This window comes from Camelus bactrianus, chromosome 1 (assembly GCF_048773025.1).
Source record: "Camelus bactrianus isolate YW-2024 breed Bactrian camel chromosome 1, ASM4877302v1, whole genome shotgun sequence".
Classification (NCBI taxonomy): Eukaryota; Metazoa; Chordata; class Mammalia; order Artiodactyla; family Camelidae; genus Camelus; species Camelus bactrianus.
The window spans coordinates 147,263,159-147,407,337 of record NC_133539.1 but is presented as its reverse complement, the minus strand read 5'-3'; the positions used below and the strand labels follow the sequence as shown (position 1 = coordinate 147,407,337).

At 39.3% G+C, this 144,179-nt stretch overlaps 2 long non-coding RNA genes and 1 pseudogene across 3 annotated transcripts; 2 read left to right on the top strand and 1 right to left on the bottom strand.

Annotated features, from left to right (window-relative positions):
• Window positions 1-57,921: 57,921 nt before the first annotated feature.
• On the bottom strand, window positions 57,922-86,437 carry LOC141579062 (large ribosomal subunit protein uL16-like; annotated as a pseudogene).
• Window positions 86,438-86,439: 2 nt separating this feature from the next.
• LOC141579064 (uncharacterized) lies at window positions 86,440-94,961 on the top strand. The gene is made up of 3 exons (XR_012510055.1): window positions 86,440-86,834; window positions 93,218-93,762; window positions 94,494-94,961. It is a non-coding gene; the product is annotated as an uncharacterized LOC141579064 (long non-coding RNA).
• Window positions 94,962-108,820: 13,859 nt separating this feature from the next.
• LOC141579058 (uncharacterized) lies at window positions 108,821-130,748 on the top strand. 2 transcript variants are annotated; one of them, XR_012510050.1, is made up of 3 exons: window positions 108,821-109,405; window positions 122,887-122,944; window positions 130,052-130,748. It is a non-coding gene; the product is annotated as an uncharacterized LOC141579058 (long non-coding RNA). The 2 variants fall into 2 exon arrangements; XR_012510048.1 differs by lacking the exon at window positions 130,052-130,748 and adding an exon at window positions 128,329-128,448.
• The last annotated feature ends 13,431 nt before the right edge of the window (window positions 130,749-144,179 follow it).

Sequence of the window (144,179 nt, the reverse complement as noted above, 5' to 3'; positions counted from 1 at the left end):
AAACCTTTACTGTTGATGCCTTCAACAACAGGAACCATGAAATAACCCCCACCCTGGGTTCCCCTTGTTGATGTGCTGCCCTTTCCCCCAATGACACATACTTGCCAATGTTGGTGATTAAAGGGGCAACTTTTCTCTCTAGGAAAACACAAGGAAACACAAACAACATATTGACATGTAGGCTTGCTTCCAATAGTACCCAGAGGCATCATAGCTATGAGAACACTGCTGCATCTTTGCTAGTCTATGGAGAACAAGGTGCTCTTCTATCAACCATGAGAATACTTAATCATCCGATCATGTTTGGTAAAGCAATTTAACCCATCCAAGACTGCAACCCCATGATATCCTGCACCCGGGACTTGACTGAAGGGAAAGGAAAATCCACACAATATGTGTCCCTACATGTCTATGGTGACTTTTACAGTTCATTTCAATAACTGACTTATAATTGTTACCTATACTGTCTTGGAAAACTGAGGCCTACTAAATATTCAAATTCAGTCAAATATTCCCCTCACTCACCACATTCCCTTCACCCCAAAGTAGACAAACACCCAGCATTTGCTGAATCTATTGGAAGGTCATCATTTCGTTGTGTGACCTAAGAATTCATTTCCAATCTGTTTTAGTCGAGAGTAGTTGACCATGGAGGATTTCACTGCTGTGCACAGAATGTGAAGGTGTTTGAACACTGATCCTAGGAGGGGCTTGCTCTGCTCCTAATGTCTTCATTGCAGCTCAGCTGCTGATGCTTTAAAATGGATGCCTGAGTTGTGGGGAGGGAAGTGAATGTGCTTGATATCTAGGCCCAACCCTGGGAGAAGGCTTACCAGGGCTTTGTGCATGGTGGTCTTATTGGTTTGTTATTGCCCCTTGGGACGTGTGGATTCTCACCACCTGTTCCAAGAACATGAGCGCTTTTTTGATCTCTGCCATCTCTTCTGTTTTAGACGTCCGGAATCTTGGACCCATTCTTGGAGCAGTGAATTGAGAACTTTCCTCAAGTGCACGTTGACCCTCCACAGTTTTCTGCCAGTATCAGTGAGTCTCAATATGTCTCATGAATGACTTTCGAGCCTAGCATTCTGTACAGAATTCTCCATACCACTAATCTCCAGTGTAACAGAACAACAATCATCAAAGTGTTCGCATCTCCCCTCAATCCGTGCATCCAGCTTTTCTGCCAACTTCCCTTCGTGTCTCCCATAAAGTTGACTTCAACAGGACTGGGCATGTCTCAAAGTAACTCGGAGTCTCACCAGTCAGCTGAATACAGGCAGAACTTCCACTTTCTGACCTTTCAGGTTCTGGAAACTGACCCGTGAACTCAGGCCTTTGGGCAGCAGCACTATCTCGAACTTACACAGCTTCCATATCAGGACAGGACACATAACCCAAGCTTCAGAGGGCTGCACCCCTCCATGACACTGATCTACCCACATGGTTCACCTACTTATTTTGGATCCACCAGCCACAACAAGCCACGCTGTAAACCACAAGTTTCCACCTGGAATTCAACCGGTAACTGCCATCCCCAATGGTTGCAACTTCTTGTCAGTGTTGGGGGAGGGGCTGTATCAGATGAGAGTTTCCTAAGTTAAGTGTGTTTCTCTCCATTAGTGTCCCATGGATCTTATTTTCCATTCCTCTTTCCTTATGTTCCTTTCTGTATAAGTAGTACAAACGGAGGACTTATGTCCATGTTAAGTTTATATATTCACATGTCTTTAAACATTCTAACAGTTAACAGTACCCAAAGACACACTACAGGAATCTTATGTTTGCATCATATCTATTCAGCCAGAATGAATATCTTTCTGTTGCTTTTCTGCTGAATCACTCACGCTCTCAGAATATGGATCCATTTGCTTCATGGGGGCTGCATTTCCTAGAAACGAATCCAATCCCAATATACACTTTTCTGTCTGTCTCTTTAACTCTTAGTACTGTTTTGCAGAGCTACTTGTCTTTGTTATAGGCATATGCCATTTAATCTGTTCGTAGTGTTGAATATGCCATTCATTCATCCTGATGGAAGGCTTGTAAGTCTATATCACGGACTATGGATTCATTTTATTGAAAATAGTCATCTGGGTTAGGTCACGATATGCTCTTATGAATCAATATTTATGAATATTAGTGCACGCATCTGTTTTCTAAATACAAGTGTGTTGTGTAGATGCATGCAGCGAAACTCTGTCAAAGCATGCTGAATGATCCTTGACATCAGTTTGAGTATTTTGTTTTGAATTTTCTTGGTTCCGTCGGCTATATGTCAGTCAACCGTATGCTTTTGGTGTTTGTTTGTTTGTTTGTTTGTTTTTTGTTTGTTTGTTTTTCAAACACATTATGCCATGTATCCCTCCGTTTGTTTAAGAGAGACATATAAGCTGATTCACATAGTGAAGTGCTGAAAATCACCTATCTTTTCCTGCTTCCCTCTCCCATCTTTAGGATTTTGACGTCCTCTTTGCCTTCTTGTTTATTCTTTGCAAGTCATTGCACTTCTTGCATTTCCAGTGATGATTTTCTTATTTCCAGATAATCTTGCTTGTTTTGTATTCAAGGGAGAATTCGCAATCTTTCTTTTAGGATAAACTTCAAACTGCTGATTTCTTTTACGATTGACCAGTCTGTGAAATTCTCTACATTGTCCAGTATTGTAAAGTGCAGTCTTGTGGCATAGGCTACACTAGACTGCAGCTTTTTCTCATTCAGAATTTGGTCTGTGTCTTTGTCCCTGCTTCCTTTCCTGCATTGAATCTGTCGAGATATCAGCTGAAACCCCTCTGGAGGTTCTGTTGTGACTAAGTAGCTTTACTCTAAGTGCATTCAAAGTCACTCGCTTGATCATGAACTTTGATGATTTGAATGATAATACAGCTGCTTGTAAGTCTATTGGGATTCCGCCTTCTTTGGATGCTCCGTGCTTCCTGGTTTCTTATAGATGATTGTTGCTTGGCTTTCAGCATGTTTCACTCTGATTTTTTTCGAATAGCTTTTCAGAGCTTTTTTCCTTTTTTCTTTTTTCTTTGATTATCTTGCTTTTTCATCTGGGAATCCTATATGTCCTAGCCCTGCATCCTTTGTCTTTTCCTAGGTTTCAACAGCAATGTTTGCATTGGTTTTAATTTGATTTTCTATGTCATCTTTTTACTGACGTTTTTCTGTTCTCGTGTCTTCTCAAACACTTCAAGTCCCTCTTCATTATCTAGTCTGCCAAATCCTTTCTTTAGCCGTTCTATTATGTCACCCATCAAATTTCTTTTTTTAACTTTTTATTGATTCATAATCATTTTACAATTTTGTTTCATATTCCAGTGTAGAGCAGTTTTTCTTTTATGCATGAGCATATATACATTCATTGTCTCTTATCTTCATTTTCAGCCAGCACAAAATCTTGTATATATTTCCCTGTGATACACAGTACAGTCTTGGATATATTTTCTGCATTTTGCTATCCCAGTCCTTTCCCACCCTCATTCCCTTTGACCAGAAGTTTGTATTCTATGTCTTTGATTCTGTCTCTGTTTATATACATGGCATTATGTTGTCGGACTTATGTCTGAATAGTATTCCATTTTATAAATACACCATATCTCCTTTATCCAGTCATCTGTTGATGGATGTTTAGGCTCTTTCCATGTCTTGGCTATTGTAAATAGTTCTGCTATGAACATTGGGGTGCAAGTGTCATTTTGAAGTAGGGTTCCTTCTGTATATATGCCCAGGTGTGGTATCCTGGGTCATATGTTAGGTCTATTCCTAATCTTTTTAGGAATCTGCATGCTGTTTTCCGCAGTGGCTGCACCAAACTGCCTTCTCTCCAGCAGTGTATGAGGGTTCCCTTTTCTCCACAGCCTCTCCAGCATTTGTCATTTTTGGACTTTTGAGTGATGGCCATTCTGACTTGTTTGAGGTGATACCTCATTTTACTTTTGATTTGCATTTCTCTGATAATTAGTGATATTGAGCATTTTTTCATGTGCCTATTGATCATTTGCATGTCTTCCTTGGAGAATTGCTTATTTGGGTCTTCTGCCCATTTTGGTTTGGGTTGTTTGCTTTTATTCTTATTAAATTGTGTGAGCTGCTTATATATTCTGGAGATCAAGCATTTGTCAATTTCATTTGCAAAAAAATTATTTCCCATTCCCTAGCTTGTCGTTTTGTTTTACTTATGGTTTGTTTTGCTGTGCAGAAGCTTGTAAATTTTATTAGGTCCCATTTGTTTATTCTTTCATTTATTTCTATTGCTTGGGTTGACTGTTCTAGGAGAATATTTTTGAGATGTATGTCAGATAGTGTTTTGCCTATATTTTCCTCTAGGAGGTTTGTTGTATCATGTGTTATGTTTAAGTCTTTGATTCATTTTGAGTTTATTTTTGTGTATTGTGTAAGGGAGTGTTCTAGCTTCATTGCTTTACATGCTGCTGTCCAGTTTTACCAATATTGTTTGTTGAAGAGACTCTCTTGATTCCATTGAATATTCTTGCCTCGTTTGTTGAAGATTAGTAGATCAAAAGTTTGTGGGTTCATTTCAGGGCTCTCTATTCTGTTCCAATGTTCCATGTATCTGTTTTTGTACCAATACCATGCTATCTTGATTAGTGTAGCTCTGTAGTATTGTCTGAAGTCTGGGAGAGTTTTTGCTCCAGCCTCTTTTCTTTTTCTTCAGTAATGCTTTGGCAATTCTAGGTCTTTTGTGGTTCCATATAATTTCTTCTTTGAATTTAATAGATACAGAAAAAGCATTTGATAAAATTCAATGCCAATTTATGATAAAAATTCTCACCAAAGTGGGCTTATAGGGAACATATCTCAACATAATAAAAGCTATTTATGACAAATCTATAGCCAGCATAAAATTCAATGGTGAAATACTGAAAACCTTCCTACTAAAATCTTGGAAAAGGCAAGGTTGTCCACTCTCACCATTTCTGTTCAACATAATCTTGGAAGTCCTAGCCACTGCACTCAGGCATGAAAAAGAAATAAAAGAGATCCAAATTGGAAAAGAAGCAGAAGGAGATAAAGATCCCTGTGCTATACAGAAGAAATTTGTTTTTTTAATCCAGTTTTTATATATTGTGGCCCAAATTTGCAAATCACAAACTCCCAAATTTATCCTTTCCTACTCGCTTTCCCCCAGTAACCATAAGAATATTTAATATGCTTGCAAGTCTGTTTCTACTTTGTAGATGAGTTCAGTACTGTCTTCCTTTTCTTTCATTTTTTAGATTTCACATATAAGTGATACCAAATATTTTCTTTCTCTTTCTGGCTTACTTCACTTAGAATGATGATCTCTAAATCCATCCATGTTATGATTTTATTCTTTTTTTATGGCTGAATAGTATTCCATTGTATAAATATAACACCGCTTCTTTATACTGTCATATGTCAATGGACATTTAAGTTGTTTCCATGTCTTAACTACTGTATATTTTGCTGCTATTGACATTTGGGTGCATGTATCTTTTCAATTTAGAGTTCCCTCTGGATATGTGCCCAGGAGTGGGATTACTAGATCATATGCTTGGTGCAGCCATTATGGAAAACAGTATGGAGGTGTCTCAAAAAACTAAAAATAGACTTATTGCATGATCCACTACTGGGCATATCTATTTCTGAATGATCTGAGTATAATTTATAGAAATCATGTCTCAAATTCAGTGACTGTTTTTTAAGATTTTCTCTTATGCAATCACAATATATTTATCAAAATCAGGATACTTATTACTGATTCAGTATTATTATGTATGCCACAGGTCATATTCAAATTGCACCAGCTGTTCTAATCATGTCCTACTTAATAATTTTTTTCTTGGTCCAAGTGCAATCCAGATATTTGTGGGAAGGTTTTCAGTTTTTCACCATTGAGTATTGTGCTGACTGTAGGTTTGTCAAAAATAGCTTTTATTAAACAAGATTATGTAAATTTTATTATGATTTGTTCTACTTCTGTGAAATATGTCCTGGGTAAATTGATAGGGATCACCTTAAATCTGTAGATTGCCTTGGGTATATGACCATTTCAACAATATTGATTCTTCCAATCCAGGAGCATGGGATATCTTTCCACTTTTTTAAAGTCTTATTTAATTTCCTTTATCAGTGTTTTATAGTTTTCTGTGTAGAAGTCTTTCATTTCCTTGGTTAGATTTACTCCTAGGTATTTTATTACTTTGGGAGCTATTTTAAAGGGGATTGAATCTTTACATACTTTTTCTGTTGATTCATCATTAGTGTAAAGAAATGAAATTTATTTTTGAATGCTAATCTTGTAACCTGCTACCTTGCTGAATTCTGTGATTATTTCTACTAGTTTTTGGGTTTTCTATATTTAACATCATGTCAATTGCATATAGTGACACTTTTACCTCTTCTTTTCCAAATTGGATCCCTTTTATTTCTCTCTTGCCTGATTGCTGTGGCTAGGACTTTCAAGACTATGTTGAATAGGACTGTTGATAGTGGGTAACCGTGTCTTATTCCAGGTTTTAGTGGGAAGATTTTGAGTTTTTCACCATTGAGTACTATGCTGGCTGTAGGATGTGTAGACGTATTTTTGATTTAGCGTTCCCTTTGGATAATTGCCCAGGAGTGGGATTGCTGCATCATAAGTTATTTGTATTTTTAGTCTTTTTAGGAATCTCCATACTGTTTTCCACAATGGCTGCACCAAACTGCATTGACACCAACAGTGTATTAGGGTGCTCTTTTCTCCACACCCCCTCCAGCATTTTTCATTTGTGGACTTTTGAATGATGGCCATTCTGACTAGTGTGAGATAATATCTCATTGTAGTTTTGATTTACATTTCTCTGATAATTAGTGATATTAAGCATTTTTTCATGAGCCTATTGGGTATTTATATGTGTTCATTGGAGATTTGCTTGTTTAGGTCTTCTGCTCATTTTGGGATTGGGTTGTTTGTTTTTCTTATTAAGTCATATGAGCTGTTTATATATTCTGGAGACCAAGCCATTGTCAGTTTCATCTTTTGCAAATATTTTCTCCCATTCCATAAGTTACCGATTTGTTTTGTTTATGGTTTCCTTTGTTGTACAAAAGCTTGTAAGTTAATTATATCCCACTTGCTTAGTTTTGATTTATTTCTATTGTTTAGGTAGACTGCCCTAGTAGAACATTGTTGAGATGTATGTGAGATAATGTTTTGCCTATGATTTCTTCTAGGAAGTTTATTGTGTCTTGTCTTATGTTTTAGTCTTTAATCCATTTTGCATTTATTTTTGTGTATGGTGTAAGGGAGTATTCTAACTTCATTGATTTACATGATGCTCTCCAGTTTCTCCAACACCATTTGCTGAAGAGACTGTTTATTCCATTGTATGTTCTTGCCACCTTTGTTGAAGATTAATTGACCAAAATTTTCTGGGTTTACTTCTGGGCTTTCTATTCTGTTCCATTGATCCATATTTCTGTTTTTGTACTAATACTATGCTGTTTTGATTACTGTAGCTTGTAGTATTTTCTGAAATCTGAGAGGGTTATTTCCCCAGCCTTATTCTTTTTCTTCAGCAATGCCTTGGCAATTTTGTGTCTTTTGTGTTTCCATATAAAATTTAATATGATTTGTTCTATTTCTCTGCAGTATGTCCTAGGTAATTTAATACATGTTGCATTAAATCTGTAAATTGCCTTGGGCAGGTGCATGGGATATCTTTCCATTTTTTCAGGTTTACTTTAATCTCCTTAATCAGTTTCATTGTTCTTCATTTATAACAATTTCACCTCCTTGATTAAATTTATTATTAGATATTTTATTACTTTGGGTGCTATTTTAAAAGGGAGTGTTTCCTTACATTCTTTTCCTGATGATTCATTATTAGTATAAAGAAATGCAACCAATTCTTGTCCATTAACCTTGTATCTGCTACCTTGCCAAATTCTTTTATTATTTTTAGTTTTGTGTGAAACTTTCAAATTTTTCTGTATTCAGTATCATGTCATCTGCATATAGTCACAATTTTACCTCTTCCTTTTCCTATTTGGATCCTTTTTATTTCTTTTTTCTTACCTGATTGCTGTGGCTAGGGCTTCGAAGACTATATTGAATACAAGTGGTGAGAGTGACAATCTTGTCCTTTATGAAGATTATACTGTATAGCACAGGGAAATATATACAAGATCTTGTGGAAGCTCACAGCAAAAAACAATGTGACAATGAATACATGTATGCTCATGTATAACTGAAAAATTGTGCTCTACACTGGAATGTGACACAACATTGTAAAATGACTATAACTCAATTTTTAAAAGTTAAAAAAAAAAGCTTTTATTATATTGAGCTATGTTCCCTCCATAACCACTTTGGTAATGTGTTTTATCATAAATTAGTGTTGAATTTTATCAAATGATTTTTCTGCATCTATTGAGATGATTGTGTGTGTGTGTGTGTGTATGTGTGTGTTTTTTTCTCTTGTTGTGATGCATTACATTGATTGATTCATGTATGGTGCAGCATCCTTGTGTTCCTGGGATGAATCCAAATTGATCATGGTGTATGATCTCTTTTATGTGCTGTTGGACTCTGCTAATATTTTGGTGAGGAGTTTTGCATCTATGATCACCAGTGGTATTAATTGTATGTAATGTTGTTTTTTGGTAGTACCTTTGTTTTTGGTATCAGGCAAACGGTGGCTTCATAGAATGAGTTTGGGGGTACTCTCTCTTTTTCAGTCTACTGGAAGTGTTCAAGAAGGACTGTATGAGTTCTCTATATGTTTGATCGAATTCCTCAGTGAAGCCTTCTGGTCCTGGACTTTTGTTTCTAGGTAAGCCTTTATTTCTAATTCTATTTGATTTCTCCTGATTGGTTTGTTCAAGTGGTCAATTTTTCTTCATTCAGTCTTGGTGGACTCTATGTTTCCAGAAACTTGTCCATTTCTTCTAGGTTATCCACTTTGTGTCCTTATAGTTGTTCATAGTATTCTCATATTACATTGTGTATTTTGTGGTATTGTTTGTAATTTCTCCATTTTCCTTTCTTATTTTGTTTATTTCTGCTCTCTCTTTTCTCTTCTTCATGAGCTTGGCCAGAGATCTGTCAATTTTGTTTACTCTTTCAGAAAACCAGCTCTTGGTTTGATTGATTTTTTCCATTGTTTTTTAATCTTTATTTAATTCCTCCGTGATCTTTCTTATTTTCTTTCTTCTGCTGACTTGCTTTTGTTTGCTCTTGGTTTTAGCTAGTAGGTTAGAATTTTTATTTGAGATTGTTCTTCTTTTTTGAGGAAGTCCTGTATTATTATGAGCTTTCCTCCTAGGACTGCTTTTCCTGCAAAGCATAGATTCTCTGTGGTTATGACTAGGAAAACATTAAATAGATGTTTTCCAAGAGCAGTTTTATGTTCACATCAAAACTGAGAGGAAGGTACAGAGATTGCCCATATGCCCTGTCCCCATACTTGCACAGCCTTCCCTATTAGGCCACTCTGGTGGGGGACGTTTCTATCTGTTCGTGTTGATGAACCAATAATGACACATCTTTATCACCTGAAGCTCATGGTTTTTATTAAGTTTCACTCTTGGTGTGCATTCTGTGGATTTGGACAAATGTGTAATGACATACATCCATTATTATAGTATCAAGTGGAGTATTTTCACCAGCTTCAAAATCTTCATTGCTTGCCTATTCAGCTCTCCCACCCAAAATCCCTGGCAACCACCAATCTTTTTACTGTTCATATGGTTTTGCATTTTCTAGGTTGTCACATAGTTGAAATCACACAATATGTAGCCTTTTCCAATTGGCTTCTTTCACTTAGTAATAGCCATTCAAAAAAAAAAGGCATTCAAATTTCTTCCATGTCTTTTCATACCTTGATGGCTCATTTGTTTTTAGGATAGAGTATTATTCTATTGTCCAGCTGTACCACAGTTTATTTATCCATTACCTAATGAAGAGCATCTTGGTTGCTTCCAAGATTTGGATATGATGGATAAAGCTGCTCTAAACATCTATATATTGTTTTTTGTGTGGACGTAAGTTTTCAACTCCTTCTGGTAAATACCAAGGAGTGCAACTGCTGGATTATATTGTGCATGAGTGTTTAGCCTTTTAAGAAGTTGACAAACTGTCTTCCACAGATTGCCTACCATCTTGCATTCCCATCAGCAGTGAATAAGAAGTGCTATAGATCCACATCCTCACCAGGGTTTGGTGTTGTCTGTGTCCTTAATTTGGGGTGTTCTAATATGTTTGTTTCCATTTGCCTAACGACATATGATGTGGAACATTTTTTTGATATGCTTATTTGCCTTCTGTGTATTTTCTTTGTTGAGATGTCTGTTAATGACTTTTGGCTACATTTAATCAGGTATTTTTGTTTCACTGTTGAGTTTTAAGTGTTTTGTGTATATTGAAGATAACACTCCTTTATCAGATGTGCTTTTTGAAAATATTTTCTCCAAGTAAGTGTCTTCTCTGTCATTCTCTTGGCATTATCATTTCTCCAGCAAGTTTTTAAATTCAGTTATACTTTTCAACTTCATGTTTTCCATTCCTTTTTTTTAAAGTAAGTTCTCTCATATTATTTTCTATTAGATGAAACATTTGCATATCTTCCTTTAAAATTTTTATCATGATTTTTTGTTCTTATAAGAGTTAAATGTCTAATATTATATCTATAATATCTAATATCTGTGCTCAGATATTGAAAAATAACATTCATTTGATTTGTACTTTTATTCTCCTTTAGTATGGAACAATTTTCAGCATTTCTATTCTTTCATGATCTTATGATTTTTGAAGAACATATATCATTAATTTTATAGTGTCCATTTTATATTTTTCTGATATTGCCTCATGACTAGTTCCATGTCATGTATTCTTAGCAGGAGCACAACAGGCATCAGTGATGCTATGTTCTTCCAAAGGTGTTATTTTAGATGGCACAAGATATCAATTTTTCCATTTATGGGTGATGCCTAAGTTCATCAATTCACTAGGTGGTGTCTATTAGGTTTCTTCCCTATAAAGTTCTTTTTTCCTTTGTGACTAACCAGTAACTTGAGATTATGTAAATATTCTGTTCTTCAGCAAGATTTCACCCACTGTTTTTAGCATCTATTAATTTGAGATTATGTAAATATTCTGAGATTATGTAAATACTCTGTTCATTTTTTAATACTTATTCAATTTCATTTCTAGTGATTGGTTTGTTCTAGTGGTCAATTTCTTCTTGATTCAGTCTTTGTGGGCTGTATATTTCCAGAAACTTGTCCATTTCTTCAAGGTTATTCATTTATTTTCCATAAAGTTGTTCACAGTATTCTCATATGATATTTTGAATTTCTGTGGTATTAGTTGTAATTTCTCCATTTTCCTATCTTATTTTAATTATTTGTGCTCTGTCTTTTCTCTTCTTTGTGAGCTAGGCCTGAGGTTTGTCAGTTTTATTTACTCTTTCAAAAAACCATCTCTTCATTTGATTGACTTTTTCTATTGTTTTTTTAAATCTCTATTTATTTCCTCCCTGATCATTATTGTTTTCTTCCTTCTGCTGACTTTAGGTTTTGTTTGCTCTTCTTTTTCTAATTCTTTTAGTTGGTTGGTTAGGTTGCTTATTTCAGATTGTTTATCTTTTTTGAGGAAGGCCTTTATTGCTATGAAGTTTCTTCTTAGGACTGCTTTTGCTTCATCCCATAGATTTTGTGTGGTTGTGATTTTTGTCATTTGTCTCAAAGTATTTTTTTAATTTCTTCTTTGAATTTAACATTGACCCATTGGTTTCTTAGTATCATATTATTTAATCATTATCCTGTCATTTTTTTCTCCTACGTTTTGCTGTAGTTGATTTCTAGTTTCATGGCATTGTGTTCAGGAATAAATGCTTAAAATAATTACTATCTTCCTAAAATTGTTGAGTCTTCTTTTGTGCCCAAGTGCATGATCCATCCTAGAAAGGGTTCCATGTGCACTGGAAAGAATGTATATTGTAATTTTGGGGGATGTAATATTCTGAAAATATCAACCAAGTCTAATTGTTCTATTGTATCATTTAGTTGCTGTTTTGCCTTTATCTTTCTGTCAGGAAAACCTGTCAAGTGATGTGAATGGGGTGTTAAAATCTCCTACTATGATTGTGTTCCCATAGATTTCTCTCTTTATATTTGTTAGTATTCACTTTATGTATTTAGGTTCTCCTATGTTTTGTTCTTGTATGTTAACATGTATACTATCCTCATCTTGCATTTTGCATTCAATCATTATATAGTGCCCTGCTTATCATTATTTATGGCTTTAGTTTTTAAGTTATTTTGTCTGTAATCAGTATTGCTACTCCTACTTTGTTTTTTTTTTTTCCATTTGCATGGAATATCATTTTCCATCCTCTCATTCTCACTCTATGTCTCTTCTCCCTAAAGTGTGTATCTTGTATACAGCATACAGCATGTTCTTGTTTTATTTTCCAATATACCACTCTGCCTTTTGATTGGAGCATTTAGTCCATTGACATTTACAGTAATCATTGATAGACTTGTATTTATTGCCATTTTGAACTTAGTTTTGCATTTGATTTGGTATTTCCTCTTTGTTTTTTTTCTTTTTCTTTTTGCGGTTTGATAATTTTCCTTGTATTATCTCTGTTTTATTTTGTGTGTGTCTCCGTTGTTAGTTTTTGTCATGTGGTTACTCTTTAATATATATATACTAGCCCATTACTATATCTGTTTGTTTTAAACAGATAGTGATATAAGTTCAAACCATCCTGCCAAAAACAAAAAAAGAAAAAGAATAAGAAAAGAAAAATACTCTTAATTTTCTTGCTCCCTTCTCCCACTCTTAATGATTTAGACGTCTCTCTTACAATTTCGTGTTTATCCTGTTGTTATTCATTGTAGTTATAGTCTTTCCAATTATGTTCTTTTTCCTTTCAGTGGAAACCTGGCCATCCTGATTATAATATGTCTTGGTGTGGTTATGTTTGGTTTCTTCTTGTTTTGGACCCTCTGTGCTTCCTGTACTTGGATATCTGTTTGCTTCTTTAGGTTTGGGGAGTTTTCAGTTATTTTTTTCTTTAAATGCCTTTTCAATCCCTTTTGCTCTTTCTTCTCCTTCTGGGACCCCAATTATGCATACATTGACACACTTTATATTAAACCATATATCACTTATATTGTTTTCATTGATTTTTTTTTCTCTCTCTCTGCTGTTCTGATTGGGTGATTTTGTTTTCCTGTCTTCTAAGTCACTTATTCATTCCTCTGCATTATCTAGCCCACTAGCTCTCATTTCAATAAATGGGTTTTCCAATTTTATGTGGCTCCTCTTTATAGTGTTAATTTCTTTTTTTGACAAATTCTCTGTCCCTAGGCACAATTTGTTTCATTTCCTTCTGTACTGTGATCAGTCATTTTTTGAAATAATGATGTAGTAGACTACCAAAGTCTGTTTTATTGATTATTCTTTCAGGGAATTTCTCTTGTTCTTTTAATTGGGAGTGATTCTTGGCTTCTTTACTTTTCTTATCTTTCTCTGGCACTATGGATTATAAAGTATCAGTTATCTACTCTGGTCCTGAAAGGTTTTATTTATTCATTTATTTATCTGAAGTGGATGGAGAAATAAAACTATAAAAGAGAAATGTAAAATAAAAAAATTGAAAACAGTGTATAATCAATAACAGAAGAACAAATCAAATAAAAATCAAGTTGAAATCAATTTAAAATTAATAAAAATATTTTAAAGAAAAATTTTAAGTTATTAATGAATAAAATATTTTTAAAAAGTAAAAATTATAGAAAATATGGATATATTTCTCTATAGACTGTTCCCTTATAATTTTGTTGAGAGTTCTTTCTTACTCACAGGTAGTTGCCAAGTCTTCCTTCCTTCCTTTTTGCCTGTTATTACTTTGGTTGGGGATTTGGCCAGTGTTCTGGTGGCAAGAGCATGCCCTGGCTATTTAGTGGGGCCTCCTTTTTATTCTGTTGTTGTCACCGACCCTATCCTCACCCTGCTGCCTGAATTCCACTCACTGGTTCTAGAGGCCCACCAGTCATGTCCCTGGATCAGGGAAAATGGTCTCACTAGCCCTTGTCCCTGCTCTGTGCCAAATCTCTTCTTCTTATTCATTTGTCTTAGAAGCACGAGTCCACAGAGGCACCTTTGCAGAAAGATTCCCTCTGCCTGGGGCTGTAAACAAATCTCAGTCTCACCTATGAGGTTGCCGAACCCTAGGTATAGCTTCAGGTTTCAACCCCACTTTCATGTGGGAGCTGCACACTGGAGAATATGGTTGTTGTTGTTAAGCCCTGCATCTCTTCTCCCAAGGATACACGAATAATGGTGCCATGGGTCTGTAGAGACAAATGCTACAGTGCCCCTCTCCCTAGGGCACACCTGCAGTGTAGCTTTGTGTGTGTGTGTATGTGTGTATTTTATAAGGGACCCAGGCTTTTCTGATCTGTATATCCCCCTAGCTATGGCACACAGCTCATTGAAGTCCCCCAAGCTTGCCTCTGTAAAGTTGGCCCATGTCCTTTTCCTGGCTCGGGCAGCCTGTCCTGTCCCAACCCTGCTGGTTGATGTCTATGCCTGGGGATTACAGGGATCCTTTGTGCCCACTTAACTTAGTTCTGTCAGTCAAAGGCCATACCATCCAGATCCAAGCCTTGGAAGTTCCCCCTCCATCCCACTGACCTCTCCTTTGGAGTGAATGAGAACCAGCAAATGAAGGCTATTTCTTTTTTGTCTCTCTCTCCCTGCAGGACCGTTTCCCCACTATTTTCCTTTCTCTTCCTTTTTTTTTTTTCCTTTTCTCCTACTCGATTGGCAATGTATTTTGTCTTTTGAAGAAGGCAATGTTCTGTCAAAGTTCAGCAATTTTTCTGTTTGGATGGGTGGGTTCATGGATATCAGTCTTGGTGTATTTTTGGGAGAGGGTGAGCTACAAGTGTCCTTCTACTCCACCATCTTTGCCCTTCTCCTCTGCTTATTTTCTATTTAGAGTAAACCTTTCATTATTTCCTTTAGCATAGGCTTAGTATTGCTGAATTCTTTTAGTTTTTGCTTGTCTGTGAAATTCTTTCTCTTTCTATTCTAAAGTACAGCCTTACTGCATAAATTATCCTAGTTTGCAGCTTTCTCTCATTCAGAACTTTTAATATATATTGCCACTCCCTTGTGGCCAGCAGTGTTGGTGAAGGGAAACCAACAGATAGCCTTATGGGGTTTTTCTTATAACTAACAATTCATTTTTCTCTTGCAGCCTTTAGTATCATTTCTTTATCTTTAACTTTCACCATCTTAATTTTAATATGTCTTGGTGTAGGTCTATTTGGGTTCTTCTTCTTCAGTACTCTCTGTGCTTCCTGTACTTGGATATTTGATTGCTTCTTTAGGTTTGGGATATTCTCAGTCATGATTTCTTCAAATACCTTTTCAATCTCTTTTGCCTTTTCTTCTCCTTCTGTGACCAGTCTTATGCATAGGTTGGAATGTTATATATTATCCCATAGATCCCTTATATTGCTTTCATTGTTCTTTTTTTTTTTCTTCCTGCTTTTCTGTCTGCTGTTCTTATTGGGTGACTTCTCCTATCATGTCTTCTAAGTCACTTATTCATTCTTCTGCATTGTCTAGTCTGTTTTTGACTCTCTATCGCTTGGCTCTTTTCATAGCCATTGAGTATTATGTTTTTAATTATCGCTTCTTTATAGTTTCAATTTCCTTTTCATAATGTTCTCTCTCTCTATTTATAGTCTCTTTTATTTCTTTCAGTGCTTTCATCCCTCCAGTTTTGAAGTCATGATCTAGTAGACTATTCAGATGTATTTCATTGACTGTTCTTTCTGGGGATTTCTATTGTTCTTTTAATTGAGAATCATTCCCCTCCTTCTTCATTTTACTTATATCTCTCTGGCACTATGGATTATGAAGTATCAGTTATCTTCTCTGGCCTTCAAGGGATTTTTTTTTTTTTGAAGTGGATGTGTTCCTGTGTAGACTGCGCACCCCTAATAATTTTTTCGCTAGGTCTGTTTTTAGTATGTATGGTAGCCATGTCTTTCTTCCATGTGTGTTATCTGTTTTCCTTTTGATTAGGGATGTGGCTGGTGTTGTGGTGACCAGAGCCTTCTCTGGTTTTTTAGTGTGGTCTCCTTTTTGTTCTGTGGTTGTCATTTCTCTGTCAGGGACTGAGTCTGTTTCCTTTTTGTTGGGAGTGAGGCTTCCAGACCTGGTTCTGAACCCTGGTGCATAATAGGTGGGGTTGGAGCAATTTAAGTACTTTTTCTTGACTCTGACCTTGTCCTAGCTTTAGTGACAGGAATGTCAGTCTGCTGCTCTGGTGTCCCCCAAGTTCTCTGCCCCCAATTCCACTGAATTCTGGGTCACACACTTGGTTGGTGATGCACTATCAGGTCAGTGACATCCCCAGCAGCAAACACTGCACCTGCACTTTCACTGATACACAAACTATGCTCACTTGTCTTAGATGCCTACACCAGTAGGGCTTCCAGCACTCAGTGACTGCATTCATGCTACCAGATCAGCACCATGCCAAGTCCCAAATGCTGCCCCTTCAATCACCCCACTTTGCAAATTCTGCTCACTCTTCCCAGAGGCCCACAGGCCATGCTACTTGGTCAGAACTACTCTCAGTGCTGCATCCACTCAGGGTAGGTGGGCTCACAGAAAATGGCCACACCAGCACTCACCCTCACTCTGTACCAGAACTCTAGTCCTTGCCCAATTGTCTTAGAGGTGTGGGTCCGCAAAGGCACCTGCATAGCAAAATGGCCCCCTTTGCTTGGTTTTGTAAACAAATTTCAGCCCTGCCTGTGAAGTTGTGGAGCCTCTAGATATGAATTTGTGTTTCAATTCCACCTCTGCCTGGGAGCTGCACACTAAGGGATATGGTGGTTGTGGTGGAGCCCTGCCTCTCTTCTCCTAAGAACACACCAGCAATGGTGCCACAGGCCTGTGTAGACAAAGGCTATGGCCCAGCCTCATTGTGCTCCTCCCTGCAATGCACACCAGCAGTATTGCTTTCTTTTTTTTAATTTTATGGGGAACTCAGGCTGTTCTGTTCTCTATACCCTCCCAGACATAGTTCATAGCATACTTCAGCCCCCTGAGATTGCCTCTGTGCAGTTGGCCCCAGTCCATCACTTGGCTCTGGCAGCCATTCCCAGCCCACCCCCTGCTGGTTTGTGTCTAAGGCTGAGGTCACAGGGAAATTTACTGCTCATTTTACTTATTGTTTTGTGGGCCAAGGGCTACTTTGCACAGATACAAGACTTGGAGTCCCCCCTTCCCCCCAGTTTAAGAGTGCAAATCTTCCTTTGTCACTCCTACACTGTGGGATTTGTCCCACGCTATTTTCCTTTTACTTTTTTCCTACCAGATTTGTGGTGAATTCTGTCTTTTGAAGAAGGAGATGTTCTGTTAATGTTCAGTAGGTGTTCTGAGTGAATGGGTAGGTCCCAGGGTGTCTCTCGGTGTATTTGTGGGAAAGGGTGAGCTACTAATGTCTTTCTACTCCACCATCTTGGCTGCTCCTGACTCCTCTTTCTTAGATTTGATACTGAAATTACTAATAATTGGCCAGAATTCTCAAACAATGTTTCCATGATCTATTCAGACAGATATTGTATACCTGTCTGAAAATTAGCATGACATTTCTTATTTTTAAAAAAATTGACAGCACATTCTGCAGGGAAGAAGTAAATATAAGTGTAATCCTATGAATTTTCAATAAAAGGATGAACTGATGGAAAGCCTGGTAGCCATGTACAGTGAACATCAGTTATCTTTGTTCTACCTTCCTTGATAATGCCTTTTCCTGTGGTACTAATTTCTTCTCTTCCCTCTACTGATCAAAACTTCTCCACTTGAAGTCATATAGTGGTGAGCATAGCTGCCTTCCAAAACTTCTCCACTTTCCCCTGTGAACAAAACTTAAAACTAAAATGTCTTAGCCAGACATCCAAAGTCCAACATAGTTTTATCTTAATTCCACTCCCCCACAATTCATATAATTCTAGGAAATAAAGGTGAACATGTCAGTCTAATACTGGAAGACACTGAATTTATTTTGAATGTTTATTGATGGATGTCTAATATCAGTTTTAGATTTTTTTTCCTCTTGGTCTAAATCTAATTCCCCAAAAGTAAATATTTAAGTATTTTCTCTGCTGGGTTTAAGCCTTGCAAGTTATTTATTAATTATAGACTAGAATCGTCCTTATATTATGAGATAATGAAATACAAAACACATTTCAAATTGCTTCTCCACTTACTCTCCTCTTTCATTTAAAGAATAAAAGTTTATTGTTGAATTTTAATGCATAATTAAAATATATCTATATATATTTATTTATATTTATTTATTGAAGTATAGTCAATTTACAATGTTATGTCAATATCTGGTGTACAACATAATGCTTCAGTCATACATTAACATACATATATTCTTTTTTATATTCTTTTTCACCATAAGTTTCTACAAGATATTGAATATAGTTCTCTGTGCTATACAGTATGGAATTGTTGTTTATATTTTATATATATATTAGTATCTGCAAATCTCAAGCTCTCAATTTAGCCCTTCCCACTCTCTTCTCCCTCTGGAAACCATAAGTTTGTTTTCTATGTCTGTGAGTCTTTTTTTTTTAATAATTTCATCTATTTTTTAGATGCTACATATAAGTGATATCATATGGCATTTTTCTTTCTCTTTCTGACGTCACTTAAAATGATATTCCCCAGGTCCATTCATGTTGCTTTAAATGGCATCATTTTATTATTTTTTTATGGATGTGCATTATTCCATTGTATAAATATACAACTTCTTTATCCAGTCATCTGTCCTCTTGTTAATCTTACTGGAGAAACCAAATCTTACTGGAGAGACCAATGCTCACAGCCTAGGTCACAAGTGGAATAGTCAATTTGTTTTGGCTTGCTTTGAACTGAAAATAGTTGTGTTAGAGGATTTCATTTCCTATGATGATGCCTTTTTCCACACAGTAATGTTCCCACTGTTTAGTCATACCTTTCCTGAATCTCCCTACATGGACAGAAATGTCAAGCTTCACCATAAGAGACACAAGCTCATAGACTTTATACTTCCAGAATGATTCAAGATTCGGATGTAAGACTCAGGTTAGAATCAGTGCATTAAGTTGTTCAACAAATAAACTACACAGACTTAGTGTATGCCAACCTCAGACACTGGCTGCAAGTGGAGTCATGGTATTCACAAACCAGAAGGCATCACTGAGTTTGATGTCCAGAGTTTTTACTTGGGCTTTATAATTTATTAAATCATTGGACACATGATTAATCTCCATCTCCAGCACCATCTCCTCTCATCTTCCCAGAGTTCAGCATGGCCCTAATTTTCAACCCTCTAATTATGTGGCTGGTCTTTCTGGGATTAGCCCTCATGCTGAAGTTAACTTGGGGCCCACTACCATGAGTCACCTCATTAGCATAAGAGACACTCTTCTCACTCAAGAAATTCCAAGAGTTTTGAAGTTCTGTGTCTGGTACCAGAAATAAAGGACAGATATTTTATTTACTATACCACTGGTAATAACTAAAAATGTGGTATGCATGAGAACTACAAAGGAGATTGCTTAAAATTTTACCCTTTGTAGAACTGAATTGAGGCTCAGAACTTCCCAACTTTCAGGAGCACATAAAGAATGCTACAATGCTGATGAGCATGTAAATTGCTACAATCACCTGAGAAGCAAATATCTGTCAGTATCCACTTCAACCTGAACATACAGATAAACCTATTCCAGCAAATCTGCTTCTAGGTAAATACCTAATAAAAGTGGCCACTGTCAGGAAAAACTGAAACATTTTGAAACACACACTCAACCACACAAAAGATTACTTGGTGTCTCTCTAGATCACCCTTTGAATATTTCAAATTCAATGTTACTGAGCTATTTTCTAACTCTGTACATAGTAGGAAACATACAATGATATAAATTATTATTTTTCTGTAGAAATGCTAATGTACTTAATCTTGTGGAATGCAATTGCTGGGTACCATTGCCTCAGTGTGCTGTGGTTTGTCTAGATTTCTTCTTTAAAGGAACCCTTCATCTCCTATCTAAGTCACCATTTCTAAGAGGGTCAACACTTAAATTGGTGTGAAATACGAGACATAAAATATGATAGCACATCTTAATTTGACCTTCAGGGACTTTTACTTTCTGGCCTCAAGCATCATTTCCAAATTCACCTTTTTATTTCCCTTTCTCAACTCATATCCAAAGATTGTTACTGACACTTCAGCCATCTTGCATGATGTCTTCATCCATTACCCAATTCCTCTCCCAGCACGCATGCTCACACACACACACAAAAACATGACCACTTCCATCTGCCTTCCTTTCCTCTTTGAACTTTTTGAGCACTACTGTGAGCCACTCACTTAAAGTTCAATTATACATCATCTTACATATTTACCTTAGTGCATACCAATCTATCCTTTTGCTTGGCAAGTTCTGAAGGCTTATCCTTCCTGTTATTAACTGATTTGTTATCTGGTCCTTGGGTGAAGTCTTTTATGCATATGAATTGAAAGAGAAGCAGTCAAGGGAATGGTTGATGAAGAAGTATAAAAATTGCCATGTTGGAAAATCTAGGACAGCAAAAAGAAAAAACAAACAAAAATAATTGGTCATGCAGAGAAACTGTGAAACCAATGATCTTTATGCTTTAAGTCCAGGATTACCTCCCTGCCTAGTTCATTGGAATTCAAACCTAGGAATTTGCCCATGTGGTCCCACACAAGCTCCACTTTCTGCTTCTGCTATTCATTCTTGTGGAATTCTTTTATGACATCTGCCTCCAGCCTGTCTTTGTCTTCTGGTTTCTGCTCATGTCCTTTCATCCCAGTTCTTAGTGACTTGTCAGATGTCACTGAGATCACGGCCATGAAGTTCCTTATACCATGTCTGGTGCAGGGTAGGTGCTCAGTGAGGATTTTCCTTCTTCTTAAAGTAGCTCAGATTTGTTATTATGCTTCCCGTGGAAGTGAGCAAAAGGCTTTTATTAAATTAGGAAATAAAAGCAACCTGTGTTGTTTCTTGGTCAAAGATGTCAGCCTGAGGCAGAATTCTAAGTTGGATGCTTGGATAGTCAGTGGGAGCAGCACAGGGCCCTCTCCCTCCTTGTCTCTCTAGATGGACTCACTTGCTTATTGTCCTTTAGGGGCTTAAGGAGCAAGTCTGAACTCACAGCTCCTTGTTCACATCAGAGGCTGCCATCCAACCACTGTTGCCCTGACTCCACCCTCTCCTCCAGCAGCACCAGCTCAACTCTAGAGTAGAAGCTGAGAGCAGTGTCTGTAGATCAGAGTCCAGACATCTAGCTCTTCCTGCATAAACTGGGGTGCCCCGGCACTGAGCTGTGTTGAATGGCAGCAAGCATCCACTTTTTAGCAGGTAGGGCTTCCCCCTTCCCCACTCTCTCACCCTTAGAGTCTCTTCCCCCTCTCACCTTCCTCCCCTCCATCCTTCTCTAACACACCCTTGAATAGATGATGCTGGCTTGCAGCTGTTAATTAAGTTCTTTTTTATAAACCCAGTAGTTTATTTAAAAGTAGAAATTTTAGGTTTACTGGACAAAATCCCACTACAGTTGACACATACAGACACTAGACTACTGTACATTTAAAAAAAGAAAAAAATCAAGAAGGGCCAAGGTGGTGGAGTAGAATGAATCTCTTAGCTCACCCTCTCCCACAAATGCACCAAGACTGACATCCACTGACCCACCTATCCAATCAGAAAGTCTACTGAACTTTGACAGAACCTTACTTTCATCAAAAGACAAAACATGCCATTAATCTGGCAGGAGAAAAGGAAAATAAAAGGAAGAAAAAGGGAAATAGTGCAGTCAAGTCCCATGGGGAGGGAGCAGCAAAGGTGGTATTGTGCTTATTTGCTGGGTCTCTCCCACTACAATGAAGAGGTAAGCTGGATGGAGGGGGAACCTCTGAGGCTTGAAATTGTATAGAATAGCCCTTAACTGACAGAATAAAATTAAATGGGAAAAAAGTGTCCTCATGTTCCCTAGGCTTAGACACCAACCAGCAGGTGTGGGATGAAACAGACTGCATGAACCTGATGGAGGACTCGGGCCAGCTGTACAGAGGCAACCTCAGGAGATTTCAATGTGCTGTGTGCCATCGCTGGAAAGGTATACAGAGCCGAACAACATGAGTACCCTATAAAATATGAAAAAAAAAAAGGCAAAGCAACACTGCTGGTGTGCCCTGGGCAGAGGGGTGCCATAGCTTTTGTCTTTGAATACTTGTGGCATCATATCTGGTGCCTTTTCTGCAGAAGACAAGTGGGACTCAAACACACCCACCATATACTCTAATGTGCACCGAGGTGGAGGCAGGGTTGAAATCTCAATCCCTACCTAGGGGCTCTGAAACTTCATAGGTGGGACTCAGATTTGTTTACAGCCCCAGGCAAAAAGGAAAGTTCTGCTGCAGTACCTCTGTGAACTCATGCTTCTAAGAAGAACAAGAAGAGTTCTGGCACAGAGCAGGGGTGATGACTGGTATGGCCATTTTATCCAAGTCCATCTAAAGAGCATGGAACTGAAGTGAAGTTGGGAGGGGCACTGAAAGGCAGAGAGACCCAACCACCTACCATGCACAAGTGCACCACCACAATACAGCATTTGGAGGAGACATGACCCATGGCACTAGGAGAAGCACAGATTGGGGGCACAACTGGAGGGCCTCTGGAACCAGTGAGTGGAGTTCATGCAGCAGGGTGAGAACAGGAGCAGTGACAACCACAAAATAAAAAGGAGATCTCATTTAATAGCCAGGGAAGACTCTTGCTACCAGATCACAGGCCAAATCCCCAACAAAAAGGATAACAGGCAAAAGAGAGGAAGACATAGTAACCACCCATACTTCAGACAGAGCTATCAACAAAATTATTAAGAGCACATAGTGCCCACAAGAACACGTTCACATTTTTTCACTTTTTTCTTTTACTTTTTAAATTTTTACTTTTAAAAGATTTTTATGTTTCTGTTTAACCCCTTTTAAAATTGGACTTTAAAATATTTAAAATTGTCTTTAGTTTGTCTCAATTTCATTTTTATTTCTCTTTGCTTTATTCTTCTATTATCGATTAGACTATGTTCTCAAATTTTTTTCTTCTTTTAAGCTTTTTAAATTTCTTACAATTTGCTTTTTATGTCTTTGTTTTGTTCTCTTATTTATTATAATCAGCTTTCAGATATTATTTTCTAATTTTAAGACATTTAAAATTGGTCTCAATTTTTATTTTTCTTTGAATTGTTCTTCTGTCATTGTTCATAATCTGTTTTCAAATCTTATTCTTTTCTTTTAATTTTTTTAGCTTTATTTCTGCACCCGTTTTAGGTAAATAAGTAAAAAGAAAACCTTTAGAAACAGAAGAGATAACTGATTCTCCATAATCAATAGTGCAGGAGAGATATAAGTAAAATAAAGACGTAGAGGAACAACTCCCATTTAAAAGAACAGGTAAAATCCCCTGAAAGAATGATCAATGAATTAGACCTTGATAATCTATTAAATCATGTTTTCAAAAGAGGAGAGATAAAAGTACTAAAGACACAAAAAGAGATTGTATATAGAGGCACAGAATATGTCAAATAGGAAATTGAAACTTTATAAAGACGAGTGAATTAAAACAGGAAAACAAATTTGCTGAGATAAGAGCTGAGTTAAAAGTTGTAAAAAAAAAGTAGGCTAATTAATGCAGAAGAATTAATAAGTGGTTTAGAATACAGGACAACAGAAATCAACTAATCAGAAAAGAATAGAGGAAAACAAACAAAAACCAATGAAAGAACAAAATTCAATGAAAACAATTATCCTATGGGATAATATAAATCTTGCCAAAACCTACACATAGCAGGGGTCTCAGAAGGAGAAAAAAAGCAAAATGGATTGAAAAGGTATTTGAAGAAATCATAATTAAGAACTTCTGAAACATAAAGAAGCAATCAGATATACCAATACAGGAAGTACAAAAGGACCCAAACAAGAAGAAACCAAACAGACACACACTAAGCTATATTATAATCAGCATGGCCAGGGTTAAAGATAAAGAAATGATTCTAAAGTCATAAGGAGAAAAACAGAGTTATTTTCAAAGGAAAACTCATAAGGATTTCAGCTGATTTCTCTACACATATACTACAAACCAGAAGGGAGTGGCAAGATATATTCAAAGTCCTGAATGAAAAACAAACAAACAAAAAAGATTCAGCCTAGGATAATTTATCCAGCAAGTCTATTCTTTAGAATAGAAGGAGAAATAAATATCTTCACAGACAAGCAAAAATAAAAGAATTTAGCAACACTAAATCTATACTAAAAGAAATATTGAACGGTATACTCTAAATTGAAAAGAAGTAGGTTGTTTTTGAAAGGAGAAAACCATAATTGGAAAGGTGATAACTACCATGAATTACAACAGAATAAACATGGAATTGTAAAAGAAGACATCTAAATCATTAAGAGTGGGAGAGGGGAGCAAGAAAATATAGAGTTTTCTTCATTCTTTAATTTGTTCATTCTCGGTAGGATGGGTTTGAGTTTATATTACTATATGTTTAAAACAAACAGATACAGTAATGGGTTAATATATGTACAAAATTGGGTAACCATAAGACAGAAACTTACAAGAGAGTCACAAAAACTAAAAATTAACGAAGATAATAGAAAGGAAAACTTAAAAAAAAAAAACACGCACACACACACACACACAACAGGAAAAAGAAAGGAACAAGGGAAAAAATGCCAAGTCAACTGCAAAATTAAGTTCAAAATGGCAATAAACCAAAGTTGATCAGAAATTACTTTAAATTTCAATAGGTTAAATGCTCCAATGAAAAGACCTAGAATGACAGACTGGATAATAAAACAAGAACCTACAATATGCCACATACAAAAGCCCCACCTTTGGGAAAAGGACACAAATAGAGTGTGAATGAGCAAATTGAACAAGATATTACACACAAACAGAAATGAAAAGAAAGCAGGAGTAGCAATACTGATTTCACACAACATGAACTTTAAAACAAAGACCATAAAGAAAGATGAATGTTTTACGATTTAAGGAGCAATACAAGATGAAGATATTACATCCATTAACATAACTATACCCAATGTAGGAGCAACTAAATACATAAAGCAAATACTAACAGATATAAAAGGAGAAATTGCTGGGAATAAAATAATGGTAGGAAATTAAAACATCCCATTATCCTCACTGGAAGATCTTCCAGATGCAAATTTAATAATGCAACAAATTAAATGATATAATATACAAATTAGACGTGGTTGATATTTTGGAACATTACATCCTAAAAAAATACAATATGCAATCTTCATAAGTGCACATGGAACATTTTCTAGGATAGATCATGTACTTGGGCACAAAAAAAGACTCAACAATTTTAAGATGATAGTAATTATTTTAAGAATTTTTTTCTGAACACAATGCATGAAACTAGAAATCAAATACAGAAAAACAAAGGAGACAAATGACAGCATGATAATTAAACAACATGATACTAAGAAACCAAAAGGCCAATGATAAAATCAAAGAAACTAAAAAATACTTTGAGACAAATGACAAAAATCACAACCACACAAAATCTACGGGATGCAGCAAAAGCATTCCTAAGAAGAAAGTTCATTGCAGTAAAGGTCTTCCTCAAAAAAGATGAAAAATCTGAAATAAACAACTAACCAACTAAAAGAATTAGAAAAAGAAGAGCAAACAAAACCTAAAGTCAGCAGAAGGAAGAAAACAATAAAGATCAGGGAGGAAATAAATAAAATAGAGATTTAAAAAACAATAGAAAAAGTCAATCAAACAAAGAGCTGTTTTTTTTGAAAGAGTAAATAAAATTGACAAACCTCAGGCCTAGCTCACAGAGAAAAGACAGATCACAATCAAAATAAGAAAGGAAAATGGAGAAATTACAGCCAATACCACAGAAATTCAAAATATCATATGAGAATACTGTGAACAACTTTATGGAAAGTAAATGAATAACCTTGAAGAAACGGACAAGTTTCTGGAAACATACAGTCCACATGACTGAATCAAGAATAAACTGACCACTAGAACAAACCAATCACTAGAAATGAAATTGGATAAGCATAAAAAAAAAAATCTCCCAACGAACAAATGTCCAGGACTGCATGGCTTCACTGGGGAATTCTATCATACATACAAAGAAGAACTCATAGTAGTCTTTCTCAAAATCTTCCAGAAGATTGAAAAGGAGGGGGTACTCCCAAACTCATTCTATAAATTCACCAGCACCCTGATACAAAACCAGACAAAAACACTACCAAAAAAGAAACTCACAGATCAATATCACTGAGGAAACATAGATACAAATATTCTCAACATAATATTAGCAAACAGAATCCAACAGCACATAGAAAAGTTCATACAACATGATCAAGTCGGGTTCATCCCAGGAACACAAGGATGGTTCAACATATGCAGATCAATCAATGTAATACACCCCAACAACAAGAGAAAGGACAAAAACCACATGATCATCTTAATAGATGAAGAAAAAGCATTTGATAAGATTCACCACCCATTATGATAAAAATCCTCACCAAAGTAGGTATAGAGGGGACATATCTTAAGGTAAGAAAAGCTGTTTATGACAAACCTACAGCCAGCATAGAACTCAATGGTGAAAAGCTGAAAACCTTCCCACTAAAATCTGGCAAAAGGCAGGGTTCTCCACTCTCACCATTTCTATTCAACATAATCTTGGAAGTCCTAGCCACTGCAATCAGGCAAGAAAAAGAAATAAAAGACATCCAAATTGGAAAAGAAGCTAAAAAATCATCACTTTATGCAGAGGACATGATACTATATATAGAAAACCCTAAAAGGTCCATGCATAAACTACACGAACTAATGAAAGATTTTGGCAAGGTACAAGGATACAAGATCACAAGATTAATGTACAAAACAATACAAGATTAATGTACAAAAATCCGTTGCATTTCTTTACACTAATGATGAATCAACAGGAAAAGGAAGTAAAGAAACAATCCCTTATAAAATTACACCTAAAGTAATAAAATATCTAAGAGTAAATCTAACCAAGGAAGTGGAAGACTTATACATGGAGAAATACAAGGAAATTAAGGGAGACTTTAAAAAATGGAAAGATATCCCATGCTCCTGGATTGGATGAATCAGTATTGTTAAAATGTCCACATTTCCCAAGGCAATCTACAGATTTAATGCAATCTCTATCAAATTACTAAGGACATATTTCACAGAACTGGAACAAATCATTATAAAATTTATATGGAATCACAAAAGACCCAGAATTGCCAAAACATAACTGAAGGAAAAGAATGAGGCTGGAGGAACAACCCTCCCAGACTTCAGGCCATACTACAGAGCTACATTAATCAAAACAACATGGTATTGATACAAAAACAGACATATCAATGGAACAAAATAGCCCAGCAATGAACCCACAATCTTTTGGTCAATTAATCTTCAACAAAGGAGGCAAGAACATACAATGGAATAAAGACAGTCTCTTCAGCAAATGATGTTGGGAAAACTGGACAGCAGCATGTAAATCAATGAAGTTAAAATACTCCCTCTCACCATACACAAAAATAAACTCAAAATGGATTAAAGACTTAAACATAAGACGTCACAATAAACCTCTTAGAAGAAAACATAAGCAGAACATTATCTCACATACATCTCAGCAATGTTCCCCAAGGCAGTCTACCAAAGAAATAGATATAAAAGTAGAAATCAACAAGTGGGACCTAATTAAACTTACAAGCTTTTGCACAGCAAAGGAAACCATGGGAAAAAACAAAATGGCAACCTATGGAATAGGAGAAAATAAGTGCAAAAGATGAAACTGACAATGCTTGATCTCCAGAATATATAAACATCTCATACGACTTAATAAGAAAAAGACAAACAACCTTATCCAAAAATGGGCAAAACATCTAAACAAGCAATTCTCCCATGAAGACATACAAATAGCCAAAGGCACATGAGAAAATGCTCAATACCACTAATTATCAGAGAAATACAAATTAAAACTACAATGTGGTTTCAACTCACACCAGTCAGAATGACCATCATTCAGAAGTCTATAAATGACAAATGCTGGAAAGGGTGTTGTTCAAAAGGGACCCTCCTACACTGTTGGTGGGAATGTAGTTTGGTATAGCCATTATGGAAAACAGTATGGAGATACCTCAAAAGACCAAAAGTAGACTTACCATATGATACAGTGTTCCCACTCCTGGGCATATACACAGAAGAATCCTTAATTCAGAAAGGCACATGCACCCTATTGTTCATAGCAGCACTAGTTACAATAGCCAAGACACGGAAGCAACCTAAATGTTCATTGACAGATGACTGGATAAAGAAGTTATGGTATATTTATACAATGGAATACTACTTGGCCATGAAAATTGAGAACATATTGCCATTTGTAGCCACGTGGATGTCCCTGGAGAAAGTCATTCTAAGAGAATTAAGCCAGAAAAAGAAATATACCACATATCACTTATATGTGGACTCTAAAAAATAAGACCAATGAACTTATATGTAAAACAGAAACAGACTCACAGACATAAAATACAATCTTGTGGTTGCCAGGGGAGAGGGGATTTTGAAAGGATAAACTGGGAATTTGAGATTTGCAGATACTGAGTGACATATATAAAATAGATAAATAAGTTTTACTGTATAGCACAGGGAATTATATTCAATATCTTGTGGTAGTCAATTTTTTAAAAAGAATATGAAAATTAATATATGTATATTTATGTATCACTGAAGATTTGTGCTGTGCACCAGAAATTGAGGCATTGTAAACTAACTATAACTCAATTTTAAAAAGTAAAAAAAAAAGTTGTCATTAAGCTAGCAAAAATGCTCAGAGAGCACATACAGATGAACCCACTGCCACTGTCCAAATGAAATCACAGTGGGTTAGGAGGAAACTTCATTGATTTTGAGAAAAACAGGCAATGAGCCCAAACCAAACAATAGCTTCCACTCCGTTTTCCCCTTTGGGCTTCATTCTCATGGAAATCTGACATGGAAGGGAAGGGTTAGGGACTTCAGGCTAGCTGATGCTCACTCCATGTTCTCTGATCAGCCATCTTAGCTGCCACAGGGGAGAGAGTCTCTCACTCCAAGTGGAAGAACAAAACACCAAGGCAGTGGGGGACCTCAAATACATCCACAGCACAAAGAAACAGTTTCTCAAAACATTTTGAGATATGTGTCTACCAATCAGCATCATCAAAATATTCACTTGTATGTACTGTTTATGAAGCCATCACTATGGTCTCTGAGGGTACTAGAATTACAAGAGTTTACAAGATCTGACAAATAACATAATGAGTTTTTCTTCTGTCTTTAAAATTTAAAGAAATTGAAAACATTATTTTGGTGGGCTAGCTGCCTCTATTGAGAAAAATTTAAAGAAGCACAGCTACAAATATAAATATCAAACCAAGCTCGGTCTCTGTACTGATCACTGGTCCCTGGCAGACACAAGATGGAAATGTGTAGCTCAAGTTCTTGGCATGAATTACTTGCTATTAATTTCTCATTAACAGTAGATTCTGTCAAATTTAAATTTAATCATATTGATTTGTTTTCAAAAATAAAGACCTCTCACTTAAAAAATTAAAAATAAATCTTCAAAACCTAATAAAAACGGGCAACTTGCTATAGCCTGGTTTATATTAGACATTAGGAAGGTCTTTCATTTTCTTCTTATTTACACTTTCACGTGCAATAAAGAAAAACCAGGATGCAGTTTAATCTAGTTCTTTTAAAAGATCTCTGAAGCCACCATAGCAAGATAGATAGGTTGATTCACACACTAGCTTCTCCAAAGTTCAGATGATTTTTACATGTGTCATTTATTCCAAATTTGGAAACACCCTGGAGGAAGGTAGGGACAAATGGTGGTAGGAGACACAATGTAACTATAGGAAGGACCTTACCTCTTCCCTGAATGTGTAGAAGAGCAGAGTGAGTCATGCTTGTGGGGAGTGGAGAGGAACCGAGTGCAGGTTCCACTGTGGATCTGCTGAGGGTAGGGTTGGTGGGGTGCTGTTGATGAGCATGTGCTCCAAGGAAAGGTGGGGTCAGGGAGTCCAGAATAACTGGAAATGTTTTCCTGGGACATGTGCCTAGAACCAGATGGCCTGGAATGGAACTAGCATGAACAGAATTCCACAGTCCCACAAAGGTAGATTCCCAGGTCCATGAACAACCAGGACCACAGTTGTGGGGGAGATGAAGGCCACTATCTGAGAAAGAGGGAACAGGCCATGAATAGCAGTGAGGGTGTATGTGTTGGGGCTGGGAGGTGGGGTAATGCTTAAATCTTAGTTCACATGTAGACTACAAGAGACTGGGTGTGGAGAAGCCAGTCAGGGTGAGGAAAAGTAGTGGGATATTTTTGTAGAAGGACACACTGAGGCTTGGTGATCTGTTAAAAATAGGGGAGTACCCCTGGTTTTTTGTCTGGGAAGAATAAAACCGACAGCAGTGGAATGAGAGGTGGATTCGAGGAAAGAAAGGACATGGTGATGTAGTGAAGACACTCTTCTGGGGAGGTGAAGAGACTGGAACAGAAGTAAAATGTCTCTTTTCTCCAAAGGGATCCTCAAAGGCACAGAGTTCAGAAGTCCCCCATTCTGCTCCCATTACCTGTTGCTTTCAGAGACTCCGTGAGCAATAGGGAAACCACCTGCTTGATTATCACAGTAGAGAGCATCCTTGGTGGAGTGGAAAAACTTAAAAACTGTATTTGAAATTATATTTTCTGAAGGCATCCATTTAAGAAGTTGCCATTGGGATTCTTTTTTGAGAAGACTTGGGCTTACAAATAAGTGCAAAATATCCATTGAGACCTGCCCTGTCCAAAGTGGCAGCTGCTAGGGGGGAGGGTATAGCTATGTGATAGAACATGTGCTCAGCATGCACGAGGTCCTGGGTTCACTCCCCCGTACCTCCATTAAATATAAATCAATAAAAACCTAATTACCCTCCCAAACAAACAAAACAAAACAAACAAACAAAAAAACCAAAACAAAACACAGAAAAACAAAGTGGCAGCCGCTAGCCACATGTAACTATTGCTTGCTTGATACATAGCCAGCTGAAGTTGAGATGCATGGTACGTGTAAAATACACTCAGATTTTGAAGGTCTAGTATGAATAAAAGCATGTGAAATATCTCATATATTTTTCTGTTGATTATATGCAACAATGATAATATTTTGGCTCTATTGGATTAAATATAAATATATTGCTAAAATCAATTCCATCTTTTTTTTTTACTTCTTTAAAAAAGTTGGGGAGGCTTCTGGAAAATTTAAAATTACATGAGTTGTTTGCATTATATTTGGACATCACCTGAGTTGATTTACCAGAAACATATTTTTACCAGTCCTGTTCATTTTATGAAGTTTTGTTTAATTATTAGAATTACGTTTTCATGCTGTAACCTTTACCAGGCTTCTGTTTGAAATCATGCAGTAAGGAGCTAGCATTTTTGGTTTTCCTTTGTGAATTTGATGAATGACTGCGTTACTGTTTTGTGTTTTCTTTTCCAAAATTTAATTTTGTGCTGGTTAATTCCAGGACGGTGATGTCTGAGATTTTTGTTTTTGGTTTTTTTCTCTTTCCCTTTTTAAAGGTAAAATTGCACCATCCTGGAAATAGTTATCTCAGGGTATTAGGAATTATTTTTTAAAACATTCACCTCTCAAAACTCCTTCACTGGGCCTGGCAGCACACACCATGTCTCTGTTGCTCGTTAGAGCTGCGTTTTCAGAACATTTTATTGATGTATATTTGATTTACAATGTTGTGTTAGTTTCAGGTGTACAGCAGGGTGATTCAGTATATATATGTTTTTTTTCTTTTTCAGATTCTTTTCCACTGTAGGTTATTACAAGAAATTGAATATAGTTCCTTGTGATATACAGTAGGTCCTTGTGCTTATCTATTTTATATATAATGGTGTGTATCTGTTAATATGGCCTCTTTTTGGATGCAAAAAACATAGGTTGGGGCTCAGAGCCTTGAAAAATGAACACTACTAAGGCCATCCGCCCAGGCTTTGGGGGCTTTCTGAGTTTGTCTGCCCCCTCAGGGGAAGGGAATGGCTCCTGTCATGGGATGTGATGGTGCTTGGGCATCAGGGCTCTTTCCTGTAGCCACGGCTGTGTGTCCTCATTGAGCAGGGCAGAAAAATTGATGCCTATGCTGAAGTGAACGGGGGGTTCTGTGGACAGTGTGTTCTCACAGTATTACCTTTTTCTGAGTGGCAGGGGATAATTATTTGACAACTTCTGTGTGACTGACAAGAAATGTGTGTGGTAGAATAGCCTTTCACATCTTACATCTTGAAGCAGTCATTTTCCCTCCTTTTTTCTTACAAAAGAATTTATGTTGTTGGGAAAACTACTCGTTAGGTGGACTTACCATAGTCACAGCCTTATGCCACTTTACCATATTTTCTTCTTGTGCTTTCCAGAACATTGTAAAGCTGATAGAAAGAAAACAAGCAGGAGTGAATACTCCCAAACTCATTCTGTGAGGCCACCATCAGTCTGATAGCAAAAACAGGCAAAGACACCACCAAGAAAGATAATTAAAGACCAATATCACAGAAGAACACAGATGCAAAAAATCCTCAAGGAAATACTACCAAATAGAATGCAACAGCACATAAAAAAAGATCATACATTATGATCAAGTTGGGTTCATCCCAGGGACACAAGTGTGGTTCAACACATACAAATCAATGTAATAATTCACAACAACAAGAGAAAGGACTAAAACCACATCATAATCTCAATAGATGCAGAAAACACACTTAATAAAATTCAACGGAGAACTATAAAACATTGATGAAGGAAATTAAAGAAGTTTCTAAAAAATGGAAAGATACCCCATGCTCCTGGATTGGAAGAATCAATATTGTTGAAATGGTCATACTGCCCAAAGCAATCTACAGATTTAATGTGATCTCTATCAGATTACACAGGACTTTTTTTTTTTATAGAATTTGAACAAATAATCTTAAATTTATATGGAACCACAAAAGACCCAGAATTGCCAAAGCAATAATGAAGAAAAAGAATGAAACTGGAGAAATAACCCTCCCAGACTTCAGACAACACTACAGAACTACAGTCATCAGAACAGAATGTTATTGACATAAACACAGGCATATGGATCAATGGAACAGACTAGAAACCCAAAAATAAACCCACAGACCTACAGTCAATTAGACTTTGACAAAGATAGGCAAGAAAATACAGTGATTAAAGACAGTCTCTTCAGCAAATGGTGTTGGGAACACCGGACAGCGGCATGTAAATCAATGAAGTTAGAACAACTCCCACACGCCATACACAAAAATAAACTCAAAATGGCTTAAAGAATTAAATATAAGGCAAGACACTGTAAATCTCCTAGAAGAAAACATAGGCAAAACATTCTCTGACATAAATCTTAGCAATGTCCTTGTAGGGCAGTCTACCCAAGCAATAGAACACCTAGACACCTCTTCATTCCACGATTCCACAGTGTTCAAAACAGTAATTCACTTGTGCAGCTGGGTAATAAGCCACAGCTGCCAGACCAATGGGCTTTTCTAGATTTCTTGTAATGTCAAAGAAATCCAGAAAAGTCATTTGCTATTTGAAGAAATCTTTGGTATCTCATTTTACAGTTAAATTTTTTATTCCATTTTCTAAAATTCAAAACTTCTGATTATATTAATGCATAATCATACAGACACACTTGTCAAGTGTACACACTACACTTTTTTCTTATCATTATAAAGTTCAATTAATCAAGAAGTTACAATGAATTACAAATTGTGTCCTAGGACATGAAGCAGATACAAAACATGTGAAAAAGAGCAATCTTTATGATAGTTTGGAATCTAGCTGGAGACATAAGTACTATGTTGTGCCATCAAACAATTACTTGGTTTTGTGTGATATTCCAGATATATAAAGGAAGTACCAAGAGAAGAAATCTTGTGTGACTTGAAACATGACATAGCTTTGCACCTGAAGGACACTCAGTAAATACTAAATGAGGGAACAAATGAATGAAGAAGAAAAACCAGCATAGCGGTGCAGATACATAGGCTTGAGCAGGGTTTTCAACAACCAGCAACACAAAATCTGCTCCTCGCCAAAGAAAAGCCCTCAAGTCTAAATACACACCTGAAATATTTCATTGAGTCTAAAGGCACATATCTATTTTCATGTCTCAGCTTCTCAGAAATTGATGAGTTGCCATAATTTAAAGAGTAGCATTTTTTCTTTCTAATAGTTAAAATAAATGTGTATCTCAAGCATCTTAAATTTGATCAAACATATTGATTGACTCTAAACTAATGTTATTGTATGTAATATGATTTCAAAATTAGTCACTTAATACATGTAAATTTATATACCTAATTATAAGTTTTATTATACATAACAGCTCAAAAACTTAATGAAAGCCAATGAAAAATTGTGATGTCAAATCCTGTGAGATCTAATTCTTAAAGTTTCAAAACATAAAACAACAAAATTACAACCACTACAAACTCATACAGCACATCTTAAAATCTAGAGCATGCAGAATCTGCAATGTTACTGCAAACGGTGCTGTGAGTTAAATAACTGCAGATACTGTAAACAAACCTGTTATAGAAATCTGGAAGATATTCTTCCCATTATACACTAAAAGGTGGAAAGCTGGGGAAAAGAAAATAATTTTTGTTGCTATAATTTTATCTATAAATAAAAGATAAAATACTGACCATCTTAACATGTAGAAGTTTTACTGAAAAAGAAATAGAAAGGTGTTAACTTCATATTAATGAATTTCATATTCATTTATAAATTACTCTAAAGGAAAACTCACACAATCAACATAATGCAGTAACATAAAACAAGCAACCTGCTATATTTTATTTTGACTGGGGGAGATGCCATTTTTTAAAAAAAAAAAAAAAGAAGCAATGAATTTGCCAATGTCTGACTAATATCAGGCAGCTAGGGAAACATTTTATAGTCTACTGGAAAAGTGCAAACAGGCATGAATTAAACTGCTGGCACAACCTTAGTACAGAATCCTAGTCTAATTAGTATAGGAAGTTACGTCAAGGAAAGAGCTTCCCTACCAATTTTTTTTTATCATTATCAGCCTCAATATCTGAATAGAAAAGGATATGAACTAGTGAAACATTAATCAATTAAGGGAAGAATAAACCTTAAATCTTTAGGAGAATCTGCATTTATCTATGCACCTACAGGTATGTATGTCTGTATAGGAATTTCTCATAAGAATTACATAGTGAATGTGACTTTTGCTATGTACAGGGGTAACTAGTCACTTAGTATTTTTAGCCTTAAGATTCATCACTAGAAAATGAAATAGCACTTGTTGAGTTTCTGCAATATGCCAATCACTGTACTAGATGTTTTATGTAAATTATCTCAATCTCCAAAAGAATCCTACCAGATAATTAGAATTTACTTCACATAACCAAAACTCAGTCACCTGAATTTGATTCCATTGGCCAAGTCAGCCAAACTCCAAAGCCCTTTTCCTTTACTACATGGTACTATGTATATATAAACATGAATGTGCACAAATACATTCCACTACATGAATCATGAGATAGCAATGGGACAGCTAGAGACTACTGTCTAATTTTTTCTACATAACACAATTCTGCATGGAGAATTAGTTCAATTATTCATCATTAAGTTATGAGGTCAGTATAATGTGAGTCACATTGGTCCAGAAAGAATTATTTCCAGCAGAGTAATGTTTTAAACCCGTGAGGGATGAGCTTTCTCACAGAGTCTTAGCAATATATGATGACCTTAAGGAAAACACATGACCATCCTGTGGAAGAGGGTGAACAGAGGCCAGTTAATGGCTTCAAGAACTGCTAGGATTTCTACAATGTTAGACTATCTGGCTGAGCTGTGAATACAAATAAGCCATGAAAATATTTTCACATGTTTACTTAAAAGAAAAATAAGAGGGGAGCATCTAAAGAAGAAAGTCTATATCCTGGATCAGAATTTTTAATTTTGACAATTTATCTTTAACAGAATTGAATGCCCTCATGGAACTACATTTCAAAGAAGACTAACTGATATTGGGTGCAAATGTTCAGCTATACTAGCATTTTATGAGAACTGTTACCAGTTTTGCTAGTACAGAGATTACAAGGCTGCATAGTTCTGAGTTGCTTGTCCATAATTTTAGGGTATAATTTTGCAGAACTTTAATTTTTTTCCAGAGACACATATATTGCTTTACAAGAGAACTCCCTGTACTATGGTATTGAAGAAAACCTAGTTTCACCACCAGCTTTATTCAGATCTAGTCTAAGTTCTTCAGTATTTGCTGTTACAGAGTAAAACCAATCTACACTGAGAGGTTAAATAAACTTTAATGCTGCTAAACAATTAAGAATTACTTTGTCAAACCAAATCATTGCCCATTTCCTTTTTTACTTTAAGAAATAAAAAGAGTTGGAGTGAAATATTTGAAATAAACAAAAAATAGAAGATAACGTTTTAAAATACAGATTATATTAACAGAAGTAGAATATATGATCACAAAATTCTCCAAATTATGCTAAATTAAATGTAAATTCTAATATATACTATGCATTAAAAATATTTTGAGTCAGTTAAAAAAAATTTTTTAATTCCACAAGGAAGATGACATTCATTACAATAATAACATAGGTTTTTTCCTTAGAATTAGTCTACAGACAGCATACTTGAGATTATTTTCCTTATGAAAATGTCAAATTATTAAGGAGAAAACAATATTTACCAATACTGGTCACAGAAAATACACATTACTAAGTTGGCTTCTTCATTTAAATCTCCCTCTGTAACGTGTCTAAGACATCACTAATACTTTAAGAATGTCAAACCCTAATCAAATTTTAACTCTGGTAAAGTAAGTTACTAAAATTTATCAATATTGAAAGTTATTAAATTTCCACTGTGATAAAACAAAATAGGAATCAAAATTGAACAGTCCTACATAAAATAAAATGTTTATTTAACAACTAGAGCTTACACTGCTCAGTAAGTGTTTTACTCTCCTCATCGAGATAATTGAAGATTTCAGATCTAGGCTTCTGTCAATTTGCTACCTCTCAAACTAGAAGGCTTTTGTTTCTTGATTCCTCTTTCCTTCCTTCCTGTCTGTGAAGAAAAGAGTGATCCCTATCATTTCCAAGACTAATATCAGTCCTTTTGATTTTGTCTACCCCATATCTCCTCCAGAAACTTGTTCTTTTAATCATCTCACTCCTGCTTAAAAGTTCAATTGCTTTAATCTCATTTGTCTCTCTTTCCATGAACAATATTCTTCCTAAGTTTAAGAGATAATGTTGTTCCATGAAACTAGCCTGTGTTTTGTGTATTCAGATACCCTGCTGTAAAATGTACCTCTTACTATGACTCACAGTTAAAAAAAAAAAAAAAGCTTGAAAGTTAATAAACTAATCTTGTGCCTTCATTTCATAGATGTGAACATTGAACCCACAGATCTGATCTATCAAAATTCACTCACTCAGTAATAGAATCCTTGGCCTTTCAATTCTCTGTATGGACAGAGCTTTTCTTTACTTTTCAAACTATGTCATGACATGGTGTCATTTAGTGACGACCACTTGTCATTATCTTAAGGTTATCTGTCAATAGATGCTTTATGTTAATATTAACTGAAAACTCAAGTTACTGTTTCCAAGCAAGGTTAGAATTCTGGACCAAAACTATTAACATCTCCATTTTGTTCATGTGCATCTCTTTTATTGAAAGTCCATGAAGTGCCTTTTTTTTTCAGTTACCTTCTCCCTTTCTAGGTCATACCTCAGATAATGCTGTCTACCTTGGAGATCAGACTCCATCCTATCTTGGGTGTCTGACTGTAGAGGAGAAGGCAAATGTGTGTATTTTCCCAGTTTTCTAGGATGATCTTTGTCCTGTGGGGTGACATATTGGAGACACTTTACAAAACTGTGTGCTGTTGGGAAAGTAACAGGACTTGCCTTACCCTGTTCGCAGGCTGGAAATGAAGGTCAGTGGTGGGCTTGGCAGTGGCAGCCGCATAGGCTTACTGAGCCGTCCTCCACCAGGGGGCAGCACTTCCTTTACTGCTGGTGGAAGGGAAGGAGAGAGTGTGGGGGGGGCCTTCCAGTACCTTTGCAATAACTGTAGTATGTGCTTTACTATGTTAAAGAGCTCCTCCCTTCACTCTTGAAATAATTTGATTTCTTTGAAATTCAGTTTTGAATAAAGATCTACAGAATTAAATCAGCTGTATTCAAAGAAGTTTAAAAACCCTCCTATCTTTAGTAACAAATTTATCATGATTTATCATCATGTTTGTTTAAGGACCATTTAACATTGTTTTTGTAATAGAAGATAAAATATTTTAACTTTCAAAAATAAATTTATTATTTTCTAATTATGCATTTATTACATTTATTTTGAAGTAAAACTTGTAATCTTTAATCACTTAGAGTAATCACTGTTAACATTTTCCTATGTGCAATTTTTTAATGTATAAATAAATTTTTTAAATATACAGCTAGACTGAAGCAATATGCTGTATACCAGAAATTGACACAACATTGTAAACTAACTGTACTTCAATTAAAAAAAAATCTCCTAGAAGAAAACATAGCCAAAACATTCTCTGAAATAAATCTTAGCAATATTCTCCTAGGGCAGTAAACCCAGGCAATAGAAATAAAAGCAAAAATAAACAAATGAGACCTAATTGAACTTATAATCTTTGCACAGAAAGAAAACAATACACAAAACAAAATGACAACCTATAGAATGGGAGAAAATATTTGCAAATGTTGAAACTGACAAGGGCTAAATTCCCAGAATGTTAAAAAAAAAAAAGCTGATACAACTTAATAACGAAAAAACAAACAGTCCTATCCAATAATGGACAGAAGACCTAAACTAGTAATTCTCCTATGAAGACGAACAAATGGCCAATAGGCAAATGAAGAAATGCTCAGTATCGCTAATTATCAGAGAAATGCAAATTAAAACTACAATGAGGTATCAACTCACACCAATCAGAATGGTCATAATTCAAAAGTCCACAAATGATAAATGCTGGAGAGAGTGTGGAAAAAAGGTAACCCTCCTACAGTGCTGGTGGGAGTGTAGTTTGTTGCAACTATTATGAAAAGCAGTATGGAGATTCCTTAAAAAACAAAAAAACAGACCTAAACTATGACCCAACAATCCCACTCCTGGGCATACATCTGGAGGGAAATCTAATTCAAAAAGACACACGCACCCCAATTTTCATAGCAGCACTATTTACTATAACCAACCTAAAATGTCCATCAAAAGATAACTGGATAAACAAGCTGTGGTATATTTATATAATGAAATACTACTCAGCCATATAAAAGAATAAAATAATGTCATTTGCAGCAACATGGGTGGATTTGGAGATCATCAGTCTAAGTAAAGGAAGTCAGAATGAGAAAGAAAAATACCATATAATATCACTCATATGTGGAATCTAAAAATAGACACTGATGGACTCATCTACAAGACAGAAAGAGACTTGCAGACATAATAAACAATCTTATGGATACTGGGGGAAAGGGGATGGGGAGGGAGAAATTGAGAGTTTGAGATATGCAAACATTAACTACTATATATAAAAATAGATTAAAAAAACAAATTTCTTCTGTATAGCACAGGGAAATATACTCAATATCTTGTAGTAATCTATAATGAAAAAAGTGTGAAATGAATATATTTGTGTATATATATGACTGAAACATTATGCTGATCACTAGAAATTGACAAATTGTAACAGTATAATTTTAGAAAAGCTTAATTGACCAAAAAAATAAAAGTCAAGGAGAAGAAAAATATATATATATATATATATATATGTATGTATATTCATCTAGATTCCTAGTCTTATCACTTAATGTGTAAAGGGAATGATTTTTTTTTCCCTCTGCCACCTTCTTACAGGTTGATGCGTTGGGAGTCTCCCTGGGCCTCTCCATCACCTCTCAGTGTGGAGACTGTCCGCACTTCCCACTAGAACTTTGGTGTTCTTGTGGCTTTAGTTACTGTCTCTATGTTGGGATCCAAATCTGCATCTCTAGTCCCTAAGGCTCTTTTATATTCTTCTAAATGCCTGTCAGAAATTTTCAACTGGATGTTTTATAGGCACCTCTTCATGTAAATCTTTACTCTCCCCTGGGGCTTTTAGCGTGACCTACAAACTTTTTGCAATCACGTTGGTGTATTTCTCTCTTGTCACCTTACTTTCCTACATAGTTCTCTCCCACCACTTCTGGGCTGGTTACCTAGCTTCTGAGCATCTCCTTCCTTCACCTTGGCCTGGCTACTCCGACATCAGCTTTCAGAGCCTGATCTCTGGGAAATGTTTTTGAACTCCTCTTTGACCTCCTTAAGACTGGGTCAAGTGCTTCAATGTACCCTCTGATACCTTTTTCCACCATAGCATTTGTCACTTCATATAGTATTATTGTCGCCTGTTTACTAGACATAAACTTCTTATGTACAACTTCCTAACACCTAGTTTGGGGCCTGGCACTTAGTAGGGACGTAATAAAAATTGGTTGGATAAGTGAGCAGTATTATGAAATGTCCCCAGTCTAATTAGCTGTAATTAGTCTTCTACAAAATTATTTTTAATATCTTTGATGGTATTGGCATTTAATAGCATAAAGGTTCACCCAGTGTTTGGGCATTTTCCTTTCTTTTTTTCTTTTGAGTACAGCACGAATGGGTTTTCATAGTTCAGTGTTCAGAAGAAGCCCCCCCTTTACTTTCTCATGGGAGACTCAGCTGAGCTTAACATGCCTGGGTGGTGCACCTGATTAGGATAACAGAACCAGAGCTATTACCCAGCTCTGCTGTGTCTGGCTTTATTGCCCTATTCAGCTGCTTATATGGCTCTTATGAGAACTTCATAGAGGCTTCTGATTATTTTTTAACTTACCTACCCTCAGACTCAATGGAGGTTAATTTAACAGTCTCATCCTCTCCCTAAACGGTGCTGTTAGCTAATAATATGTTTGAAAAGAATTCTCTAACCTAACAACCTCCCCATATCTGTTTAAATTTTGTTGTTGAGACATTTGTGGAGCTGGCTCTTATTTATGATTTCCTCTTAGTATTTTGCTATTACCATGGTAAGGAATTGGCCCTTGTGTACAGAATGAGGTACTTTTCTTTTGGTGGTTTCTGACCGGCTGGCAGTATGTGGCCCATAAAAAGCGGCCCTTACCCCCACTCCACACTTCTCTAGCCATTCCTTTCTTGGTTCTCTTGTTTCCTGAATATGTATCTCCCAGGTGCTCTTTTGGGCCTTGTCTTCTCTTCATCTTCATCTTAAAACAATTGCAAAAATTACTGACAAATTTTACTTCTTGGTTATCATCTCAGATTGCAGTTGCTTCTTACATATCCGATAAACCTGAGAGTGAGGCTTAGATAACTCAGGTACCTTATACGTCAACTGATTAAGCGGGGCTCTTCCCCCTTCCTTCACTGAAGTTCTGAATTGCTCCTGTATTTGTAGTTTTTGAAGACTGTGACTATCACTGCTGTCATCTGGGCTCTGAACCCGGCCAGATCATGCCAGTTTTATTTCCCATAACATCTCCTGAATACCTCTATGAGGCACACCCTACCACCGTCAGTTCAGGAATGAATTGTCTCTGACCTGCTCACCACTCTTCCATCTGGCCTCATCCTCCAATGCCTTGTGAAGGTGCACATTCACAGGGACCCTCGGGGGCTTGACTTTCCTAGCTCTGCAATGCTAACCACCTGTTGCAAATTGCATAGCCCTTAACATTCCTACCAGTTCTGCCCCTCTTTATCAGGGCCTGGCAGTGCCTTTTCATGTAAATTCTCTGATTGTAAAACTTAAGCACCAGATGAAGATCTTTTGTAACTTTCTTTCAAAATTGTTCCAAGTTTAAATAGACCCTTGGCTTTTAGCTATTATCTGCTGTTAAAAAACAGTGCAGTGTTTTTTGACTGGAGACCGTGGGCTGTTAAATACTGGTGCACCTCTAGAAAGATCCAAGAATCATTTGGAATTGTCGTGACCTTGTCGACAGTCTTAAGTGAGTAGGCCATGGGACCGAGGTCAAAGTTCACAATAACTTGCATGTGTGTGAGGTGGGAAGTAAATGTATGCATGTGCCAATAGCATGAGAAAGTATTATGAACAATACGCATGCGCGGGCATATTAAAAAGACAAGCGCATATGCCCGAGGACGTGCTTCACCCGCTTGTACTGCAATAAACTGCTGTTCTGCTCCATGTGAGCTCCTCACGCATCATGTCAGCTCCTTGTGCATTTTTTCCAGTTGGGCAGCTCACCTCCTCGCATCCCTCTCCAGCCTCCCGCGGCTGACAGACCTAACCCAGTATTTCTCAAATTATTTCTAAGGCTGTAGTTTTGCTAATGCTACTTCCCGGTACCCCAAAACTATTTGGATTCCCGCTGCTTTCAGAATGTTTACATAAGTTCCAGATAGCCTGGCATTCTGAGTGTATTACATATTGGCTTAGAACTATGTTTCCAACCTCATAACCTGCCATTTTACACCATATTCCTGGTATACCTCCTGTCACAGCCAGATAGGTGTATCTGAGGCCCGCTGGTCTGGGGTGCCCTGTTCATTCCCTCTCCCACACCCTTCATCCTCTACGTCATAAACTCTTCAGTTCCAGCTCCATCGTAAGCCTTCTCTGGCATGCCCAGATGAAAATAATACCACATTTATCACCTCTAACACCTAAAACTTTGTAAATTGGATGATAGTTTTTTCTATGCACTGCTCCTACTCACTGGATGTTCTCACAGCAGGACTTTATATCCCTACAGCACCCAGCACATAATAGGCACTTGCTATTTTTTTGATGAGGAAATTGTCACTTAATCAGTTTCCACCTGTGATCCACCTGTTTGTAAGTTGAGAGTACTGTGGATTCATTAGTTTAGCTCCACACTATGAAAGTCTTCTTTGTGGAAAAACTTGTTCATAAAGGTTTAATTTCCCTTAGCTCACCATGATTCTGTTCCACTAAACTTCTAACTCATTTTGAAGTTTACAGTTAGGGCATGTGAGTCAAAGTGAGCCTGTGGGCATATATATTTTTGCTTGATAAGTTGTAGAAATTTACCGGTATATTGAGAAAAGATGATCAGACTAGGACTCAGAATACAGACCTAAATTTGAGTTCTACATTTCCACCTAAGCTTAGATAAGTCATTTAAAATCTCTTGGTCTTAGTTTCCTCTATAAGGGAAAAGTTGCATAAGATAGTTTCAACTGTCAGTTTGGAACGAAAAAGCCTATATAAATGCAACTTTTTTCTTTAAAATACCAGATAGTATTTTAGGCTTTGCTAGCAATGGAGTGTTTCATCTTCTCGACTCTGCTATTAGTAGCTTGAAAGTGGCCATAAACAATATGTAAACTAGCATTTCAGTATTTTATTTATGAGAACATTACTATATAGTTTCATTTTTATGAAATTATAAAACAAGCAATACTTATCTGTGCTTGAAAAAAAGCTCAAAATTATGTCTGCCTCTAGGATGGTGGGTGTGGGGATTGACTGGATAGGGACATGAGAGAGATTTATAGGTGATGGTAATGTTCTCTATCTTGATAGTGGCTTGGATCATATAGGCTGAACTCAAGTAATGGTACATTGGAGGTTTGTGTATTTCACTGAATATAATTTGCTTTCTCAATTTTAGTTAATATGCATGGAGTGTTTAGGGGTAAATTGTATGGACATCTGCAACATGAAATGCATTAAAAACAGATGGTGAATAGATATAAAATAAATATAATAGACTACTGTACAATCTAGGTGGGTTTATGGATGTTCACTTACATTTCTCCTAACCTTTCTATGTATTTGCAAATATTTCTAATTAAATGTTGCAGAGAAAATAATAAACAAATACATTGATATTTTCCTTGACTGCCTTCTACCAGTCACGGATTATTTCCTGCAGGTAATGATTGCTTGTCAGTTTTCCTACCAGTGATTTTCCAACACATTTATGTACGTCTGTCTGTATGTCTGTATGTGTGTGTGTATAGATGGGTCTATGTGGAATATGTAGGAATCTTTTTCTTTTCCACTTTTACATGAGTAATAGGAAGAATGTATGTTCTTGAACTTATTTTTCCCCAATTAATGTCTTGATTGTGTTTCCTTGTCTTTCTCTATATATATTATGCATGTATATCTCCTTTGAATCATTGCAAAATATTCCACAGTGGAGGGATATATATCCAAGACTATATATATATTTGTTGGTGATATATATTTAGATTTTTAAATTTTTCTCTTACAAATTGCTGCAGTGCAATTTGTAAAAGAACAAATTATTTCTCTAGGGTAGACACTGAGAAATGGAATCACCAGTTTGTAGTATTTTATTTTTATATTAATAGATTGTCCTCCTGTAAAGCTGTACCAGTAGTCCCTCCAGCAGAGATTAAATTACCTGTTTCTTTTCAACTTTCTGAGCATTGATTATCACTTTATTTATTTATTTATTTATTTACTTACTTACTAATTTGATAGGATGCTGGTATCTGGTTGGGTTAATTTGCAGTGTCTCTGGTGACTGCAACTGAGCATATTTTTATGCTTGCACCATTTCCATTTCTTTACAGTCTTGTGCTCATCTTCTTGCTCTCTTTTGTCTTGTAATTCCTTTATTTTAGAAATCGTACTTGTTTTAAATTAATATTTTCATTTTTATGGGCTATTCCTAATCATTTATCTCAAAATATATTGCATAATCTGCCATTCCTCACTATTTCAATTGCCAATTGTGTTGCATGCAAAACTCCATTTTATATGGATCCTTTCCTAGACACTGTTCTGTTTTGTTAATTTCTACCTCTGTTCTGTGCCATTATCACACTGTAGTATGTAAGCTCTATGTAAGTGTTTGTAAAATAAAAGTAATGTGTGAAGTTTGTGTGAGTACCGTCTCTCCAATTTTGGCATCTGTGTAGTATTAGCTTTATAAAAATCATTTAAGTAAACTTGCAGTAAAGGAAAATATGTGTAGAAAAATAATGTATTTCTTGAAAATTGGGAGAACCAACTAAAGACATATGGACATTAGAGATAGAGCTCTATTTATTTTTTTCTAAGAACTACTGATTTGAAAATGTTAACCAGCTCTTACATAGATGGTACCAGTAGGTCTCACTGCTTTCTCTTCTCACCGTTGCTTTATATAGTATCTTGTCTCAGATTTTTTAAAAGAAAACATTAAAAAATGAAAAATATACAATTACATTAAATTTCTGGAATTTAGTCTATGAGATTTGTCCTTTTTCTCATGTTAGACAGATAATATATAAGAAAGTTTTCTCCCCCAACCAAAAAAAAAAAAATATATATATATATATATGCCTCTAGAAGGCAGCATTCCTCATACATCAGATATGACAAATAAAAAAAGAATTCCACTGTCCAAGAAGTTTAAGAAACAAAACATAAACAAGCTTTTACAAGTTTCTTTCTTGTAAAATGTCTCAGAATCTTTAACATACTATTGTGCATTATGACTCATCAATAGGCCACTATTATGGTACTCAGTGTTTCTTCAAACTTAATCACAGAAAACTTTCTTCAAGGACCATATCTAGTGACTACTCCTACAGAATGCATTTGGAAACAATCTGGTAGAGAAATTCTCTAGTTGACAAGTTTCAATTCCTTTTTTTATTCATAGACTTGCTCATATGATTTTTAAAACAGGTCTTTAGACATCCCCCTCTATTCACAGATCATGACTGAGAATGGAATTACTATTTACATTTATTTTGGGGAAATCAGAAACATGGAGAACTTACTGCTTGACTTGCTTAAAGGACAACAACGAAAGAAAGAAAAGAAGATAAAAGAAAAAACAGGAAAGAAAGAGAGAGAGAGAGAAAGGCTGGTGCTATAACTAGTTGAGAGACCCCTAGCTTTAAAAACCACAAAGCAGTTGAGGTATGCATAATAAAACATGTTCATACATACCCAAACTCAGAATATTAAATACTTGAACTCCATTAACCTCTTTGCACAGTCCATGTCGACTGAAATTAAATTTCCTAATTTAAAGATATGTTGTAAGCCTGATGAGACCTCTATAGACTTCTATAGATGAAATGTTCTTAAATTTTAACTTGTGTGAGAGCTCTTAAACAAAATTACTCCCCTCTTTTGTTGTCATTTGGTCTTTCACTGAAATGATGAAAGCAGGTTTAAAATATAGACATGCCCCCACTCCCCAAGTACTCCTGCAGAATACTTGGAGAATAATGGGGGATGAGCCATAACTTCAAATATAATACATGTGTCCAAATGTTTGATTACTAAATAGTATTTATCCATAAACAATGTTTGAAATGTTTTTTCTCTTTTTAATTTTGCATGACTATGAGGTACGCCACAAAGAAAATGCAAGTACAGGCATACCTTGGAAACACTACAGGCTAAATTCCAGACTATTGCTATGAAGCCAATGTCACAACAAAGCAAGTCACAGGAGTTTTGGGGTTTCCTAGTACATATAAATTTATAGTTGCAATATACTATAGCCTGATAAGTACACAATAGCATTATGACGAAAAATATACATACCTTAATCAAAAAATACTTTATTGTTAAAAAATGCTAATCATCCACTGAGCTGACAGTGAGCTGTAATCTTTCTGCTGGTGGAGGGTCTTGCCTCCATGTTGGTGGCTGCTGACTGACCAGGGCGGTGGTTGCTGGAAGCTGGGGTGGCTGTGGTAATTTCTAAAAATTAAGCAGTGAAGTTTGCTGCATCAATTGGCTCTTGCGTTTACAAGTGATTTCCCTCTAATGTGTAATGCTGTTTGATAGCACTCTATCCACAGTAAAACTGCTTTCAAATCTGGACTCAATTCTCTCAAACCCTACTGTCACTTTATCAAGTTTGTGTAATATTCTAAATCCTTTTTGGTCATTTCAACAATCTTCATAACATCTTCACCAGGAGTAGATTTCATCTCAATAATCACCTTCTTTGTTCATCCATAAGGAGCAACTCTTCACCCATTCACATTTTATTCTGAGATTGCAGCTAATTCAGTCACATCTCCTTGCTCCACTTCTGATTCTCATTCTCTTGCTATTTCCACCACATCTGTAATTCATTCCTCCACTGAAGGTTTGAACTCCTCAAAAAGTCATCCAGGAGGATTGGAATCAATGTCTTTCAAACTCTTGTTAATGTTGATACTTTGACCTCTTCCCACAAGTCACAAATTTTCTTAATGGCATCTAGAATGGGGAACCCTGTCCAGAAGGTTTTCACTGTACTTGGCACAGATTCATCAGAGGAATCTCTACCTATGGCAGCTGTAGCCTTGCAAAATATATCTTAAATAATAAGACTTGAGAGTTGTAGTCACTCTGTCCATGGGCTGCAGAACATGTTTTGTTAGCAGGCACATAACATTAATCTCCATCAGAGCTCTTGGGTGATCAGTTACCTTGCCAATGAGCAAAAATATTTTGAAAGGAATCTTTTTTTTTTTCTGAGGTCTCAAATGTGAGCTTAAAATATTCAATAAACCATGTTGTCAATACATGTGCTCTCATCTAGGCTTTGTTGTTCCATTCATAGAGCACAGGAGAGCAGACTGAACATAATTCTTCAGGGCCTGATGGTTTTCAGAATGCTGGATAAGTACTCGCTTCAACTTAAAGTCACCAGCAATGTTAGACCCGAATGAAAGACCTAGATGGCATCTTCCAATATAATGCTGTTCCATCTACACTGAAAATATGTCATTTAGTATAGACACCGAAATGAATTCTCTTATTGAGATATTGAGGCTGACTTGCTGCACTTTCTCCATCAGCCTTTATTGTTTCCCCTTGTACTTTTGTGTTATGGAGATTGTGTCTTTCCTTAAACCTCATCAGCCAACCTCTGATAACTTCAGCCTTCTCTTCTGCAGTTTCCTCACCTCTCTCAGCCTTCAGAGAATTAAAGAGAATTAGGGCCTTTCTCTAGATTAGGTTTTGGATTAAGGGAATGCTGTGGCTGATTAGATTTTTATCTAGAACAATAAAGCTTTCTCCGTATCAGCAATTAGCCTGTTTCACTTTCTTATTATTTGTGTATTCACTGGAGTAGCACTGTTAATTTCCTTCAAGAGCTTTCCTTTGCTCACAATTTGGCTCATTTGCACAAGAGGCCTAGTTTTCAGCCTATCTCAGCTTTAGTATGTCTTCCTCACTGCACTTGTTTCTAGTTTTTGATTTAAAGTGAGAGACATGCAACTCTTACTTTCACTTGAACACTGGGACCACTGTAGGGATATTAATCACCCTGATTACAATATTTTTGTGTATTAAGTAATAGGCAGGCCTGAAGAGAGGGAGAGAGATGAGGGAATGACCAGTTGGTGGAGCAGCCAGAACACACAACCTTTACCGATTGTGTTCGCCATCTTAAATGGGTGTGGTTTTTGGCACCCCGAAACAATTGCCATAGTAACATCAAGGATTACTGATCACAGATTACCACACCAAGTATAATAATAATGAAAAATTATGAAATATTGCAAGAATTACTAAAATGTAACACAAAGACATGAAGTGAGCAGATGCTGTGATAGCACTGCCACCGGCACAGTGAAGTGAGACTGGAAGAAAACAATGCACCAATTTTAACATGAATAGTAATCACAAGTATCTCTGGTAAAGCAAAATTTAAAAGCTATTACTTATATAAAAATATTTTAAACAAAAAAGTAGACAATATTAAGAGACATTTTCAGGAAACACATAGTAAATTTTCATAAGAATTTTCCTAAGTCAAAAGAGAAGCAAAAAACTTATTCACCTGAGATCAGAAGTAAATGTCCAAAAAACATTTTTAAAAGATTTTTAAAGAATCTGGGCTTATTACTCTAGTAAGCTATAAAATGACATGGATTCTTGCAAAAAGAAAGGGAGGGAGGGAGAGAGAGATGTAAGAAAGAAAGGAAGGATGGTAGGAAGGAAGGATGGAAGGAAGGAAAGAGGGAAGAAACCACATTTAAGTAGAGAGATGGTAAATAAATTATTTCAATTATAGATATCTTATTAGAAAATTATGAGGAATACTAAAACAGATATTATAGAAAAAGTAGAAGGCCTTCAATTAAGCCACCAAACAACTGTCCATCATATGGAAGACCTGTATCAAAAATCAGTAGATTCAAAATATGAGAAATTAGTTTTCTTTTAGCTTTAGATAAGCCATGTGATACAAGAGACACTACCAAAGTACAACTTTAGACACATTTTGTTTGAAAGAACTTCCAAACTTAAGAAGAAATGTCAATATGTACCTTAAAAAAATCAAAATTTTAGCATGGATTATTTTTCATCTTTTACACAGCCAAAGAATTTCAGCTATATATTAAAATATTAGTCTCTGTCTCAATAGACAGCTCCAGCCATGTTAGGTTAAAAAGCTACACTTATTGGATTTTTAAAAGAAGAAACTGATACTCCTTTTATTGCTCTGCTCCATTATATGACATACATAGAGTAGATTTGTGAGGGGGTGAGTATAGCTCAGCGATAGAGTGTGTGCCTAGCATGCACAAGGTCCTGGGTTCAATCCCCAGTGCCATCATCAAAAATAAACATACAACTAAACCTAATTACCTCCCTCTCAAAAAATAGAATGAGAAAATGTTTGTGCTCAGCATTCTAAAGCTATGAAACGTAGCATGTATTAAATTGTTAAAACTGATAAGTATGTGCTTGAAAATAATAAGAATCCTAGACAGCTTGCAAAACTTTTGAAAAAATAGAAAACAATACATTTAAGAATCTTGTGTTCCTTGCTCAATGGTTGAGTAGAGGAAGAATTTCACAAAGATTTACTGTATTATTGACGCTGATTAAGAAAGTATTTTTTTCAATATTCAATAATCAAAGACAAAAATGGCAGTGCTCATGTTTTCTCAATGGTATCTCAGTACAGGTAAACAACCATGGCCTGAAGTACCAAAGAAAGAGAAATTGTACCTATGACCTAGTTACACAGGTACAGACATTTATGTTGAAATTGAAAGTTCTTATAATTGTGGGAGCCCATGATTGGGTTAACAAATTGTAACAGATCCCAGCCGCTTATCTCCTTAAAGAAGACTTGCTTAGTAACTGCCTTGAAGTTTTAGCAATGACCCAGGTCCATGGCTATAAAAGCTGGGCGTGCCTGCTGTTAGTCTTCTATCCCCAAAACAGCCTTGGGCTGGAATGGTAAAAATCTGCAGAATCTGAGGTGAGAAGGTTGGGTAGCCAATGACAAGTAAGATCCCCTGAGGGGGGCAACCTAAGACAGGCACAGCCGACTGAGTCCAAGTTGTTAAGCAGCTGATTCTCATATGTTCCGCCCTGATGAGCTGAAAGTCTCAACACCCACAAACATGATTCACCAAAATGGGTCTTCTGACCTTGAGCCAAACACCAACAATAAACAAAGCCTTTGTACTCATTGTGATCCCACCCTATCCTTCCCTAAATCCCTGCATTCCTCCTTTGACTGTACTCAATAAATGTGGGAGATTGGAGAGGCTCGAGGCTCCCAACTCCCTCTCGCTCTCTTGAATATTCCACAGAGTCTTGAATAGTTATTCCATCTCGGTGGGACTTCTGCTGGCCAGAACCCACAACTGGTGATGAATCTACAATAATATGATTTGATAATAAAGATTTTACACTTTTCCCTAACATGAATCAATGTACAGAATATTTTATTTACAATACAGAATGTTGTAAAAATTGGCTGCAAAAATAATCAGAAATAGTTGAACACTTTGTTGTTTTGATCGAGTTTAAACTTGTTGTTCAACTTATGCAATATCCTTAGGAAATGATGTTAATAACACTAAGTTGACACAAGAATTAGTGAATTTGCTTAATTAGCACAGATTTGAAACTGTTAAACTTTTGCTTCAAATTCAAAAAAAGCATGAACAAGTTTTATCATTATAAATAAAATTAGTAAAAGAAAAATTTTTGGCACTTAATTCAGATATTGAAAAGTATAAGTTTCTTTGGAACAACTTAGTCATGTGAATCTACATTTTCAACCATAAATTGTTTGAAGTCTCAACTAAGATCAAATATTTTTGATGAAAATTTGGTGATCCAATCAATATGTAAAAGACCTACTAGTTTTCAAGGGATTGGTTTAAAAAAGTAAAATAGATAAAGAAGTTTATACTGTATAGCACAGGGAAATACACTCAATTACTTATAGTAGCTCATGGTAAAAAAGAATAAGAAAATGAATATATATATATATATATATATATATATATATATATATATATATTCATGTATGACTGAAGAATTGTGCCGTACACCAGAGATCGACATAACATTGTAAACTGACTATACCTCAATTTAAAAAAAAATTACAAAATTTATTTAATAAATATAAAGTGAACACATAGTTCCAAAAACTTGAAAAAGTTTTTAAAAAAAGTAAAATATCTCAATCTTGTCATATTATTTAAATGTTAGAATGATAATATCCTGGATATGTCAGATTAATTAAAATACATTAAAATTATATCTAGCCCTTTTTAACTCTTTTAAATGAGGGTACTAGAAATATTTAAATAACATATGTGGCTCAAATTATATTTCTATCACACAGTGCTATTCTAGGCAAGAGTAACTAAAGATAAACATAATTAAGTTCTTGCAAGAGGAGCGCATGCTTGAGAACATCGCTATCAACTACTAGAAATTTACCCTGGAAGTTCACATTACAATAGCCCATCTCACTATCTGCACAACACACAGTGAACAAGTCTCAGAACCAGAATATAAATTTGCCCAAGACAGATTCCGTGTTTGCAGATGGATGGGTAAAAACATACAGAAGGAGGCAAACTTCAGTAGTATATTGGCTTAAAGTGTCTTTCATAAAAAACTAAAACATGAAAGACCCATACTCTAGGAAACTAGTTGCAGAATATAACAGAAATGAATTATAAAAACATAACAAGAGTAATAAAATTAGGTGCTTAACGTAAAGATACAAACTATACAACAGCAAAAAAAAAAACTATATCTAAATTTTACATCTTTGCTGCAACAGGGATAAGCATCTCTTATACTATACTAACGACATCATAAGGGTGGACTCACATGAAAACATAGAATGGCAAAGCAAAAGTATAGTACTTTTAAAGTAAATGAATGGAGTTGCAAGTTGTTAGAGAACAGAAACAAGTCTTGTGCATTTTCATGCTTCCCTCAGAAGCCCAGGAGTGTACATATCAAATAATACTAAAGTTACTTCTTTATAATTTACTAAGTGCAATATTTTAAATGTTTAAAGTTATTCATAATTTTACTCTTATCAAGAACAGAAAGTTAAAATAACACTTAAAGTGCCTAAAGAAGTTTTTTTAAAAGTATATAAAACAGCATGAGAAATGTATCTTCAAAACAACATAGTACATAAGAATAGACATATACACCAATTAAACAGTACTGAAAGTCCAGACTTTAAGCCATAAATCTATTTTCAAGTGATTTTGATTAGGGTGCCAAGTTCATTCAATGGAGAAAGAAAGGTCTCCTCAACCAATTGTGCTAGAGCAACTGGATTTCCACACATAAAAGAATGAAGAATACCCCTGTGTCACACCATATACAAAAGTTAACTCAACATGGATCAACAATCTACATATAAAAGCTAAAATCACAAAACTGTTATGCAAAAACACAGGGGTAAATCTTCATGATCGTGGATTGCCATTATCACGGCAGTAGCTCTTAGATATGACACCAAAGTACAAGCAACAAAAGAAAAAATAGATAAATTGGACTTCATCAAATGTAAAACTTTAAAATAAATAAATAAATAAAACTTTTGTACATCAAGATATTATCAATAAATAAAAAGATAACCTACCTAATGGGTGAAAATATTTGTAAGCCATATATCTGATAAGGGTTTAATATCTAAAATATATAAAGAATTTCTATAACACAACAACAAAAAGACAAACAAATTAATTTTAAAATGGGCAAAGGTCTGGAATAGACATTTCTTCAAAGGAGATATATAAATGACCAGAAAGCACATGAAAAAATGCTTAACATCATCAGCCATTAGAGAAATGCAAATGAAAATCACACTGAAACACCATTTTGCACCTACTGGGATAGCCATAATTATTTTAAAAATTTAATACTTTTTTAAAAACAAAATATAAGCACTGGCAAGGATATGAAGAAACTGTAGATTGTTGGTGGTAATAAAAACAATACATACACTGTGGAAAATAGTTTGGTATTTTCTAAAAAAGTTAAAAACAGAATTACCATATGACCCTCAAATTCCATTCCTAGATATATACACAAGATTTGAAAAAAATCTCTAAAAAATATTTATACACCAACATTCATTGCAAGCCTTATTCACAATAGCCAAAAAGTGAAAATAACCTGTGTTCATTAACAAATGAATCGATAAACAAAATATGATATATACATGCAATGGACTGTTATTCAACTATGAAAAGGAATGAAATTCTGACACACATTCTACAACATGGATGGACCTGGAAAACTTTATGTTAAGTGAAATAAACAAGGCAAAAGGGACAAATATTGTATGAGTCTCCACTTGTATGAAATACCTAAAATGAACAAATTCATAGAGACAGAAAGTAAATTTGAGGCTACCAGATTCAAGGGGAGGAGAGAACAGAGAGTTAATCTTCAAAATAACTCACTACCCCTACAAGCTAGGTAAAACAGATAATATAAAACAGCAAACGGATAAACTGGCACTCTGTACCTCCACCAGTAATTGGAAACAATTTACAGGAAATGGACACAGCAATGTTTCTCCTGCATCAGGATCACCTGAGGGCTTGATAACCCACACTACCTCCTCTGGGTGTTACCCGAGAAGGCTACACTTCTAACTAGTTCCCACAGGAGGCTGGCACTACTAGTGGTAGGGGACCACACTTTGAGAACCACTAGTAAAGTTAATTTACAGATGTATACAAGATAAATTAATGAAGAGTATGAATGAAATCTGTGGTGCCAAAACAACTCATTCTAAGAACATGGGGTACTAATGCCTCCCTTAGTTTTAAGTTCAAGTGTCTAGGAACGAATGGCTTGTAAATAATAAATCTTCAATCATGTTTCCATGAAATAACATATTTGGCACAGTGGAACCTGTGCAGAAATCCTCCCACTTTAATAAGTGCAAGATGAATCTGCTGGGAACTATACAGAATCTATTACAAAGGGAATTACTGGATACAAACTAACTTCTCTACAGCAGAGTTACATACCCATAACCTCCAAAGTAGTTTTATATTGGAAAGATTTTTAAAAGATGCTGAGATACAATTATCAGGGAAAGAGTATGGAAGAATTCCAATCTTCAATAAAGACAGCTAATCTTCCTTGGTGAAATTGTTAATTCCAGGGCTAGAGCAGAGAATGCACAAGATGAGCCTGGGACATCCTGTGGTACTAGAAAGACAGTCAATCCTCAAAAAATGATGAGCCAGAAGCCTTCTTGAAGGGGTTCCCTAGAGCCAAAACTAGAGTAATTACAGCACAAAAAGTAATGATGCTAATAGATTGAATCCATAGACTAAGAATCTCTTAGTATATTTGATATAAGTAAAATAAAAATCCTCAAGGCTATTCTGATATAGATTTAATAATTGAACACATAACTAAGAAAGGAAAGCTTTTCTTTTTTTTCCTTTTTTTTCTTTTTTTGATTGAAAGTAGATTTATCCAGAGAGATACATTGAAAGGCAAGAGAAAGGCCACGAGGTGTGGGGGTTGGGTGCTCAGATTAAAAGTAGGTACATACTCCATAGACAGAATTCGGGCTGTCTCCAAAAGGGGGGGGGTGGCCTCAAAGGCCCCGTGTTGCTGGTTTTTATGGGCTTGGTGGTGAAAGCTTTTCTTTGTAGGAGATCCAACCAATAAATGCAGAAGGAATGATGGAAACAGAAAATCACCATTTGGCAAACACCACAGTAATAATATCATTTCAGGTAAGAATCACCAATGAAAATAAAAATTAGAGAGTATGATGAAAAATAAGATAATTACCTGGTCACAAAGTGTTTGCCTACAGAACACTTATTAATTACAAAGGAAAAGCACAACTACAGCAGACAACCCCAATTGTATCACCTAAACCAAGTGAACAAATTAGCATCACTGGTAATTGTACAAGTCAGTAGCACGTGCCTCCTAGTAAGCTTAATAACGTCACTTGTAGAGTTCTCTTAACCAAAAATGTTTAGCATTCATTGAATCATGGGGAAACCACACAAATCCAAATTGTTGGGCATTCTACAAAATTACTGACCAGTACTCTTCAAAGTATAAGAGTCTTGAAAGACAAAGAAAGATTTTGGAATTGTTTCAGATTACAGAAAACTAAGAGGGGACATGACAATTAAAATGCAATTGCATCAGATCCTGGACAGAGGGAGGACATTACTGAGACAACCGGTGAAAACTGAATACAGGCTGGAGACTAGGTAACAGTACTATATCAGTGTAAGTTTCCTGATTTTGATAACTACACTGTCACTGTGTAAGTTGTTAACATTTGGGGAACCTCAATGAAGACTACATGGGAAATCTTTGCAATATTTTGGTAGTTTTTCCTGAGTTTGACAAAAAAAAAAGTAAAACCACCAAAGAAAAAACAAAGCTAATAAATCAGAATAAAGTCTTGCTTTTATATCATATCAAGTTATTTCTGTACCTGTGAAGAAACTGTTACTGTTGACCCAGACGTTCATGGGGATAATAAAAAAATGACATGTGCTAGGGCAGATATTCAAGTTAAGTAACTTAAACTACCATTGCTTCTTGCTAAAGGAATGAGAAGATAAAGAGAAGCCAAGAAAATCAGAAAAAAATCTTATATAATTTCTGCCAACATTTTAATAATAGTTTTCAACTGGCTGCAGTATTACCCCCTTAATGACAGTTGAAGAGGCTTTGTGAGTCAGTAACTAAACACGACTGTAGCACAATGGCATCACAGTGGGGTAGGGGACCAGAAAAGCACAGGGCTCTCTCACCAATGGGTTGTCTTGTCCAAAACAAATACTAATGGCACCCTGACTGACACACACCCCTAGAGGAAGGTGGAGAAGTTGATCGCGGGCAACAGTGAAGAGTGATTTGTTACCACTGTCCCAGGTCAGTCTGAGAGGCCCAGATCTGCAGAAACTCCTGCTCAGGAAGGGCCAAGGGCTTGTCATCAGTCACACACCCCTGCAGGCAATCAGCTGTGACTTTAAACTGAGCTCTCCTGTGCTCCTTGAAGTACGAGGAGGGAAAATGTAAAGCAGAAGACTTTCCTAGCTACAGCAGGTAAGACACTTTTTCAGCACTCATGGGTGTGTAGCATGTACACCAAGATACTCACTGCAGCATTTTTTATACTAAAAAGCACTGGGAACAAGTTAAACATCCAGTAAGTAGGCTATAACATACCTCACCACTGTTCCAGGAGAGCTGGGGTAGGTTTAGCAGCTCTCTTGTTAGTAAACACTAAGTCACAGGCTGCAGATGTGCTGAATTTCTATCAGAACAAAGAATTTTCATCTCTAAAGGACTCACCTTTCAGATAAGGTTGTATGAGCATATCTGTAGCGCTCAGCTCCTGGAGGTACAGCTCCTGAGTCACAGGGCATCGGCACCTTATTTCAACAGATAATCCAAAAAAGGCTGCATAAATGTACAACTCCCAGCAATGGGGAGAGGGGAGTGAAGGAGCACAGAGAAAGACAGGTCCCTCCTGTCACTGGTCACGCCCAATAAGGGACGAGAGCACAACTACAGCTTTTGTAACTAAAACACATCAGGAAAGCTGTGAGCCTGCCCCAAGTTGGTGTTAAGGAGCAATTACAGAAAATACAAAACTGTGGAAGCACAAACTTGGGTTAACAAACTTTGATATTGTAATGATTGTTTAACGAAATCATATTCTCACCTTTATGTAAACACATAAGAAATGTATAATCAAAACCCATGCTTTCTGTGTTTGTCATTATACTGCTCCTTCAAAGCAAAATGTCCAAAAGCACAAAAGACTGAACTCTCAGTGCCAGTCACCGCCTTAACTGAGGGATTTCGCTCAGCTGCCTTGAAGCTGCTGTGCTAGCAGGGACCCGCTAACTGTCTCCTCGCCGTGAAAAGCAGAGACATGCTTTGCTCACTTTGCTTAGTTCAAGGTCACAGACTCAGGGCTGCTTCTGCTTATGGAAAACCATAGCTCATCCCTCGCCCTAACCGGCAGGACGTGCTTGGCTTACCAGGCGCAGGTGGATAGTGTAGGTCACTCCTGCTCACAGAAAACTGACCTAGCCCTCAGCTGGGGGCAGCTGGGCTGCTTCGCGTGCTTAGATGATTTCTGTTCATAGTATGGAGACTCTGTGGTGGCCTGGGGTTTCATTATCAATTATTCAGAAAACTGCAGCCTTGCTCATGATTGTTTGAGGCTTAAAATAACCATTTGTATTATCAATATTGTAACCTTCTAAGTATAAATTAAGATTATAATGTTTTTGTTTTTCATGAACTGAAACTGCTGACCGGCATCCCTGCACATACACCATACCCCTTACACATTCCTATGTTGTATTTCACTGTGATTTATTTTTTGACTATTCTCAATAAATATGAGTTTTGGAACAGCTTGGGAGTTGGTCTCTGGCTCCCTCTCACTCTCTTTACCTGATAAAGTCTTGAGAAAATTCACTCTTCTACAGTGGGACTTTTGCTGGAGAAAACCCATGACAAACAGAACTCACACAAAAATATAGTGATCAAGAAAAAAATGAAATTTTCATGGCTGTACTCACTCAGTTCAGTCTAGTAAGAAATCTAACCTCACAAAGTCCTTTTATATTATCTTTTGTTTAATTTGTAAATTATTTTTATGTAAAGACTGAAGCAATGAACAGGTGTTGTTGTTGTTGTTTTGACAAATTAGAAATTTGTTGCAACGTAAGTCACCAAATCACTGGGGAGGGTACAGCTCAAGTAGTAGAGTGCAACCCCCAGTGCCGCCTCTAAAAATGAGGAAACCTAGTTACCTCTTCCCACCAAAATAAAAAATACTTCTGTAAACCAATAATAAATAAATAAATTTTTAAAAAATCATCATATCATCCATCTTCTCCCTCACCAATCTGAAATGCTGCCTGCGATAAATACCTATGTATATTGGGGTCTCTTTTTCAGCACTTTACTCAATTCATCCTAAAGTGTTGTTGTTGTTGTTGTTGTTGTTGTTGTTGTTGTTGTTGTTGTTGTTGTTTTGACAGGAAAGTAGGATTTATTGGTGGTTGTGTGGAAGGAGGGGACAGCACCAAGGCTCTCATGAGTGCAGGGCCTGCCATTTGTCCAGGGGGCCACGATTTGGGATGTAGTTGACCCCGCAGCCATCCGGGATGAGCCACTTTTCTGCCACCATGTTTTCAAATTCATTTGTGTTAAACTTGGTAAATCCCTACTTCTTTGAGATGTGGATCTTCTGGTGACCAGGGAACTTGAACTTGGCCCTGTGCACGGCCTCAATCACATGCTCCTTGTTCTGCAGCTTGGTGCCAATGGACATGATGACTTGGCCAATGTGGACCCTGGCCACCATGCCCTGGGGCTTTCCAAAGTCACCCCGCATACCTGTCTGGAGCATTCAGAGGAAAGCTGTTCATATTCATCTGACACCATTTGGCCACAGAGTGGAGCTCATCCACTTTTGCCTTCTTCCGCCCCAGGTCAAAGATGCGGATCTTAGCATCAGGGACACCTCGGCAGAAGCATGGCTTTGGGTGTGGCTTGTTCTTACAGCACTGGTAACACCAGGCGGGGTGGCGGCCCATGGTGACACCAGGATCTTCAGTGGCGCACAGAAGGGGAAGAGCTAAAGTGTTTTATTTACTATCATTTCATGATACTTTTTTATATCAGAAATAGTCCTTTTGAAGATTGAAAAGCACACCTAGAGGCTTCAGAATGCAAAGCTTCTTAAAGGGCTAATCCAGAAAATAAAGTCTGGAATTCTATTATTTCTGTTGAAAAAGAAGTTGGCATGATTTCTCTCTCCTTTTTTACATCAAATGCAACATGGATACAGCAGGGAGGCCAGGAGCTTGGAAACACCTAGATTAGCATCAGGACCCTGCTCTGGTTGCATGATCCTGGGCAATTACTTAAATTTTCTTATCTTCCATTGTTTTCACCTATAAACAAAGTCCAAACATCTGCACATTGTTTCCTTTTTCCCATTTATATCCCCTTCTCTCTTTTTCTAAGTATAGGTAATCACATTTCAAGTGGATACACATCTTAGAGAAATTATCCTGCAGGAAAAAAAATGAGAATGTTCTCAATGTACTATTATGAAAAGATTTCTAAGATATACTGTAATTTTTTAAGTCTATATACTGTGTTCTATTTTTTCATATAATGGGAGAAAAATGCCACTGTACATTTATATCTGTGTGTGTATATGCAAAAAATAGTCGGGAAATAATTTTTAAGTTTATATAAAAATATTTCCTTTTTAACAATTTCAGACATGTCAAAAGGGGAAAAAGATTGACTCTATCTGGATTTAAAAAAAAAAAACAAACAGAAAAACTGTGGCCCCAGAAAAAAATAACCGTGCTAACCAGAAAATGAATGGTTTGAATGAGTTCCACATATCAAAGGCTGACTCAAATGAGGTGCTTTTTCACATTATATGAAAATGGATGTCTCTGTTTGACATTATGGTCAAATCCAGAAGTTTTTTCTTTGTTTTTCTATAATGTTTCACTTTATTCTTTTCTAATTCTACAGACTAAATATCTACCTTCAATCTACTCTTTGGTTTGTAAATAAAGTCTTTATTCTTAAAAATTTAGATCATTTAAAAATGAATTAAATTGATGAAATTATATATATCATTTACATAATCTATATTCATATGTAGCACATATTTTAGAAATAACAAACTACAACACAATGGAAAAGAAGGGTGGAAAGGAAAGTAGCAAAGACTTTTAATGCGAACTAGGCATCTTCTATTTTGTTGTACAAGCAATAGGGAGCCCCTGAAAGTTTTGACAAGAATGGGACATAATATGAAGAAAGAAATGTTTTTGAAGAATGAATGTAATCACAAAAACTAGATTATTCATAATAGCCAAAAATTGGAGAAAATCAAAATGACCATCAACTGAAGAATGAATAAACAAAATGTGGTATCAGCATACAATGGAATATTACTCAGACCTAAAAGAATGAAGTACTGATACACAATACAACATAGAAGAATCTTGAACATTATGCTAAGTGAAAAAGGCCAAATATAAAAGGCCATATATTGTATGATTCCACTTATATGAAACGTCCAAAATAGGCAAATTCATAGAAATAGGAAGTAGATTTGTGGTTGCCATGGAACTGGGAAGAGGGGCGATGGGAAGGGACTGTTAATGGGCTTGGGGTTTCTTCCTGAGGTGATGAGAATGATAAAGCATTCAATAGTAGTGATGGGTGCAAAACTTCATGGATAAACTAAACCCCACTAAAATGTATACTCTGAAAGGGTAAATTTTCTGGCATGTGAATTATATCTCAACAACACAAAAAAGGTGTGTGCGTGTGTGTGTGTGTGTAAAATACTACAGGTAAGAAAAATAGAAAGCAACCATATTGGTTTAGCAATGAATACGTAAAGGCCATCAGGGCTTCTATTGTTAAGCCCATCTAGGGAGCACCATTCAGATAACCAGACTCCACAGAGGACCTCTCACAGGGTCCCCATGGTGGAATATAGCCTGGGACTCTGAATAAGTGTAAGCAAAGGGGCAAGAGGACTGTCAATAACAATAAATATATGAATATGAGGAGCAAGGAAATAAGACAAAATAAATCTCTTTTCTCTTTAATTGAAAATGAAACATTCACAAAGAGGAAATTCAACAGAATTCAATACTTGCCATCTTTGGATTAAGAAATAAAGGCAATCTGTAGTCTCTTACCCAGACTTTTTCAAATTTTCAACACTAAGCTTACCTGTATAAGGAGGAAAATGTATAAAAATGAATTTGTCTTTATTAACAAAGTATTTTATATCTCAACCATAGAAACCATTCTGAAATACGCAAGACCTAACCTATTAGAGAGTCAAGCATTGTTAAAGCCAATTTCTTGTGGAATCCATAGACTACTGTCTTAATGGGAAAGGTAAAGTTCATAACCTACATCTTCACTGTCCAATATACCAGCCAAAAGCTAGTAAGCACTTGACATGTGGCTAAGTCTACACTGAGACGTGGTGTAAGTATAAAATATACTCCAGATCTCGCAGTTAGTACTAGAAAAAGAATCTAAAATATCTCCTTAATAAGTTTTCATAGTTTCATATTGATTACATGTTGAAATAATAATATTGTGATATATTAAATAAAATATATTAAAAATTAATGTCACCTGTTTCTCTTTAGTTTTTTTCATATGGCTACTAGATATCCGGCTTGTATTATACTTCTATTGGACAATGTTGTGTTAAGTGGCAGCTAAAAGAGCTTTCTGAGAGCTTCATGAGTCCTCCCTTGGTTCCCTTTTTCTTGTGCTCCAGGAAGTAAGACTTTTCCCAGAGTGTTTCCTGCACTGGAAACCGCTGCACACAGCAAGCAACATGAAACAAGCAATAACCTTAAGATGTGACTAGGAGGGAAATCACTTACAGTTCCTAAGATTCACACTGTACTATGAATCTGAACAAGAAAAATGGAGATTCTCTTGGGGGGTAAGACTGTCTTAAGTAACAGTAGAACAGCCTCAGACAGCAATGATGTGAAATGTTTTAGGAGCTTGAAACTCCCAGCTGAAAGCCGCCACCGTTGCTGGGCCTCACACAGACAGCAAACAGAGCAGTGGGCCAGGGAGCCACGCACGCACATGTGTGGGGCAGGACAGCCAACTCCGAGAGGTGGTGAACAATGCCCAGGCAAAGTAGAAGCCAGCGGTAGCCCACGGTAGTGGCCAGAAAGCTTCACGGAGAATCATTTTACCCCCACGCTGAAGGAATAAGCCTAAGACCTAAAAAGGAAATTATTTCTCTAAGAATGAGGAGGTCTGGAGAAAACCCCAAAATTAAGAATACTGTCCCCATAACCATTTATTCTCACTTAAATACCAGAAAATGCTAACTAATCTACAATGACAACAACAACAACAACAACAACATCTATAATTGCCCGGGGTGAAGGAACTGACTCTTTTGAGGCTGATGGAAATGTCTTCATTGTGGTAGCGTTTCCATGAATACAGTTGTCAAAACTTATCAAATGAAACCCTACATGGGTGCAGTTTACTGTATATATTATATCTCAATAAAGCTGATTGCAAATAAGTAGGAAACAAACAAAAGCAATCACCATTTGCCCTGTGGTGGTCACAATGTAGCTGTCATTCCCTGGGCATGTGCAAATTTGGTCACTGACAGTTTATATCATTGTAAGCTTTGCTGAATTATGTGTACTTTGTGTACACACATGTCACATTTATGACCCAATTTTTAATATCCTCTAAAAGATTACACTATGATTCAGCATTAAAAAAAAATTGATGCTTGCAAAAAAGCACAGAAAGGCAGCGGTGGGGACTAAGTTTGATATTCATGAAGCAAATATTTGTGATTAGATGAATGACCACAATTCTATTTTTGTTTTTTTTTTTATTTTTGGGGGGTTTTTTTGGACAAAGCAATATCCAGTACTTATAATGCACTCTATCATACTTTAAGCCAGCATTTTTCTTCCTTACTGACAAATAAAATAACAATTTGTCTTATAATTGATCATGTGGTGGGCAGAATTCTAAGATGGCTCCCAAGATTTTAACACCCTGTTTTACACACCTTCTCAAAGTTATTCAACCAAATAGTAATCTAAATTCTGCTGTGAAAGGATTCTATCAATGTAATTAAAATCTCTAATAAGCTGACTTTAAATTACTGAGATTATTGTAGGTTGGCCTGACCTGAAAAAATCAGTTCTTATGAGAACACTGTCCTTAAATAGCAAACAGCCATGCTGTGAACTGTGCATACAGAAGGCCATGTGGGAACCTAAGCGTGGCCTCCAGGAGCCTCTAGGGGAGTGTCTGTTACTCCCAGCCAGCAAGCAAACAGGAATGCCATTCCTACAAAGGCAAAGAATTGAATTCTGTGAACTACCAAGTGAGCCTGGGAGAGGACTGTGAGCCTCAGATTAGCTCGCAGCACTGGCTGACACTTTGATTTCTGTCTGCTAAGACTCAGAGGACAGGACCCTGCTAACCACGCCCAGACTCCTGATGGACAGTGACTGTGAGGTGAGCTGCTAAAGCAGCAATGCAAAACTAACACAGAAGGCTTCTTAGATTTGAGGAAATATGGTTTATATTATTTCTCTTAAAGGCTGCTGATATGCTCCATCATCAGTACAATTTCTCACACTTCACATTATTATGAGTGATGTGATTCAATTTCACAAGGCAGCAGGATGAGGTAATACTACTCTCAAAATTTTACAGGTAAAAAACTTTAGAACACATAATAATTTGTTTCCTCCAGCAACTGGGCATTCGATTTAGCATATTTGCCTCTGTCTTTCTAAACCAGTATCATTCCAAAAATAAATAAATAAGTAAAAATCTTAGTCCTTATCCATTTCAAAAGGAATGAAAATAAAGTTGAATGTGTGGTAAGAAAAGCTAATTTTGAGATCTAGCAAGGCCATATAATTTGAGGCAATCATCTAGTTTCTAAGAACTTCAGGGAACTCAGCTATTAAAAGAAGGACTAGTGGAAATTTAAATCAAGACTGGAGCCTAATTCATAGCAGAAAAATATACAGACATATATACAGACACAAATGGATAATGACATGCTCTGCCAACCTTATAGAGTGTATAATTAAATGCCATTGCAAATGGCCTGCACTTCAATAGCCCTTGTGTGCCAGACACTCATCTATAAATGATATATGAAGTGTACAGACAAGGACTACCATATAGAATAGTGGTGAGGGTTTCCAGCCACAGCCCCAGAATTCCTGGCTGCAGCCCCGGGCCCACCGCTGACTGAAGGCGAGGTCTTTGGCATGTCTAGCACCCCCTGTGCCAAACCTTCAGCTGTAAGACAGGGACATGGACAATATTTATCTCCGAGGGCTATGGTGAGGATTGAATGAGTTAATACATACAAAGCACACAGAAGAGCACATATTAAGCACTCAAATGCTGACATCAATATTGTTTACATAATAGTGCCATATTAATATTCACTTCTAAGAAAGGCAAACTGTGCATCTATGGAGGATACTAACGGACTGTCCCCCTGGGATGGCTTTTAATTTTATTGTATGAATTTGCCAGGGCACTGTTAAAATTTGTTACTGTGTTTTTTACCTTAGTGAAATGTTTATAGGTTCAAGTAATGTATCTATTTCTGTGTTAAAAATCTAATTGAAACATATGTGGAAACATTAGACACTGACATTCTAGGGCTTTGCTATGCAAAATAGAATTTTGAGGACCACCAATTCAGCATCCCCCAGCTGCTTGTTAAAAATGAACAATCCCAGAATACACAGTACATTTGGCCAATATACTTTATGTTTCTTTTCCATGGGAGGGATAGTTTCTCAGGCTTTTCTCTTCTTCTTTTAATACTCAGTACTTCCTTTTCTGTGCCTGTAAGGCTCCTGGATGCTATTCAGTCTATTTATAGAAGGTGCAACACTAGTTTTCAAAATTTTTCAAAAATCAAATAACATTATCTAGGCCATAGAAGCCTTTTACAAATGTACTTTTATGCAAATCAGATACTAGGAGACAATACTCAAATCCAAATAAATGTTGCTTTAAAGCTCATGTTGTTGCTTTATAGCACAAAACAGTGCAAGCCAAGAGGGAGGAGTAGGTAACCAATGCAACATGAAAAACTGATATCTAAGATTGGGTATTGCTAATTAAGGTTACAAGTTCAAAGCCTTAATCTTTATACACAAGTACTTGAATTTCTGAAATAAGTGGTTTGCGTCACCTCATTACTACAGTACATTGGTTCTCAAATTCTCGTCCCCTAATCATCAGTATCACTTGTGAACATGTAAGACTTATACTCCTGGGTTTCTCTCCAGACCTGCTGAATCAAATACCAGGTTTGGGGACCAGCATCTATGGTCCTACAAGCCCCCAGATGATCCTGATGATTGCTAAATTGTGGGAACTACTGGAATAGTGGTTTAGGCACAGTACATTTATGCCGAGTTTTCATCACTAGTTTGAATTTAATTCTGCCTGGTCAAGTGTGAAAATGTATGAATGTTGGAATAGGACACAAAAATAAGGAAACCCAACATGTATGCCTGCAAATAAGTGCATCTATGACAAATTATAAAGAATTATGTGAATTAAAGCTGATGTAATTCAAAGTCACTGCACATTTACTTGATTGTCTACTATGTATGTTTGCAGAATTATTTATAAATTTTCTATAACCTTAAACTTTTTACAAAAATATAAGTATGCAAGCTTACAAGGTAGAAATAAAACCCGATTCGTTGACGGGGGTGGGGGGGAGAAAATAAAGATAGATAATGTGAAAAAACAGTAAGTTCCCTAAGACAGGATCCTTAGGTCTTGACAGGATTATCTGTCTCCCTCTACACCAACCATAAATTCCTATTTACCACAATTTATTTCATTCAGGCATTTTCTTCTTTTTTTTTTTTTAATTGAGTTATAGTTAGTTTACAATGTTGTGTCAATTTCCAATGTAGAGCACAATTTTTCAGTTATACATGAACATACATATATTCATTGTTGCATTCTTTTTCATTGTGAGTTATTCAAGTACTTTTAATCTTTAATAGACCATCATTCAGCACACTGCTTTTAGTGTCTGCATGTAACTTTTGATAAAATTTTACAAAGGCTTTGAATTATAATTCTGGAAGGAGCAAAGTTCAAGTGTATATAACTACAGTTAGAAATACAGTATTTAAAACACAACCAAGAAGAAAGAGAAAATCTTCTATAAGACATTTTTAAAGACCAATATCCAGGTTTAGCTCTTTTTAAGGTAACAAAATAAAATTCAAAACTATTTAAATCTCCTAATGAACAAATAAAAATAACAGGGCACAGACGTCAAAACTATGTTCTCACTATATTTATTAAATGTGAAACAACTATAAATAAACTAATTAAGGAATAGTCCCATACAAAGTATGGGGAAGAAGGAAAAATGAATTTTATTCTAATGACAAACACTATCTCAGCAAACAAAAATAGTTTAAAAAACCACATAATAAAAACACTCTGCTTGTACCCACTGACTTACTGTATATCTTAGAGACTAACAAGTGCTCCTTCCCAAATTTTCTGCTACCCCTTCCCAGCATGACAAACCGTACATTTCCAAATCTAAATAATATATTTCTGAGGCTTGTCCCGTAAATAAGAATCTCTTTCAAAAGATTTACCTCTAATGACAAAACACATTTTACACATAGAAAATAATTATTTATAAACATCACTTTGCTCCCTAAGCCTTTAGATTTGACCTAGACAGGCTTCTTCTACTGCTAAAGATGTATCTGGGATGCCTGTCCTGTTGATGATACCAAGGGCAAGACTGAATTTAATTTAAAAAATGCAAATTACTGCAAGTTGGTTAAATTACAGGTTTAATTTCATAATTATTTCGTATAAGAAAATAAACGTGGAAAATGCTTTTCAAGAGTCTGTTTATCTTCTAATATCTGTATAAGATTAAATCTGATTATTTTCCCCTCCTATTTCCGTACTGCAATTTTCAATATAAAACTTTTCACTGAACGGGGAGGGCATAGCTCAGTGATAGAGTGTGTGCCTAGCATGCACATGTTCCTGGGTTCAATCCCCAGTACCTCCTTAAATAAATGAATAAATGAATAAATAAATAAATTTAATTACCTCCCCCAAAATAAATAAATACAAACACAAATAAAAAAAAAACCCTCCTCCACTGAAACAAGAGGCAGCAGCACGGTGACTAAAAGCATAAACCACAGTCAGATGATCTGGATTTGAATCCTAGTTCTGTGAATTCAAATTCCTAGCTATACATTCTTAGAAAATTCTCTGAATCAGCTCTTCTCCCATAAAAAAAGGCTTGTTAGTATCTATTTCATAGGGACTGCTGTGAGAAATAAATAACGTATGTATATATCCTTAGCAGAGGGTCTGATATATTGCAAACATTCAATAAGTGGTAACAATGATAATCAAAACAAATAATGATCAAATTATTAATTTATCAAATGATCAAATCTACACTTTTATCCTGTAGATTCTCAGCCCTCTCCTAGTTAATTCTTTATAAATAACTAGGGGCAGCTCTGAGGTATAAAATCAATCATCAAAAGAAAGAGACGTAGCAGGCACCTTCCTCACCCTTGTTCTCTCCCATGTTTCAACAGCCTTAGTCATTATCCAAACTTGAGAATAAAGACCTGCTCACACTGGGCAGAGGAGATCAGAGGCCATATTTAACACCTGTACTTAATGATAGCTCACCCACGGTGTAAGGCTGATACCATATACTCATTTTTCCAACACATTCAACATGAGAATGGGGACTTAGGTGGAAAAGAAATCAACCAAAAGCATCTTTCAGGAAGTACCTGTTGGATCAAAAGTCTCATTGCTGAGTCAAGAAGAAGGTCACCTTAATGCATCACATGTACCAAAAGAATAGGCTGTTTTATACTTTCTAGAAATGAAGGGAAACGTTCACATGAAATCTCTATCAACTTTTGTGACTGTCTTCTAATTCATTTAATAAATATTTTTTGAAAACCTTTGGACTGACACTACACTAAGCACTTGGATACAAAAGTGACAAGATAATAATATTCTCCTCTTGCAGAGCCTATTAGAAAATCGTTCCCTTTTTTTTTCTCTCTCATTCATTGGTTGACTTACTATATGCCACTATGTGGCAGCAAATGTTAGGCATTTAGGGGAGGAGAGATTCACTAAAAAGATAAATAAGATAGAACCACTGTCGTCAAAGAACTGACAGGCTAGTAGAAGAGAAAAATACAAATACCTATGTTAAGTGCTATGAAGCCACATAGATACTGTGCATAATCAGGAGGAAAAACAACTAACTCTACTCACATTAACCAGGAAAGTCTTTCTAAAGAAGATGGTATTTAAATAGAGTCTTAAGGGATAAATGTTTCACAGAAGAAAGGAAAACAGTACTCCAGACAGAGGAAATAGCCAGGTGCAGATACATACATGAAACTATATACATGCACACACACATACACACACACAAACTGCATTAAATATATACATGTTACATACAAATGGAGATACAGTCAGTTTTTAGATGGAAGCAGTCATTTGAATTACAACACAGAAAATGATGCAATTGCCTACTTTTCCAATTCTCCCAAAGATGGTACACAGCTAATAATATATATATAAGGGAAAAGTTAGTTCCTTCCAATTCCAGCCTTAGAGCATTAGCACTTAATTCTCTCCCTGAAATAAAGGGAGGTTTGAATGCTAGGTTAAATCTGGACTAGAAAAGGCTCTCCCTTAAGCAAAGCATCAATTCAGGTTGGAAAATAAAGGAAAATAGCAAGGGTATCAAATTAGAAGCTCCTTAAATGGACAGGGTTCAATTTTAAACAGTAGGAAAAAAATTAATTCCTCAGAGAGTAATAAAACTTGAAGGAAGAAAGGGAAATCAGACATGATGCAAGGTTTCTCCCAATGATCATTCTATTAACATTGATACTTGCTTTTTCCATTAGTGTGTACTTGACTTTACACATATTTACATATCATGGTACTCACATTCTTTAAGCCCCCTAACTCTTGCTATACATTCACGTGAATAGTTTGCCATTTAAAAAAATTAAATTCAGGCAGATGGGGTGAATAAATTTTTTTTAATTGTATAAAAATTAGTAAAATCTTCCTGGAAACCCTTCCTAGCTTCTGAATATTAAGTATAAATACTTTTACTTTTTGAGTAATTGCCTTATCATCTTAAAAAAAAATCATGAAATCTGTTAATTTTCCTTTATGTCTATGTTTTAAAATGTGGGTTAGAGGCTTATCCATGTCTATGCTTTATCTTTATCAATAATCAGTATTTACACACAATATAACTGGTAAAGTACCTTATACTACAAAGGAAGTAATCAAATGAGAAACGGAGAATTTAATGATGGAGCAAGGTTTCCCAAACTTGGTATATTTGACCTTTTGGACCAGATCATCTTTCATCATGGGGTGCTGTCCTGTACAAGGTTTACACCTGGCCCCTACCAACTAGACACCAGCAGCACCCTCACACACAACTCTCCCCTACTTGCGACCATCAGAAACATCTGCAGATGTTGCCAAATTCCCCCCTGCGGCCACTGCTGCATGCGGGCAGCGTGCTGCGCTTCTCAGTGGTTATCTCACTTCACCTAACATAGTGTCCATGAAATAGTTGTTATTTCCCCAGCTTAACAAATAAAGAAACTAAAGCCAAGAAAATTAAACAACTTGCCAAGAGTCACGTAACCAACAAGTGTGGCAGCCCGTACCGAACCCACACAACGGGGCTTCAGTCCCTGCTCTAGTCACCGTTCTGTTGTCTCTTAATACCTCAGCATTTTTCATGTGACACTTGAAAAGTAATATTTTGAATCTTATCTGAAAATAAAAAAGTAAAATTATCCACACAAGAGGAATTTAAATTAAAAGACTCCCAACCTAAATTCAGGATAAACTAACAAGTACTTTTTAAGCACTGACTGTATGTATGCCCAGTACCAACTTTAGGAACTAGAGTGATTCAAAGAAAAAAAAACTACATTTATTAAGGATTTGGCCCAAGACCTTTTCCACACATTACCTCTCTGAAGTCTCACAACATCTCTGTGAGGTTGGTATTAATATCGTCGGTGGATGTAGACAGTGTACCAGGTTCTTGTCCCATCCCAGAAAGAATTCTGAGATAAGATGTAGTGTTTAAAAAAGGTAAAGTGAGAACTTATTAAGGGATGGATTGTACACTCTCAAGGGGAGAGCTAGCAGGCTCAGATGAGCAGCTGCCTTGTGTTTCTCTGGCAAGTTAGTTACATAGGTTGTAAAAGTGAATGGGTGGGTTATTCATTAGGGAAGGAAGGGTTTGGGGTCAGATTCCCTGATTGTCATCCCAAATCCACATTCCAAAAGAGAAAAGAGATTTTTGTCCTTATTTAGTCTGGATCAGAAGTGTCATGGCATCAGTGCATGATGGATACTTCTAATCTGCAAGGCTAATATTAATGAAATGAAGGCATAATGAGAAAAAGTTTCATTCAGACACTGGAAGTTCCTGCCTTTTCTCGCCTTTATTGGTCTCCAGGCCACTGATCACCCCTAAATGTGTGACCACTTATGAGCTTAAAGATTCCTGCTTTTCTTTCTCTGCCCATGGACCCCTGGTTCTTACATGATATGTGGTTTCCTGCATTTGGCCTGTGCCCCTCATTTCTGCCCAATTGCTGCCATTTGGTCTGTGTTCCCCTTTCTCTGCTTATATCTAGCTATCTGCCTGCTCTAACATTACTTTTTTCAAATGAGGAAGCTAAGGCTCAGAATAGAAAGGTAGTCCCTGACCTAAGAAGGCTTACAATTCAATTGAAGAGACACAAACACACAAAAAAATGTTTTTTTAAAGACAGAGAATAAGTTAAGTATCTCAGTTAACAACACAGAGGGTGAGAAATAAAAATGAGCAGAAGGAAAGTATGAAGGAGGATTAATAAAATGGCTCACTTAGGCTAACAGATTACTTATTCTTATGCTCACCCTTAAAATGGTCAACTGACCTGACTGACCGGTTGCTACTCATGGTTACAGGCCCATTGTTGAAACTGAAGCTGTTGATCTTACTGTTTCTAACTTATTCCAGTCATTGAAAGTCATCATCATGCTGGGTCTCTGAGTCCTTCTCCAAGAAGAAGGTCCAGTCACAGGACTGTCACCTTATAAAATACCCTGAATTACCAAGAAGACCACACCTTGAGATAAAGCAATCTAACCACTACCCTCCATAGAACTGATCACCTGAAGGCATCATAACACCATTCTGAGTTTTCTGATGAGAAAATGATTGTGTTGATGGTTGTCAATGCTTTATTGTTTGAGCTATGGCTCTAGAACCACCCTACCCACTCCATCCCCAAGGTGGGTACACAGTTTGGAAGGCACTAGCCTGCTGTGAATCCCCTTTGCCTGACAAAGCTATAAAGCTGCCTCTTTTATTCTAAGCTCCAAGACCCAGTCTCTGAATTCTTTGGCTTGTCAGGGACCGGGAGCCAATCTTTTGGCAACAAGCATACAGTTAGATTAGTCAGGGAATAGTTCTTAAAAAGGGTTTCTAGTATCCTCTCTTAAGAAAGGAAATGCATGAGCAAAGTGTAAGAAACTGAGGAGGAGAAACACATCTGAAAACAACAAGAAACAGAAGCGTGGGGACTGAAATGTAAGCTTTGTGATAGCCAATGCAAGCAGCAACTCAGGGAAATGATGAGGAGTGATACGTGCCTTAAAATTCAGATGGAGCAGTAGCTGGAGATGAGACTAGCTCTGTGCTTTTAGGGCGCTCCTGCCACAAACACTCTAAGGCATAACTACAGGAATGAACAAAAAAGGGCTGAAGGTGAAGACTAATGGTTGGTAGTGGAAGCTTAGACATATGGAGTCAAACACCAAAATTCGTAAGATGGGTGATGGGTCATCTACTTTGCTTTATGTATTTTGTCTCCCCAAGCAGAATGTAAGTTTCCAGAGGGCAGGGGGCTTTATGTCCTGTTCACTTAGATCAATGCCTGTCACAGTAGGTGCTCAGTAAATGTCTGCTGCTGAATAAAGGCAGTTTTCAAAACAGTTCACCTATTCAGAAACTAAGGCCACAAATGTATTCAGCGTTCAAAAAACAAAAAACAAACAAACAACAACAACAAAAAACCCAGCAAGCACACACACAGAAATAAGAAGACTATTGTCCTATTCAACTTTATTGCAACAACTAACATTTACTGGGCACTAACTCTGAGAAGACACTGTGATCCATTATCTCAATCCTCTTAGCTGCCCTGTGACAGAAGTAGGTAGTATTATTATGATCCCAGGTTTACAGGTTCACACAGAGAATAAATAACCTGGCCAAGGTCACAAAGCAGTGCAGCTGGAGGAAGCTGGGTCTGTCAACTCCAAGGCTTGCCTCTCAACTACTACATCACATACACAGAACTACAAGTATTCTTCTTAGGCAAAGCTATGGAAAAGTGGCCAATGAGGAATGAAAAGAGCAAAACAAAACAAAACAAAATAGAAACTCCAATGTAGTCAAAAACCGTTGGTCCGCCCCTCTCCTATAGCGGCTACTGTGGAATCTCCCCACCTGGGTACCCTGACTACCCCATGCCCAGCACAACTTCAGTGGTTTAAACAATCCAGATACTGAAAAGCAGGAACTAGAGTCAAGCATCTAATCAACATTTCAAAGAGCGGTAGATAACAAGTAGTAATGCCCCAGGGCCACAGACCAAAGAAATGACGGCTGTGACCTCAGACTAAGGCTGACCTCAGACCTTCCCAAGCCCTTCTCCCCATGTCTGCCTCTTCCCTCCCTCCTATGCCCTGCGTGTCTCTCCCCACCTCTGCACCTCCTCTCTCCCACTATATGGCCTTCACAAACACTCTGAAAATTTTTGTTTCCTGCTCTAAATTTCTCATCTAGTAAGTTAAATTTGTAATATTTCTCTAATGAAAAGAAGTCTACCTGTAGACAGGTAGAAAAATGTTCTCTGCATGTTGCAGCATCAGTCCAAAGGGCACATTATCAAATTCACACAGTAGTCACTAAAGAGACCACCAATCAAACAAATTAAAACTGACATCCCACATATTTATTTATGTAGCCTTCTGGTGTTACCCACATAGTAACTACACAGGAGGACATTAAACCCACTAGACAGACTCTGCTCTTCTCCCATCAGTCCAGTAACACATCCATGACTGCAAAGTTCTGAAAATCTCTAAAATGGAAAGAAGTGTAACTCCAGAAGCATGATTGCAATCGTTACCAACAAACAAAAATATTTAAAATATTGAATTTCCTTAAAAAACTAGAATATTCATTAAATTAACTACCTAGAGATGCACTAAAACATAAGCTAATTTAACTTCTGCAATTACACCAAAATCTAAAGCAAATGTGCCTTAAAAGCAGACAGACAGTAAGCCAGAAAGAAAAAGAAAAATACCATATGTGCTCTCTCATATGTGGAATCTTAAAAAACAAACAAAGTATAAATACAGAACAGAAATAGACTCATAGACATAGAATACAAACTTGTGGTTGTCAAAGGCGTGGGGGGTGGGAAGGGATAGATGGGATTTCAAAATTGTAGAATAGATAAACAAGACTATACTGTGTAACACAGGGAAATATATACAAGATCTTATGGTAGCTCACAGAGAAAAAATGTGACAATGAACGTATGTATGTTCAGGTCTAACTGAAAAAGTGTGCCCTACACTGGAATTTGACACAACATTGTAAAATTATTATAAATCAATAAAAAATGAAAAATGTTAAAAAAAAAGCAGTCAGAGAATGAGGACAAGAGTTGGCAAGATAAACAATACTAAGAAACATATCTCAATCTTTTCTTTCTGCCTTTGGATATTTTTCATACACTTATCTTAAATATAGAACCCTATTAAATAAACAGACTATGAAAGCAAAGTCATATTGCTCTCAAAATAGAAATACTTCCCAAATACAAAAAAAAAAAAAAATCAAGAAGCATTTATTTCTTGAATTGGTCAGCTGAAAACTGATTATGCCAAACCTAAGGAAGGAAAGGAAAGTTATTTCTGAAAACGGATCCTGTATTTAATAAATATTAAGCATGAAAAGGGAATGTCCATGTCACCTTCACATCATTTTAGGAAAAGGAGAAAAATCAAAATTCAGTTACAACAAAATCACCTGAATAAAATTTCATCAATCATAGTTTGAGATGTAATGATACAAAATAAACTTAATAAACTTCATTTTTTTAAAGCTTTTCATTTCCAAGCATTAAACCAAAGGATGTTAAAAAACTTGATAACCCAATTACAGCCTGATATTTCCAAACGGACAATTTAAATCAAAGTCACTTTCAGAGCTAATCAATGAATTCATCAAAAAGCCTCCTTTCTGAACTAAGCATACTGAGGTCTTTGGAGATGAATTCAAACTCTAGTTATGTTCAAATCAGTCTTTCTTTTCTGTAAATAATAAGCACAGTAGTTCTGTCATTTCTCCACTTTTTAAGATTTTTAAATAATATGTTAATGAATCACACACTAGCACAGATGCTTTTGAAAACACTGCAGAATTACTTCAGTTTAATTTATCAAGCTCCAGGGCTGAGTTTAAGTGTTGGGCAACATAAAGCCTGACTTTAGCCTTCTGTCTGCGTCGCACTGTAAAAGACTTTTAACTCACATTAATAGTGCGGGGCCACGCTGTCCTATGCGCGGCGCTGGGAGAGCTCTGCATGTGCTTTATATTATCTCATTTAGTCCTAACAACCCTGGGAAGGACATGGTTTTTACATCCACATGTGATGAGGCCCATAGTGAAAAAGGATAAGTAACTCATTTCAGGCCACATGGCTAAAAATGACACTGCCTTACTAATGAATCTTCTGCCTCCACAGTGTGAATATATTTTATGAGGGAAATGAGAAGTGAACTAGCAACACGGTGCTGGCTCCAGGTACGCATAGTGCTTCCAACCACGAGAATGTTGCAAATTACCCACTACTACTAGTGAGGCAAGTCCTTCTCAGGCATACAGGATGTCATGCAAAGGTCTATTATTAGACCCTTAACTGACCTAAAAAGCATGACATTTTAAAAGTCTCATAAGATAGATACATTCTTCCAAAAATAAACCAGCAATGTGTCTTGATACTTCACATTTGGCCCAAAATATTGATGCATTCAATGTATTATCCTAGGGTGATCTGCTCAGAGGAAAGGCTAAGTGACAGGAAAATATTCTGCATCATTGATATTCCCTAATTTCATAGCCGTCATGCAGAAAGGAGCATTCAGCATGACTCAGGCTCCAACAGACACAAGCTCAGAACGTGCTGCCTCCTGCCTGAAGCCACCCAGGTCTCCAGTAGCCAAACTTCAGCTGGAAAAAAAGGCGGCAGAGGCCACACAGCAAAGCAACAGACACTTCATGCTATCTGACTGATCTGGCAGCTGTCCCTTAGGTGATAGGGGAAAAGCAAAATATAAGATACTCAAGCAGTAAGGACTCTTGTGCATTTGTATTATTTTTCAAAAGCCTGCATTGCAGGATAGCACAACACAAACATAGGATCTTGTATTTACTTGTATCAACTTACAATTTTAGAGAAATCAATTGTTACTCAAAACTTTTTAAGGGAATATTTTAGAAAATCTGTCATACATTGGTTTGTCTCTCAGGATCCAGATCAAGGACAGATGTTCCCTCATGATAATTCATAAATTCTGAAGGTAAAGTAGGAGGAAATTTTAAATATATTTGTGGGTAAAAGTATAATTATTAGAAAATATATATCCCATAGTGTTCAGGAAATGTCATGTTGATTTAGGAAATACACTCTAAACACATGTGAAAGGGAGCATGAGAAAGTGCCCAGGAGGGGTCAGGAGAAAGCAGGGAAAACCTACAACTACATGAAGGCATAAGACGGGCTGGGTTTCTACTTAGTGGGAAAAAGTCTCAATGGTGAAAGGTTTAGCAGCAAGAGTTCATTATTTGAAAACAACTTTACTCATCTGTTTGTAATGAAAATTCAACTACACTAAAAAGAAAAAATAAACCAATGTTCCACTCTTCCCTGGTCCACTGAAAGTGTCAACAATATGGAACATTTCTATTTGGGATATTTGCAGATATGAGAGAAACACCTTGTGTCTTTTAAATTGCCACCCATCCTTAAGCCTGAGAATGACAAATTACCTAAAAAGGCAAAAAAAAAAAAAAAAAGAAAGAAAGAAAGCTTTTCAAAAAGAGCAAGGAAAGAATCATCTCCTAATGAATAGGAAAGTAACTTTACAGTGACCTTCTTTCTAAAAGGTATACTAAAAGTGTCAGTTTATATAAAACTGTCAGGCACCTTTCTTAAAGGAAGAAGAATTGAAGTATCTATTACATGTGTAGAAATACTATGTAAAGTAAAAGCAGGCTTGACAATAACTAACAAGTGTCACTATTGGAAGAGTAATCCTTTCCCCTGACGGAAACTTGGGAACCCAAAGATAAATAAGATTTATGAAACCAGGCAAAAATATACCATCATCCAACGTAGCTATTCGTTGACATATGAAAAAAGTGTTGTGGTGCTAGCTATGATGTAAAATTGACCAAAGTGAATTATGCTTTCTAAACAACACTTGTGAGATACAGTCACTTAGGAAATAAAGGCCCCGCGCTGCCGTCACCACAGGCTGTGGCAGGGCTCTAACGCGCACGCGCACACGCCGTGTGGGGTCGCCTAGGAAAGAGCAGCCGCCGGTAGCAGGACGGCGGAGCGGGACTCCGCACGCCGCGCCGGGCGCTGCAGGAGGTCAAGGCTCTAAGACGCATAAGTATCAAACCTCAGTGTTCTTACAGTTTGATGAATAATCCCGTCTGGCTCAAACAGACCATAAGCACTTCTAATTTCACATCTAAAGTAAGTGCTTTTTTACAACTTATTTTCAGAATCTTTCAAAATTATACCCAGAAGTTTCTTCAGATACTCCAAAGACACTTCTGGCCATGATGCACAGCCATTATATCACTATGTGGTACCTTTTATATTATGGTATCTTTGAACAAGCAATGCAAGTGTCCCTACTTTTTGGCTGCATCCCTTCATAGATGGCATTGCCCATGTTCCTCAGTCCATGGTTTTCATTACAACGGAGGCAAAAGTAACTTGAACAGTAGACTCTGTGCAGAATCATTTTAAGACAGCCCCCAAGGAACATATCTCACTTAGAAAACAGGCCACCTGAAATAGCCAATCTCAGCTTTGCAGTAGAGGGATGCTCAGACTGCATGCAGGTGGACTTGGCAGTTGTCTACATCAGGGGTCCATAAACTATGAGCCAAACCCATACTACCTCCAGTTTTTATGCAAAAGGTTTTATTAGAACACAGTCACCTTCATTCACCTACAGATTGTCTGTGGCTGCATTTGCACTACAAGAGCAGAAATGAATCATTGTTACAGGACCATGTGGTCCACAAAATCTAAAATATTTACTAACTGGTCCTTCACCAAAACAAAAAACAAAAAACAAAAAACAAAACAAAAAAAAAACAGTTTGCCAACCCCTCCTCTACACAACGAGATGTCAGAGGCAGCACAAAACTTCTCCAAGTACCATCTCCAATCTACAAGCATTGGACTGATGCTAGCCTAGGCATGGGCTGCTAGCTCATCTGGTGTCAAACACACAAACAAAAATGCACACTTTTAAGTCTTTTTAATCATCTCATATCAATCCCAAAGTTGCCTGGGCAAAGCACATGACGTTACCATTTCCAACTACCAGAGTCCCACCATTCCCACTGCCTTTACTAGTAAACTATGTTAACCCAAAAAGACTGCCCTTTAAAGTTCATCAAACCATGATTTCACTTGCATAAAAATGTTGTGGAAGATAGCGGATGAGGAAGGAAGTTGCCCATATGGCATCTGTTCCAGAAACCACCTTAGATCTAACTCCCCATCTAAATTGATCTACCCTGGATGTTTTCCCATTGGAACAGTCACTCCTAAGAAGAGGCCAAAGAAGCTACAAAGGAATTGGTGAATTCAAACTAAGGAACACAAGACAGTGTGGCTATATAGAGTCCCTAAATCACAATCCTCAATCCTTGTTGGCATCAACAGTAAATTCCACACTTCACAACGAAAACTTTTAAATTGTTTTAAATTTTTAAAAAATCAGTCTTCCAGCATCTTATGCTTCAAAAATGTCAGGGTTTTTTAAGTGTCAAGTTGGTTTTATTTGTTAGTTTTTTAATAAAAAGATTTTGTAAAGGCATTTTCAGCAATGCTGTGCCAGCAAAGTGCTGTCCCGTCCACTGTGTGGGACACAAAGACACACACCACCTACCAGCAGGAGAAGCAGCCTTCTTTGCCAAATATTTTAGCCCCACTTCATCATGTTGGGGACTAAACTCGGTATGATAATGAAAGGCACATTTTAAAAACATGAATTTGGTAAAACAGATCTGTCCTTTATGTATAAGTTCCTTAACAGTGAAATCCTACATATTCTTCTGAACTTAACCTCAAGAGACATACCCTACAAAAAGCTTGCCAGTAGTTTCAAAAATAATCATGTGTCCTGAGACTGGCTGTTCCTCCCTTTTCCATTTCAAGTTGTACTCACTTTAAGAACATCTATTTTAGGGAGAGTCTCATCCATCTCTGTTCTTACTGTACCTTTGCTAACTTCAACAGATTCTCCTCTCCCAAGTAAAAATACCCATTTGTCAGCTCTTTGCTCTCCATCAGCACTCTTGAGAAACTTTAATACTTTGATAATGACTCCCAATTCTACATTTTCAGCATATTGCTCATAATTTTACTGTCTTGAGATTTCATCAGTATCCAACTTCAATTCGAAAATGTAATGTCCAAAACAAAGTCCACTGCCCCATTTCTGAATTACTTTGTATCAGAAACCACTAGCACCATGCTAATATATTGGGAGCACCTTTTTCACTCCTCCATCTGTATCGCTCTTCAGTGACCATGGTATAAAAATGTTGGTTCCCTAGAAAAACAAAATCCGAATCCAGGTATAATGCCTTGGTTTAAAATACAATTTCTCCTCTATGGTTTAAAACTACCATCTCAGGAATATTGTTCTCAACTGATTCTTTGAGCTGTAAACACATACCCACACAAGCACAAACAGACCCTAAGCTACTCAACAACTTCCCTGTGATTTCCCATCAACCAACTTCCTAATTACTTTTGTTTCCCACATCCTCCAGTTCCAAAAGTCTTAACACTTCATCTTCACCTGCTCTTTTCTTCCACTGGCTCAGACACTCCAGTATGTTCTGTGTAGTCCAATATCAACATTTCCCCAATGAAAAATGTACATACTTACATCTATAATGTACCAATCACTTTCTGTCATATAGTGGTCACAGATTAAAAACTGGTCCATTTCCCTTTCCCTACAGTTTTGTGCAGTCTGTGTATCATTGTCTCTGCCATTCATAAGTAAAAGCATCTCAAAGGCAGGGACCCCCAATTACTTTGTTGTTTCTTTGCTCCTAAATAAATACGCAATAAAACACTGACATGAATTTTAGCCAATCTATAGTAAAAGCAATAAAAGTCTTAAATTTAGTAAGCAACTCTGATGGAGTAGAATTTACACTCAAACTATTTTGTTGGTTTGTCCTCACTTCCTCCCTCCCAAAAGCAGCCTATGCAGGACTAGATTTCTCTTCCTACCTTTGTGAAACATGGGATACATGACTTCCTCATGGTCACAAAATAACAGATAAAGAAACAGGTGTCTTTGATCTCACATCTAATATTACAACCATTACACAATAATTTAATGTCAGTGTCTATTTAAAATAGACAGAATTTAAGGTTCATAACAAAGGCATAACAAGAACAAGGCATATAAATAAGGATAAAACAGCTGCAGAAGTTCCAGAGGAGGGCAAAGTGATTGTAAAACAGACAAAAAGAGTCAGGAAATATGATGGTAAAGAGGAACAGTGAAAATCTATAAAACCAGGAAAAGATGAACTCCAGCTCGTTCTAGCATTTCTCAAAACACACGCTCAGGATCTGTCCTGGAACTTTAAATAGACAGGTTTGGGATAAATAAATGAATTCCTAATAAAAATGAGGGCTAATAAACTTGTAGAATTTGTCACTTCAGAAGAAAAAAGTACAGGCTAAAAAGTGTTTGAGAAAGTTTTAAATAAGTTTGATCAAGGTCCTGAATGGAAAATTTAACACAGATGACCCAGGCTTACATTCACTCCACAGAGCCTCTCTCAGCAGTGGCTTCAGGACTAAGCCCACACAGCTGTCCAGGGGCCTGTGATCCTCAGTATGGTACTGTCTGCATTGTTATGTAAAATTCCACCTATGCCTAACCCTTAAAGTCTGCGTAAATATACAAAATATTCATTATCTTCCTGCACCTTAATTTGGCACTCTGAGAGGATACTTAAAATACAAATCAAAGATTCTATAGACTTCTCCTTTAAAGTAACAAAGGGGGATAAAAAATCATCCTCATTTGATAGAGAAGACAACTGAAATATGTCACAAGTCATTCCACCAATTAAAAAATGCTGTCAATTAGGACATATGTTACCCAGGGGAAAAAAAATTGGCTAAGGAAAAATGAAATATCTTTTTAATAAACTGGTTAAAGTACTAAATGCTCTCCCCCAAATCAGTTATGATTCCTAAGAACCCCAAGTTTCCTGAGTAACTGATCTCTGTTACCACGTCCTGCTGATACGCAGGAACTGCACCCAGGAAATGAGAAGGTAAAAAGTTCCTGTGCCGAAATGAAAACTCTCAAGGAAGAATGCAGAAAAGAAAATAAATTTTAATTTCAGGGCCTCACAGAGTCAGAGGCTTCCATTTGGGAACCCAAATAAGAGTTGCCCAGAAACAAAACCTACAGCGCTGTTTCCCACCCGATGTACCAGGAAAAGCTACATACACAGAGATGTCCTCTGTGCGCACATATGCTCTGGCTTCCTCAGTTTCCTTTTACCAATTAATGGCCAGAAACATGCAAGTGTCCACTCTGCAGAAAGACAGAACTCCACAAAAAGAAACCTGCAGGCTTGCGTATCACACACACAGAGAACTAAAATGTTACAAAACACGGGACTGCCTGATACCTTCTGCCCACAGTGAGGACTCAGGTACCCCGCTCATCTATATGCTCCCAACACTCCAGGAAAACATCTGCAAAACACCGCAGGATGCACAGGCACCCTCGCCCTCCCCATCCCTCAACTCCCCTTCCTAGAGCCACTCACACTTTACAGAAGAGCCAGAGCTCTGTAGGTGGGCTGGTTCCCTTCCTCCTCGGGATGGAGGCGGCAGCTGCGGCAGGGCCCGCGCCTTACTGAGGAAGAAGCGGGGCAGCCACCCAGGTCTTTTCAACACCAACAGAGCAGAGGAGGCAGCGGCCCCACTTCCCTCCTCTTCTCTTTCTGGGCCTCTTCAGGCTGGGTCTTCTGCCGGGCCTGGTCCACTTGTCCCTGGACAGTCAGGTTTGGGATGCTCTGTATTTTGATTTTAATAAAGTTCCCTCTGGGCGAAGGCTGCAGTCGGCCCTCCAGGTCCCCCCAAACCCGCCGCCCTCGGGGCTGGGGTGGGGGGTGGGGCCCTAAGACGTCCTCCCGGAGTCCTGCCGAGGAGCCAGGGTCCAGTGACTGGTTGAGGGAGAAGACCCCCAAGGGGGCAGAAGGGAGGGCGAGAGAAGGAAAGTATGGCGGCGCCGGTCCTGCTGATCCCGCTGCCCGGGCCACTACTTCATATTGAGGTCCCCGCCCACACCCCTGGCTGGGGGGTGGTGGCCGAACTTGGGGTCCCGGCTCATATACTCAGGGTGGAGATGCTATAGACGCAGAAGGGTGGCGGAGATGGCACTGAGGTGGGGGATCCAGCCAGCTCCGCTCGGCGCCACCCTGGCTTCCGGCTCCCACAGGTGTCGCTGAGGCTGGGACACCCTCCCTCCACCATGGGGGTCCCTTGCCCCAGGCCCCAGGATGAGACAGAAGCTCCAGCCGCATCTCAGCGCCCTCTCACCGCGGAGCCGCTGACGAGCCCCGCCCGAGGTAGCCGCCTCCCGGCCCCCCGGCCGCCGGCTCGGGCTCCGGCGTGTGCAGCTGCCGCTGCCGGCGGGGAGGGGAGTGGGGAGACGGGAGGCCGTGGCTCCCGCTGGCCCCAGGTTGGGCGCAGGTCTCGGCTAGGCCAGCGCACAGGGGCTGGGTCCCTCGGGTGCTCCCTCGCTCTCATGCTGGCGGTGGTGGCAGCAGCTCCAGAATCTCAGCTCGCAGTCTTGCTCGCTCAGTGCCTGGGTCTGGCCTCACTCCAGAGAGAGGGGAGGAGGGAAAGCGGTGCAGACTGATGACAATTATAAGGACACTAATCCCATTCGGGAGGGCTCCACCTTCACGACCTCGTCTAATCCTAATCACCTTCCGAAGGCCTCACCTCTTAGTACATCTGAGCATCTCATAGGGATGAAAAGGAAGGGGGGTGGAGGGGCAGAATAGAATTTCAACGTGTGAACATTCAGTCCATAACGCCCTTAAAGATGTTTTTCTTAAGAAGCCGGTCTACCCCAGAGATGAATTGCCAGTGTTATAAACCATAGACATTTCTACCATAGTTTTTGTTTTAAATAGCAATTTAAAACAAATTTGGTATGCAAATATTGGTAACATGTAGAGTTTTCTTTTTGGCTTCTTAAAGTTTAAAACTTCTAGCTATGTAATTCCAGGATCATTTTTAATAAATTAATTTGTGATCTCTAGATGACTGGATTTTAATTTCTTACATTATCATTGCAAAACACATCATATTAGTGACATTTTAAGCTCTTTTTTTAGACCCATGTATAAGAATGATGATTAATTTCCCTTTTACAACCACAAATTATTTTTATTTAGTTTAAAACAATCTGAAACTTACAGAAAACTGCAACTAGAATATAAAGAACTTTTTTTTAATCTTGAACGCCCATTTGGGATTGAGTTACCAACCTGACTATAGTTCCCTGAGGCAGCTCCAACACTAGCTCCCTTTCTCAGAGGTGGGAGGTGTGGAGACGTGGACTATACCTCGCCCGATCTGCACAATAACTCCTCACCCACCCCACAACCCCCATCATTTGCATTTCTGTTGTTCTGGGTGGGGGCAGTTAAGGTCTTGGCCCCAAATTCTGGGCCAAAGGCAGAACTCATGCAAACTGTCCCCTGCCCCAGAAAGTGCAGTTTCTCAATTCGGAGGGAGGAAAAAGGCACACCCACAGCAGAGCAGGGGCAGCAGACGGGAGTGACCCCAAATTTAAAGCCCTGAGGAGCGGGTCTGAGAACAGTCTTGGCCCTGCTGTCCCGAGCAAGAAGCGAGCATCCAGGCCTCACCTACATTTGCCTCTGAATTTCGTGCTTTCCCAGAAGGTCTAAGGGGTGGACTTCAGCCCCCAGGCTGTCACATGACCCACTATGGTCACATGATTCACGGACACCGGGGACAGTGGTTAGTGTCTTTTCACCTCTCTGAGCACAGGTTGGAGTGGCCGTGGTTTCCCAGGGCAACCTGGCGGGTAGGAGCAGTCGCCGCTGCCCTGGTGGAGGCTCCGTGGCCTTCTCCTCTGTGCTCCTGGGAGTAGTGCAGTGACAACAAGGTCACCAGAGCCAAAGCAGGAGTGACAGGTGTGGTGGGCCCACCCATGGCTTCCTGGGAAGTGCAGGTTAGCTCCCCTAAACCTTGTATTTCCTCACTTCTCATCTCTCCCTAACCTTCTCCTCTAATGTCCTTTCAGCTTTCTGCCTTACAAGGGGAAGCCTGGGGAAAAAAAGTAACTTATTGGATGATTTCCAATTTGCACTTTCCACGTGTAAAGCCCAGTGTGGGCTTTGTGAGAGAAACGCAAACCTGTGAGAAAGAACTCTGTTGTTAGGATAAGGGACTGTGATCCACCATCTAGTGGACAAGAAATTGAAAATACACAAGCAGGTTTTCCTTTTCCCTTGTCTAGAAAAACAAGTGTCCCAGAAGCGCACAGCCTAGGCCTAGGCTCCAGCCTTCGGCAGTGAGTAACCAAAAGCTATGACTGGAGCCCAGACTAGGTCTTTACCTCCTGGATGTGCTTCCTGGTCCTTCTGCTGCAGCTCGCTAAGGGTTCATAATACTCCCAGTCGTGGGTTTCCGTGAAGAATTCTTGGGAGAGGATCTTCCATCCGCAGGTGTCCAGGTCGTGGCCCAAGTAGACCTGAAGTCGACGATGTTAGGTAGTTAGATAGAAATGAGCACTGGGCAGGGGGAGAGGAAGGGGGAAGGAACAATCCAGTAAATAACAGTATGTATGCATTCAGGATAAGGGACTCCAGAAATTTTCGCTTTCTCTAAATGAGGGCCAGCAAAAGAAGCCACTTAAAATCAAAATGCTGCAGCTGCATATAAGAGAAGGACCCGGTGTAACTTGAATCAATGCTCATTGTAACGTAATTAACATTACAGTCTGAGCCCCCTCCCATTGGTTTGTCTATGTGCTTCATGGGTAAAAACCTGCCCAAAAGGGGATGGGCATGCCAGAGCACAAGGAACCTGAGCTGTCAATCAACCAGAGCAAAAGGAACTTGAGTCGTCAATCAGCTTGTTAACTCAAAGAACCTGAGCCATTAATCAATCAATCACACACACACACACACACACACACACACACACACAAATGCCCCTAAGACAGGATATAAGACAGAAAAACAAAGGAGCAGTGCCATTTTTCCTCTCTTGGATTGGCCAGCTCCCAATTCTTGGGAAAGTACTATTTTTTACTACCTTTTCATTTTACTAATAAAAATCTGACATATCACACTTTCTTTCTCTCGTTAAAAATTCTTTCTTTGAGGGATGACTAAGAAACGAGGTAATTCTTATTTCCCTTTTCCCAGTAAAAGTAACAGTGGCGATCTCCTGCTCAGTCACCTCCGGGACGCCCCCAAACAGCACTGTCCACATGCCCAAGATCTCCTCGGGGAATATCAGCAAGCACGGCTCCAGCTGCGAGTTCACAGGGCTTGGCTGCTGGTGCACTGAGCGCAGATCCTGGAAGAAGCGCCCGGACCAGCTTCACGCCCTGGCGGAGACTCCAGCTCCACAGCGGGCGTCCGCTGCTCCGTGACTGTGAGTCCCGGGTATGCCGGATCCGCCTCATCCTCCCTCAACATTTCTAGCACCTCAATCTAGGTGACCACTCTGCAGGCGCTCACTATCCACACTGAGGACACCTGGGCCTCCATAGGCGCCAAGGGGGCTGCCACAGAGGCACATCTCTACCTGCAGATGTGCTCAGGATCGGGCTGGACTTGGCCCACACTGGGATCCAGAGAGGGCTTCCCACCTCTTTTCCAGACAAACTTCAGGGCAGCAGGTCCCCTCGAAGGCTGCACATGCTCCATGGAAAGCCACCCTCGGTCCAGGACGGGAGCTTCTGGGGCCCAGGGCTTCTGCCCTGGGTCACTGAGGCAGTGGCCCCAGGCCAACCCCTGCCTGCTGGGCTGCACAGCCTGCAGGTCCTGTTGGACATGGGTGTGCCAGGCTTGGCGCCCCATCCCGCACCCACCTGACCGCTGGTGCCGCTCCTCTGCCTCTGGGCCATCCGGTTTTAGCAGGTTATGGCAAACTTGCCCTCAATCTCATTCCAGGAGATGATGAAGATGAACTTGTGCTTCTTCCGCTTGTAGAACACATGCAGCCTCCAGGCCACCCAGTCCAACTGGAGTCTCTCCTTGAGCGCCAAAAACATGGTGGCTCCAGGGCCAGGCCCCGGGGAAAGGGTCACCAGCCCTGCCCGCCAACGGACTCAGCAGCTGGCTGTGCCGTGCCCAACAGCACCACCTCCCCCCACCGCTTACCCTCGCCAGGCGCCTTCGGCCATCCTAAAACGCTGAGGGGCTCTCCCTGCTTGCTCGCCCGCCTCTCTGCCTTCCGACCGCCCCGCTTCTTTGTGGCGCAGCTCGCGGGAAAGAGAACACGCCCCCAGGAGCATGTAGTTCACACGGTCACGTGCAAGGGGTATCTGTTTACAAGCCCCGAGCTGCCGCAGCGCCTGGCGCGAGCCCTAGCCACCCCCTGGGGCGAGGCCGCGGTGCTGCACCTGCGGGGCTCCGGAGGTGAGGCGCGGTTCCGTGGGGCCAGGCATGTGGTCGGGAACCGTGTGTGTGTCTCCACCGCTAGTACCAAGGCCGATCTCCCCGCCCCCCCTCCTCCTCTTCCCGGCAGCCAGGAGCTGGCTTGACGGAGGGTCGCGTCTCCTAAACTTTGTGCCTCAGTATTGTCACAATGTCGCCAGTCGGCTGCTGACATAGGCTCCACTAGGACGTAAACACGGACACGTGCCGCACTCCGGTGCCGCGGTAGCGGCGGCAGCGCGCACAGCCGCCCGCGCCCGTTGGCCCCGCCCCCAGCACCCCCGCCCCGCCCCGCCCACTGGCAGCTGAGAGCCCCTCCCTTCTTCCTTCCGCGGAGCCGCCTGCGGGCTGGAGCCGCCGGTTGGCCGGCGGTGAGAGTGGCAGGTGCGCCCTGCGGTAGAGGTGGCCTCCGAACCCAGGAAAAGAGGAACAAAGACGGAGGGACTGAGAAGTTTTGAACTCCATTTATTCAAAGGGACCCTCAAGTGTAAGTTTTCCTCCATTCACCCGGGGGGATAACTTCTAAATTCAGAAAGTACTCCGTATCATATGAACTATGTGCTTTATTTTATTGAGACCCCCTAGGCTGTTGAATTCTCTCCTAACATCCTTATGATACAATTTTTAAGATATGAAAGGAAGGTGTCTGAAGACAACTCAGTAGAACTCCGAAACAAAATAAAATTAAGTGAAAGTTAAAAAAAAAAGAAACAAACAAACAAATAGAGGAAGGAAGGGAGGAAGGAAGAAAGGAAGAAAGAAAATACAGACACCCCAAGCCCTACTACCTCACAGCACCTCTATGGTTTCCCACTACCTCTCCTTTTCCTCCATTCTACAGTGGCATCTTACAATTATTTTCTTGGATTTTTATTTTATTTTTGCCATTGCTTCCTCTAAAAAAATAAGAACTTAATACACACTGGAGTTTTAGAGGACAGCATTTAGGATACTGAAAGGAAAATTGACAGCAGTTGAAATCAGTGTTGGCAGACGTAGTTAAGGACCTTATCATGTCTGTCCTGAACTTTTCATTCAGCAAGTGTTTACTGAGATACAAATATGTACATGCCAGGAACTGTGCCGTATGATAAAGATGTGAAAAATAATGGAGCTTTTTTAAACCTACTATTTACTGAACACTTAAGTTGCGAGGAGCTGTACACACATTACTTCACTTAACCCTTACAATCTACAAGAGAGTTCAATGAAATTTATAAACTTTTTCCAATATGTGCTAAATGGGCTAGGACAGTCATAATCCCTGCCCCAGTAAAGTGTTTGGTCTTAGTGGAGCAGATAGATAAGTGATCTGACAATTGCAATTCTGTATGACAACAGCTACTGTAGGAGAGGTACATGTGGCTGAAAGACATTGGAGGCCACCTCAACCCCTGGGAGGACGGAGAAAGCTTCCTAGAGGAAACAAAGGCTAAATTTGACCTAAAGCACCTAAAGGATGAGGCAGCAAAGGTTGATGAAGAGAAACCGGCCACTTTCAGTGAGAAAAACCCAAAGTTGCACAATGTCTCTGTTATCCCCCCATATTACAGACAGATAAAGTGAAGCACAGAAATTAAGTAACTTGCTCAAAGACATGGTGGCTGAACCAGAATTCAAAGTTTGTTTTCACTTCCTTGCTTATCCAACTTCCATTCTCTCATCCTCCCAGTGGTCTTTTGTCAATACTCTGAACTCTTGAACAACAGGGGTTGAACTGTGAAGGTCTATATATACACAGATTTTTCCCCAGTAAATACATGGTGAGCAGATTCCTAACATCAACTGTCACAATGCAAAACCCAGGGCCTGCACCCAATTTCTGGATGTATTTAATTTGAACAGACCCAGATACCATTGGCTAAAATGGAGGGTGAGTGCCCGTGAGAAAGGACTCTTTAATGACATAAGAATAATTATAAACATTCTACCTACCCTTCTACAAAGGGCCTTATGAGAAAAGTGTACCAAACACTTATTGGACTTAAATGATGCCCAGATAAATAAAAAGTTCTTCAGGAGGCCAAGGCTGTTGTGCAAGTTTCCTGGAATCTCAGGCCATGTGAACCAGCAGATCTGATGGTAGCTAGAAATAGCTGTGCTGATTAAAGAGAAAAAAAAAATATTGGCCTGGTTCACATGTGGGTTAAGGTGGCAAACTGATGGCAGCCATAAGTGAACAGTTGTCACACTACAGCTGCACTCAGAGCTCGCCCTAAAGGAACGCATCCCTAAAGGGACATCCTCCCAGTGGGAAGAACTCCAAACAGAACAATTCATACATTACATTATATGGAGGCAGAAGTGGCCTGAGCTATGGATATGCATAGACTACTGGGAAGTAGCAAATGACTTTTTGTCAGGGGCTTTGGTAAAGCAAGAAAAAAAAAAAAAGAAAACAGAGACAAGGAAATCTGGGGCAAGAGGCAAGTGGATGGATCTCTGGGGGCAGATATATAGCATGCAGACCATTGTCTCGTGTTAGTGCCCACCAAAGAGCACTCTCTGAATAGAAGACTCTCAGCAATCAACTGGACAGCTTAGTTTGCTCTGTGAGTGTGAACTATACTCCATCCTTAACCTTTAGCGGTCCCCTGTTTGGACGATTGGTGCATGAACAGATATGACACCATGGCTGGGAAGAGCCGTGGGTACAGCAGACTGGGATCCCTCTCCCTAATGCAGATCTAGACCCTGCTCCTTTCTGAGTGCCCAGCTTGTCAACAGTAGAGCCTGGTCCTGAGTCTGTGATATATTATCCTTCAAGGAGACCAGCCAGCCATTTGCTGTCAGATTAACTTTATTGGATCCCTTCCACTCTAGAGATGGCAACAGTTCATCCCTGCTAGAATTTAAACCTACAATGGTAATGCATTTTAATTCTCTGCCAGCAAAGCCTCCACCAGCACCATGAATTTGGGGCTTACAAAATGCCTTACTTATTGGCACAACATCCTCTACAACACTGTGTTTGAGGGATTAATTTATGACAAAAGTTGTGAAACCAGGGGTGCATGAGCACAGATTCCACTGGGATTACCATCTGTCTCATCACCTAGAAGGAGTTGATCTGATATAGTGGTTGGATGAGCTGTTGATGGCTCAGCTCAAGTTTCAGGTTGGGGAAAGTGTGTGCTATGTGTGCTGTATCGATGGCTGACATATGGTGCTGTCCTGTCAGGAACCAAGAGGTGAGAGTACAAATGGCCCCATTTACCATTACTCCTAGTGACTCAATTTCAAAGTTTATGCTTCCTGTGTCTGAAGCTTTAGGCTCTACTGGATTGGAGATCTTGGTTTCCAAGAAGGAAAACACTTCCACCAGAGGACAACATAAGCATTCCACAGGAACTGACTATCATCTAGCCACTTTGGGCTCCTGATTCCAGTGATTGGCCTTCTCATTCCTGGATCATCAGACAAAAGAGAATTAATATGTTAATATATTTTCAAGATTAACTTGCCCTTAGTAACGTGAAGAACCTGGGTCACTGCTGTATAGTGGAGGCAGGAAGGAATAGTCACAAACTTCACTGATGCATCACCTGGTGTTTTGTGACAAGTGATAATGGTATCTTGGCATTTACAGCAACTATGTCCTCATGGAGGTAAAGCAAATCAAACCTAGATGAAGAAGGTCTGGCTCACTCTACCAGGCAGGCAACCTTAGATCAGCTGAGACACTGGTCAAAGATGAGAGAAATTTAGAATTAGTGGTGGGGAGGAGAGATGCTGACTCTCAGCAAGGCTTTGGGAGCAGCTGTAGCCACCAGGATATTCCACAAACCCTCTTATAGAGATTGCAGCTGGCCAGCACCTGGAAGGAGACTCAGGGGCAGATTAGAGTTAAGGGAGAGAAAAGGTGGGTCTGAGGAGTCCTAAGGCTCTAGTGCACCAGCACCCACTCTGAGCATCACTTAGCACCCTCCTGGCCCCGTGTCCTACTGCAGGCACCTGTCCTACTACCAGTTCTTGGAGACTTTGACCAGCTTCCTGCAGGTGCAACTGGGGAGTCCCTTACTCTGGCTAAGGCGTGAGCCTCTCCTTTCCTTTCCTGGAAGCTTTCTGACAAGAAATGCAGGATGCGGAATGTGCAGCCTACAAGTGCTTATGTGATAGTCAAAGTCCAAGGGCCACTAAATCCATGGCAGGTGGAAGCCTGTGGGAAAAGCCTTCTCTTCATTTCCTGGCTTTCATGAGGCCTCCCAGAAAGCCTGTGGACTCCAGCACAGGTCGACCATGGTCATTGTGATAACATATCCATACTTCAGCATTTCCTTCTTCCCTGTTTTCACCGCCTTGTTCATTATTCCTACTCTATGGGTCACATTCCCAGATAAATTCCCTTTGAGGAGGCCTTTTTGGGAGGAATTCATGTCAAGACAGTAGTCTTATTAACTAAGTTGAAGTAATGAATTCAAATAATTCAGATCTTAATATACAATTTTGCTGCCTTATTCATATGTACAGGATTTAGGAAAAATGATGGTTTTGTAAATTAAAATAATTGTTTCAACTTAGCCAAACTTTATTCAATTTCCATTTGAAAGTTAGTAGTTGCAGGAGTAAGTTGTTATATCAATAAAATGTTCATTTTACTGTATGTAATGTGCACACATACACTTTGAGATTTATACACTGTGAATAAGAGGGAATTCTTATGCTTCGAAGTAGTATGAAATTGTCCAACACTCTTTCTATATTGTTGAATAATTAATACCGTTACATTCTCAAGGTAAATAAATATGAAAAGAAGGGAAATGATCTTCAGTAACAAGGTAAATGGAATTTGTGGCATTATTTCTGTTGATATTTGTAATGTCAATTTACATTTCCACCATCAGAGGTCATGAAAGAAAAATGGTGAAAAGAAAATTTGAGCTTTGTTGAAAAAGCTGAAGTTTGAAATCTGAACTGTAACATTCTTAGTTTTTTTTGGTTTGTTTGTTTGTTTGTTTGTTTGTTTGTTTTTTACAAAGGAAGAGCCACAGTCTACTTAATTTTATATGTAAAGGAAGAAAAATAATTTTTAATAATAAACTTAACTGATAGATTACAAAAACATGAGGTTCTTATTTGACTTTGGTTCTTTCAAATTTTAGTTTAAGAATAAAATTGTAAATGCAAAATGGTGACTGATTGTCTTGGGAATATATAATATTTATTTCAGCTGGGTTTGTGGGTCTGTAATTGATGGAAATTATCCCACTTATTAAAAAAGAAAGGAAATAAATACAATTAATACTTAGAAATATTTAGGAATACACTTCTTTGTGAAAATAATATCCACTTCATAAAGCATAATAAAGTGTGTCTCAAAGTTTTCATTTGAGAAACTGACAATGCAAAGTGTATCAAATATCTTATTGATAATAAATTTTAATATAAGTGTCTAGTATTGATATATATTTTGTTATTGGTAGCATGTGTTGATTTAAAACCTTTCTTGCTCTAAGTAAATGATTAGAAATTAAAAAATAACAGTGAGTTAAAATCATTATTTGAGTTTAAAAAAAGCACAGAAGTCATCACTTGTCATGACACTTTTTGGGAGATAGTAATAATTTTAAAAACCTTCTTATAAAATGAAAATAATATGTTTGCATTATCATAGTTTCATATGTTTTCAAAAACTCTGTGACACATTAAATAAGGAAGTCACAAGAAGACAACTGCTGTGTGAATTTACTTGTATGAGGTATCTGGAGTAGACAGAGTCATAGAGACAGAAAGGAAAATGGTGGGTCTGTGCATTATTTACTGGGTATTGGATTTCAGTTTTGCAAGATTTGAAAAGAGTTCTGAAGATTCTACAACAATGTACTTGTTCTTAACATTGCTAATCTGTACACCTAAAATGGTTAAGATAGTGAATTTTATGTTATGAGTATTTTACCACTATTTTTTTAAATGGGAGATAAAAAATACTGTGCATATAAATTGACATCAGACAATCAAAATCCTGGTAGGGGGAAATTGTATTTGACTTACACAAGAAATTTAGATTAAAATGTGACACCATCTACCCAAGATTCCTCATTGATCCAACAAGTGTAACAAAAGAATCCACACCATATTGTCATGAGGAATAAATGAATTAAAACATTTAAAACTGCTCATCGGTGACTGTACATCACAATGCTCAATGCCCGTTAGCTCTCGTGTTGTTGTTGTGAAACACTTCCTCGTATGCTGCGCCTAGTACCCAGATTTAATACCTATTATTATCATCATTATTAGTTGTTCTATTTTCCAATCTAGTGTATAAAAAGACACTTTTCGTATGTATCTTGGAAGCCCAGGGACGTCACAACCATCAAAAAGCCTTAAAAGTAATAAAAACAGAAGTCTTTATCTCAAAGAAGAATTCATTTTTGTGGGCTATTGTTTAAACAGCCAAAACTTAGTCTTCACTAATGTCCGTACAGGTGTCCCTCCCCTTGCTTGTCCTCTTTTATTGAATCAGTTCTATCTTATTGGGTTTAAATAAAGTTCTGGCAGCACCCATACTGCTTACATGTGCAGCCTGCTTCTGTCTGAAGTTGTTCTCCGTGTTACAGGCAATGACCGTGGGGGTGCAGTGGATGAGGAGGCCGATTAGCATCTGGGACTTCAGAAATTTTCACCACAGATTTCACTTTAATTCATGCTCCTTTCTTGATAAGAGTCACTATTCTAAAGTCATTCTTTGTTGTTGTTGTTGTTGTTGTTGTTTTAATTTTACTTTTAGATTTTTTTGTTTCTCTCACTTGTTTATTTCTTTAGTAAATTTAAGGTCCATCAATTTTAACATAAAAACAGATTCTTCTACTTCTGTGAATACTGATGTGTTCTGTTAGTTGAGAAATATTTTATCTTGGTTTGTTTTAGGTTATAAAATCAATTTCAAGAGGAAAAATATAAATTAATATTTGATATGAATTGGGAGAAAACTTTATTTTCTTGAAGTCCTTCTTTGAAGACTCCATTATCCAGAAAGTCAAAGCACACATGGCATTTTCTACTCTCCACATAAATCTCACTGATGGGAAACAAGATTTCTTTGAAAGAAGAAGACAGTATAAAGAGACTGTTTCTACAATTCCACCAAAACTTTCACCAATGCTTCCCAAAAACTTCCAAAAGTAATTTCAGCTCCCTCCCCTCCCTTGTTTGCCCTCTGCAGGATGTTTTAATGAGCAGTGAGCTGGTTCTCATGGTGAAAGACAAAGGAAGAAAAATCCTGAATAGCCTGCCATCTGCATTGTTCCACATTCGATAATTAGGGACATTAAGAGTAGCGTTAGTACTGTAACACCACTGCCTTATGGAAGGAATCCATTTACATTTGGGAAAACTACAAAAGGGACAAAAGAACATCCAATTCAACTTTATTTCATGCTCATATCCCCAAGCCTTCAGTGCCTTCTTATGCTGTAAGTTGGAAATGCCAGCTCTTCTTTGTTTCTTTTTCTAGTAGAGAATTCATTTTTTCAGTATTTATGTATTTACTTACATGCTTACTTACTTGTTGAATACCTGCTCTTTCTCTTTCTCCTACTAGATCATAAATTCTTTCAGGGTGGGTGTTGTGTTATCAGTTTTCTGTGTAAGACCCATGTTTTGCACTAGTCAGTGTTACATAGCTAGTTGTTGAAACCATTGGCTTTAATGTTTCAGTTACACTTTATTATCTCATGGTTTAAGTTATAAGTTAAAACATTTCTTAAATGATTGTTCTATGCATGGGGTAATGGTGTCCCACTCCCCCACTAACCTACCACTATGTATTGGGGAGAGAGTCCTTTGGCCTGAGCCTGGGAAGCCACATTATTTCTAGGTGTGAAGAATCACAATCACAATCTAAATGCGGTGATGATCCATTATGACTTTCTCTAACTTCAGAGAGAGCCATGAAAACCAAATGTCTAGGGGGAGCACAGTGAGACATGTGGGAACTGTAGCATCATTTCCATCAGCTCAGCAGCTACTCAGAGTCAACCCACATTTCTCCGCCATCCCAGGGTCTAGTAAATGGATGGATGAGTATCTTCTCATTATGGATAAATATCGCACCAAAGGGAAATTGTTCTCATTTTATGTCTTAATTCTCAAAGGTTCAGAATAAATTAATAATATTGACTAATTGCTTACTATTTCACAATAGGGTTCCTTCTCTAGAATCAGAAAGACCATTGGTGATGACCTATGTGATAAGGTACCTGTCCCAATATCTTTGAGAAGTCTGAAGAAGATTTGCAATTTTCACCACATTTTTTTTTATAAATTAAATTAACAAGGTAAAGAAACTGTCTTCAGGAGTTTAATTTCCTACCTCTTATAAAAAATAAACACATTTAGGCTGTTCACCCACTCTGAAAAGCTATTTTTTAAACATAAGTAAACATTCAGGATTAATGCTCCCCTCCCCGTGTCCCCACTGGGAAGAAAGGAGATAATGATTTATTTTGCTTAAAAAAAGAGAATAAAACCCATGAGATTATGACCGCCATATTTCAAGGTTGTTTCCGATCTCTTGATACTATTATAAAAGAGATATATTTGAGTTAATTTTAATTGAAATTGAGTCTTTTATCTAAAAATATGTAACATGGAGACTGCAAGAAATAAAGAAGTAAAGTCATATATTAACAAAAATGTACATTTAGTGTAAATCTAAGAAGAAACCTTAGGCTTATAAGGGGGACTTTCATGGCAGACCCAGCTATGACTTTAAGCGTGGCGGTAGACCCTATATAGAGCTTGGAAACGCCACCATCACAAATATACTTTGAACCCAAACATCAAGGAATATGGCAATTGAATAGCCAGAGATGTCTGTCATCCTGGAGGAGAAATTTGGATGGTCTGAGAACTCCCAGTCCTGTGCAGCAGAGCCACAGGTAAGTGAATCACAAGACTGGGGAGGCAGGGCTGGCAGGGTCAGCAGGCAATTGAATGGAAAGCAACTTGGGGGAAGGCTACTGAAAAGGTAGCATCTGACATTAAAAGAGAATTATATATTTTTGGCTCAGATCAGCAGTCTTTTTTTTTTTTTTTTTTTGGTAGAATCTTTTTTTATTCAGGAAAAATACACAAAAAAACAAAAAAGTTATCCAACCACACAAAGGAAGGGTATGAGAAGAGGGAGGTGTCCATCCAGCCCTGGCCTCTGACCATGTGGTTTGGGCAGCAAAAAGGGGTGTGGGGTAATGGTCCCAAAAATAAAAATGGTGTATGTGGGGGGGAAGGAGAGGGGTGCAAAATCAGTGGGGAGCAGTAGGGGAAGGGACAGATGAAGTCAGTACTGGGAACACCACAGGAGGGAGCCATTTTATAACATTTCTCGTTGATCATACCACCGTGGGCACCTTCTTTGCCCATCAGCAGGACTAGCGTCTTGGCAGTCACGGTGACCATGATGTTGAAGGTGAGTGCGCCACCTGTGATCTTGGTACAAAGATCCATGGGAAATTCCCCATCCTGCAGCAGTGAGTCCCGGATCACAGAACATTTCTGGCCCCCAAGCCTTAGCCCACTCATGAAAAATCTTGACCAGTCTTTGCCAATCAGGACACCAACCTCAGCTGGTGTGATGCTAACAAAGGTTTTCCTGGGGTGGCGGCCCAGATGTGGGGCGAGTCCTTAGAGCCCACCATGGCCGCATCCTGACAGGTCCCGTCCACGAGCAGGTTGTGGATGTAGGTGTTCCCCGGCGCTGCTGCTGGGGCCGCAGGCGGGGCTCGGGAGGCCTCGGGCTGGCGGGCGGGGGGAGGCGGATAGCTCGGGGCACGGGCTGCCCACTGGACGGCGGCTCTGCGAACTGTCCCAACGGTCTTCTAAGGTCTGGATCATATAACCAGAATATACTGCAAAACTGGAGTTTACATTTTGAGTTCTGGCAACTCTTCAAGAACAAAAGGCTATTTTATTTTTGGTTTCTTTTCTATTTTGAAAAGCTCTCTAGTCTTTAAAGATTGAAACCTCTGGGTTATATATATATATACATATAATCCCCAAAAAACAGTCTGCAGTCTCAGGTGCACACTTTGGTCAGCGGTGGACACAGGAGGGGGTTGGGGGTTTCTCAAGGCCTGGAGGGCATCTGCATGGACTTTACTGGGGTCAGGTGGACCAGAAACACTAGGGAGTAGCTGGATAAGAGCTGGGCAGGTTCCAGGAGGTCATTTCTGGGAGAAAGAATGGGCGCCCTTCGTGGTCTTTTGATGGCCCAGCCCTGCCACCGGTCCTCTCTGGTCCATGGAAGGACAAGAAAGGAGGGGGAGAGGCTGATGTTTGGTAAGTGAGAAAGTTCCTGAAGACCGAGGCAGGTTTTGTCAGCTCAGGCCTCGGCTGCCCCATCCGGTGGTGATTGTGTCACTGGAGGGGCAGCCCAGAGCCACAAAACTGTCTTCCCCGCAGAGCCCTGAGGAGGGCTGATGTTCCCCTGCCTTCGGTGAGGGCCTAGTGGCTGGGCTTGATTACAAAGTTGCTGCAGATTGGATAATCTCTGGTTCCTTTGTGTGAATGTGCCCGACCCTCCTAATCGGGAAAAGCACGGTGCACTTCAAAAGATACTGACGGTGTTCACACCAGTATAAGAAATCTGTTGCTATTAAATGGAACCAAAAGGAACAGGCAAACTGTAGCAGAAGAAGCCTTTCCAAATACAGTTATTAGAAAGGAAGAAGGAAAGGAGGAGGGGAAGGAGGGCGGGACGAGGGCTTCTTCCTGACCTGAGCAGAAGCCCCGCTGCTGGCTCACCCACATCTCCCGGGTCCGGGTCTCCGCCTCAGGCTCTACTTCTGTGAGGCCGTGCAGTCATTGTCCTGCTGAGTTTCTTCTTAAAAGTTTTCCCACTTGACACCTTAAAATAAATGACAAATTTAATGATGAGATGGAATTTACTGTGAGTCAGTGAAGCCTTGTGGCTGCCACTGGTCAGCCCGCTGGGCTCCCTGCATGGCCCCAGGGAAGAGGGAGACACGGGCTTGTGCCCTATGTGTGTGTGATGTGTGTCTGCATGTTCATGTTTGTGTGTGGGGTGTATGTGGTGTGTGTGTGTATGTGGTGTGTGTGTTTATGTAGGGTGTGTATGTGGTGTGTGCCATGTGTGTGTTTGTGTAGCACCCAGGGGCCTGAGTCTGCAGGGTGACCCTTGCAGAAGTGAAGGGCCAAGTCCCTGCTTCCTCTGGAGGAGCACAGGCCAAACACATGCCCCCACATGTGGAGACCCCAGGGACAGCGCCTTGGACGCCCATGGGTCAGGTGGCCTTTGGCCTGTGTTACTTGAGGATTGGGCACAGACAGACCCGGGGTGGCACCTGATGTTTGGATCCCAGCTTTGGTACCCAGGACACCTCCCTATGAGGGAGCTCCCATCATTTCCAGGCTCCTGGGAAGAAGGGGCCACCCCCAAGTGAAGGCCTGTGGGACAGTCATGAGGATCCTCAGAGAGGCTGAGCCAAAGATTCCAGCCCAGTTCATGTGGATCGGGGTAAAGGGGGTCTGCCTGGGTTGTCCTGGAGGGAAAGGAGGCCATAGGGCCGCCCCCTGCAGCTTCATCTGCTCTGCCCCATCAGTCCTGCCCCTCAGTGCATCACCCCCCCTTTCCTGGGCATCCTGGCCAGCCTCTAGTCCCAACCCCGTGGGCTCCAGCTCACGGAGCGCCCGCCCAGCACCAGGCCGTGCCCCAGGAGGGAGGCGGCTCCTCACTCCCGCCCTGCAGTCGGGAGACCACTGGGAGAGGTGACCCTATTTACCCAGAGTCACAGAGCTGGCAGCTGGTGGAGGCTGCATTCCCAACATCAGGGTTTTAACTCTTCTATTTCCTCTGTGATCACAGAGTCTAGTATTTACATGTACATGTGTTTGTGAGTTTCAGTTTCCACATTTTTACATCTAAAATAATTATTAAATACAGTGTAAACCCAACATGATTATAATTTTAAAAGGGGATATACAAATTATTGTATATAAAATAGATAAGCAACCAGGATTTACTGTGCATCATGGGGAATTAAACCCGATATCTTGTAATAAAGTATAATGGAGTATAATCTGCAAAAACACCAATTCATTATGCTGTACACCTGAAACTAACACAATATTGTAAATAGCTATACTTCAATAAAAATAGAATACAAAGAATACATATTACCTTGTTAATTAAGATATTAGGAAAGTTTCAAATGGGACAGCAGAAGCTAAAGTGCTTTAAAACAAAGGTGCTGTGGCAGTGGAGAGGTGGGGGCTGTATTCATTGCTCCTCTTAGTATTTTATTGTATTTACATGATTCTTTCATTGGAGGAAATGGGATTAATGAAAAGCCACAGGTCTTTGGTCTGGTGACACAGAGGGTGGCTGGTGACTGGAGACTGAGGTAACCTCCAGCCCTAGGAAAGTGAGCACCTTGGGTGGAGATGTCTGAGGGGGGCCCTCCTGGAAGGGGAGGCTGGGTGGCAAATGGGATGGTTTCCATTTTTCTGTGTCCATCATTTCAGAACGTGGGGGCAATGAAGACAGTGCACTGATCCATGGACAGCCACAGTGCCCCTAGGGAAAGTTATTTGACAGGTGCTAAAAATGGAACACTGTATTCAGGAGGAACTCTCCAAGGGGTGACATGGCTGGGGGAACCAGGCCCAAGTCCAACTTCGGCCTAGGCCAGTGGGGGTTACAGCCCAGGAACAGGGTAGGGTCATGGATGAAGACTCACTGAGAGGAAACATCCATGGTCTGGGCTCTGGCTGGCCCTTAAGTGGTTCCTGCTGCAGGCAGGCCAGATGGTCAGATTTCTTTGGGTGGTCATATCCCAGCCCTGGCTAAGCTGACTCAGCAGGGGACTTTCCTGGGTGACATGGGCCCAGCAGGATGATTCTGAAGGTCAGATGATGGAGGTCGAGTCTGGAGGAGCCACGGTTTGGTCAGGGAAGGGTCGTGTGCCTCGTGGAGGATTTGTTTGTCCAGGGGGAAGTGCTCTCAGACTCAGACCCTGGAAGCAGGTGCTTCACACACTGCATGTATCCAGAGATGTCCAGAGGCTGTGAGTTAGAGTCTGCACTGGTGGGGGCTTTGTAAGTGGATAAGAAATCAAACTAAGTTTAGAGGCCTGGAAATTCAAGGCTCAGAGAGGGCAAGTAACTCTTCCAAGGCTTCACAGTGAATGTGTATTGCTTCTTTATACTGAAGACAAGTCTCCCATCCTCATCTCCCCTGTGAGGCGTTCCCACTACTGCTGCCCCGAAAGTCCTAGTCCAACACACTCAAAGGACTCCCCACGGTCAGCAGGTCAAAGAGCAGAACTCTTTATGTTTGCCAAGGACCTTGTTAATTTGAACAATACAGAAAACTACAAAAACGGAAAACAAGTTTCCCATAAATAGGCATGTCACTATTAGTAATATTTGTGTTGTTCCTTATGTTAAACTGCCGGAACGTGAGCTTGTATATATTCGCCATCATTATGCGTACATTATGATATGCTCACTGAGGTCATTGTAGGGTTTTAACATGAAAAATAAGATAAATAATTTAGAAGAAATCAATCATTTAATTTAAATGTAAATTACATCACATTGTGAAATTGTTGCAAATTCCCTCTCTGTTGCAATGTGTAAATTGTTTATATTTTATAGAGTAGCAAATTTCTTAAAAATTCAAAACAGCAAATACTTTTTGAACACCTGCATACACACTAGGTATATGCTATGTATGATTTATACATAATAGAATGTCTATGTGTCAATATTCATGTATATAACTGCATAGACCTAAGTGTAGATTTCTCACACTGTTCCTTGGGCTTACTTCCTACATGTAACCAGTGTTGAAGTTTGGTGCAAATCCTATTCGGTTTGTTTTGTTGTTGTTGTTGTTGTTTTTAAGTAGAGCTGAAATTATAATCCTGGTCAATGTGCTCCAAATTCCGTGTTCTTTCTATGAAATGAGATAATGCACATAAAATAGAAGGAATGCCTGGTATGTAGCAAGACTCAGCATTAGCTGTCATCCTGTTTCATTTCTATCAATATTGTTAAATGGAATTAGCTGCTTAGTCAGTGAATACTTGGTGCACACGTTGTTCTCAGCACCACAGTAAGTACAGAAGGTATCTGAGAGGGTTTCAGTGACAAAGGCTATGCAATGTCATTTTCATTTTAATATATGCCTACAGTTAAGCATAGCATAGAGGCCATTGTAATATATCAGGTTATAAAGTAGATCCCAAAGGCCACATTGATCTTAAAGTTTACAGATTGCCTTCATTCTCCAACTATTACCATTGCCCCTCCCTTGATATTGATAAAGACAGGTTGTAGGAGTGTGGCAATTTCTGTGTGGGTCTTTGCTGCAGTGTGTGTAACCAGCAGCACACAGATACACCTGGCTTTGTGGCCCACCTTTCCAGAAATATATGATTTCAAATCTGGCTGCTCTCCTGTTCAGATCAACCTCTATACCAGCCCACTTGGGATGAGGAACTGTCTCCTGAGGTGGCTCAGATAGCTTTGATTGCTAGAAAGTTCCATGTGGTGGCCTTTAAATTTAATTTGGCCCGAGTAAAATCTCACTAATTTGAGCCTTCAGACAGAGATGGCACACTTGATCTTTGTTTACACAGAACTGACGCCAGCAAATTTTCAGGATTCTCATCCAATAAAGGTCATTCAGGTTAATGTTACTAGCTTCCTCCACAGAGGGCTCAGTACACGGAAGTTTCTTTAATCATGTGCTTCTAGATGCAGAGATGGGCTCTTAGGTGTAAGGGTTGTAATTCTGTGACACTGTGTCGTGAAAGGTGCACTTCTTATGAACTTTAATAAAAGCATGAGTTAATTTAATTAATAAAACTCATAAATGAGTGAATGACTAAGGTCACATTCCTAGAACTCCTGAAAACTGCTCAGAATTTCCGAATGCCTGAAGCTCTGGGACAGTCACCTGCCCCCACCCATTGCATCAGGAACTGTGCTTTGTGTGGGTGGCCTTCCCTGCTGTGTTCTGGAAATAATGCAAAATGTTGTTTAAGTATTCTGGAATTTAGCTTTTTGATTTAGACAGCCTGGCCTTGTTCCAGATAAGATGGCCTGGATATGCAAGGGGTTACAGTTTAATTTACAAAGGAGATGTTCAAAGCACAGGAATGCGGACATGCAGACCTAAAAGATGCCAGTGATCTGGGCACAGGTCCCTGTGCTGTGTTTGGGAGAATCAAGGGATCCACATTATTTGTTGAAGTGTTCTGAGTTGGTTTCCCATGTTTTGTTTGTAGTGACATTGAGGGGGCTGTGTTTGGATCCTGGCTTTGTTTTGTAACCTCAACTTTATGGTTTTTGACTCATCAATGTTTGTTCTTGCAGTGGATTTATTTTGACAGTAGCCCTGTGCCCGGGGTACAGGCTCATCCTGTGTTGGCAGTACCTGCCCCAGCCATTGCCATGTGTACACTCAGGGTTTCCATTCCTGAACTCTCCCCAGCCCAAGCATATTTGACCTGCTTTGAAAAGGTGTGCATATATACATTTTTAACATTCTTCAGTATCCCGATTAAGAAGGAGGACTTTAATTTCTACTAGGTAGAATGTTCTTTTTTCTTCATATTTTTTTCTTTTGCAGTGGTCCTGCGTGCCTGCACAACGTGAGTGTGTCCTGCCACGCTGCTTCACGCAACCCCACGCCCCACTGTACCACCGGTAGAGTGCTCCTTAGTTCGTGCTCTGTGATTTTACATCTGTTTTTAATATTGATGTCAGGTGGATCCAGAGGTCCTGGTGATTGTCTGTGTTTATCTCATGACCTTATTGTTGCAGAAAGAATGGCCCCTGTCCCTGACAAGCCAAATAACACAGAGACAAGGTCTTAGAGTTTAGAAGAAAAGAGGAAGCTTTATTAATTTGCCAGGCAAAGCAGACCCACAGCAGGCTAGTGCCTTCAAAACTAAGAAGCCATCTTGGGGATGGAGCAGGGTGATTAGCCATAGCTTAAACAATGAAGCATTTATAACAACCAATAGGATCATTTTTTCATCAGAAGACTTAGAATGGCATCATAATGCCTTCAGGTGACCAATTCTATAGAAGCTAGTGGTTACATCTCTTTATCTTGTAAACACTTAAGATGTGTTCTTGGTTATTTGGGCTACTTTGTAAGGTTACAGTCCCGTGACTTTCTCCCTGGAGAAGGACTCGGAGACCAAGCATGATTATGACTTTAGATTACTGGAATAAAATAGAAACAGTAAGATCAATGGCTGTAGTTTTAACACTGGGCCTGGAACTGTGGGTAGCAACTGGTCGGTCATGTTCATTAACCATTCTAAGGGCAAGCATCAGAATAAGCAGTCTTTTTACCTAAGTGCGACCATTTGATTATTCCTCTTTCATCATGACTCATTGAGAATGGAAAGTGGGGACTTCTGGGCTTCTTGCCACACTCTTGCTTTCCACCCGACATTTAAAATTTAGCTTATCCCACCCATCTCCTTGGCTCCTCCCAGGCCCTAACCCTAACCCTGCAGCCACTGAGTCTGTCCTTGGGGCCCTTGCAGGCCTCTCCCAAAGACAAACTCAGAGTCTCTAAATTTTCAAGTTTTGCTGCTAATCACTTCTGAAAAAAAAAAAAAGAAGAAAGTACATTTAATTTTTTTCCAGGGTAGTAAAGTTATAAAGCTCAAGAAAATATTTACAGAAGCCTAAATTTCAGAATTCTTTTTATAAAATGTATTTTTAAATTCCTCAGGTAATACATATTTTGTGTGAAAACATAAGCAATACTGAAATATATGGAGTAAAAGTTTCTCTGTAGACCTTAGTTTGCTGGTTGGAGGGTTTGCACATTAAAAATTTGATAGATAATAACAAATGGATGCTTTCCAAAGGTGTCATACCATTTAAAGCCCACCACCACCGGCAGCCTTTGAAGGCTTCCCAGCAGGTTTCCCAACACTGGGAAAGTCTTTGCAAGTGTTTACCAGTTTGATAGGTTGGAAAACAGCATTTCACGTTTGATTATATTTCTCTGATTATAATAGAGTTGAGTATCTTTTACTATGTAATTGTTTGGCTCTTTTCTGAGACAGGAAATAAAAGTACTGGGAAGGTGTGAGGTGCTGTTACTGAGTCTAAACATGTTCTGCTCACCATATGACAGACCAATAAATGGGGAGACGAGGTGTTGGAGCAAGGAATAGCGACTTTATTTGGAAAGCCGGCCAATTGACAAGATAGCAGACTAATATCCTGGAAAACCATATTCCCCAGTCAGAATTCAGGCTCCTTTTATACTAGAAAGTGTGGGTTCTATCCAGCAGTAGTCCCAATGAGATGGAATGTATTACTCAGGACTCTGTGGAAAGTCAAGAGAGTGAGAAGGAATCAGGGACGAACTCAATTGAGCCTCTCAAATGCTCTCACTTTTATTGTGTAGCATGAAAGAAAAAATCGCCGACAACTGTGTGAAGGATGCAGGAACTTTGCTCTTGAGCCTTGGGCTCCTAAGAAGGACATGTTCAAAGCTCCCGTCCCCCTTCCCTCTGCCCCCAGATGAATGAACACAGTCCCTGAACCCACCTGGGCTGAGCCCAGGCCATGCACACAGCCAACCGCCTGCTGTCCATCCCCAGGCTTGGCCGCATCCTCCCCTTGACAGGTCCATGTACCCATCACCTCTGCCCTTGGGGTCTGGTTCACCATCCACACCATCAGCCTGGGACCACCCTGGCGCACAGCCAGGGACACCCTGAGCCTCTGGCTCAGAGGAGGTACAGGGCACAGGGGGAAGGGCCCCTGGGCAGGAATTTGACCTGCCTCCAACCTTGCCTGCCGAGCCCCAGAGCCTGGACACAGGGCTGTTTGTCCACACACTGCACCAGATCTCTGACTGGTGGCTGTCACCATGGTGACTGGAGAGTGGACCGCCCCAGCACACATGGGGTGAAGGGTGAGGGGGTCAGCTTGGGGTAGGGGAGAGACAGGATGGAAAGGGGCAGGCGCAGCCATTCAAGGAATGCTACAGCAATTAACATTAAGATGGTGAGTCAACCCCCAGTAGGCCTTGAGGCTCAGGATAATGAGGGATTAAACTTCAAGTAGATCTTGACCTTCATTATACTCTCGGTGTAATAAACTAACATGGTAAATAACACGCCCACAGGCACCATGGAAGTCCAAAGGCCAGCCACAAAAGGTCAAAGAGTGGGAAATGGCCAAATTCCCAGGAATCCCAGCCCCGTCCCCTGGCTACTTAGACCGGTCCTTCCACTTATCAGTATATGAAACCACCAAGCCCATAAAAAACAGCAACAGGGCATCTCACGACCGCCTCTCTCTCTCTCTTTGGAGACAGCCCACATTCTGTCTATGGAATGTATCCCTACTTTTAATCTGAGCACCCAACCCCCACACCTCGTGACCTTTCTCTGGCCTTTCTCTTGCCTTTAAATGTATCTTTCTGAATAAACTACCTTCACTCAACTGTGGCTTTCTCTTGAATGCTTTCCTGCATGTAGCCAAGGACCCACACTTGGCGGGGCACATTCCAGGGGCTCAACTGAGACCAGGGACATTGCCCTCCTCAAGCCCCACATCTGTTTTCCTGCATCAGGGGTGCACTCAGAGTGAGGGGATATCCTGCAGTGGGGGAAACATGCTGAGGGTTGGGCCCCTCAGAGTGGAAGTGACCCGGCTGAGGGTTAAGTCTGCAATCCCGGGGTGAGGGGACAATCTTGGAATGGGGGGCCTGGGGTGAGGTATGACGTGTCAGCTTGGGGTGCAGGGGTCTTAGATTAGGACATAGTGGGGCAGAATGTGGCGGCGGGGACCTCAGTATAATAAGGTGTTTCACCTTGGGGGTCCTGTCAGGGACCAGGCCTGGCCTGGGGTGGGGGTTCAGTGACAGGGGTTTTGACAAGCAGGAGTGTGGTTGGTGGTGTGGCCTGGCTCAGGGCTGGTTTTGGTGGTTCTGCTTGGGCTCCAGGACCTGGTCTGTGGCAGGGTGGGGCTTTGGGAACGGGCCTCGCCCAGCCCAGCTCGCCTCGCGCTGTGCTGCAGGAGCCGCTGCCCGCCCAGAGCTCGCGGAAGTTGTGCAGGAGCCGGGCTCTCCTGGACCAGCCCGCCCCCCGAGGAGGAACACGGCCTTGGATCTGGGCAGCTGCCTGCCGTCCCCTTCGCTGGCGCCTCTGGGTAGGTGAAGGGATGCTGGTGGGGGCACGCAGGTTGGGGAGCCGGCGGGGGAGGCGCACAGGTGGGAATGCAGAGGTGAGGCTGGGGCCGCGTGGCTCGTTAGGACCCCGAGGCCGGTCTGGGGCCACCGCCATGGTTCATTGTGCCCCCCCAAATTAGTAGCCACTGAACCCCGCACCTTCACCGCCACTCATAAGCGGGTTTGGGAAAGCGGTCGCAGCCCCAGGAGGTGGGAGGGCGCCGGCCGTGCCCGGAGCACCTCCGACTGACACTCAGGCCAGGGTCCCCTGGCGCAGGTGGGCCTGTCTGATGAGTGGTGGCTGCCCCCGACCCTTCAAGGTGCAGGCGACCTGGGGCGGAATAATGGGCGAGGCCCAGGTCTTTGGGAGCTTGTCAGCCTGCCTGAGATCAAAAGCCTTTGACAAGTCTACTTTTAGTCTTTTGAGGAATCTCCATACTGTTTTCCACAATGGCTGCACCAAACCACTTTCCCACCGGCAGTGTAGGAGGGTTCCTTTTCTCCACAGCCACTCCAGCATTTGTCATTTGTGGACTTTTGCATGATGGCCATTCTGACTGGTGTGAGGTGAGAACTCATTGTAGTTTTGATTTGCATTTCTTTGATAATTAATGATATTGAGCATTTTTTCATATGCCTATTGTGCATTTGCATGAATTCATTAGAGAATTGCTTGTTTAGTTCTACCCACTTTTGGATTGGATTGATTTTTTGTTATTCAGTTGTATGAGCTGTTTATATATTCTGGAAATTAAGCCCTTTACAGTTTCATCTTTTGCAAATATTTTTTCTCATTTCATACATTGTCTTTTTGTTTTGCTTATGGTTTCCTTTGCTGTGCAAAAGCTTATAAGTTCATTTGGGTCCCATTTGTTTATTTTTGCTTTTATTTCTATTGCTTGGGTAGACTGCCCTAGGAGAATATTTATGAGGTATATGTCAAATAACATTTTGTCTATGCTTTCTTCTAAGAGGTTTATAGTGTTTTGTCTTATATTTAAGTCTTTAAGTCATTTTGAATTTATTTTTGTGTATGATGTGAGGAAGAAGTCTAACTTCATTGATTTACATGCAGCTGTCCAGTTTTTGCTACATCATTTGCTGAAGAGACTGTCTTTTCTCCATTGTATGTTCTTGCCTCCTTTGTCAAAGATTAACTGACCAAAAATTTGTGAGTTTATTTCTGAGCTCCCGATTCTGTTCCATTGATCCATATGCCTGTTTTTGTACCAATACCTTGGATGACTCTAGCTCTGTAGTATTGTGTGAAATCTGGGAGGGTTATTCCTCCAGCTTCGTTCTTTTTCTCCAGTAATCCTTTGGTAATTCTGGGTCTTTTTTGATTCCATATAAATTTTAGGATTATTTGTTGTAGTTTTGTGAAAAAAAAAATCCTGGGTGATTTGAGAGGTTTTGCATTAAATCTCTTGATTGCTTTGGGTAGTATGGCCATTTTAACAATATTAATTCTTCCAGTCCAAGAACTTGGGATATCTTTCCATTTCTTTAAGTCCTCTCTAATTTCCTTAGTCAGTGTTTTGTAGTTCTCTACATATAAGTCTTTTGCTTTCTTGGTCAGATATATTCTTAATTATTTTATTTATTGGATGCAATTTTAAAAGGTATTATTAGTTTCATGTAAAGAAATGCCACTGTTTTCTGTATGTTGATGTACCCTGCTACCTTGCTGAATTCTTTTATTAGCTCTAGTAGTTTTTGTGTGGCGTCTTTAGGGTTCTCTATATGTAGTATCATCTCATCTACATATAATGACAATTTTACCTCTTCTCTTCTAATTTGGATCCTATTTATTTCTTTTTGTTGTCTGATTGCTATGGCTAGGAATGCTAATACTATATTGAATAGAAGTGATGAGAGTGGGCATCCTTGTCGTGTTCCAGATTTTAGCAAAAAGGCTTTCAGCTCCTCGTGGCAGAGTATTATAATAATATGTGGGGGCACACTCAGGGGTTAATAGGTTGTAAGGCTGCGATGCAAAAAACTGCTGCTCTGTGTCTTGCTGAAAACAGTGAGACAAACCTTGCTTATATTCCGTGTAGCTTGTTATCTATAAGGCTGCTTCTGCTTCTTGGGAAACCATCGCATCATTCCCTTGCTGAAAACAGCAGGGCATTCTTCTCTTCTCTAGTTAGATCTTGAACTTTATGGGGTCTTTGTGCCTGCCTGGTTTCCGTTATCAGTTGTACACTCCCTGAACCTTGTAAACTTCTCCCTGAAAATGTAGATTAAGACGAGTGTTTCTATTTTTCACAAAACTGCTGACCTGCATTCTTGCACACCCCCTGCCCCTTGCACATCCCTGTGCCGTGCTTTGTCTTAATCCTTTGTTTGACTATTCTCAATAAATACGAGAGTTGCAGAGGGGCCCTGGGAGTTGGAGTTGATCTCTGGCTCCCTCTTACTCTCTTGACTTGCTGAAGTGTTGAGTAATTCATTCTTCTGCGGTGGGTCTTTCCCGGACAAAGCCCACAAGCGGTGACCCCGACGTGACAGTCTTGAGCAGCAGAACCAACACGCTGAGGGAGGAGAAAGCATTTTGGGCTGAAAACTGCCTCCCGGTAAGGGACAGCAGCCCCCGCCTGGAGCAGCTGCCACAGTGGCCAGCATTCAGTGCGAGCTGTCTTTCTCTTTTCTCACTTCCTCTTTTAAGATGGACCAGCAAGTGACTAAAGAACAACTTCTTTACCTCAGGATATTACAGCAACTCTTAAAAGCGGCCCAGTGTTCCGTTCCTGAGGAACAACTAGTTAAACTACTGCAAGTCGTATGGGATTTCTGTCCTTGTTTCCTGCCCAGGGAACAATCGATTTAAAATTATGGGAGCAAGTAGGGAAAAACTTAAAAAGAAAATATGAACAAGGAGAAAGTGTGCCCGCATTTGTTCTTGTCACCTGGAGCTCAGTCCGAGCGGCATTGTGCCTTGAGGGAACAAGATGATGCCCCCCTGCCGCGTCTGCCCCCTCGGCCTGCCTTTTACAGACGGTGAGCCTGCCTTTCCGCCGCCGCCTGAGAACTCTCAGAAGTGTGTGGGCCCAGAAAAGCCCTGTCATACAGCAGTGTCTTAGAGAGGGCTTAGCCCTTGGAGAACCACATGCTGTCCCTGTCACCCCTGTGCAAGGGCCACCCCCCAGACACGATGCTCTTATTTTTCAAGTTTTCAAAGAACTGCAGCACAGTATCGAAGGGAACGGGCTACAGTGCCCTGTACTAAAGGCATCACTGGGTTAATAGGGTGTGAACGAAATTACTGCAATGTGAGTGAAAATACTGCAACCATATCAGTAAACAAAGAATGCTGAAACCAGGTTATCAGTGGCTGCCGCCAACCCCCAATGGGGACGGGCCTGCAGCCCAGCCTCTGCAGCCACTCACAATGGTACCTTCTGAGTGGACTCAGAATAACAAAGGATGGGACACTGGCCCTGGATAGCTAGGTGCTTGTCAAAGGAATGAATTCAGTGAGCCCAAATGTTTGCTTCCTCCCATACATAGAAAAGCACTAAATTCTTTAACTTGAGATGCCTGGCTTTCTTTAGATAACAAGTAATCTTTTATTGTTCCTACTACCTGGTCTTTCTTGTAAAGCTCCTATATATCCTAGCTCCTTCCCAACCTCTTCGGAGCAGTCCCTCAGAGCGATCTGACAGGCTGTCATCCCGGCTCGAGTCCTCCCGCCAAATAAAACATAACTCTTAACTTTTAGGCTGTGCATTTATTTCAGTCGACAGTTTTGGTGACCACAAAGGGACCCAGAGCAGACTTCTCCTTCCCCTGAGCTCTACAAGGAGCTGGAGCCTTGGTAAAAGCAGTGGCCCTTTGTGCCCACCCGTCTCCTCGGGGAGTCTAGATGAATTTGGGTGAGTCTCTCCTGGTTCTCAGATCTCCCATATTGGTTCATGATCCTGAGTTTTATTTGGTGGTGTATCCAGGTTCCTGGCCCTCCAGTTGAAAGATACTGGGGGGAAATACCTACCCAGTGGAGATGTCCCGGGTGGGGTCCGGTTGAAAGATACTGGGGTCTGGACTGAGTGGTTAGGTAAGAGGCTGGTCTAATGCTTTCCTCAATTTGGCTACCTCCGTTGAATTTGTCAGGATAAAAGTAAAATCTTATGAGGAAACTTTCAACTCCAAAAATGGGACCCTCCTCCTTGCTGGCAAGAGCTTTCTTAGGTGACTGAGAAACTTGCAGGAGTGGTAGAGGCAAAGACCTCATGCCGTGCAGTTGTCCCTGCGGGAAAACCTACTAGCGATTTTATTCTGACAATCAGACCTTAGAAAGGGAAATAAAACTTTCAAAACAAAAGAAAAAGAAATGACAGATTGTCAGCCTCCAACTAATACCCCAGCCAGGTTTATGTACGTACAAAACTTACAACTTTAATTGAGAATTAAAAAAAAAAATCTCACTCTGAAAATAACTAGCCAGGCCTGATAAAAACATTTTTTTTTTTAAATTCTGACCTTATAAAAATAAAAGCCCCTTTAGAGGGAACTTGGATTTCTCTTACTGTGTCCTTGAAATGTAAATGTTTCATCTTTCTCTGGGTGTTTTATGTGTATGTATGTATATATATGTGTTTCCTTTTTTTTTTTTTAAGGAAAACTTGGACTCTGCCATGCAAAGTTACAAGTATTATGTAAACATGGCGGCCAAGCAAATAAATTGGGATTCTTAACAATCCTTTGATTGTACCAATTCTCAGGCATTTTGCCAACTTAACCTTTGTTGCATCAGCCTGGACCACAAAGGCCTTTACTTTTTGGGGAGTAAAATTTTGAATTTTACTTAGGCAACACCCCCTCTTATGTCGAAAACCTCTTCATCTTATTGGTTTAAAATCACTATATATATATATATAATATATATATTTATATATATATAATATATATTAATATATATATTAATTGATGGCCATATGACGGATCCTTTAATTTAGAAAAACTTCTAACTTGGTGAAAGTTAAGAGAGTTCTCATTATAAACATCTGTTTTATTGGTACCTATTAAAATCAATCAAGTTTAAAGATGGGAAAATATATCTAATGGTTAACCTAAGAATTTAGTTAAAAAAAAAAAACAGTTTATAAAGCTACATTTGTGTTTTCCCTTTCCCTTCAATGGGTTTTAGGGATGCTAATAAAAACATTAGAATAATTCATGTCAATTAGGTTGAGTAACTGAAAAAAGGAATGCAAAAATGTCAAAAATTTTTTTCTTAACAAGAAAAAAAAAATAAGGGACTTATCCCAAATGAATAAATGTTTTTAAATGGTTATTTTGAATGGGATAAATAAAATGGACATTTTTGGATTTAGATACAAGGTTTTGATATTACGCTATGTAAAGTTAATTAAAGGCCAAGGGGATGACCTACTGGTCCCCAACATTAAAGTGCAAACAAGTCCGCTTTATTTACCCCAGTGTAAAATATATATACTTATAGGGGTGGAAAAAATTATATATAGATTGAGATATTAGATTAATGATTGGGGCAACACACCAATTAATCAAATTAAAAATTCATAAGGGCCTAAGTCCTTTGGCTCAAACTTGGGGTTCCCAGAGACTTTTATATAAAATTAGATAAAGTGGACAAGAAATTAAAGAAAAAGGCTTCTGGCACTCCTTCTAAAATTAAAATTATTGATTAAGCCTAATGAATATTAAAATTCAAGTTATAAGAGTTAATAAAATTAAGATAAAATTTGTAAAATTGGTATATTTAAATGGGCTTTATATAAACTTCTTTTGCTTAATTATGTTGTGGAATAGATATGTTTCAATGGAAAAATGCTTCGCCTCTTGGTATTATAAGGCTTGGCACATATCTGTCCCTCAGAAAATATTAATTAAACAAACTAAAGGAAACCAATAGTTAACCTGAGCCATCCAATATAAAGTAAAACTAAAAACTGATATTCAGGGGATAATATAAATAAATAAATAAATGAATGAATGAATGAATGAATGAATAAATGAATGAATGAATGATTAACCCCGGGGTTTAACTTATAACTCAAGGAAAAGAGATATTACTAAGTGCCTTAAGCATTTGCTTTAACATGGAACAATTTGTTTGGAGCAAATTAAGGAGATACAATTGGACCTAGGTGACAGACCAGTTCTTTGGGGAACTGGAAGCAACTGTCTTTGTCTTGCAGATCAGAAATGTAAATATAGCAGACAATGACCTGAGACTGAGCCTAATTAGCTCAATGAGGTAAAATTTAAGGTGAAAGAAATTTTTGGCATTTTAGAACCCAGAACTCTGATGGGTCCTTCAGACTGTCAAGGACAAATAGGAATCTTTAAAGTCTTTTTCATAAATAGTAAGCCTTACTGATTTGAACAAATTCAGCTTATTCCAACTGTTATTTATAAGCAATAAATTTATAAATACCCAACTCATAACTAAGTTTTAAAGTGAAGCTATGAGATATCTAGATTTGTCTGTTCATAAGTCTGTGTACACACTATAGATATGAGATATCTCTACTGCTAAAAAATTTCCAAAATTAAATTTATAAAAGAGCTCTGTTTAATTCCAGCAGTGTAACATAATGTGCTTAAAAATTAAATGTTTCTAAAATAAAAACTGAACAAACTGACTTTCAGGTTTACATGAACTGGAAAATATTCAATATTAAGTTAAAACCTGGTATTAAGTTCAGTTTAAGTTTGTTCTACTTAGTATAGATGTCTTTAGAGTCATCAATATTAAGTATAATATCTTTACTGTACTTAGGTTTAATGAAACTCAAATACGATCTTGTTATATCTGTTGCAGATTTGTCAAAAAAATAAAAAATAAATAAATGTAATTTGGTGTGATAAAATTCTAAGTAAATTAAATGCAAATGAGATAAGCGCTTTCAGGTAAATACTTTTAAATATATTTTTAGACATGTATGCTTAAGATAATCTCTATAAATATTTGGTATCTTAAAATTCTAGAGTTGTGCTAAATTAAGTTAAATAATGGGAGTTTATTAAATGTTATGCCATTTTGATATAAAATAAGATTGAAACATTAATTACTTAACACTCACTTCCTCTTACAGAGAAATTAAATGTGTTTAGATATATTAATAAATTGTTGGTGCAGAATTCTTTTGACCTCCAGCTAAATCTGGGATGCTTCATAGGGCCCCAAAACATCCCAAAGAGAGATTTTCATACTGACATAATTTTATCTGACCAAGTGTTTTGAAATTTAACAAGCTTCCCAAATATCAAATTTTAATCAGAATTCTTTTGATTTCCAACTAAATCTGGAATGATTCAGAGGGCCCCTGAAACATCCCAAAGAGAGATTTTAAACTAGTAAGTTTCATATGGTATGTTAAATATCATGGGAAATATTGCCCAATTAATAATAAATCTTCCTAGGTTATACTGTATGAGCAAACATGATTAATATAGATAATCTAGAAGTTATATGGAATCCCTAAAAATCTGGTATGTCTGAAATGTTATTAGTCATAGTTCTGGTCATTGTGACCCGATCTCTTTATTGATTGCAGAGTAACTAGGTGTTTAACCATGCTATTAAGTATTTTGTTATTTATAGATAGTTATGGTTTTATTCTGATGTTTTTGCAAAATGCTTTCTCTTCAAGGAGATTTACTGGTTTCTAATAAATTAATTTCAAACTATAGCACTGATCTAAACTGGGTAAGAAATTTTAAAGATCTGATGAAAACTCTGATTTCATAAAAATGTTAACAACAAAAAAAAAGGATTATTTACATGGGACTAAGTAAACTGTTGAGTACGGTTATAATTTTTGGTTTTGTCTAAAATATTACTGGCTTTTAATCTGTGTTCCCCAGATATAAACAAACCCTTGTCCTTAAGCTAATTATGACTCAGCAATTCGGTAAATTATACCTATGTAAGCAGACTTGGAACAGTTATCTTTCCTCTATCTGATCCCTCCAGAGACTAGAAACTCTTAGGTCCCCAGTGGCTCTATCACATAAATCAGGAAAATCACCTCCTAATCGGTATAGGAATCTCAAGGCATTTTGAGGACCTTAAAGAGAAGAGAATTCACCTAAATCTGTAAGGCAAAAATATATGACAAGACCTTGATGTGGCTTTCCTGGCCTTAGAAAACCTTATTAAAATTCTAGCCTGAAAGTCCTTATTAAAATTTCCAACACAGCCAAATTAAAAGAGCTTACATGATCAAATAATCAGACAACTTATAAACAAATTAATCTTGATTTGGCTATATTTTATAAAATGAGGGAACTTTAGAGGGAAAAAGATTATATTTTAGTGGGTATTAAACTCTAGTTTGTTGATTGAGGTCTATATTTTACTAAGGCTCAATTCCCAGGTCATTCCTTGCTGTTATGTTACATTGCCGCAATGTTTAATTGAATTATTAAAAGGGCACTCTAGGTTTGTTTCCTAAGCTCAGTAATCTATTCTTCGCTGAATATCCGATGTCCCATGACCTGCAACCAGGGGATTACACATACAGGAATAGACATAACTTATAGAACTGTCTCAAACCTGAATGGAAGGGCACTTTATCAGGTACTCTTAACTAGACCATGCACAGTGAAAGCTAAAGGAAATTGACTTTTGGATAAATTTTCAATCAGAAAGAGCCATTGCATTGAACTGACCTATAGAGTAGTGCTCACCTCAAATCAATGCTCAAATGGAGAAGAAGCTACCAGGCCAGGATGAGAAGAAGATGACATCTGAGGTAGACAGCTGACCTGAGACCCCATACCAGGCCTGTTTATCAATTACTCTGATAATTGCTCTTACCTTTGATTATGAACTAATCCAATTGTAGGTTTATGGTCAATTACCTATATCTTGTACTTTTGTGTTATCTTGACAGGTTTCCCTACTCCAAGGTTCTAACTAGATAGCCCTCAGAAATGTATTTTAAAAGAGAAATTATAATTCTACTTAGGCCACTATTGACATTACAATTTGGGAGACCTCACCTGGCCAATTAATACCTGCTCTGAGCCTGACCATAAGTATGAATTTTCTTATAAGATCACTGAAGCTCAATCAAGACAACAAGCAAGATTTCCACCAAAGAATATAACCTCCTTTAAATATGAAAAGGACTTATATAGTTAACACCAGGATATGGACATTTAAGTTTAAAGGCTCTCTTATGTTGGAAAAATTAAACTGTACTAAAGATAACCAACCTAATAACACTATGGAATTTGGCTGGGAGACTTATGAACAATGCCTGTATAACATCTTCCTTAAAGATAAGGATTGGTACAGAACAGACTAAGTCAGATGACCTGAGGATATACTGAGCTGCATCTAATGGAAGTTTTTCAATTAAATTCTTATGACTTTAGTAACACTGCTAACTATTTGTATTTTGTCTGTTTTACAAAATTGTTTATGCATTACCAAATGTGTAACTAGGCCTCCAACAAGACTGATGATGGCTAAACATCTTGAATAAATAGATAAAATTTATAACTCTGCATAGAATAATTGTAATAGTGTGATTCTAGGTATGTTTATCAATTACTTTGATAATTGCTCTTACAATGAGGGGTAACAATTTCCTGGATCATAATAGACTAGTAAGACAGATGATCCAGAGAATTTTTGAGTATCAACAGGGCCAGATCCAAAAATTAACACTTGAGTGACATGTCAACACTATCTTCGGCCTGATCTAGGAATGAGTCTTCCTAGCACCATGGGACAAAATTGGTCATGAAATGTCTCCCAAAATATTGGTTAAATTTAGGACCCATGGTGAGCACTGTGAATGAAAAACACTGCAAACCCTATCAGTAAACAAAGAATGCTGAAGCCATGAAGTCATCAGTGGCTGCCACCACCCTCCAGTGAAGAAAAGCCTGCAGCCCAGCCTCTGCAGCCACTCACAATGGTGCACTCTGAGGGGACTAAGAATAATAAAGGACAGGATACTGGCCCTAGATAGCTAGATGTTTGTCAAAGGAATGAATTCAATGAACCCAAATATTTGCTTCCTCCTGTACATAGAAAAGCACTAAATTCTTTAACTTGAGATGCCCGATTCTCTTTAGATAACAAGTAATCTTTTATTGTTCCAAATACCTGATCTTTGTTGTAAACCTCCTATGTATCCTAGCTCCTCCCCTACCTCTTCAGAACAACCCCACAGAGTGTTCTGAGAGGCTGTCATCTGGGCTCCAGTCCTCCCACCAAATAAAACATAACTCAATGTTTAGGCTGCACATTTATTTCAGTCAGCATAGGAAAATTTAATTCCATGAGGAAGGGATTGTATTCCCACAAATTCTCAATTTTGATCATAATGGATAAATTTATGTCTTGCTAAAGGCCTCAGGACTATACATGATTCCATCTGGAACCCAAATAGCACTAACTCAGAAAGTTATTCTAAGGCTGATGCTGACAAAACTTCTTTAAGATGGCACAAGGCTGCCCTTTACTGGACACAAATTTTAAATTCACAAAAACCCTTATTGACTGTTTCCATAAAACAAAAAATTATTCGATGGCCTTGTAGACACAGGAGCAGAAGTTTCTGTAATAGCCCTAAATGAGTGGCCTGAAAAATGGGTAAAAGTGACTAGTCATATGTCTGTGACAGGAGGAGGAGGCACTCACAAGCCGATGCAAAGTAAAAAAAACAAAAACAAACTCTAAAATGTATTGGCCCAGAAGGACAAGCTGGGCATATTCAGCCATTTATTCTCCCTATTCCAGTCTCTCTGTGGGGCGGAGACCTGTTACAACAGTGGAAAGTCACAATTCAATCTTTGGGACCAGGCCACTGTTAACATACCTCCCCTTCCATTAGTCTGGAAATCTTCCACTCCTATTTGGGTCAAACAGTGGCCCCTTAAAGGGGGGAAACTTATTCAAGCTAAGCATTTAGTCCAGCAAGAGGCTGGACACAGTGAGCCACCTGCTCGTCCCTGGAACACTTCTGTCCTTACTACCCCACAAAGGCCAGGCGAGCGCGTTGCATGACCTCAGGGCTGTAAGTGCTATAATCCCACCCCTGGGAGCCCGGCAGCCAGGCCCCCCAGCCCTGCTGTTACTCCTGCAGATTGACATGTCGTGGCTGTCGATCTTTAAGATTGCTCTTTCACTAGTCCGCTGGCAAAATCAGAGCGAGAGCGTTTTGCTTTCTCTTTCCCTTCACCTGACAATCGGGCCCCTTTGTCTCACTGTCAGTGGCGAGTTCTGCCTCAGGGAATGACTAACAGCCCTGCTACTTGCGAGCTATGTGTTCATCAGGCCCTGCTGCCTGTGCACTCTGCTTTTCCCTCCTGCCTGGTTTATCATTATGTGGATGATGTTTTACTTGCAGCCCCTACACAATCCCAGCTTCTAACTAACTATCGATTTATGACGGATCCCCTTTCCAAACAAGCACTCCAAATAGCACATGAAAAACTTCAGCTTCAAAGACCGTGGAATTATCAAGGTTACATCTTTTTTAATTGAACTATTCGATCTCAATCAGGAATCTTAGATACTACTCGCCTTCCTACTTTAAATGATTTTCAGAAATTTGAGGGAGATATAAATTATGTTCGACTCATTTTAGGCATTACTATGGGACAACTTTCTAATTTATTCAACATCCTTAGGGGAGATTCACCCTTAGAGCCCCCCTGAAAATGAACTCCAGAAGCTAAACAGGAAATAGCACTCATTAAAAGGGCATCCAAGACAGACAATTAGGTAGGAGACAATTGGACCACCCAATTGATTTGTTCTTACCCCCCAACTTTTGGACCCGGACAGGATTATTGGGACAGCTTATTAGCGAAATTCAATGTATAAAATAGATATTAATTTCTCATTTCTTTAAAACAAACAAAAAATCTTCTCTCCTATGCTCAGCAGCTTATCAATTTGTTATATAAGGGCCGATATCACAGTCAGCAATTGACTGGCTATGATCCAGACATGATTTATCCAAAAATATCCTTACGGTTTCCAACAATTAGTCTCTTGATTTCTAATCTGCCATAGCTGACTTTACGGGGAAATTTGTTTATTCTCTACCCTCTGATAAGTTGTTACAACAGCTAGCCCTTATCAATGTCATTTTGCCTCACAAGATTGTGACCACTCCTATTCACAAAGCTGTCACTATCTTTATTGATGGCTCCGGAAAAACAACTAAGTCTGCATTTCCTGGACAAGGAAGGTCATAGATTGTTTTCTGCAGGGCAACCTCATCACAAAGAGCAGAACTTAAAGCTCCCATTATGGCATTGCAACAGCCTGTTAACTTGCTGATTCACAATACATGGTTTATGTCATACAAAATATAAAACAATCATCAATTAAGAAATGAACAGACTCCTCTCTCCTTTCTCTGTTTCTTACTTTGCAATCTCTAATAGATAAATGTAAACATCCCCTTTTTGTCATACACGTAGGGTCCCATACCAATCTACCTGGTCCCTTGACAGCCAGCAATGTTATGGCAGATCACTTTGTTGGTTTCAGCTTGGCTTTCAAAACAGCACAACAATCGCATAAATTCTTTCATCAAAACTATAAGTCTCTGGTTAAACAGTTTCACCCAACAATCCCTCAAGCAAAACAGATTATTTCAGCTTGTCCTGATTGCCAATTATTGGCTGGAGGACAGAAATCTTGGGGTGCCAATCCTCGGGGCTTAGAACCCAATCAAATATGGCAAACAGATATGACTCACTATCCTTTTGGTCGCTAAAAGTATGTCCACGTTTCCATCGATGCCTTTTCTAACTATATCTCTGCTTTCACATACATTGGTGAAAAAACAAAACACGTTGTCACCTTCTTCATGCCTTTGCACACCTGGGCAAGCCACAACAAATAAAAACTGACAATGGACCCAGCTATACCTCTGCTAAATTTAAACTCTTGTCAAAACTGGGAATTACAACAAGTTACAGAAATTCCTCTTAATCCCACTGGACAAGCCATTATAAAATGTACTCATTCCACATTAAAGTCTATGATTAAAAACCAAAATGGGAGTGGGGATACTCCCAGTAGGATCTTCACAGATAGGTTACACAGAGCAGTATAAACTAAATTTTTTAAACTGTGATGTTCAAGGCCTCACAGCAGCAGTTCACCATTTTGCTAAAACAGCTCTGTAAGAGCAGACGTTCTGGTAAAAAATATTACAGAGGAAAATGATTCATGGGAAGGGACTTTTAAATTAGTCACCCTGGGGTGAGGATCTGCTTGTATTCTTTTACCCACAGGGCTAGTTTGGCTACATGCCTGTCATGTCAAACTTCACCGCAGACTGGAAGAACATACCCTATGACCCCAACTTCCAGGAGGACAATCCTGTCCCTCAGATGGCCAGCCTTTCCCTACTAGACCCCCGACCAGAGACCTGCCCAAACACCCTTAAGGCGCCAGGTGTGACCTTGGGGCAATTTAAGAAACTCGATCAACAGACCAATGAAGTTATGCAATGTGTTGGAGTTCCCCCAATCCAGAAAACTGGTTTTTAGCATGTCTGGTTGTGGTTTCTCAAAACTCAGTGAAGGTAATACCTCTCCTGCTTTTGCTTCTCTTCCTCCCTGTCACACAAGCGCCCCTATACTGGGCTCATATTGTAGATCCCTCTCTTTTCAGACCTATCTCCTGGTGGGGCGCCAATCCTCCTTTCAGCAGTAGTGACACCCCGTGGACTGGAAGAACCTGGCTCCCACCTCAAGGACCTCTACTAGATCAACGAGACTGGCTCAACTTAAATGAATCCATCTCCTTTGTCTCCCCTTTCCACCAGCCTGTTTTGTTAACATAGCCACACTCGATTGTCTTACTATCAAGCCTCATGCTTACTTACATTACACTCCTAAAGACGAATTTCATAAGATTAATTTGACTTTCATATTTACTGCAGCCATTGATGCTGGAAGTCTCCCTGATCAGAATTGCCCTCCACCGTTGGAATGCTGTCATATGACAGAAGCCTGGACCCCAGAAAGTCAAAACTGTTTCTGGAAACCATGTCCCTCTCATTAAGCTACCATGAAAACTCTTTGCTAATTTCTCCCTTTTTGTTTGGGGTCCACAAAGTTATTTATCATCTGAACATTTGTCCACTGTCTTTTAATGAAACCAGTAATTCTAGCATCTCCTGGACTTATGAGGCTTTTCTGGCCTTATTCTAAGCATTCCCAGTGCTCACAGACACAGCCCCAGCACAGTAATCTACGCCATGTGGCTCTACACTTTGTGCCTCAACATATCTCATGGGAAGTACACACTCAAAAATGGCATATATAAAATTAACCTTACTTCTCATGTTTCTGATCACATTCTTTCTTGTACTCCACATCCTTATATTTTTACTATGTCTTAACAAAAAATCAATATTACTCTTCAAAAGAGATTTTACTTACTTCAAGTTCATACCCCTGTCTGGTATACCTCCTTCATTAGAACAATGAATATTACACATTAAGGTCTCTCACATGTGATTGTCCTGAAGGGACAGCCACAGGTCTGTTTCCAGTCAGTCTCACACGTCCCTGGGAAGGGGCTAGCGGCTTTACTAAACTAGCACAAACTATCTCTAAATGGAGACCTAAATGCTTTATTGGATGGCCCATAGCGTTCATCACCTCTGCCGCCGTCACTACCGCTGCAGCTTCTGTAGTGACTGTAAGCTGCTATGGGCGCGCGCCGTCTGTTCCACCCAATAGCTCATTGGGCAAGGTTTTGAATGGATGGTCTAATCATAGTTAGCCACCTATGACTAAGAAAAAGATGGTATTTTACTGTAATACTGCTTGAGTAATGTACGCCTTAGGCTCGAGGGAACACTGGCCTGAAAATGGGTTATTAAATTACTACATCATTCTCCAGTTAGAGCTGTTTTGCCAGAGAAAAGGTAAATGGGAAGAAGTACCATATATACAAGCCTTTATGAAAGTCCATAATGAGGAAGGAAGGGAGCCAGGTACTAGATTGCTGGTTCAAAGACAAGTAGAGAAAGAATTTAAAATTGAACAGAGAAAGGTTACCAGACAAGTGAGGGAAGAAAGAAAACATCAACAACAAGCACCTTCCAATGTCATGGTCACCCAAGGTATCATAGACGAGGAAGACAATGACTGACGGGGCCCGGGGCTCTCAGCCATGTTAAAGACCCCCTGTAACAATTGCCACCCAAGAGCCTTGGGTACAGCTGACAGTGGGGTCTCAACTAGTGGGCTTTCTAGCAGATACTGGCAGAAACTTCTGTCCCAGTACCAACGACTCAACTGCTGTTACGACCTGTGGAATGCAAATTTTGAGAAAGGGAGTAAGTAACTTGGAAACAAATAGAAATCTTAAATGTCTTCTATAGAAGTCAGTAAAATTGTTTAGCTATCCAGTCAGGCAGCTTTGATTTGTTCCACCTGCCAAAAACTCAATTTGTATCCAACCTCTTCTAACTGATGAGTCTTACATCGTTGTACCTAATTCATGGCTAAAGGTTTAAAATGGGAATTATGAGGTCTCTGTGTTTGTGTGTTTGTACGTACCTATATGTGTGCTGTATATATGTGGCATGGCCAAAATTAATTCATTAAAGAGCTCTATCCAATTGGCTTAAAGGAAATTAAATGCTTATATAAATACTCAGGAATATAAAAGAAACTGGCCAGAATGAAAATTGGGTTTATGTGATCTAAAAAATATTCCATACTGAATTAATACCTGGTTATTGAAGCTACCTTAAGCTTATTGGTTTGATAAATATAGACATGTCTCAAGATTCATTAATGTTAAGCATAAAACTTTATTGAACTTAGGTTTAATAGAAACACATAAGAACTTGTCATATCTGTTAAAATTTGTCAGCAAGAAAAACAACTCGGTATAATATATTTGTAAGTAACTTAAATACAAATGAGAAAGAGCTTTTCGGTAAACTGTTTAGGAATGAATATTTCAGGAATGTCTACTCAAATTGTTAGAGCAGGCAGATAGCTAAATACGAACAGAGAAAGGGGGACACAGACCAAATGGCAGGAATTAGGCAGAAAGGAGGGGCACAGGCCAAATGCAGGAAACCACACGTCATGTGAGCAGCAGGGATCCTTGGGAAGAGAAAGAAAAGCTGGAAACTTTGGGCTGATAATGGACCACAAATTTTGGCTTGGAGACCAACAAAGAAAGGTCAGAAAAGGCAGGAATTTCCAGTGCCCCAATGTAACCTTTTACTCATTATACCCTCATTTCAATAAAATTAGCCTTGCAGATCAGAAGTACCCATCATACACCGACGCCATGACGCTTCCGATCCAGACTAAATAAGGACAAAAATCCTTCCTCCCTTTGGGAAGCTGGAGTTGGGATGATAATCAGGGAATACGACCCCAAACCCTTCCCTCCCCAATGAATATTCCGTCCATTCATTTTTTCACCCTATGTAACTAACTTGCCAAAGAAACTCAGGGCAGCTGCTCACCTGGGCCTGCCCGCTCTCCCCTGAGGGTGTACTATCCATCCTTTAATAAATCCTCACTGTACCTTTTTAACCTCTAAGTCTTGTCTCTGAATTCTTTCTGGGACGGGACAAGAACCTGGAACACCAGTTGCACCTATCGGCGACAAAATGATCTCCCCATATATTTGGTAACTTTAAATTATATAATGGTGCTAAATTAAGTTAAATGATGGAAGTTTATTAAATAGCCACTTCATTTTCAGATAAAATAAGACATTGAAAGATTTATTGCTGAATATTGACTTCCTCTTACAGAGAAACCATAGATATTTAGCAATAAATATTAATAAATATGTGGTGCCACCCTGAAATATTCTCTACTACTAAGGGAAATATCTCAGTATACTAGGAAAGTAAGATGAATGTATAAGAAATGGAATTATGTTTTGTTAATAAAAAAAGTGACTTTGTCCTAAAGCTACTTGATTCTGAATGGAAAAGAAAATACGGAACAAAGTAATATGGATAGAGAAATTTGTGGAAGGTTTGTGAAAGAGGAAACATGAGAAAATGGTTTTATACATGGTCTGGATTGGCTAAGTTTAAAATGAATTTAGTCCAGAAAATTAATACTAAAAGTAAGTGGGTACAAGGCTAGATTTAGTTCGCTTTCTCTCTGTTGAGAGAACAATGTTATCTTAAAATGTTAATCTGCTTTTAGTAACAGATTTTAAAGTTTCTTTTATCCCTTAAGTGATCTGTTCTGTATTTATCTTTGAAATATTTTATTGTTAATGAATAAGTAATGTTTCAAAGTGACCTATATTTTTATTTGACCAAGCGTTTTGAAACTATAACAAGCTTCCCAAATATCAAATTTTAATCAGACTTCTTTTGACCTCCAGCTAAATCTGGGATGCTTCAGAGGGCCCCTGAAACATCCGAAAGAGAGATTTTAAACTAGTAAGTTTCATGTGGTATGTTAAATAACATGGGAAGTATTGACCAATGAATAATAAGTCTTCCTAGTTTATATTGTATGAGAAAATATTAATATAGGTATTATAAAAATTATATGGAATCCCTAAAAATCTGGTATGTCTGAAATGTTACTAATCATAATTCTGATTATTGTGACCAGGTCTGTTTACCAATTACAGTGTAAATAATTGTTTAACCATGCTATTAAGTGTTCTGTCACTTATAGACAGTTATGGTTTTATTCTGATGCTTTTGCAAAATTGCTTTCTCTTCAAGGAGATTTACTGGTTTCTAATAAATTTCAAACTATAATACTGAACTAAACTGGGTAAGAAATTTTAAAATTCTGATGGAAACTCTGATTTCATAAAGCTGTTAACAACAACAAAAAGATTAGTTACATGGGGCTGAGTAAACTGATGAATATGTTTATAATTTTTGGTTTTGTCTAAAATATTACTGGCTCTTTAATCTGTGTTTTCCAGATATAAATAAACCCTTCTCCTTAATTAATTATGACACAGCAATTTGATAACTTATACCTATGTAAGCAGACTTGGAACAGTTATCTTTTCTCTCTATCTGGTCCCTCCAGAGACATGAAACTTTTAAATTCCCAGTGGTTCTATCAGATAAATTAGGAAGATTACCTCCTAACAGGTATAGGAATCTCAAGGCATTTTGAGGACCTTAAAGAGAAAATACTTCACTTAAATCTATAAGGCAAAATCTGTGACAAGCCCTTGACATGACTTTCCTGGCCTTAGGAGACCTTATTAAAATTCCAGCCACAGAATCCTTATTAAAAGTTCTGGCACAGCCAATTTAAAAGAGCCTATATGATTAAATAATCAGAGTTAATTTGTGGGCAAATTTTTCTTGATTTGGCTATATATGATAAAGTTGAGGGTAACTTTAGAGAGAAAATGATTAGATTTTAGTGAATATTAAATTCTAGTTTTGTTAATTGAGGTCTATATTTACTAATACTCACTTCCCAGACCATTCCTTGCTGTTATGTTACATTGCTGCAGAGTTTAATTGAATTATTAAAAGAACACTCTAGGTTTGTTTGTGAGGCTCAGTAATTTATCCTTGGATGAAGATCCAATGCGTCATGACCTGCAAACAGGGGATTATACACACTGGAACAGACATGATTTAAAGAACTATCTTCAGCCTGAATGGAAGGACCCTTTATCAGGTACTCTTAACTAACACAGCAAAAGCTAAAGGAAATTGACTTTTGGATTAATTTCCAGTCCAAAAGAGCCCTTGCACTGGAGTGGCCTATAGAGTAGTGCTAACCTTAAGTCAATGCTCAATTGGAGAAGCTAGCAGACCAGAAAGAGAAGAAGATGTCATCTGAGGTAGACAGCTGACCGAAGACACCGGACCAGGCCTATATACCAATTATTTTGATAATTGCTCTTACCTTTGATTATGAACTAATCCAATTGTTAGGTTTATGGTCAATTACCTATATCTTGTACTTTTGTGTTATCTTGACAGGTTTCCCTACTCCAAGGCTCTAACTAGATAGTCCTTAGAAAATTTAATCTAGGAAAAATAAAAGAAGAAATTATAGTTCTATGTAGGCCACTATTGACATTACAAAGTTGGAGCCCTCTCCTGGCTACTTAATAATACCTGATCTGAGCCTGGCCATACATATGAATTGTCTTATAATATCACTCAAGCTCAATCAAGGCAACAAACAAAATTCAGCCAAAGAATATAACTTTCCTCAATTATGGAAAAGACTTGTATGGTTAATATCAGGATATGGACATGTAAGCTTAAAGGTTCTCTTATGTTTGGAAAAAATTTTAAAAATTGAACTATAGTATGGATAAGCAACCTAATAACACTAGGAAATTTGTCTAGGAGTCTTATGAACAATGCCTGTATAACATCTTCCCTAAAGATATGTATTGGTACAGAACAGATTAAGTCAGTTGACCTGGAGATACACTGAGCTGCACCTAATGAAAGTTCTTGTTTTAAATTCTTACTTATGACCTTACTAATGTTGCTATCTATATTATTTGTATTTTGCCTGTTTTACAAAATTGTTGTTTCTTGGATTACCAAATGTGTCAAAAGTGTGACTGAGCCTCTGATAAAACAATAAGGCAGCTTGAAACAGTAGACCAGATATATGTTTCTGCATGAGACCAATGATTGTAATGGTGTGACCCTAGATATGGGAAAAAGCAACAAGAGGGAATATTCTCCTGGACCATAACAGACTAGTAAGACAGGTGGTCCGGATAATTTTTGCTACTGTTAATAAGGCCTAGTCCTGTAATAGCACTATGAGTGGCCTATCTACATAATCCGTGCATGGCATAGGAATAAGCAGTCCAAGCTCCGTGGGATGAAATGGTTGTGCCAAGCCATGGTCAAATGTATGATCATGCGGGCACTTGCCATCAGCCTCTACAAGGATTGGGTCACGTTGGCACTTGCCTTCTAACTCTGCTTGGATTAAATCATGAGCCACTGCAGCTGCTGACCTCCAACACACCCTTAAAGGAGTTCAGGGTTAAGGTCAGGAATGAGGCACTCTGTGCTCTGGGAAAACTGGCTGAACAGACCTTCAAATAGCTAGATTTTTTTCAGGAAAAGATCTTATGGGCCCAAATTCTTGCATCTCCTCATATCCAGAAAAGCACTAAAATCATTAATGGTGACATCTGCTTTGTCCACTAAGAAGAGAAATGCATTTGAAAATCAAAATGAAATAACTATAGTTCAGACATTCAACATAAAACTAGGTAAACATTGTAGATGTGATTTCAGACAAGTTTCTGTATTGCTGAGAACTTGAGTTTTCTGAGCGATGTCAAAATTGGGATGCCACCGCCATTCTCAAAGCAGTGTCTGCTGGCAACTTGTAGCTACAACCTAATGGGCTTAACTTCTCCTCTTGTAATTATTGAGTTCCTAGATCCATACTGAATGTCATGCTTTCACACCAGATGAGTCCAGGAGCATCACAACTGCCCTAGAGGACGTGAAGCAACAAATACATAATGTAGGGGATTCAGATGCATATGTGGGAGAAGTTACATCTCAAGTTAACACCTGATTTTCTGGCCTCTTTTCATGGACTTCAAGGTCTCAAATGCATTCTTTCGGGAATTTTACAGTTTCTGTTTTCACTTCTGTTAACAAAAGTATATATATATATATATATATATATATATATATATATATATATATATATATATTTATACTAACAGTTTTCTGATGTCTAATGTGCAGGAAACAAACAGCTAAGGCTCTTTCTGAATCCCCAGCCATATGGCAAGATCAGGCTGGCTTGTTCCATTTCAAGGACCCCCCCCCAAAAACACCCCCATTCAGCAGGAAGCAGCCAGATGAACGCGACGTCCATCTCCCTATTTCCATAGAAATGGAATGAGAAACTTACAGTGGGGATTTTGAAGTAGAATTAATAAAATGGCCACACTTAGGCTAACAGATTGCTTCTTCTCATACACACCCTTAAAACGGTCAACTGACCTGATGAACTGGTTGCTACTCACGGTTCCAGGCCTATTGTTAAAACTGAAGCTATTGATTTTACACTTTCTACTTTATTTCGGTAATCAAAATCTATAATAACGCTTGGTCTCCAGGGAGAAGGTCACAGGACTTAACCTTATAAAATAGCCTGAGTTACCAAGAAGACCACAACTTGGGTGCTTCTAATGAAGAAATGGAAAGAGTGACAAATACTGGTGGAAAATGAGCTTTTGTATATTTTCCATCATTATGTTTACATTTTGATATAATCACTGAGGTCATTGTAGTGTTTTAACATGAAAAATGAGGTAAATAAATTAGAAGAAATCAATCATTTGATTTAAATTTAAATTAAATCACATTGTGAAATTGTTGCAAATTCCTTCTCTATTGCAATGTGTAAATTGTTTATATTTTATAGAGTAGCAAATTTCTTAAAATTTCAAAACAACACATACTTTTTGAACAACTACATACACACTAGATATAAGATATATATGACTTATACATAATATGACATCTACGTGTGTCAACATTCATATATATAACTGCATAAAACAACGTGGAGTTTTCTCACCCTGTTCCTCAGGTTTATACCCTGCAGGTAACCAGAATTGGTGTATGGTGCAAATCCTTTTGGGTTTTTTTTTTTTTCAAACAGAACTAAAATTGTAATACAGGTCAATGTGCTCCAAATTCTGTTATATCAAGATATAAAGTAGATTTTCAAGGTCACATTGATCTTAAAGTTTACAGATTGTCCCTGTTCTCCACATGTTACCAAAGTACTTCCTTCGATTTCAATAAAGACAGATTGCAGGAATGTGGCAGTTCTGTGTGAGTCTTTGCTGAAGCGGGTGTAACCAGCAGCACACAGATACTCCTGGTGTCATGGCCCACGTCTCCAGAATAACCTGATATCAAGCCAAGATGCCCTCCCTGTTCAGATCAGCCTCTGTGCCATTCCCCCATGATGAGGAACTGTCTCCTGAGGCAGCTCAGACAGCTCTGATTGCTAGAAAGTTCCATGCGTTGCCCTTTAAATTTAACTTGTCCGGAGTAAAACTCACTAATTTGAGCTTTCAGAAAGGGACAGCTCACTTGATCTTTGTTAACAAAGAACTTACACCAGCAAATTGTCAGGACTCTCAGCCAATAAAGGCCATTCAGGCTAATGTTACTAGCTTCCTTCAAAGAGGGCTCAGTACACGGAAGTTTCTTTAACCATGTGCTTCTAGATGCAGAGATGGGCTCCTAGGTGTAAGGGTTGTAATTCTGTGACACTGTGTTGTGAAAGGTGCACCTCTTATGGACTTTAACAACAGAATGAGTTAATTTTATAAAACTCATAAATGAGTGAATGACTAAGGTCACATTCCTAGAACTCCTGAAAATTCCTGGGAAGTCCAGAATGCCTGAAGCTCTGGGACAGTCATCTGCCCCCACCCATTGCCTCAGGCACTGTGCTTTGGGTGGGTGGCCTTCCCTGCTGTGTTCTAGAAATAATGCAAAATGTTGTTTAAATATTCTGGAATTTAGCTTTTATCCAGATAAGATTGCCTGGATATGCAAGGGGTTACAGTTTAACTTATAGGAGATGTTCAAAGAACAGGAATGTGGACATGCAGACCTAAAAGATGCCAGGGATCAGGGCACAGGACCCCTGTGCTGTGTTTGGGAGAATCAAGGGATCCATATTATTTGTTGAAGTGTTCTGAGTTGGTTTCCCACGTTTTGTTTGTAGTGACATTGAGGGGGCTGTGTTTGGATCCTGGCTTTGTTTTGTAACCTCAACTTTATGGTTTTTGACTCATCAATGTTTGTTCTTGCAGTGGATTTATTTTGACAGTACCTCTGGTCCCTGGGGTACAGGCTCATCCTGTGTTGGCAGTACCTGCCCCAGCCATTGCCATATGGACACGCAGGGTTTCCATTCCTGAAGCCTCCCCAGCACCGAAGGCCGAGCTTATTTGACCTGCTTTGAAAAGGTGTGCATATATACATTTTTAACATTCTTCAGTATCCCCATGAAGAAGGAGGACTTTAATTTCTACTGGATAGAGTTTTTATTTTCTTTCACGGCGGCCCTGTGCGCCTGTGAAACGTGCACTGTTTCATGCCACGCCCCTTCATGCAACCCCCACGCCCCACCGTACCTCTGGTAGAGTGTTCTTTAGTAGGTGTTCTGTGGTTTTACATCAGTTTTTAATATTGGTGCATGGTGGATCCAGAGGTCCTGGTGATTGCCTGTATGTTTATCTCATGAGCCTCATTGTTGCTGAAAGATCAGCTCCCATCCCTAATGAGCCAAATGACACAGAGACAGGGTCTTGGAGCTTACAAGAAAGGAGGCAGCTTTATTACTCATCCAGGCAAAGGAAACTCACAGCAGGCTAATCCCTTCAAAACTGTGTTCCCACCTTGGCGATGGGGCAGGGTAATTATATAGCCATAGCTTAAACAACAAAGCATTCATAACAACCGACAGAATCATGTTCTCATCAGAAGACTCAGAATGGCATCATGATGCCTCCAGGCGACCAATTCTATAGAGGATAGTGTTTAGATCACTTTATCTCTTTAGCACTCATGGTGTGGCCTTCTTGGTAATTCAGGCTATTTTGTAAGTTTACAGTCCTTTGACTTTCTCCCTGGAGAAGGACTCAGAGACCAAGCATGATTATGACTTTCGATTACTGGAATAACATAGAAACAGTAAGATCAATGGCTGTAGTTTTAACACTGGGCCTGGAACTGTGGGTAGCAACTGGTCGGTCATGTTCATTAACCATTCTAAGGGCAAGCATCAGAATAAGCAGTCTGTTAACCTAAGTGCGACCATTTTATTATTCCTCCTTCATCATGATTCATTGAGAATGGAAGGTAGGGACTTCCGGGCTTCTTGACACAGTCTTGTTTTCAAGGTGACATCTAAAATTAGGCTTATCCCACCCATCTCCTTGGCCCCTCCCAGGCCCTAACCTTAACCCTGCAACCACTGAGTCTGTCCTTGGGGCTCTTGCAGAGCTCTCCCAAAGACAAATTCAGAGTCTCTACATTTTCAAGTTTTGCTGCTGATTACTTCTGGGAAAAAACAGAATGTACATTTGATTTTTTTGTTGTTGTTGTTTTCCAGAGTAGTAAATTTACAAAGCATAAGAAAATGTTTACAGAAGCCTAAAGTTCAGGATTCTTTTTATAAAATGTATTTTAAAATTCCTCAGGTAATACATGTTTTCCGTGAAAACATAAGCAATACTGAAATATATGGAGTAAAAAGTTTCTCTGAAGACCTTAATCTGCTGGCTGGAGTGTTTGCACATTAAATTTTGATAGATACTAACAATGGATGCTTTCCAAGGTGTACCCTTTACACACCACCACCACCGGCAGCTTTTGAAGTCTTCCCGGCAGTGTTCCCAACACTGGGAACATCTTTGCAAATGTTTACCAGTTTGATAGGTGCGAAAATAGCATTTCACGTTCATTTGCATTTCTCTGAGTATAATAGAGTTGAGTATATTTTACTGTTTTTTTGTTTGGCTCTTTTCTCAGACAGGACACAAAAGTCATCTTGTACTGGGAAGGTGTGAGGTGCTGTTACAGAATCCAACCTCGTTCTGCTCACCACACGACAGACCAATAAATCAGTAGATGAGGTGTTGGAGCAAGGAATAGCTACTTTATTTGGAAAGCCGGCAGACTGAGAAGATGACAGACAAATGTCCTGGAGAAACTTCTTCCCCAATCAGAATTCAGGCTCCTTTTATACTTGAAAGGGGAAGGGGTGTGATTGGTTGTTACAAACTTCTTGGTGTAGGAATTATTAGTTCTTGGAATCCTTTGTTCTTGCAGCTCTCCACATGATTCATGTCATTGTGCCCCTGTAAATCCTGCAACAAAACAAACATGATTTTCTATTCTGCAACTTCTCATCTTTATATGAGTTCAAAAGTGTTAATATCCTTAAAGGTCAGAGTCTTGGGAATAGGCTGTCTTGTATATTTCAGGCTAAAGGCAACATTCTTTAACAAAAGGTTCTGAGCTAGCAAGACTAAGCCTAGAAAACAGGGCACAGGGTTAAAGCCAAAGGAACAGATCTAGCATGGAGTCAGTTTTGTTCTTTTTCTTTTCTATTACAGTGCCTTTGGTGAGAGATAAGAGGATGTTTCTGGGCAGGTCCTCCTCTGCCCCTGGCAGGGATTCAGCAAGAACCCTGCCAGATTCACCATGACTGTGGATAGAACTGCTCTCCAGCAGAGAAAATAACAATTATTCATGATTAAAATTACTTGTCAAAATATCTTCAATTGCCTGTTAACTATACCGTGTAGGGTGCGGGGAACTTCTCACTTGCCCATCAATGATCAGGCTCCCCAGATACAAGCTACCAGCGTTGCAGAGCATTCCAAGATGGCCTAGCCAAAACCGCTTCGCACTTTGCTCTTGAGCCCTGGGCTCCTAACAAGTACACTTTGAAAGCTCTGGTTCCTCTTCCCTTTTCTGCCGCACGAATGAACAGAGCCCTGAACCCACCTGGGCTGAGCCCAGCTCGTGCAGACAACCACCTGCTGTCCATTCCCAGGCTTGGCTGCATCCTCCCCCTAGCATGTTCATGTGCCCAGCGCCTCTGCCCTAGGGATCTGGATCACCATCTGCGCCATCACCCACCCAAGGAGTGCTGGTGGGTGGTGCACAGCCCAGGACCACCCTGGCATGCAGCCTAGGACCTCCCTGAGCCTCTGGCTTAGAGAAGGCACAGGGCATGGGGGCAGGGTGCCTGGGTGGGAATTGGAACCACCTACATTCTCACCCACTGAACCCCAAAGCCTCAGACACAGGGCTATTTGCCCACAAACTATGCCAGAGCTCTGACTGGTGTCTGTCGCCATGATGACTGGAGCCTGGAATGCCCCACCGCATTGGGTGAAGAATGAGGGGGCCATCTCGGGTTAGGGGTGCGCTCAGAGTGAGGGGAATCATACAGTGTGGGGACAGGCTGAGTGGTGAGGGGCCGCTCAGAGTGGAAGTGACCCAGCTGAGGGTTGAGGCTTCAATTTTGGGGTGAAGGAGCCATCTTGGAATGGGGGACCCGGGGTGAGGTATGAAGGGTCAGTTTGGGGTTAAGGATCCATAGATTAGGATCTGGTGGGGCAGAAAGTGGGGGCGGGGATCTCAGTGTGAGGAGAAGCTTCACCTTGGGGGTCTGGTTGGTGACCTATCTTGGCTGGGAGTAGGTGTCAATGATGAGGGGCGGTGAGCAGGAGAAGTGGGGCTGGGGGTGTGGCCTGGCCCTGTGCCGGTGGTTGTTCTGGATGGATGCGGGGACCCTGTCAGTGGTGGGAGAGGCAGCATTGGGAATGGGGCCCTGCCTGGCCTCACACACCACATCCTGTACTGCAGGAGCTGCAGCCCGAGCATCCACGCTGCGGGCGGGTGGAGAAGGGGCGCGCATGGACGCGCGGACTCAGGAGCCCGCCCAGAGCGCGTGGGGGCTGGGCTGGAGCCGGGTGCTCCAGGGCCAGGACCCAGAGGACGGGGATGGCCTGGGGTCGGGGCCGCCGCCTGCCGTCGCCTCCGCTGCTGCTGCTGCAGGGCAGGTAAGGGGGCGCTGGTGGGGGCGCGCAGGTCGGGGTGCGGTGGTGAGGCCGGGGCCGCCACCCTGGTGCGTGGTGCGTAGTAACCCCCCACATTAGTAGTCACTGAACCCCGCATCTTCACCGCCGCTCGTACGCGGGTTTGGGAAAGCAGGTGCAGCCCCGGGAGGTGGGAGGGAGCTGGCCGGGCCCGGAGCACCTCCGACTGGGCCTCAGGCCAGAGCCGCCCTGCGCAGGTGGCCCTGCCTGGCGAGTGGTGGCGTCCCGGACTCTCCAGAGCGCAGGCGACCTGGGGAGGAATAATGGGAGAGGCCCAGGTCTTTGGGAGCTTGTCAGCCTGCCCTGAGACCTAAAGCCTTTCACAAGTCTAGTTTTAGTCTTTTGAGGAATCTCCATTCTGTTTTCCACAATGGCTGCAGCAAACTGCGTTCCCACCAGCGGTGTAGGAGAGTTCCTTTTCTCCACAGCCTCTCCAGCATTCATCATTTCTGGACTTTTGAATGATGGCCATTCTGACTGGTGTGAGATGATACCTCATTGTAGTTTTGATTAGCATTTCTCTGATAATTAGCGATATTGAGCATTTTTTTAATGTGCTTATTGTCCATTTGTATGTCTTCATTAAAGAATTGCTTGTTTAGTTCTTCTGCCATTTTTGGATTGGCTAGTTTTTGTTTCTTTGTTTTTGTTTTGTTTTGTTTTAAATTCAGTTGTGTGAGATGTTTATATATTCTGCAAATTAAGCCCTTTTCAGTCTCATCTTTTGCAAACATTTTCTCCCATTCCACAAATTGTCTTTGTTTTGCTTATAGTTTCCTTTGCTGTGCAAAATATTATAAATTTAATTAGGTCCCATTTGTTTATTTTTGCTTTTATTTCTATTCCTTGAGTAGACTGCCCTTGGAGAACATTGCTGAGGTATATGTCAGATAATGTTTTGACTACATTTTCTTCTAAGTGGTCTATAGTGTCTTATCATGTGTTTAACTGTTTAAGCCATTTGAATTTATTTTTATGTAAAGTGTGAGGAAGCATTCTAACTTCATTGATTTACATACAGCTGTCCAATTTTCCCTACACCATTTGCTGAAGAGACCATCTTTATTCCATAGTATGTTCTTACCTACTTTTTAAAGATTAATTGACCAAAAGCTTGTGGGTTTATTTCTGGGCTTGATATACTGTTCCATTGATCCATATGTCTGTTTTTGTACCAGTATCCTGCTGTTTTGATTACTGTAGCTCTGTAGTACTGTCTGAAGTCTGGGAAGGTTATTCCTCCAGGTTTGTTCTTTTTCTTCAGCAATTCTTTGGTAATTCTGGGTCTTTTGCAATTCCCTATAGATTTTAGGATTATTTGCTCTAATTTTGTGAAAAATGTCCTGGGCAATTTCACAGGGATCACATTAACTCTGTAGATTGCTTTGGGTAGTATGATCATTTTAACAATATTAATTCTTCCAATCCAAGAGTATGGGCTATCTTTCCATTTTAAGTCTTCTTTAATCAAAGTTTTGTTGTTCTCCTTGTATAAGTGTTTCACCTGCTTGGTGAGATTTATTCTTAAGTATTTTGTTGTTTTGGATATTATTTTAAAAGGGACTGTTTCTTTACTTTCTTTTCCTACTGTTTTATTGCTAATGTAAAGAAATGCAGCCAATTTGTGTATCTTAATATGTATCCTGCTACCTTGCCAAATATTTTTAATTTTGGTTCATTTCTGTCTTTTTCTTCTTCTTTCAGAATATTCCCTTATGGTTAGCTGATTTCCGTTATTGTTATATTTGTGTTTCTCTCACCTGTTTTTGCATATCTAATGTAGCTTTTGAATTTATGGTTTTCATAAGTTTCATATACGTTGCTCTTTTACAATATCTGATTGTTTTCAAGTGATTGTCATTTAAGGTCACTTAATGTTTTAGTCCCTTTCCCCCTTTTTCGTTTTGTTTTTGATTTTTTTTTTTTTACATCTTCCTATACCTCTTATAAGTGTTTATTGTAATTATAGTTGTTTTTATAATTTTTGTTTTTTAATCTTTGTAGTAGCTTATTTAAGTTGTTGATTCACAGCCATTGCTCCATTTTTGCCTTTAAACTGGGATTTCCTACTTCCCAGAAGTTCTTTTTTTCCTTTTTAATTTTCTTGGGAGGTGGGTAGATTTATTTACTTATTTTAATGGGATTAAACCCATTACCTCATGCATTCTAAGCACACTGTCTACAGCTGAGCTCTACGTTCCCCCAACAAGTTCTTATTTTTGTTACAGATTTTTCCTTTTCACATAAAGAGACCTTTTAACACTCCATGTAAGGTTAATTTAGGATTGATGAATTCTCAGTTTTTGCTCATTTGAGAAGCTCTTTAACTCTCTTTCAATTGTGATTAATAACTTTTCTGACTAGAGTAGCCTAGGTTGTAGATTTTTCTCTTTGAGTACTTACTAATGCTGCTAAATGTTTACATTAGCATGTAATCATATCTTTCCCTTCTGCCCTGCAATGACTGCTGAAAAACAGCTGATAGTTTATGAGGAATTTCCTTTCATATGATGCTTTCCTTTTCTCTTCCTACCTTTAGAATTCTGTTATTCATTCATTCATTCTAACAAACCAAAACTTTTTTCATTCTTTGCAAAATCTATAACACTTTATCTGTTAGGAAAAAGAACAAAGAAGTGATTCTTTTTTGCTGATTTTTAGAATTCTGTCATTATCTTTAAATTTTGCTTTTTGAATAATGATTTGTCTTGATGTGGGTCTGTTTGAGCTGATCCCATTTGTGACTCTGTGTTTCCTGTGCCTGGATCTGTTTCCTTTTTCAGATTAGGGAAGCTTTCAGCTATAATTTTATCAAATGTTTTCTCACCCTTTTTATTCTCCTTCAGGGACCCCTATAATAGGAATGTTAATATGTTTTATGCTGTCTTAGAAGACCTTTAAACTCATTTAATGTATTTTTTCTTCTTGCTCTTCTGATTGGGTGCTTTTCATTATTCTGTCATCCAGATTGCTAATGTATCATCTGTATTGCCTAATTTTCCATGTTACCTACACTTCTGCTCTGACTGGTTCTTTTTGTATATTTTCTAGTTCTTTTTAAAAATTCTCCCTGTGTTCATCTGTTCTTTTTCCCAGTGCAGTTATCATTCTTATTACTATTGCTTTGACCTCTTTGTCAAATAAATTATTTATCTCTCTTCATTATGGTTATTTTTTTATTATTTCACTTAAAACATATCCCTGCCTTCTCACTTTAACTTTCTATATCTCTGTGAAATTATGTGAAACAGTTACCTGTCCCAGAATTAAAGGAGTGTCCTTGTGTGAGAGCACTCCTATGCAGTCTTCTGTGCCCAGCGGATCTGTGGGAAGAATTGCATCTTAACTGATCGTGGGCTGCCATCTTCCCCCAGGATGTGCTGGCAGCCAGAGTAATGGGGGCGGTAGAGCTGGAGTTAAAGGGATTGGAGCCAGTTCCAGGTTCGAGCAGGGGCTTCTCCTCTGCTCCATGACTGTTAACAGCCCTATCAGCGGTGGCACAGGGTCCCGTTGGGCTGGAGCAGGATCTCTGTGGGAGTTGGGTTCTCCTGGGTGTGAGGGCAGTCTCTGTTTGGTTTGGAATGTGGCTGAGGCCTGAGGGCTTGCAGTAGCCCTTCTGTACTGGTTTTACCTTTTCCCCAGTGTGCACACCTTGGCTAGAGGGTGGGTCAGGGCCAGAGAGATTGGGGCCGCACCACTGAGCTGGCCTCAACCCCTCTCAGTTGTGCATGAGAAAGTGAGTTCTCATGATGGCAGCCTCTGCCCTGGTGCTTGTATTGCTCCTGCCAGAGTGTGTGAAGGGACACTAGCTAGCAGTGACAGTCTTTTCAGAGGTAGGGCCACATCCAGGCCAGCACCATTTTCTCACACTGTGTGCACTCTTGTTGGCAATGGAAGCTACCACCTGAGAGGGGAGCAGCACCAGAACATGGAAGGCTGGAGCAGGAGCCTGTATAGTCTGAGGGCCCCAATTTAGGCATCCGTGGAAGCTGCCAGAGCCCCAGGCAGTGTTCAGCCTGCTGTTTCCCTGCTGTGATGGGGAATCAGCAAGCCTCTGCACAGGCTCTTCAAGAGCAGAGACTCAGTTTCTTACAGTGCTACAGTAAAACCACTGGTTTTCAATCCTGCCAAGTGGGCACATCATCCCAGTGCTGAACCCCATGCCTAGGGCGCCTGGTCCATGGTTCAGACCATAGCATAGGCGTGGGGGACTGTTAGGGCTCGAGCACCGCTACAGGCTCATGCTGTCTGGGTGAGAGTGCCTGCAGTTCTGAGCTCTGCGTGGCTGGTGGAGGACCATGTGGTGAACGATTTTAAGTCTGTTTGGCACAGACAGATTGAGCCCGTTATAATTACTCCTTATAGAGATAGTATAAGGACAGGATATGCCATTGAATTTTCTAAGGAATTTAATATTATAATATTATAATACCCCAGCTGCCTGGTGTGAGTAATATAACCGCAGGTACTTGGGATCCCAGAACAAAAACTTGAATTATGCTTTTGGTAATCAAAGGTGTAGGTCCTAAAAGGGTGCATTTACCATAAATGCTCTTATACATGTCAGTCATAGGGAAATTCTACATTAAGAAATGGATGCTAATGTTCATCAGGCACATTTATAAACGCTCAATATCACTAATTATCAGAGAAATGCAAATCTAAATTAAAATAAGGTATCACCTCACACCAGTCAGAATGGCCATCATTGAAAAGTCCACAAATGACAAATGCTGGAAGGCTGTGGAGAAAAGGGAACCCTCCTACACTGCTGGTGGCAATGCAGTTTGGTGCACTCACTGTGGAAAACAGTATGGAGATTCCTCAGAAGACTAGGAATAGACTTACCATATGACCCAGGAATCCCTCTCCTGGGCATATATCCAGAAGGAGCCCTACTTCAAAATGACACCTGCAACCCAATGTTCATAGCAGCACTATTTACAATAGACAAGACATGGAAACAACCTAAATGTCCATCAATAGATGACTGGATAAAGAAGAGGTGGTATATTTATACAATGGAATACTATTCAGTCGTAAAAACTGACAACTTAACACCATTTACAGCAACATGGATGTTCCTGGAGAATGTCATTCTAAGTGAAGTAAGCCAGAAAGAGAAAGAAAAATACCATATGAGATTGTTCATATATGCAATCTAAAAAATAAATAAATAAATACAAAACCAACAAACAACAAAAAAACTCATAGACATAGAATGCAAACTTGTGGTTGCCGGGGGCAGGGGGTGGGAAGGGACAGACTGGGATATCAACACGTAGAATAGATAAACAAGATTGTATTGTGTAACACAGGGAAATATATACAGGATCTTGTGGTGGCTCACAGCAAAAGAGAATGGGACAGTGAATGTATGTATGTTCATGTATAACTGAAAAATTGTGTTCTACACTGGAATTTGAGACAACATTGTAAAATGACTATAACTCAATAAAAAAAAGTTAAAAATAATTGACGCTCTTTGAGTTTAGTATTAAATTATTAGAGAATGTAATGAACCTGTAAGATTCTGGATCAAAATTAGTGAAATGACAAGAGCCAGTGATCCAAGTAGTATATACAATAAGAAATAAAGTCCTGAATAGAATCATTTTGTCTGACTTTCTCAGTGGGTAATAAATGATTAGGGTTTTGACTACTGTTGTTTTGAGTAAACTATAGAATGTAATCAATTGTGAAGTGGTGAAAATTTAAGGATATTTGTAATAAGATTAGCACTGTGATAATATAGTTGGGGGGTTGATCCTTTGGATAGATGAAATTGGCTGGCCCTGTGTATTGGTAGATGAAGACAAGTTGTTGATGCAAGTGGAGGGACTAATAGATAGGAAGGTTAGTGAAAAGTGAAGGCTATTATCATTCAGTTGATTGAGGAAGAATGAGCTGATAAGTCTGGTTAATAGGCCATAAGATGTAGTATTAATTCAGAGGATACAATTTTTGATAATCACGTTAATAGTATTAATATAATGTTTGGAATATGAGTTTTAACATTGAAAAAGGTTAAGATTTTGTACATAATCAGTACCATAAGCATTGGATATCATGGCTATTAATGATAATCCTAGTGCAGCCTCACAGGCGATGAGTACTAAGAATAGGTATTAAGGTAGCTAATGAAAAATAGGTGTTTAGAATGATGGCAGTTGCCATAATGAGTAATGCTGCTATTATGCCATCTAAGCACAGTAATGAGGGTATTACATGTGATTTATATATTATTATCCATATAGGATACTGTAAATGCTAAAATGGTCATAATATTGACTAATACCATTTGATAATTATGAAGTTAATTATAATTTTATGAGTCAAAATAATGTTTTTGTTTAAACTAGTTATCACATACATTCATTCTAATCCTTTTTAATCCATTCATAGGAAAACCTTATGGCTACTAGTAATAAGATTAGAATTTGTGCCATGAAACATTTAGTTTTTGTTATTCTTTTGAGATGCTCAGGGTAGGAGTAAGAGGAGGGCAATTTCTAGGTCAAATAATAGAAAAGTAGTGACTACTAAGAATAAATAAATGGAGAAGGGTGGTTTGCTGGCCCTATAGAATCAAATCCACATTGTTATTAACTTGATTTTTCTGTATACATATTCAGCAGAGGAAGTCAGACTGTGATAAGTACTACTTGTAAGTCTAGTCGTGTATTGGTAAATGATGTCACTATGAGCTTTATTATTCTTTCTCCAGTTACATGAAAAGCAATAGACTGGAAGTCAGTTGTAAAATTTAATACTAAAAGAAAAAAATGATCATCAATAGATAGTCACCTACAGGAAAAATCATTTTATCTACAAAAATGCAATATCAGGAAGCTGATTGAAATCCAAACTGATTAGAAGTGAAATTTTAATTGGTGTAGAAATCACAGAGTGAGAAAAGTAGAACCAATAAATTTATGTAGTCAGTGAAAGCTTTTAGATATGAAAGCTACTGAGCCAAAAACTCCATCTGAAACTGTAAATTTTATATTCTTCTGAGGCTTGCAATAATATAAAATAAATTCCTAGAGGAACTGTAATGAATCAGACTTGCAGTATTGTTAATGATTTCTTCCTATTAGATGATGGTGAGTACAAAGGATGGAAACTTCAGAGGCTCAGAACTGAAATATTAAGAAGTTATTATGGGAACTGTGTGTGTGGTCAGTTTGTTGTTAGGTGGTGTGTGCGCATATTTTTATCATTTTTCTGATCAGAAGGTAGGATCTATGTGTATTTGCCTCTGTGTGTGTGTTGAGAGTTTGGTGGTGGGGAGAAGCATTGTAAACTTACCGACCCTGTACTGAGAGCTGTAGGACCTCCTTCCCTGATAAAAATGACCCTGCTCTTGTCACCACATTCCCACCCGTGACAATAATTCATTGTAATGAGTGTATGTAATGTCCTGTTTGTCATGGACCAAAGCAATGCATCCATTTATAATTCATAAAGTAATTTATATTTTGAATAAAAAATACTTACATATATGATGGATTTTATGTTTTTACTCTTATTTACCTTGGTGCCTAACAATGATATAAGAAGATCCATTTCCTGAGACCAAGCTGACTTTTAGGAGTCAGGACCACTCATGGACACATCCTCACCCTGTTTGTCCTGACTGGTGTATGACTTAATGTTATTGCAAGAGGAGTTTCCCAAGACAAAGGCAATGGTCTTCCTCAGAACCTCAGGGAGCATGTGACAGAATGGGCTCCAGGTGGAATCTCTTTCCAAGTTAGACTTTGGTTCAAGGTAAAATTAAAGCACTCACCACCCCTGAGACCCTATGGTGATTCACATCCCTTGTCTTCTCATCCACAAAATGGGTTATTGAGAGTGTTGTGTAATCGCAACACTGCACTTTGAATTTGGTCACTTGGCACATTATATTGCCCAGTGTGATACTTCAATACCTTTGACCTGATGTTAATTGTTAATTTATAGGGGGTCCGGACTCCTGAGGGTTGGAAGGAATTTTTGTTGACAGTGGGAGGAGATCCAGTATCCCTGAAGCCTGCTCACTCTGGATGGGACTCAGTTCCCCCAGGCTGGGGATCCTGGGGCCAGCACAGCTCCTGAAGCCCAGCTGTGGATCCAGGAAGGCCCAGCAGTGTGGTTGGAATTGCAGCACCACGGGGTCTGTGAGGAGTCAGGGTCAAATCCCCACAGGGCAGTCTCTGGAGTTTCCTCCCAAAGGGCAGCCAATCCTGAAAGTCAACCCCAACAGGGACAGACATAGAGGCTGGAACCAGCAATCCCAAGGGAAATGGGAGGTACTAATCTTTCCAAGTATGATGACCCCTGGGAGCTCAGCTCCAGGGAGGTCAGAGCCTTAGAGCAGGAGACACTGTGAGGCCTGGATTCCTGCCTTTTCTGCCCCCTCCACTCTGGGCCCCTTCCCAGAGTCGCACCACCCTGGCCCATTGTCCCCAACCACGGACCCTGGGCTGGCTCTCTCTTTCCTTCTAGCCTCCTCTTGTCTCTGGTTCTCCCTATTCAGTTCCCCTGTCACCTCCTGTCACTTTCTAGGACTTGACCCCCACCTCTCTCAATCACTCACACACTACCTCTGTCCCGGCCGGTCTGTCTGTCTCTCCCCTCAGGCCCTGTCCAGGGCCACAGGGCCCCACCTCTCCCAGCCCTCCCACCCTCACTGCCAAGTTTTGGCTAAGGCCATGCTCACAGTGGGTGGAGTCCGGTTACAGAGGCTGCTCACGGTGGTGTTTACTGCTGCACAGCTGTTCGCACCTCTTCCTGGGCAGCACAGTCACACCTCGACCTGTTGGTGGCCCAGCCTGGACCCCAGAGCTGCTGCAGGGCTGGCCACCTCCCCCACCTGGAAGGAGGCACAGCCCTGCGGGCTCGAGGGGCTACTGGGGATTGGATTGAGGGACCTCTAAGGAGCCAGATATTTCCAGCCAACTCCTCTTTGGCAGCAGGGAGTCCCAAACCACTGACCCCTGCCCTGCCCATTTCTCCCTAAGAACACTATGGGCAGATTGTGGGAGCGCCTGAGACTTAGGAGGGAACTGCTGCCCTCAGTCCCCCTCAGAGTTTGCCTGGAATTGGGGCTCCTGGGGCAGCTGATAGGGCAGGGTGAGGACACAAAGCCTGGATTAGTGCAGGGCCCTCTCACTGGACTCCCGCGGCCACTCCTGGCACCTCATCCATTCCTAACCATCAGCAGTTGGTCACTTCACAGGGACAGATATGAGGGTCTCTCTGACCCTTGTGATGGGCAGGCCCCATGTGCTCAGTATTTATTGATTGAATGAACGCAACCACCCCCATATCTATATACCAAATCTTCCCACCGCCCCAGAAGGACTTCCCAGGCCCCCGCGCAGTCAACACTACACAAAGCATAACTTTGCTTCTGCCCCACCCGGGTAGTTTCTGCCTCTTTAGTCCTGGGTGTACACATGCACCACCAAGTGAACTGTACAGAGGTGTGACAATTTGGGCCAAAATAATAGGGTTGATTTTTATGCGTGTAGCATATGTACCTAAAATTAATGTCATCTGCAGATGTATTGCAGAGAGGGATAGCCATATGGGTGTGGCGATGTGATTAAGACGGTTTGTCGTTAAGATATTTTCCATCTCGTGGCTGTTCTGTCTGCCTTTTGTATGAAGTGCTGAGTAAGGGGGAGTGAAGACCTCCCACTCCACTTGTGTAGTTGATTTCCCTTGCACTTCTGTCATTCTTTGCCTTACATGTTTTCCAGCCACTGCCCATGAGAAACTCTGAGAATTTGGAAAAGAAGGTGGGAACGCCCAGAATTAGGGGGCAGGGGACCTGGGTGGAGAAGGACCAGAAAGCATAAGGTTGGAAAAGTTTCCAGAGAGGACCCAGGGTTGGATGATGTGTGCTGGAGCATCAGGTAGTGGGGTGTGTTCTAAAAGTGAGGTCACTTCGAATGTCCACTGTGAGGAACCAGGGGCGAAGGTAGGTGATTGGTCGAGAGAGGGTATAAAGCTTCTGCGTTGCTATGGCATCGTCCAAACCATAGAAGGCTCAGAGAAAGGCAGAGCCTCATCCCCTCCCGCTGTTCCTGAGAGTCTGATTGACCTGTTGTTTGTTCTCCTGACCTGCTTACCTGCTGGCCTACTGACCTGTCTGAACCCTCCTTCCTCCCTTCAAGGGCTTGGTTGAGCCTGATCCTTTCTATGACCCACTTCTTCTCCTCCCAAGTACCTAAACCCCCTTCCTGTCATGCTCCCTCCCCAATCCCATCCCCAGTTCCAAATCCAACCCTTCCCCATCCCTCCTGAGCTCTCACCCCTCCTCCTCCCTGGTGACCACAGGGCCCCTGAGGGGACCAGGACATGGAGGTGAGGAGGCTGCTCTTCTGGCTCTGCTTGCTGGGGTCTCCGGATACCAAAACACCAGCGTAAGTAAACATTGGGCATCAGGGGTTTCCTCCTTTATCCTGGACTCTTTCACACTGTGGTTAAAGAACTGCTTTTTCATGGGATCCTTGATGGGAACTCATCACTTGTGAAGATGGGGGCCCTCAAGACAGGTTTCTTGACCAGCCTGATGCGGTTCTGGCCACCGGCGTCCTCATCAGGGTCTGAGTCCTGTGGAGACTGCTTAGACCAAACACAGCAGGGTTGGCAGGAAGAAACCTGAAATAATAACTTTATTGCATCAAAGAAGGAAGTGTGAATATACAGAAATTCATTGAGTTATTTGCCTGATGTGGGGGAATATGTGAATTGTATCTCACTAAAGCCATTTTAAAAAAGTGAGAAACTCTTATTTACTAAAAGCCATAGAGTTAGACTGGCTTCTGGAAAGCTTGTCAAGATCCTGCTTCAAGCTCTACAAGTTTGGGGTCCGTTCCCTGTGCACTGTGCTTTCCTGTAAGTACACTCTTCATATTAGTGAGGTTTGGCAGCCCTGGGAACAGTGGTATCAAAGCATTGGGCTGGTGCTAGTCTGTTAAACAGTGAAATGTCATTTGTGCTCCATGCTTTCTGGTTTGTTGAAGCACAGGCTTTCCTTCTGGGGCTGCAGGCCTGGGAGGCTGATGTCTGAGCAGAGGCACTGGTGCCCAGGGGTGTGTCAGCATGGAGGCCAGACACTGCCAGGAAATATCAGGCAGGATGAGGGCCTCTGGGGTATTCTGTGGGGAGATTGTTAGAAATGCAGCATCTCAGTCCCCACCCCAGATCTCCTGCAGCAGAATCTGAATTTTATTCAGATCTCCAGTTGATTCATGAGATTTGTTCATCTAAAGACTCATCTCTTGGCTCTAAGCTCTCATTCAGGGATGGTGGGACTTAGGTCTTCAGTCAGACTTTCTGGAGTGCAGTGTGGCCATGTGTGTGAAGGAGCCTTAAACCTACTCATACTCTTTGATGGAGCCAATATTTCTATTTCTGAGACTGTGAGCAAAAGCACCAGAAGCAGGGACAGAGAATGTTATGAATGGAGATGTTCATTGCAGTATTTATAATCAGAAACTACTGCATACCCACAAATAGGAAAGGGTGCGATAAAATGTGGCATCTTATACATTGTTATGTTACTGTTTGCAAAACTGTTTTAAAAGACATTTGCAGGCAATAGGCAGGAAATATAGTGAGAAACAAGGCAGACAGTGTCTGCCCTCTTGCAGCTGACATTCTGTTGATGAAGACAGACAATAAGCAAGTGAAACCAATGAGATGTCAGATTGTGACAAGTATACAGAAGGAAGAATGGGTTAATGTGGTAGAGAATCACAGGTGAGTTTGGGTACCATTACTTAGATGGAGAAACAGGGAGAGCCTGTCCCAGGAACTAGCATTTAAAAAGAAATCCAAAAGATGCAGGGATCCAGCTAAATGAACAGCCAGGAAAAGATCTTCGAGGCAAAGGGAACAGGAATTACCAAGACGATGGGGTTGAAGAGCTTGGTTGTGTCAGGGAGGTAATGAAAAATGTGTAGCTGGAGCAGGATAAGCCAGAAAGAAGTTGGAAGCTGAAGGCACTGGAGAAGTGAGTATGGCTAGAACCCTCAGGCCTTGTAGGTAAC